Source organism: Mustelus asterias, chromosome 15 (assembly GCF_964213995.1).
Source record: "Mustelus asterias chromosome 15, sMusAst1.hap1.1, whole genome shotgun sequence".
Classification (NCBI taxonomy): domain Eukaryota; kingdom Metazoa; phylum Chordata; class Chondrichthyes; order Carcharhiniformes; family Triakidae; genus Mustelus; species Mustelus asterias.
Genome location: NC_135815.1, coordinates 104,181 through 248,359, shown reverse-complemented (window position 1 = coordinate 248,359; position 144,179 = coordinate 104,181). Strand labels below are relative to the sequence as shown.

Here is a 144,179-nt window from a genome sequence, read left to right as displayed (position 1 = left end):
TGGCCTAACCAGCGTTCGATACAGCTGCATCATCAGACTCCAGCTTTTATATTCTATACCCCGTCCTATAAAGGCAAGCATACCATATGCCTTCTTCACCACCTTCTCCACCTGTGCTGCCACCTTCAAGGATTTGTGGACTTGCACACCTAGGTCCCTCTGTGTTTCTATACTCTTGATGGCTCTGCCATTTATTGTACAACTCCTCCCTACATTATTTCTTCCAAAATGCATCACTTCGCATTTATCCAGATTAAACTCCATCTGCCACCTCTCCGCCCAATTTTCCAGCCTATCTATATCCTGCTGTATTGCCCAACAATGCTCATCGCTATCCGCAAGTCCAGCCATCTTCGTGTCATCCGCAAACTTGCTGATTACACCAGTTACACCTTCTTCCACATCATTTATATATATCACAAATTGCAGAGGTCCCAGTACAGAGCCCTGCGGAACACCACTGGTCACAGACCTCCAGCCGGAAAAAGACCCTTTGACCGCTATCTTCTGTCTCCTATGGCCAAGCCAGTTCTCCACCCATCTAGCCACTTCTCCTTGTATCCCATGAGCTTAACCTTCTTAACCAATCTGCCATGTGGGACTTTGTCAAATGCTTTACCGAAATCCATATAGACGACATCCACGGCCCTTCCTTCGTCAACCGTTTTTGTCACTTCCTCAAAAAGCTCCACCAAATTTGTAAGGCACGACCTCCGTCTTACAAAACCATGCTGTCTGTCACTAATGAGATTGTTCCGTTCCAAATGCACATACATCCTGTCTCTAAAAATCCTCTCCAACAACTTCCCTACCACGGACGTCAAGCTCACCGGCCTATAATTTCCCGGGTTATCCCTGCTACCCTTCTTAAACAACGGGACCACATTCGCTATCCTCCAATCCTCAGGGACCTCACCTGTGTCCAAAGAACATAGAACATAGAACAGTACAGCACAGAACAGGCCCTTCGGCCCACGATGTTGTGCCAAGCTTTATCTGAAACCAAGATCAAGCTATCCCACTCCCTATCATCCTGGTGTGCTCCATGTGCCTATCCAATAACCGCTTAAATGTTCCTAAAGTGTCTGACTCCGCCATCACTGCAGGCAGTCCATTCCACACCCCAACCACTCTCTGCGTAAAGAACCTACCTCTGATATCCTTCCTATATCTCCCACCACGAACCCTATAGTTATGCCCCCTTGTAATAGCTCCATCCACCCGAGGAAATAGTCTTTGAACGTTCACTCTATCTATCCCCTTCATCATTTTATAAACCTCTATTAAGTCTCCCCTCAGCCTCCTCCGTTCCAGAGAGAACAGCCCTAGCTCCCTCAACCTTTCCTCATAAGACCTACCCTCCAAACCAGGCAGCATCCTGGTAAATCTCCTCTGCACTCTTTCCAGCGCTTCTACATCCTTCTTATAGTGAGGTGACCAGAACTGCACACAATATTCCAAATGTGGTCTCACCAAGGTCCTGTACAGTTGCAGCATAACCCCATGGCTCTTAAACTCCAACCCCCTGTTAATAAAAGCTAACACACTATAGGCCTTCTTCACAGCTCTATCCACTTGAGTGGCAACCTTTAGAGATCTGTGGATATAGACCCCAAGATCTCTCTGTTCCTCCACAGTCTTCAGAACCCTACCTTTGACCCTGTAATCCACATTTAAATTAGTCCTACCAAAATGAATCACCTCACATTTATCAGGGTTAAACTCCATTTGCCATTTTTCAGCCCAGCTTTGCATCCTATCTATGTCTCTTTGCAGCCGACAACAGCCCTCCACCTCATCCACTACTCCACCAATCTTGGTGTCATCAGCAAATTTACTGATCCACCCTTCAGCCCCCTCCTCTAGAACATAGAACATAGAACATTACATCGCAGGACAGGCCCTTCAGCCCTCGATGTTGCGCCAACCAGTGGTACCAATCTAAAGCCCCTCTAATCTACGCTATTCCAATAACATCCATATGTTTATCCAATAACCACTTGAACGCTCTCAACGTTGACGAGTCCACCACTGCTGCAGGCAGGGTATTCCACGCCCTTACTATTTTCTGAATAAAGAACCTACCTCTAACATCTGTCCTATATCTCTCACCCCTCAATTTAAAGCTATGTCCCCTCGTGCTAGCCAACACCATCCGAGGAAAAAGGCTCTCGCTATCCACCCTATCTAATCCTCTGATCATCTTGTATGCCTCTATTAAGTCATCTCTTAACCTTCTTCTCTCTAACGAAAACAACCTCAAGCCCCTCAGCCTTTCCTCATACGATTTTCCCACCATACCAGGCAACATCCTGGTAAATCTCCTCTGCACCCTTTCCAACACTTCCACATCTTTCCTATAATACGGCGACCAGAACTGTACGCAATACTCCCAATGCGGCCGCACCAGAGTTTTGTACAGTTGCAGCATGACCTCCTGGCTCCGAAACTCAATCCCTCTACCAATAAAAGCTAACACACCGTACGCCTTCTTAACCACCCTATCAACCTGGGTGCCAACTTTCAGGGATCTATGCACATGGACACCCAGATCCCTCTGTTCATCCACAATACCAAGTATCTTACCATTAGCCCAGTACTCTGTATTCCTGTTACTCCTTCCAAAGTGAATCACCTCACACTTTTCCTCATTAAACTCCATTTGCCACCTCTCAGCCAGCCCAGCTCTGCAGCTTATCCATGTCATTAATAAAAATCACAAAGAGCAAAGGACCAAGCACTGATCCCTGTGGCACTCCGCTAGCAACTTGCCTCCAATCCGAAAATTTTCCATCCACCACCACCCTCTGTCTTCGATCAGACAGCCAGTTACCTATCCAATCGGCCAACTTTCCCTCTATCCCACACCTCCTCACTTTCATCATAAGCCGGCCATGGGGGACCTTATCCAGCGCCTTACTAAAATCCATGTATATGACATCAACTGCCCTACCTTCATCAACACACTTAGTTACCTCCTCAAAAAATTCTATCAAATTTGTGAGGCACGACTTGCCCTTCACCAATCCGTGCTGACTATCCCGGATTAATCCGCATCTTTCCAAATGGTCGTAAATCCCATCCCTAAGGACCTTTTCCATCAATTTACCAACCACCGAAGTAAGACTAACCGGTCTATAATTACCAGGGTCATTTCTATTCCCTTTCTTAAACAGAGGAACAACATTCGCCATTCTCCACTCCTCTGGCACCATTCCCGTGGACAGGGAGGACCCAAAGATCAAAGCCAAAGGCTCTGCAATCTCATCCCTTGCCTCCCAAAGAATCCTAGGATACATTTCATCAGGCCCAGGGGACTTATCGACCTTCAGTTTATTCAAAACTGCCAGGACATCCTCCCTCCGAACATCCCCTGGTCCGGATGGGATTTATCCAAGGATTCTCTGGGAGGCAAGAGAAGTGATTGCAGAGCCTCTGGCTCTGATCTTCAGGTCGTCGTTGGCCTCTGGTATAGTACCAGAAGATTGGAGGTTAGCGAATGTTGTCCCATTGTTTAAGAAGGGGAACAGAGACTTCCCCGGGAATTATAGACCGGTGAGTCTCACTTCTGTTGTCGGCAAGATGTTGGAAAAAATTATAAGGGATAGGATTTATAGTTATTTGGAGAGTAATGAATTGATAGGTGATAGTCAGCATGGTTTTGTGGCAGGTAGGTCGTGCCTTACTAACCTTATTGAGTTTTTTGAGAAAGTGACCAAGGAGGTGGATGGGGGCAAGGCAGTGGACGTGGTATATATGGATTTTAGTAAGGCGTTTGATAAGGTTCACCATGGTAGGCTTCTGCAGAAAATGCAGATGTATGGGATTGGGGGTGATCTAGGAAATTGGATCAGGAATTGGCTAGCGGATAGGAAACAGAGGGTGGTGGTTGATAGTAAATATTCATCATGGAGTGCGGTTACAAGTGGTGTACCTCAGGGATCTGTTTTGGGGCCACTGCTGTTTGTAATATTTATTAATGATCTGGATGAGGGTATAGTTGGGTGGATTAGCAAATTTGCTGATGACACCAAAGTCGGTGGTGTGGTAGACAGTGAGGAAGGGTGTCGTAGTTTGCAGGAAGACTTAGACAGGTTGCAAAGTTGGGCCGAGAGGTGGCGGATGGAGTTTAATGCGGAGAAGTGTGAGGTAATTCACTTTGGTAGGAATAACAGATGTGTTGAGTATAGGGCTAACGGGAGGACTTTGAATAGTGTGGAGGAGCAGAGGGATCTAGGTGTATGTGTGCATAGATCCCTGAAAGTTGGGAATCAAGTAGATAAGGTTGTTAAGAAGGCATATGGTGTCTTGGCGTTTATTGGTAGGGGGATTGAATTTAGGAGTCGTAGCGTTATGTTGCAACTGTACACAACTCTGGTGCGGCCGCACTTGGAGTACTGTGTGCAGTTCTGGTCCCCACATTACAGGAAGGATGTGGAGGCTTTGGAGAGGGTGCAGAGGAGGTTTACCAGGATGTTGCCTGGTATGGAGGGGAGATCCTATGAGGAGAGGCTGAGGGATTTGGGATTGTTTTCGCTGGAAAGGCGGCGGCTAAGAGGGGATCTTATTGAAACATATAAGATGATTAGAGGTTTAGATAGGGTGGATAGTGATAGCCTTTTTCCTCTGATGGAGAAATCCAGCACGAGGGGGCATGGCTTTAAATTGAGGGGGGGTAGTTATAGAACCGATGTCAGGGGTAGGTTCTTTACCCAGAGGGTGGTGAGGGATTGGAATGCCCTGCCAGCATCAGTAGTAAATGCGCCTAGTTTGGGGGCGTTTAAGAGATCCGTAGATAGGTTCATGGACGAAAAGAAATTGGTTTAGGTTGGAGGGTCACAGTTTTTTTTAACTGGTCGGTGCAACATCGTGGGCCGAAGGGCCTGTTCTGCGCTGTAATGTTCTATGTTCTATCTATTTCCTCCAGCCTATTAGCCTGTAACACCTTCTCTTCCTCAAAAACATGGCCCCTCTCCTTGGTGAACACTGAAGAAAAGTATTCATTCATCACCTCGCCTATCTCTACTGACTCCATACACAAGTTCCCACTACTGTCCTTGACCGGCCCTAACCTCATCCTGGTCATTCTTTTATTCCTCACATAAGAGTAAAAAGCCTTGGGGTTTTCCTTGATCCGACCCGCCAAGGACTTCTCATGTCCCCTCCTCGCTCTCCTAAGCCCCTTTTTCAGCTCATTCCTTGCTAACTTGTAACCCTCAATCGAGCCACCTGAACCTTGTTTCCTCATCCCTACATAAGCTTCCCTCTTCCTTTTCACAAGACATTCCACCTCTTCATTGAACCATGGTTCCCTCACTCGGCCATTTCCTCCCTGCCTGACAGGGACATACCTATCAAGGACACCCAGTATTTGTTCCTTGAAAAAGTTCCACTTTTCATTAGTGCCTTTCCCTGACAGTTTCTGTTCCCAACTTATGCCCCCTAATTCTTGCCTAATCGCATCAGAATTACCTCTTCCCCCAATTGTAAACCTTGCCCTGCTGTACGGCCCTATCCCTCTCCATTGCAATAACAAAAGACACCGAATTGTGGTCACTATCTCCAAAGTGCTCTCCCACAACCAAATCTAACACTTAGAACATAGAACATAGAACATAGAACCTGGCCCGGTTCATTTCCCAGTACCAAATCCAATGTGGCCTCACCTCTTGTCGGCCTATCCACATATTGTGTCAGGAAACCCTCCTGCACACACTGCACAAAAACTGCCCCATCCGAACTATTTGACCTCAAAAGGTTCCAATCAATATTTGGAAAGTTAAAATCCCCCATGACAACTACCCTGTGATCTCCACACATATCCATAATCTGCTTAGCAATTTCTTCCTCCACATCTCTATTACTATTTGGGGGCCTATAGTAAACTCCTAACAACGTGACCGCTCCCTTCCTATTTCTAACCTCAGCCCATATTACCTCAGTGTGCAGATCCCCCTCGAAGTGCCTTTCCGCAGCCGTTAAACTATCCTTGATTAACAATGCTACTCCTCCACCTCTTTTACCAGCTTCCCTACACTTACTGAAACATCTATACCCTGGAACGTCCAATAACCATTCCTGTCCTTGTTCTACCCACGTCTTCGTAATGGCCACAACATCGTAGTCCCAAGTACCAATCCACGCCCCAAGTTCATCTACCTTGTTCCGGATGCTCCTTGCATTGAAGTAGACACACTTCAACCCACCTTCCTGTCTACCGGTACCCACCCTTGACCCTGATACCTTCCCCAATACCTCACCACCCTCAACACTGACTTCTGGACTACAACTCCTTTTCCCACTCCCATGACAAATTAGTTTAAACCCCCCTGAAGAGCCATATCAAATTTCCCTCCCAGGATATTGGTGCCCCTCTGGTTCAGGTGCACCCCGTCCTATCTGTACAGGTCCCACCTTCCCCAGAATGTGTTCCAATTATCCACGTATCTGAAACCCTCCCTCCTACACCATCCCTGCAACCACATGTTTAGAAGCGACAAGGATTTCCGTCAGAGGCCAGCAATTACATCTCTCGTCTCCCTGAGCAGTCTAGGATAGATGCCATCAGGCCCTGGGGCTTTGTCAGTTTTAACGTTCCCTAAAAAACCTAACACTCCCTCCCTTGTAATGGAGATTTTCTCTAACGGGTCAACACCTCCCTCCAAGACAGTGGCGGTTAACACGTCCCTCTCCTTTGTGAATACCGATGCAAAGTATTCATTTAGGATCTCCCCTATTCCCTTGGGTTCTAAGCATAATTCCCCTCCTTTGTCCCTGAGAGGTCCAATTTTCTCCCTGACAGCTCTTTTGTTCCTAACGTATGAATAGAATGCCTTAGGATTCTCCTTAATCCTGCCTGCCAAGAACATCTCGTGACCTCTTTTTGCCCTTCTAACTCCCTGTTTGAGTTCTTTCCTACTCTCTCTGTATTCTTCCAGAGCTCCATCTGTTTTCAGTTGCGTGGACTTAATGTACGCCTCCCTTTTCATTTTAATCAGATCCTCAAAAACCCTGGTTATCCACGGCTCTCGAATCCTACCTTTCCTATCTTTCCTTTTTACAGGCACATGCCTATCTTGCAGCCTTATCAATTGTTCCTTAAAAGACTCCCACATGCCAGACGCGGACTTACGCTCGAACATCCTCTCCCAATCAACGTCCACCAATTCTTGCCTAATCCAGCTATAGTTAGCCTTCTCCCAATTTAGCACCTGCCCGCAGGACAGCACTCATCCTTGTCCTGGGCGGCACTGTAGCACAGTGGTTAGCACTGCTGCTTCACAGCTCCAGGGACCTGGGTTCGATTCCCGGCTTGGGTCACTGGCTGTGTGGAGTTTGCACATTCTCCTCGTGTCTGCGTTGGTTTCCTCCGGGTGCTCTGGTTTCCTCCCACAGTCCAAAGATGTGCGGGTTAGGTTGATTGGCCATGCTAAAATTGCCCCTGAGTGTCCTGAGATGTGTAGGTTAGAGGGATTAGTGGGTAAAATATGTAGGGATATGGGGATAGGGCCTGGGTGGGATTGTGGTCGGTGCAGACTCGATGGGCCAAAGGGCCTCTTTCTGCACTGTAGGGTATCTATCTATCTATTGCTATCCTAAAGTTAACAGAGTTGTGGTCACTATTTGTCACATGTTCCCCTACCGAAGCTTTGACGACCTGACCGGGCTCATTTCCCAGAACTAGGTCCAGTATAGCCCCCTCTCTAGTCGGGCTATCTGCATACTGTTCCAAAGAACCTTCCAGCATGCTTTTTACAAATTCCTCCCCGTCCGGAACCCCAGCTCTAAGCACTTTCCAGTCTTCAGGTTTTGTGGAGCCTGCACTGATCCCAAGCATTTTCCCCGTTCTCTCTCCTGAAACATACACAGTGCTTTTGATCCTGAAAAATAGGTCCAAGGTGTTTCCAAGGTTTTTCCAAGGAGTAAAAACTAAATCAATATGAAGCTACATGTGTGTCCCTCTTGATTCTATGTGCTTGCTGTCAGAAGGTTGCTAATCGTAGTTAATGCCACTAAGCGGCAAGTCAAGGAGACAGGCCCACAGAACCGCCTAGAGATTGAACTGTGCGTTGGCGTTATTCAGTTTCACCATTTAGCTAGTTGAGTTAAGGTTTAATTTTGGAAATTGCCAAACAGTGAAATTTCTCTCTGCCTGTAAGTGCTGATCTTGTCAGCAATGCTTACATCCAAAGAACAAATCAATAAAAAATGAGTGCAATTTTACTATATATTCTAAATACCTGAAAAGAAATAATGTGAAAGAATCCCTACTATCTCCAGCTTCACCAACTATCTACCCAAGCCAATCAGAGGCAATTCAGTGCTTTCTCATTTTTGTTCAGTCTCTTGTGTGAAAGATGATCAAAGCAGCATTGGAAAAATCAAATCATTGAATAAATAACCCAGAAGGCCATTCAGCCCATCATTTATGTGCTGCCTCTCCTAAGGAGTGCTTCATTGCCACTTCTCATCTTGCGTCACATTCTTTCTTTTCAGATTTTTAGAATATGTAGTAAAATTACACAGGAGGCCACTCTGCCCATCATGACAGCCATGATGTGGAGATGCCGGCGTTGGATTGGGGTATACACAGTAAGAAGTTTAACAACTCCAGGTTAAAGTCCAACAGGTTTATTTGGTAGCAAAAGCCACAAACTTTCGGAGCCTTAAGTCCCTTCTTCAGGCGAGTGGGAATTCTGGCCTCCATATAAAGACACAAACTCAATTTACAGAATAATGGTTGGAATGCGAATACTTACAGCTAATCAAGTCTTTAAGAGAAACAATGCTCGCTCCACTCACATTGTTTGTATCTTAAAGACTTGATTAGCTGTAAGTATTCTCATATTCTAGAAATAGCAGGCCATCTGGATAAGAATGGTTCGATCAAGCAGACGCAGCATGGATTCATGAGAGGAAAGTCGTGTTTGACGAACTTACTGGATTTTTATGAAGATGTGACTAGTGCGGTTGACGGAGGGGAACCGGTAGATGTGTTTTTGGATTTCCAAAAGGCATTCGATAAGGTGCCTCACAAAAGGTTGCTGCAGAAGATTGGGGTACACGGAGTTGGGGGTAGGGTGTTAGCGTGGATTGGGGATTGGCTATCCAACAGGAAGCAGAGAGTTGGGATAAGTGGGTGCTTTTCTGGTTGGCAGATGGTGACTAGTGGCGTGCCGCAGGGATCGGTACTGGGGCCTCAACTGTTTACTATTTACATAGATGATCTGGAGGAGGGGACTGAGTGTAGGGTAACAAAGTTTGCTGACGACACGAAGATAAGTGGGAAAGTGAATTGCGTGGAGGAAGCGGAAGGTCTGCAGAGAGATTTGAATAGGATGAGTGAGTGGGCGAGGATCTGGCAGATGGAGTATAACGTTGGCAAATGCGAGGTTATTCACTTTGGAAGAAATAATAGCAAATTGGATTATTATCTAAATGGAAAAAAATTACAACATGCTACTGTGCAAAGGGACCTGGGGGTTCTTGTGCATGAGTCGCAAAACTCAGTGTGCAAGTACAACAGGTGATCAAGAAGGCAAATGGGATGTTGGCATTTATCGCAAGGGGGATAGAATATAAAAGCAGGGAAGTCTTGCTGCATCTGTACAAGGCATTAGTGAGGCCGCAGCTGGAATACTGTGTGCAGTATTGGTCCCCTTACTTGCGAAAGGATATATTGGCCTTGGAGGGAGTGCAGAGAAGGTTTGCCAGGTTGATACCGGAGATGAGGGGTGTAGATTATGAGGAGAGATTGAGCAGATTAGGTTTGTACTCGGAGTTTAGAAGGCTGAGGGGTGATCTTATAGAGGCATATAAGATAATGAAGGGGCTGGATAGGGTAGAAGTGGAGAGATTCTTTCCACTTAGAAAGGAAACCAGAACTAGAGGGCACAGCCTCAAAATAAAGGGGGGTCAGTTTAGGACAGAGTTGAGGAGGAACTTCTCCTCTCAGAGGGTGGTGAATCTCTGGAATTCTCTGCCCACTGAAGTGGTGGAGGCTACCTCGTTGAATATGTTTAAGTCACGGATAGATGGATTTCTGATCGGTAGGGGAATTAAGGGTTATGGGGAGCAGGTGGGTAGGTGGAACTGATTCACTTCAGATCAGGCATGATCTTATTGAATGGCGGGGCAGGCTCGAGGGGCTAGATGGCCTACTCCTGCTCCTATTTCTTATGTTCTTATGTTCTACAATTGTACAAAATTTTGTTGAGACCACACCTGGAAAATGCACAATAAATACAGTACATTCTCTGTCCTAGAGGGTCGTGGATGTTCCATTGTTGAATATATTTGTGGCTGAGACAGATTTCTGGGCTTTTAGGCAATCGGGGGAGCAGGTGAGGAAAGTGGTGTTGAAGCCAGAGATTATACTGAAGCAGGTTCAACAGTGCCAGTATTTTCTCCACGACCATTTTCAATTCAGTAACTTCCTCTCTGATTTATACTTTAGCTTTTTTTCCTCTTCCTCTACTGCAGAAATAGTTACAGACCACTCATGTAATAAATCTGTTAGTTTTTACTCTTTACAGTATAATCTGGTAATGTCTTTAAATGAAACTACATCTTCCTTATGGGGCAAAGTAGATGTAACCTTACAGCAAATCAAAAGAGAATATGTTGGCAGGTCACTGCGGAGAGAGATTTCAAGCCTGTGACTGATGAATGGTGACCAAGCTGAAAGTTTAACTCTTTCTCTATAATTTCACTAAGTTCCTGTCTCTACCTCCTTGTTGAAGTGGAAACTTTCCTGCTTCTTGACTGTGATAGAAAAACTCAACAAAGTTTGTTAAGACAAAGTAACAAGCCTTTATTTACGAAAAGACTGCATGCAGTTTTGGCTGCAACTTGGGTTCAGAGAGCAGTTATTACAACTTGCTAATTCCTCCCCAACTCCGTGCTTACAGAAAGAAACACTTCAGTATTTATATATAATCATTATCAGTTAGCGTGACGAGAGCTTATTCAGGAATTCGATCATTAATAGAAGTATAAGCAATACCATTAATCATGTTATAACCTGTTGACCTCCTGGAACTTTTTGTCGCATCATTCATACCCTTATCTTGCCCATTGATGCAACAGACGAAGGTCGGTGATTTCCATCATCCCTGACCTTATCTTGTTTTATTTACTCCTATAGCCTTAGGCTATGAGGAATCAGGCCTCAGAGGTCAGACAATTGGAATAGCTTTACCTTCTCTGTTCTCACTCACGTCGTAAATTATGCAAAGTCAGCTTTATCAGGTTTACATGGAGGTCAGTCATGTTTTAAGTTATGCGGAGTCAGTCTTTTCTTATATTGTACCAATTTTCCCATCATGCTATTCCTTAGTTCATATAACTTCACATTCCCTCCTTTTGTCATATTATGACAACTAATTAAATAGGTATATCCATGACCTGATTAAAAATGCATTTGCACAAGCAGCCAAGCAATCCTATCCCAGTAGCAGTAGTAATAGTAACATGAAGGCCTTAAAGATCCAATCAAATAATCCATGATCCAGCCATCCTAACCAACCTGGTGGGTCATAATCATGAGATTCACGGCCAATCTTTTGAATTTGATCAGTCTGTCTCTTAATTCTGACCACAATTCTGTTAGCTTTAGGATAGTGATGGAAAAGGATGAGTGGTGTCCCAAGGGTAAGGTGTTGGATTGGGGGAAGGCTAACTTTAGTGGGATCAGGCAGAAATTGGCAGCTCTTGATTGGGAGAGGCTGTTTGAGGGTAAATCCACATCTGGTATGTGGCAGTCTTTTAAGGAACAGTTGTTAGGGCTACAGGACAGGCATGTGCCTGTAAAAAAGAAGGATAGGAAGGGTAGGATTAGAGAACCGTGGATAACCAGGGAAATTGAGGGACTGGTCAAAAAGAAAAGAGAGGCGTATGTTAGGTCCAAGCAGCTAAAAACGGAGGGAGCTCTGGAGGAGTACAAAGAAAGTAGGAAAGTACTCAAACGGGGAATTAGAAGAGCAAAAAGGGGTCACGAAATGTTCTTGGCAGACAGGATTAAGGAGAATCCCAAGGCATTTTATTCATACGTTAGGAAGAAAAGGGTTGTTAGGGAAAAAATCAGACCTCTCAGGGACAAAAGTGGGGACTTATGCTTGGAGCTCAAAGAAGTAAGGGAGATCCTAAATGAATACTTTGCGTCGGTATTCACAAAGGAGAGGGATGTGTTGACTGGGAGTGTCTCGGAGGGGAGTGTTGAACCGTTGGAGAAAATCTCCATTACAAGGGAGGGAGTGTTAGGTTTGTTAGAGAATATAAAGACTGACAAATCCCCAGGGCCTGATGGAATCTATCCAAGGCTGCTCAGGGAGACGAGAGGTGAAATCGTTGGGCCTCTGACGCAAATCTTTGTCTCATCACTGGACGCAGGTGAGGTCCCAGAGGATTGGAGGATAGCTAATGTGGTCCCGTTATTTAAGAAGAGTAGGAAGGATAACCCGGGTAATTATAGGCCGGTGAGCATGACGTCCGTGGTGGGGAAGTTGTTGGAGAAGATTCTTAGAGATAGGATGTATGCGCATTTAGAAAGGAATAAACTCATTAACGATAGTCAGCATGGTTTTGTGAGAGGGAGGTCATGCCTCACTAACCTGGTGGAGTTTTTTGAAGAAGTGACCAGAATGGTTGACGAAGGAAGGGCCGTGGATGTTGTCTATATGGACTTTAGTAAAGCGTTTGACAAAGTCCCTCATGGTAGGCTGGTGCAAAAGGTTGGATCTCATGGGATAAAGGGTGGCTAGATGGGTGGAGAACTGGCTTGGTCATAGAAGACAGAGGGTGGTAGTGGAAGGGTCTTTTTCCGACTGGAGGCCTGTGACTAGTGGTGTTCCGCAGGGCTCTGTATTGGGACCTCTGCTGTTTGTGATTTATATAAATGATCTGGAAGAAGGAGTAACTGGGGTGATCAGTAAGTTTGCAGACGACACAAAACTGGCAGGACTTGCAGATAGTGAGGAACATTGTCAGAGGCTACAGAGGGATATAGATAGGCTGGAAATTTGGGCAAAGAAATGGCAGATGGAGTTCAATCCTGATAAATGCGAAGTGATGCATTTTGGTGGGAATAATGTAGGGAGGAGCTACACGATAAATGGAAGAACCATAAAGGGTGTAGAGACGCAGAGGGACCTGGGTGTGCAAGTCCACAGATCTTTGAAGGTGACGTCACAGGTGGAGAAGGTGGTGAAGAAGGCATATGGCATGCTTGCCTTTATAGGACGGGGCATAGAGTATAAAAGTTGGGGTCTGATGTTGCAGATGTATAGAACGTTGGTTCGGCCGCATTTGGAATACTGCGTCCAGTTCTGGTCGCCACACTACCAGAAGGACGTGGAGGCTTTGGAGAGAGTACAGAGGAGGTTTACCAGGATGTTGCCTGGTATGGAGGGGCTTGGTTATGAGGAGAGATTGAGGAAACTGGGGTTGTTCTCCTTGGAAAGACGGAGGATGAGGGGAGACTTAATAGAGGTGTATAAAATTATGAAAGGCATAGATAGGGTGAATGGTGGGAAGCTTTTTCCCAGGTCGGTGGTGACGTTCACGAGGGGTCATAGGTTCAAGGTGAAGGGGGGGAGGTTTAACACAGATATCAGAAGGACATATTTTACACAGAGGGTCGTGGGGGCCTGGAATGTGTTGCCGGGCAAGGTGGTGGAGGCGGACACACTGGGAACGTTTAAGACTTATCTAGACAGCTATATGAACGGAGTGGGAATGGAGGGATACAAAAGAGTGGTCTAGTTTGGACCAGGGAGCGGCGCGGGCTAATTGTTCCTTGTTTCTCGTTTCAAGGCTTCATTCTATGATCATCTTGCTGGTGCCAGTACAGAGCGAGACTGCGGATAGTTGGGAACCTGTCTCGGGGGCAGGGAATTCATATGGTGTTCGTGGAAGTGGAAATGAATAGGGTTGGGAAGCATTTTCCGATCAGGGCCAGTGTGATCTCCTGGACTCGTTTCGATCGCCTCAGGGGGTCGGAGAGGAATTTCCCAGATTTTTTTTCCCCATATTGGCCCTGGGGTTTTCACTCTGGGTTTTCGCCTCTCCCTGGAGATCACATGGTCTGAAATGGGGGGGTGGGGGTGAGTTAATACGTTGTGATGAACAAAGCATCGTAGCTGTGAGGGACAGCTCGGTGGATAGGATATTAGGATGTAGATAGGCTGGAAAATTGGGCGGGGATCCTGGATTCAGGATTCAATCCTGGACCGGGGAGCGGCGCGGGCTTGGAGGGCCGAAGGGCCTGTTCCTGTGCTGTGTTGTTCTTTGTTCTTTGTAATATGGTCGGCCAGGTTGGTGATATTTTCAGAGGCGTCTGGGATATAAGTACAGCATTCCTGACCTACAATGGCACACGTTCCTCCCTGCGAGGCTAACAGATAATCCAAAGCCAGTTGATTTTGTAATGCCACGGTCCGGACAGCCAGCAGCTCAGCCGAGACCTCGGCCGGTGCCTGTCCAGTTGCCCTGGCATTTGCCGCCATTATTTGCCAGTTGTTCCAGTACTGAGGCCATAAGAATCAGTTCGTTGGCTGCCCTGCCCCTTCCATATAGTGGAAAGGCCATCATAAAGAACCGTTCGGTACCGCTAATAGTCTTTTTGGCTCGCGAGGGGTGATGCTGAAGGGAGGGTAGGTGGTGCATGTAGGGACGACATATCCCAGATAACAGGATCCTATTCAATTGGTAGGAAGCCACGAGTATGCTTTAATGCCACATATAAAATATGTTCCATTATAGGCCGTAAAATCATCAGCCAATGTCATCCAGGGTGTTGGGAAAGTATGTGCCCATGAGCTATTAGAGGTTATATTCCATACCCTGGACCAATCAAGAATAAACATGCCCTTGGTGGATAGGTTTGCTGCTGGTCCTTGCCACTCAGCTGTAAGGTTACATCTACTTTGCCCCATCAACTTTCTTTTCCCTCATTTACTAAAACATAGGGAACCTCGCACATCACTCAAGGGGACGGTAAGGGAGAGTGGAAGCAAGGCATGATCATAACTCTATCTCCTTTAGGCTTGCATTGGAAAAAGAGAGGATCAGGCAAGCTAGGAAAGTGTTTATATGGAGTAAGGGGAAATATGAAGATATTAGACAGCAAATTAGAGGAGTAAATTGGAAGGAGGCATTCTCGGGGAAATGTACTGAAGAGAGGTGGCAGTTTTTCAGGGAATGTCTGTCTAGAGTTCTACAGGACAACGTCCGAGCAGACAGGGAGGTGTTGGTCGGTTAAAGGAACCGTGGTGCACGAAAGCTGTGCGGGACCTAGTCGAGAAGAAAAGGAAAGCGTACAAAAGGCTCAGAGAGCTTGGCGAAGATAGGGATTTAGAAGAGTATACGGCTTGTAGGAAGGGACTAAAGAAGGAAATTAGGAGAGCCAGAAGGGGTCACGAGAAGGCCTTGGCAGGTAGGATTAAGGAGAACCCTAAGGCGTTCTATAAATATGTGAAGAGTAAAAGGATGAGGCGTGACGGAATAGGGCCTATAAAAGGTGAAGGCGGGAAAGTCTGTACGGAACCAGTAGAAATGGCAGAGGTGTTCAATGAGTATTTTGCCTTGGTTTTCACAGAGGAGAAGGCCCTGGGTGGATGTACTGCGGGCGTGCGGTGGACTGAAAGGATTGAGTATATGGACTTTAAGAAAGAGGTTGTGCTGGAATCTTTGAATGGCATCAAGATAGATAAGTCGCCGGGTCCGGATGGGATTTACCCCAGGTTACTGTGGGAGGCGAGGGAAGAGATTGCAGAGCCTCTGGCGATGATCTTTGCGTCGTCGATGGAGACGGGAGAGGTCCCGGAGGATTGGAGGATTGCAGATGTGGTTCCTATTTTCAAGAAGGGGAATAGGGATAGCCCAGGTAATTACCGACCGGTGAGTCTAACCTCAGTGGTTGGTAAACTGATGGAGAAGATCCTGAGGGACAGGATATATGAGCATTTAGAGAGGTTTAGTATGCTCAAGAATACTCAGCATGGCTTTGTCAAGGGCAGATCGTGCCTTACGAGCCTAGTGGAGTTCTTCGAAAATGTGACGAAACATATTGATGAAGGGAAGGCGGTAGATGCGGTTTATATGGATTTTAGCAAGGCGTTCGATAAGGTCCCCCATGCAAGGCTTCTAGAAAAAGTGAGAGGGCATGGGATCCAAGGGGCTGCGGCCCTGTGGATCCAGAACTGGCTTGCCCAAAGGAGGCAGAGAGTGGGTATAGATGGGTCTTTTTCTAAATGGAGGTCAGTGACCAGGGGTGTGCCCCAGGGATCTGTTCTGGGACCCTTGCTGTTTGTCATTTCCATAAATGACCTGGATGAGGAAGCGGAGGGATGGATTGGTAAGTTTGCCGATGACACGAAGGTTGGTGGGGTTGTGGATAGTCTGGAGGGATGTCAGAAGTTACAGAGGGACATAGATAGGATGCAAGACTGGGCGAACAAGTGGCAGATGGACATCAACCCAGATAAATGCGTCGTGGTCCATTTTGGTAGGTCAAATGGGATGAAGGAGTACAATATAAAGGGTAAGACTCTTAGTACTGTAGAGGATCAGAAGGACCTTGGGGTCCGGGTTCAAAGGACTCTAAAATCGGCCCCGCAGGTGGAGGGGGTGGTTAAGAAGGCATATGGTGTGCTTGCCTTTATCAATCGAGGGATTGAGTTTAGGAGTCCGGGGATAATGATGCAGCTATATAAGACCCTCGTCAGACCCCACTTGGAGTACTGTGCTCAGTTCTGGTTGCCTCACTATAGGAAGGATGTGGAAAAGATTGAAAGGGTGCAGAGGAGATTTAAAAGGATGTTGCCTGGATTGAGTGGCATGCCTTATGAGGATAGGCTGAGGGAGCTCGGTCTTTTCTCCTTGGAGAGACGAAGGATGAGAAGAGACCTAATAGAGGTGTATAAGATGTTGAGAGGCATAGATTGGGTGGACTCTCAGAGGCTTTTTCCCAGGGTGGAAATGTCTGCTACGAGAGGACACAGGTTTAGGGTGCTGGGGGGTAGGTACAGGGGAGATGTTAGGGGTAAGTTTTTCACACAGAGGGTGGTGGGCGAGTGGAATCGGCTGCCGTCAGTGGTGGTGGAGGCGAACTGAATAGGGTCTTTTAAGAGACTCCTGGATGAGTACATGGAGCTTAATAGGATGGAGGGTTATAGGTAGGTCTAGAAGGTAGGGATGTGTTCGGCACAACTTGTGGGCCGAAGGGCCTGTTTGTGCTGTAGTTTTTCTATGTTCTATGTTCTATATTCACCAAGCCAAAAACCTAGTCATTTCATAGCCAGCCGATTTCCATTCCCTCATATCTCCCCCGATCCCTGTTTGGTTTTGATGTAGAATCCATTCAACTGTCTCTGCTATCTGGAATGGGAGGGATTGGAGAGGTATTCCATCCCTCGAATGGACGGGGATGTGGGTACAAACCCAACACTTGCTCACATTCAATTTTTCAGCATAAATATATGACATATATAGATAGGTATTGGCATGCAGTCCCCGGGTAGTTCACTTTTTTTCTACCGAGTGGCCATTCAGGTCAAATCGTCCAGAAAGTCCAAAAAATATAATGAAGATCTTCATCCTGTGTTCGTATCTGGATCTTCTTGCAGTCTGACAGGTGAATCCAATTTGAATATCCTTCAAGCTTGACGGAAGTCGGTGTGGTCAGTAATACTTGAAAAGGTCCACTCCAGCGGTGTCCCAACTTATTTCTGTCCCAGTTCTTCACCAATACGTAGTCTCCAGGTTCGATCACTGGATATCGAGGGGTGGCTGTCCCTGCTGTCACTGGGAGATGTGCCTGTTTCACCTGTGAGTGGAGAAACTTCAGAGAAAGTGTTAATTGCTTCAAATAATTCTGCATCTGTTCCCCCATCACATGGAGGTCTACTCCCTCCAGGGGTTTTTCATGGGCATCCCAGGGAGTCCTCATTGGCCGACCGTAGACTATCTCTGCAGCTGACAGTCCGGTCCGCGAATGTGGAGTCACCCGCATGTGAAACAGTGCCAAGGACAATACCTTTAGCCAATTTAACCCAGTTTCTTCAGTCAATTTAGATAATTTTTCTTTTAAAGTCCCGTTGGCTCTTTCCACAATTCCTGCTGCCTGCGGGTGATACGCGCAGTGCAGTTGTTGTTTAATTACGAGTGCTTCGCACAATTCCGCATTGATCCGAGCCACAAAGTGTGGTCCATTATCTGAGCTCACCAAAACGGGGAATAATTTCTGTCAACAATAACTTCACCACCGTATGTGCAGTACAATTCGTGGTGGGGAAGGCTTCAATCCATTTACTAAACACATCGATTATTACTAAACAATATTTATAGCAATTTACTTTTGGTAATTCAATAAAACCAAGCTGTAAACAGGCAAAAGGGCCGTCTGGCAAGGGAGTGGTTCCGGGAGGGCATTTAATGCCTATATCCTTATTATTTCTCATGCAAATGAGGCATCGATCCAGCCGCATTTGCGCTGCTGTATTCAAATCTGGGTGCCACCAAGTCTTTAGAAGTAGCTGTACCATTCCCTCCTTGCCGAGATGGGTACAAGAATGCAAATAGTCAATAAGAACCGGCAATAAAGAATCCGGGATACAAACTTGCCCAACTGGAGTAATGATGTGGAGATGCCGGCGTTGGACTGGGGTAAACACAGTAAGAAGTTTAACAACACCAGGTTAAAGTCCAACAGGTTTATTTGGTAGCAAAAGCCACACAAGCTTTTGGAGCTGCAAGCCCCTTCTTCAGGTGAGTGGGGATTCTGTTCACAAACAGAGCATATAAAGACACAAACTCAATTTACATGAATAATGGTTGGAATGCGAATACTTACAACTAATCAAGTCTTTAAGAAACAAAACAATGTGAGTGGAGAGAGCATCAAGACAGGCTAAAAAGATGTGTATTGTCTCCAGACAAGACAGCCAGTGAAACTCTGTGCAGAGTCGCTGAGCAGAAACTGATAGCCAAGTTCCGCACACACGAGGACGGCCTCAACCGGGATATTGGGTTCATGGCACACTATTTGTAAACCCCACTGAGTTTCACTGGCTGTCTTGTCTGGAGACAATACACATCTTTTTAGCCTGTCTTGATGCTCTCTCCACTCACATTGTTTTGTTTCTTAAAGACTTGATTAGTTGGAAGTATTCGCATTCCAACCATTATTCATGTAAATTGAGTCTCTGTCTTTATAAGCTCTGTTTGTGAACAGAATTCCCACTCACCTGAAGAAGGGGCTTGCAGCTCCGAAAGCTTGTGTGGCTTTTGCTACCAAATAAACCTGTTGGACTTTAACCTGGTGTTGTTAAACTTCTCAACTGGAGTAAGCCAGAGGTCTCATGCCAAGGAGTGCGGACACCCCATTGACTCCCATAGTGAGCGCTCAGAATCAGAGGCGTCCCTCTGTAATTGTTGAACCTCAGTTATCTTTGGCATGCCCTTCGTCCCCAATGGGCGGCACGGTAGCACAGTGGTTAGCACTGCTGCTTCACAGCTCCAGGGACCTGGGTTCGATTCCCGGCTTGGGTCACCGTCTGTGTGGAGTTTGCACATTCTCCTCGTGTCTGCATGGGTTTCCTCCGGGTGCTCCGGTTTCCTCCCACAGTCCAAAAATGTGCGGGTTAGGTTGATTGGCCATGCTAAAAAAATTGCCCTTAGAGTCCTGAGATGCGTAGGTTAGAGGGATTAGTGGGTAAATATGTAGGGATATGGGGGTAGGGCCTGGGTGGGTTTGTGGTCGGTGCAGACTCAATGGGCCAAATGGCCTCTTTCTGTACTGTAGGGTTTCTATGATATTTCTATGATAATGCAGGTACCCCCAGTGGGAACAATCACAGAGACCGATACAGCTGCCGCCTTAGCAGCTGAATCAGCACGGGTATTCCCTAATTGCACAGGAGTGTCCTCCTTCGTGTGTGCAGCACATTTAATAACAGCCAATCGATGAGGAAGCTGAACGGCGTCGAGAAGATTTTTAACCCAAAGAGCGTTTTGAATGGGAGTTCCTGCAGAGGTGAGAAAACCTCGTTGTTGCCAGCGGTGGCTAAAATCGTGGGTCACGCCAAAGGCATACCAAGAATCGGTGTACACATTGGCGCTTTTATCTGCGGCCAGAATACACGCTCTAGTAAGGGCGAATGGCTCGGCTTTTTGGGCCGAGACAGGGGTCTGGAAGGCAGCTGCTTCCCAAATTTCAGTGTCTGTCACAACGGCATATCCCGGCTGTGGGATACCAGTTAGAAAAATGGAGGAACTGCCATCAACATAAAAAATGAGATCTGGATTTTCAATAGGCCTGTCCGTCAAACCCGGGCGATGCGCGGTAAGGAAGTGATTCCTAAGCAAACAGTCGTGTGGTGGGTCAGCAAGGTTATCTGGGGGCTGCTCGAGTAACACAGCAGGATTTAAAGTAGAACAGTAATGAAATGACAGGTAGGGATTCTGCAATAGTGAGACCTCATAGTGGCTCAAGCGGGCTTGAGTCAGATGCTGGGTCTGCTGAGACGTTAGGAGAGCCACAATAGAGTGTGAGGTATACACTTGTACGGGTCGGTGAAGGGTTAGATTAGAGGCTGCCTGCACTAACAAATGGACAGCCATAAGAATTTGGGTGCAGGGAGGCAGACCGCAAGCTACGGGATCCAATTTAGTAGAATAATAGGCGACTGGGCGACGCTGGTCACCATGCTTTTGTGTCAGAACACCAGTGGCACATTCATCAAAAACATTAACATACAACTGGAAAGGTCTGTCATACAGAGGTCGTCCTAGCGCTGGGGCGGTAGCCAAGGCGTCCTTGAGAGCGGCAAACGATTGTTTTGCCGAATCAGGTAGTTCAAACTTAAGAGGAGCATTTTGAGAGGAGTAAGGAGTAAGTTCTTTAGTATGGGCAGTAACATTCGGAATCCATTGTCTGCAAAAGTTCACTAGTCCCAAGAAGACTCTCATCTGCTTAGGTGTGGTAGGAAGTGGGGTCTGCAATATGGGAGTGTTACATTCCTGAGTAAGGGAACGTTCAGTAGCACTTATTAGAACACCCAGAAATTTGACCTGCTGTTGGCCTTTATGAACCTTAGTGGGCGGGATCACATAACCCCACGAATGGAGACGGGTGAGCAGGTTAAACTGTGTCATGCTGGTTAGCGATGAAGTCAGGGCTGGCAAGGAGTAAATTATCAACATACAGGGCATTGGTGAGGCCGCAGCTGGAATACTGTGTGCAGTATTGGTCCCCTTATATGAGGAAGGATATATTGGCATTGGAGGGAGTGCAGAGAAGGTTCACCAGGTTGATACCGGAGATGAGGAGTTTGGATTCTGAGGAGAGGCTGAGGAGATTGGGTTTGTACTCGTTGGAGTTTAGAAGGATGAGGGGGGATCTTATGGAGACTTATAAGATCATGCGGGGGCTGGATAGGGTGGAGGCGGAGAGATTCTTTCCACTTAGTAAGGAAGTTAAAACTAGAGGACACAGCCTCAAAATAAAGGGGGGTCGGTTTAAGACAGAGTTGAGGAGGAACTTCTTCTCCCAGAGGGTGGTGAATCTCTGGAATTCTCTGCCCACTGAGGTGGTGGAGGCTACCTCGCTGAATATGTTTAAAGCGCGGATGGATGGATTCCTGATCGGTAAGGGAATTAAGGGTTATGGGGATCAGGCGGGTAAGTGGTACTGATCCACATCAGATCAGCCATGATCTTATTGAATGGCGGGGCAGGCTCGAGGGGCTAGATGGCCTACTCCTGCTCCTATTTCTTATGTTCTTATGTTCTTATACTGTATGATAGTTGATCCCTTAGGGGGTGTCAGTGTCGCTAACTGGGAGTGCAGTGCCTGTGAGAATAGGGTTGGAGAATGAATAAATTCCTGAGGGAGCCTTGTCCAAGTGTACTGTTTGCCCTTAAATGTAAAGGCAAATAAATACTGTGATTCAGGGGCCATGGGTACCGCAAAAAAGGCATGTTGTAAATCCACAAGGGTAAAAACAGTCTCTTCAGGTGGGATATTACTAAGGATCGTAACCGGGTTCGGGACAATAGGATGTAAGGGTTCCACGATCTGATTGATATGGCGAAGGTCTTGGACCAAACGCCATTCGGACGGTCTTCCTATCTTTGGAACTGGAAGAATCGGGGTGTTACAGGGCGATTGGCATGGTACCGAAATTTCCTGTTGAAGGAAAGATTGGATCATGATCGAGACTCCTTCTTCAGCTTCGGGGCGTAAAGGGTACTGCGAAATGGAGGGCAAGGACATGCCAGGCTTGACTTTAATAACGATGGGAGGTACATCGGTAAGACCAACTTCGTGTCTGGAAGCCACCCATAAATCCGCGGGGACTTCTGAAATCAGAGACTGGGCTGCTCGATGGTGGTCCAATGTACCAGTTAAACAAAACGGGTGGGGGAAATATTCTAAAGTGCCTTCAGGGAAGGTTTGTCGCCCGGTAAAGAAAGGATCAGCCTTTCCTCTCAGGGCGGCTACCAAAAATCCCAAGGATTTGGCACTGTAGCCCTCGTTGACAGTAAGAGTCACGTGAGGTGACACAAGTCCCGACTGATGCCAGAGTGCCTGGGGTACATCAACAAGAAAGGCAGAACCTTCCTTCCCCTTAGCCAGACCAACAAAGGTAATGGTCAGTAGAATTCCAAGGGCGTCCCGGTAAATAGGTTCCAACTCAGTCGAGCACCCCGTGTGATCGTAGCAAAGAGTTACATGTGGATTAGGTATATCTAAGGGAGGGGAAACGTGGGAGGGATAAAAATCAACCGACCACCACTGTGGAATAGTAAAAAGTGGGAAATTTCGAAGCTGGGCGTGCGGGATAACTGATATTGTTATGACGTTATCAAGGCAAACAATTTCCACCTGCAAGGGACACAGCAAATCCCGTCCAGCCAGGTTGACACCGAGGGCCCGGGTAACCGTGAAAGGGATGCAACATCCTCGGCCCTCAAATTGGACAGAGAGTGGCTCCGTAAGTGGATAAACAGCAACCGCACCTATGAAACCAGTAAGTTCCACATGCTTACCAGAGAGGGGAAATTTATGCTTCTGAATTAATGTCAAGTCTAACGTAGAATTAGTCACGCCAGTGTCAATCAGGAAGGGGATAGGTACGCCTTCGATGTAAATCGTAGCCGTGGGCTCGTCAGAGTGGTCTCCCGAGAGGACCGGAAAGTTAGAGCGGGCCAGTCAGTAGGGGCGAGAGGTGTTGAAGGGCGTCTGTCGACGGGGATGAGATCTACCGTGTCGGCGGGGAGCCGGACAGTCCCTAGCATAGTGTCCCATTCGTTGGCAGTTAAAACAAGTGACATTATTTCTGGCTACAGGATGAGGTGGAGGAGCGCAGTCAAAATCCTCCGTGCGCGGGGCGCAGGGGCGATCAGCATGCGAGCGGCAGCCAGATCCCGTAGGGTCAGTGTAATCTGGGTGATAGTGATGTGGACCCATCTGAGATCCCTGACCTGCCGAATATTTAGGAGGTTTTCTTTGGGAGGGCCGTTGGACAAACTTGGACTTAATTCTAGGCGGAGTGTCTTTATAACTGGCGTCACGGTCACGGCCATTGCTCCAGTAATAAGAAACAGCATGTTTCATTTGAGATTTAGAACTGTCAGACCACTTCATGTTGTTAGTTTTAATACTGGATGCTATGCGGTCAGGCAATACCTGCATTAGTAGCGCATTAAATTGGGGGGAACTGTCTCTTGTCATTAAAAGCATCATCCATGGAGTAAAGAGTATAAATGCCACAGAAGCGGTCAAAAAATTCTGTACCATCTTCCTTAGGAGCGGGTCTACAGTCAAGGAGTTTGGAGATGTCTATGGGCTTACAGAGAGTCCATTTCAGCGCCGGGAACATTAAAGTGCTCTGATCCTCAAATATTCAGCAAACCCCTCTGGGTCAAACCCCTCTGGGTCATCTTTACAGGATGGGCCATGATCAAACATAGTTCCTGGGGTTTAAATGCCTGCCACACCTCAATGAATTGGTTGTCGGTGTTACCAGCTCGTGGGTTGATGAGACTCCTAATAGGATAATTTGCAGGGGGCAGTGGTGGCAGAGAAGCCTCCTCCTTCTTAGGTTGGAGGGATAAATCATGAAGAGCCTGATTGAGAGACTATTTACCGGGACACCCTTGGAACTCTACTGACCATTACGTTTGTTGGTCTGGCTAAGGGGGAGGAAGGTTCTGCCTTTCTTGTTGACATACCCCAGGTACTCTGGCATGCCGCTGTTTCCCTATTCAGGTGATACAGAGGAAGAGGAGGAGTTGACCCCTAGACCCTCCCTTTATCCACCGCTCCCCACTGCTCCATTGCCACCGTCCCCATCCCAGCCTCCCCTTTATGACCTCACTGCCACTGATTCCCCTGCTGCCACTGATCCCATAGCATCATGCACTCGTTCACAAACACAAGTCCTGTATGTGGAACAACCCCTCACCTCTCTCAATCAGGCCTCAGAGGTCAGGCAATTGGAATAGCTTGACCTTCTCTGGTCTCATTCACGTCATAGGTTATGCGAAGTCAGCTTTATCAGGTTTACACGGAGGTCAGTCATGTTTTAAGTTATGCGGAGTCAGTCTTTCTTATATTGTACCAATTTTCCCATCATGCTATTCCTTCGTTCATATAACTTCACATCCTGATTTGCAGCTATCACTGGAATGTTTTGTATCCTCCATCGTAAAGACAGAAGAAAAATATTTGTTCATTTCATCTGTCACTTCCTTATTATCTACTATTAACTCCCCATTCTCACTCTCTAGAGGACCAACACATCTTACTTACGCTTTTCTTTTTAAATACCTGAAGAAACTCTTGCCATCTGTTTTTACATTTCTAGATAGCATCCTTGCGTTCTCAAATTTTTCTCTCCTGATTAACCTTTTAGTCATTCTCTGCTGTTTTTTATATTCTGACCAATTATCTGATCTGCCACTTACCTTTGCACAGTTAGACATAGATTTCCTTCCCTAAAGGACATCAGTGAACCAGATGGGTTTTTATAACAATTGACAACGGTTTCATCATTAGACTTTTAATTCCAGATTTTTATTGAATTCTAATTTCCATGGTGAGATTAATACCCATTGGGTCTCCAAATTACTGATCCAGTGACCATACCACTGTACCACTGTCACTATATATGGCTAGTCCAGTTCAGTTTCTGGTCAATGCTAACCCATTGGATGTTGATAGTGGGGGAATTAGCAGTGGTAATGCCATTGAATATCAACAGGCAATTGTCAGATCCTCTCTTGTTGGAGATGGTCATTGCCTGGCACTTGTGTGGCGCGAATGTTATTTGCCACTTGTCAGCCCAAGCCTGCATATTGTCCAGGTCTTGCTGTATTTGGACACAGACAGCTTCAGTATTTGAGGAGTCTCTAATGGTCCTGAACATTGTGCAATCATCAGCGAACTCCACTTCTGACCTCAAGATGGAAAGAAGGTCATTGACGAAGCATCTGAAGATAGCTGGGCCTAGAACATTACCCTGAGGACTTCATGCAATGATGTGATAAGCATGGATTTTCAGAAAGTCTTTGACAATGGACCACACAAGAGTCCACTGGAAAAAATGGAGGAGTTTAAAATTGAGGAGTTCAGTTTCTGGCAATGGTTACGCCCAGCACGTTGATAGTGGGAGATTCAGCAATGACAAGGAGAGCTGGTTAGATTCGCTCTTGTTGGAGATTGTCATTGCCTGGCACTTCTGTGGCACGAATGTTACTTGTCAGCTCAAGTCTGGATGTCGTCCAGGTCTTGCTGCATTTGGAAATGGACTGCTTCAGTTTCAGGAATGTTGCTGAATGCTGTGCAGTCATCAGCAAATATCCCCACTTCTGACCTTAAGATGGAAGGAAGGTCATTGATGAAGCAGCTGAAGATGGTTGGGTCTAGGACTCTACCCTGAGGAACTCCTGCAGTGATGTCCTGGAGCTGAGATGATCGACCTCCAACCACCACAACCATTTTCCTGTGTACCAGCTATGACTCCAATCATTGACTCCATTTTTGCTAGGGCTCCTTGATGTCAAGGGATGTCACTTTCACCTCACCTCTGGAGTTCAGCTCTTTTGACCATGTTTGCACCACGGCTGTAGTGAGGTCAGGAGCCAAGTGACCCGAGCGAAACCAAAACTGAGCATCCGTGAGCAGGTTATTGCTGACTAAGTGCCTCTTGTTGATGACCATTTCCGTCACCTTACTGATGATGCCGAGTAGACTGGGCGGTAATTGGCCAGGTTGAATTTATCCTGTTTCTTATGTACAGGAGAGAACTGGGCAATTTTACACACTGGTGGGTATATGGCAGTGTTGTAGCTGTACAAAGAACAAAGAACAATACAGCACAGGAACAGGCCCTTCGGCCCTCCAAGCCCGCGCCGCTCCCCGGTCCAGGATTGAATCCTGAATCCAGGATCCCCGCCCAATTTTCCAGCCTATCTACATACTAATATCCTATCCACCGAGCTGTCCCTCACAGCTACGATGCTTTGTTCATCACAACCTAGTAACTCACCCCCACCCCCCCATTCCAGACCATGTGATCTCCAGGGAGAGGCGAAAACCCAGAGTGAAAACCCCAGGGCCAATATGGGGAAAAAAAATCTGGGAAATTCCTCTCCGACCCCCTGAGGCGATCGAAACGAGTCCAGATCATCACACTGGCCCTGATCGGAAAATGCTTCCCAACCCTATTCATTTCCACTTCCACGAACACCATATGAATTCCCTGCCCCCGAGACAGGTTCCCAACTATCCGCAGTCTCGCTCTGTACTGGCACCAGCAAGATGATCATAGAATGAAGCCTTGAAACGAGCAACAAAGGACAATTAGCCCACGCCGCTCCCTGGTCCAACTAGACCACTCTTTTGTATCCCTCCATTCCCACTCCGTTCATATAGCTGTCTAGATAAGTCTTAAACATTCCCAGTGTGTCCGCCTCCACCACCTTGCCCGGCAACCCATTCCAGGCCCCCACGACCCTCTGTGTAAAATATGTCCTTCTGCTATCTGTGTTAAACCTCCCCCCCTTCACCTTGAACCTATGTCCCCTCGTGAACGTCACCACCGACCCGGGGAAAAGCTTCCCACCGTTCACCCTATCTATGCCTTTCATAATTTTATACACCTCTATTAAGTCTCCCCTCATCCTCCGTCTTTCCAAGGAGAACAACCCCAGTTTCCCCAATCTCTCCTCATAACCAAGCCCCTCCATACCAGGCAACATCCTGGTAACCCTCCTCTGTACTCTCTCCAAAGCCTCCACGTCCTTCTGGTAGTGTGGCGACCAGAACTGGACGCAGTATTCCAAATGTGGCCGAACCAACGTTCTATACATCTGCAGCATCAGACCCCAACTTTTATACTCTATGCCCCGTCCTATAAAGGCAAGCATGCCATATGCCTTCTTCACCACCTTCTCCACCTGTGACGTCACCTTCAAAGATCTGTGGACTTGCACACCCAGGTCCCTCTGCGTCTCTACACCCTTTATGGTTCTTCCATTTATCGTGTAGCTCCTCCCTACATTATTCCCACCAAAATGCATCACTTCGCATTTATCAGGATTGAACTCCATCTGCCATTTCCTTGCCCAAATTTCCAGCCTATCTACATCCTTCTGTAGCCTCTGACAATGTTCCTCACTATCTGCAAGTCCTGCCAGTTTTGTGTCATCCGCAAACTTACTGATCACCCCAGTTACTCCTTCTTCCAGATCATTTATATAAATCACAAACAGCAGAGGTCCCAATACAGAGCCCTGCGGTACACCACTAGTCACAGGCCTCCAGCCGGAAAAAGACCCTTCCACTACCACCCTCTGTCTTCTATGACCAAGCCAGTTCTCCACCCATCTAGCCACCTCCCCCTTTATCCCATGAGATCCAACCTTTTTCACTAGCCTACCATGAGGGACTTTGTCAAACGCTTTACTAAAGTCCATATAGACAACATCCACGGCCCTTCCCTCGTCAACCATTTTGGTCACTTCTTCAAAAAACACCACCAGGTTAGTGAGGCATGACCTCCCTCTCACAAAACCATGCTGACTATCGTTAATGAGTTTATTCCTTTCTAAATGCGCATACATCCTATCTCTAAGAATCTTCTCCAACAACTTCCCCACCACGGACGTCAAGCTCACCGGCCTATAATTACCCGGGTTATCCTTCCTACCCTTCTTAAATAACGGGACCACATTGGCTATCCTCCAATCCTCTGGGACCTCACCTGCATCCAGTGACGAGACAAAGATTTTCGTCAGAGGCCCAACGATTTCACCTCTCGTCTCCCTTAGCAGCCTTGGATAGATTCCATCAGGCCCTGGGGATTTGTCAGTCTTTATATTCTCTAACAAACCTAACACTTCCTCCTTTGTAATGGAGATTTTCTCCAACGGTTCAACACTCCCCTCCGAGACACTCCCAGTCAACACATCCCTCTCCTTTGTTAATACCGACGCAAAGTATACATTTAGGATCTCCCCTATTTTAACTTGACTAATATTGACTGGAATTGTTATAGCTCTAGCTCGTTAGAGGGGTCAGTTTTTGTTCAAAGCGTGCAGGAAGGTTTTTTGACTCAGTATGTAGACAGGCCAACTAGAGGTGAGGCTATATTGGATCTGGTGCTGGGAAATGAGCCAGACCAGGTGCTAGACTTGGAAGTTGGTGTGCATTTTGGTGATAGTGACCACAATTCGGTTACGTTCACCTTAGTGATGGAAAGGGATAGGCATGAACCTCGGGCCAGTGGTTTTAGCTGGGGGAAGGGTAATTATGAGGCTATTAGGAGAGAATTAGGAAACATAGGTTGGACTAGGAGATTACAGGGACTGGGAACGTCCGACATGTGGAGTTTTTTCAAGGAGCAGCTACTGCGAGTCTGTGATAGGTATGTCCCTGTCAGGCAAGGAGGAATTGGTAGGGCTAGGGAACCGTGGTGCACCAAAAAAGTTTCTTTGTTGGTTAAAAAGAAAAAGGAGGCTTATGTTCGGATGAGACGTGAGCACTCGGGTAGTGCACTAGAAAGCTTTAGATTGGCTAAGAGGGAGTTGAAGAGCGAGCTTAGAAGGGCTAAAAGGGGACATGAGAAGACTTTGGCGGATAGGGTTAAAGAGAATCCTAAGGCGTTCTATAGGTATGTCAAGAACAGAAGGTTGGTTAGGGCAAGTTTAGGGCCAGTTATAGATGGCAGAGGGAAGTTATGTGTGGAACCGGAGGAGATTGGTGAAGCATTGAACCAATATTTCTCTTCGGTGTTCACGCAAGGGGGCATGAATATAGCTGAGGAGGACACTGGGTTGCAAGGGAGTAGAATAGACAGTATTACAGTTGATAAGGAGGATGTGCAGGATATTCTGGAGGGTCTGAAAATAGATAAATCCCCTGGTCCGGATGGGATTTATCCAAGGATTCTCTGGGAGGCAAGAGAAGTGATTGCAGCGCCTCTGGCTCTGATCTTCAGGTCGTCGTTGGCCTCTGGTATAGTACCAGAAGATTGGAGGTTAGCGAATGTTGTCCCATTGTTTAAGAAGGGGAACAGAGACTTCCCCGGGAATTATAGACCGGTGAGTCTCACTTCTGTTGTCGGCAAGATGTTGGAAAAAATTATAAGGGATAGGATTTATAGTTATTTGGAGAGTAATGAATTGATAGGTGATAGTCAGCATGGTTTTGTGGCAGGTAGGTCGTGCCTTACTAACCTTATTGAGTTTTTTGAGAAAGTGACCAAGGAGGTGGATGGGGGCAAGGCAGTGGACGTGGTATATATGGATTTTAGTAAGGCGTTTGATAAGGTTCACCATGGTAGGCTTCTGCAGAAAATGCAGATGTATGGGATTGGGGGTGATCTAGGAAATTGGATCAGGAATTGGCTAGCGGATAGGAAACAGAGGGTGGTGGTTGATAGTAAATATTCATCATGGAGTGCGGTTACAAGTGGTGTACCTCAGGGATCTGTTTTGGGGCCACTGCTGTTTGTAATATTTATTAATGATCTGGATGAGGGTATAGTTGGGTGGATTAGCAAATTTGCTGATGACACCAAAGTCGGTGGTGTGGTAGACAGTGAGGAAGGGTGTCGTAGTCTGCAGGAAGACTTAGACAGGTTGCAAAGTTGGGCCGAGAGGTGGCGGATGGAGTTTAATGCGGAGAAGTGTGAGGTAATTCACTTTGGTAGGAATAACAGATGTGTTGAGTATAGGGCTAACGGGAGGACTTTGAATAGTGTGGAGGAGCAGAGGGATCTAGGTGTATGTGTGCATAGATCCCTGAAAGTTGGGAATCAAGTAGATAAGGTTGTTAAGAAGGCATATGGTGTCTTGGCGTTTATTGGTAGGGGGATTGAATTTAGGAGTCGTAGCGTTATGTTGCAACTGTACACAACTCTGGTGCGGCCGCACTTGGAGTACTGTGTGCAGTTCTGGTCCCCACATTACAGGAAGGATGTGGAGGCTTTGGAGAGGGTGCAGAGGAGGTTTACCAGGATGTTGCCTGGTATGGAGGGGAGATCCTATGAGGAGAGGCTGAGGGATTTGGGATTGTTTTCGCTGGAAAGGCGGCGGCTAAGAGGGGATCTTATTGAAACATATAAGATGATTAGAGGTTTAGATAGGGTGGATAGTGATAGCCTTTTTCCTCTGATGGAGAAATCCAGCACGAGGGGGCATGGCTTTAAATTGAGGGGGGGTAGTTATAGAACCGATGTCAGGGGTAGGTTCTTTACCCAGAGGGTGGTGAGGGATTGGAATGCCCTGCCAGCATCAGTAGTAAATGCGCCTAGTTTGGGGGCGTTTAAGAGATCCGTAGATAGGTTCATGGACGAAAAGAAATTGGTTTAGGTTGGAGGGTCACAGTTTTTTTTTAACTGGTCGGTGCAACATCGTGGGCCGAAGGGCCTGTTCTGCGCTGTAATGTTCTATGTTCTATGTTCTACTTCTTTGGGCTCCAAGCATAAGTCCCCACTTTTGTCCCTGAGAGGTCCGATTTTTTCCCTAACAACCCTTTTGTTCCTAACGTATGAATAAAATGCCTTGGGATTCTCCTTAATCCTGTCTGCCAAGAACATTTCGTGACCCCTTTTTGCTCTTCTAATTCCCCGTTTGAGTACTTTCCTACTTTCTTTGTACTCCTCCAGAGCTCCCTCCGTTTTTAGCTGCTTGGACCTAACATACGCCTCTCTTTTCTTTTTGACCAGTCCCTCAATTTCCCTGGTTATCCACGGTTCTCTAATCCTACCCTTCCTATCCTTTTTTACAAGCACATGCTTGTCCTGCAGCCCTAACAACCGTTCCTTAAAAGACTGCCACATACCAGATGTGGATTTACCCTCAAACAGCCTCTCCCAATCAAGAGCTGCCAATTTCTGCCTGATCCCAATAAAGTTAGCCTTCCCCCAATCCAACACCTTACCCTTGGGACACCACTCATCCTTTTCCATCACTATCCTAAAACTAACAGAATTGTGGTCACTATTTGCCACATGTTCCCCTACCAAAACTTTGAAGACCTGACCGGGCTCATTCCCCAGTACCAGGTCCAGTATAGCCCCCTCTCTAGTCGGGCTGTCTACATATTGTTCCAACGAACCCTCCTGTACACATTTTACAAATTCCTCCCCATCCAGAGTCCCTGCCCTCAGCGATTTCCAGTCTATACCAGGGAAATTGAAGTCTCCCACTACAACAACCCTATTTTTCCTGCACCTATCCAGTATCTCCTGACATATCCATTCTTCCACTTCCCTTGGGCTGTTGGGGGGCCTGTAGTACACCCCCAACATAGTGACTGCGCCCTTCCTGTTTCTAAGCTCCACCCAGAGTGACTCGTTACATGACCCCTCTGAATTGTCCTCCCTCTGCACCGCTGTAATATGCTCTCCAACTAATACCGCTACTCCCCCACCTCTTTTGGCCCCTCCTCTGTCTCGCCTAAAACACTTGTACCCTGGAATATTCAGCTGCCAGTCCTGTCCCTCTTTCAACCAAGTCTCTGTCACCGCAACCACATCCAAATTCCTCGTGCGCATTAAGGCCCCAAGTTCGTCTGTCTTACCTGCTACGCTCCTTGCATTGAAGTATAAGCACTCCAGACCTCCAGGCTCAGTGAGGTCGTCCTCCCCCAGAGTGCTCTTCTTCTTTGCCAGCCTTGTCCCAGCCCCAAGCTCGTCCCCAGCCTCCACACTTATAGACCTAATAGTTTGATCCCCACCCCCCTGCCATACTAGTTTAAACCCCCCCGAACTGCACTAGCAAAGCTCCCAGCCAGGATATTTGTGCCTAGTGTACTGGAACAGCTTGGGCTAAGGATGCAGAAAGTTTTGTCAGGGCCCATGGCCTTTGCAGTATCCGTTCAGCCAGTTCTTGAAATCACATGGAGTGAATCGAATTGGCTGAAGACTACATGGGTGATGCTGGGGACCACTGGAGGAGGCGGAGATGAATCATCCACTCGGCACTTCTGGCTGAAGATTGCTGCGAATGCTTCAGCCTTATCTTTTACACTGATGTGCTGGGCTTCTCCACCATTGAGGATGGGGATATTTGTGGAACCTCCTCCTCCGGTGAGTTGTTTCACTGTCCACCACCAATCACAACTGGATGTAGCAGGTTTGCAGATCTTAGATTTGATCTGTTGGTTGTGGGATTACAACGCAATACAGACCCACACATCGACACACGCACCTTATTTTTTCTGCTTTAATTACAATATTTTAAACACCAAATTCTCACCCTAAACATCAGGAAATTATAAAACAAATAATTTTAACTTCTTTAAGAAATTGATGTTGAGGTTGAGGGTGAAAGTCTAGAGTAACAAATAATCTTAATGCAGCTGCCCAGCACCTGTATCATAATTTCTCAGCACGGGGTTAGATACAGAGTAAAGCTCCCTCTACACTGTCCCCATCAAACACTCCCAGGACAGGTACAGCACGGGGTGAGATACAGAGTAAAGCTCCCTCTACACTGTCCCCATCAAACACTCCCAGGACAGGTACAGCACAGGGTGAGATACAGAGTAAAGCTCCCTCGGCACAGTCCCCCATCAAACACTCCCAGGACAGGTACAGCACGGGGTTAGATACAGAGTAAAGCTCCCGCTACACAGTCCCCCATCAAACACTCCCAGGACAGGTACAGCACGGGGTTAGATACAGAGTAAAGCTCCCTCTACACTGTGCCCATCAAACACTCCCAGGACTGGTGCAGCACGGGGTTAGATACAGTGTGAAGCTCCCTCGACATTGCCCCATCAAACACTCCCAGGACAGGTAGAGCACGAGGTTAGATACAGAGTAAAATTCCCTCTATAGGGCCTATAAAAGGTGAGGGCGGGAAAGTCTGTACGGAACCAGTAGAAATGGCAGAGGCGCTCAATTAGTATTTTGCCTCGGTTTTCACAGAGGAGAAGGCCCTGGGTGGATGTACTGCGGGCGTGCGGTGGACTGAAAGGATTGAGTATGTGGACTTTAAGAAAGAGGTTGTGCTGGAATCTTTGAATGGCATCAAGATAGATACGTCGCCAGGTCCGGATGGGATGTACCCCAGGTTACAGAGGGTAGCGAGGGAAGAGATTGCAGAGCCACTGGCGATGATCTTTGCATCGTCAATGGAGACGGGAGAGGTGCTGGAGGATTGGACGATTGCGGATGTGGTTCCTATTTTCAAGAAGGGGAATAGGGATAGCCCAGGTAATTACCGACCGGTGAGTCTAACCTCAGTGGTTGGTAAACTGATGGAGAAGATCCTGAGGGACAGGATATATGAGCATTTAGAGAGGTTTAGTATGCTCAAGAATACTCAGCATGGCTTTGTCAAGGGCAGATCGTGCCTTACGAGCCTGGTGGAGTTCTTCGAAAATGTGACTAAACACATTGATGAAAGGAAGGCGGTAGATGCGGTTTATATGGATTTTAGCAAGGCGTTCGATAAGATCCCCCATGCAAGGCTTCTAGAAAAAGTGAGAGGGCATGGGATCCAAGGGGCTGCGGCCCGGTGGATCCAGAACTGACTTGCCCAAAGGAGGCAGAGAGTGGGTATAGATGCGTCTTTTTCTAAATGGAGGTCGGTCACCAGTGGTGTGCCCCAGGGATCTGTTCTGGGACCCTTGCTGTTTGTCATTTTCATAAATGACCTGGATGAGGAAGCGGAGGGATGGGTTGGTAAGTTTGCCGACGACACAAAGGTTGGTGGGGTTGTGGATAGTCTGGAGGGATGTCAGAAGATACAGAGGGACATAGATAGGATGCAAGACTGGGCGGACAAGTGGCAGATGGACATCAACCCAGAAAAATGCATTGTGGTCCATTTTGTTAGGTCAAATGGGATGAAGGAGTACAATTTAAAGGGAAAGACTCTTAGTACTGTAGAGGATCAGAAGGACCTTGGGGTCCGGGTCCATAGGACTCTGAAATCGGCCCCGCAGGTGGAGGAGGTGGTTAAGGCGGCGTATGGTGTGCTGGCCTTTATCAATCGAGGGATTGAGTTTAGGAGTCCGGGGATAATGATGCAGCTATATAAGACCCTCGTCAGACCCCACTTGGAGTACTGTGCTCAGTTCTGGTCGCCTCACTATAGGAAGGATGTGGAAAAGATTGAAAGGGTGCAGAGGAGATTTACAAGGATGTTGCCTGGATTGAGTGGCATGCCTTATGAGGATAGGCTGAGGGAGCTCGGTCTTTTCTCCTTGGAGAGACGAAGGATGAGAGGAGACCTAATAGAGGTGTATAAGATGTTGAGAGGCATAGATCGGGTGGACTCTCGGAGGCTTTTTCCCAGGGTGGAAATGTCTGCTACGAGAGGACACAGGTTTAGGGTGCTGGGGGGTAGGTACAGGGGAGATGTAAGGGGTAAGTTTTTCACACAGAGGGTGGTGGGCGAGTGGAATCGGCTGCCGTCAGTGGTGGTGGAGGTGAACTCAATAGGGTCTTTTAAGAGACTCCTGGATTAGTACATGGAGCTTAATAGGATGGAGGGTTATAGGTAGGTCGAGAAGGTAGGGATGTGTTCGGCACAACTTGTGGGCCGAAGGGCCTGTTTGTGCTGTAGTTTTTCTACGTTCTATGTTCTACACTGTCCCCATCAAACATTCCAAGGACAGGCACAGCACAGAGTTAGATAAAGAGTAAAGCTCCCTCTACACTGTCCCCATCAAACACTCCCAGGACTGGTACAGCACGGGGTTAGATATAGCGAGGCAATATGGGTAGAGCTCAGGAATAGGACAGGTGTAGTCACAATGTTGGGGGTTTACTAAAGGTCACCCAACTGCCAGCGGGAGATTGAGGAACAGATAGGCAGATTTTGGCAAGGTTTAAAAGTAACAGGGTTGTTGTGGTGGGAGATTTTAATTTCCCCGATATAGACTGGGGCTCACTTAGTGCTAGGGGCGTGGATGGGGCAGAGTTTGTAAGGAGCATCCAGGAGGGTCTCCTGAAACAGTATGTAGATAGTCCAACTAGGGAAGGGGCCATACTGGACCTGGTATGGGGGAATGAGCCAGGCCAGGTGGTCAATGTTTCAGTAGGGGAGCACATTTCTGCCATTTACTGTATATTTCCTATCTGTATTAGACCTTCCAAATTGCACATTTGCGGGGTAATGCATTTTGTGACCACAATTCAGTAAGCTTTAAGGTACTGATGGATAAAGATAAGTGTAGTCCTCAAGTTAAGGTGCTAAATTGGTGGAAGACTAATTACAACAATATTAGGCAGGAACTGAAGAATGTAGATTGGGGCAGATGTTTGAGGGCAAATCAACATCTGGCATGTGGGAGGCTTTCAAGTGCAAGTTGATATGGATTCAGAACCAGCACATTCCTGTGAGGATGAAGGATAAGTATGGCAAGTTTTGGGAACCTTGGATAATGAGAGATATTGTGAGCATAGTCAAAGAGAAAAAGGAAGCATTTGTCAAAGCTAGGAGGCTGGGAACACACGAAGCAAGTGTGGAATACAAGGAAAGTGGAAAGAAACTTAAGCAAGGAGTAAGAAGGGCTAAAAGGGGTCATGAAAAAGCATTGGCCATCAGGATTAAGGAAAATCCCAAGGCTTTTTATACATATATAAAGAGCAAGAGAGTAGCCAGGGAGGGTAACTCAAGGACAAGGGAGGGAATTTATGCGTGGAGCCAGAGGAAATGGGTGAGGTATTAAATGAGTACTTTGTGTCAGTATTCACCAAAGAGAAGGACTTGGTGGATGATGAGTCTGGGAAAGGGTGTGCAGATAGTTTGAGTCATGTTGAGATCAAAAAGGAGGTATTGGGGTTCTTGAGAAGCATCAAGGTAGACAAGTCCCCAGGGCCTGAAGGGATATACTCCAGAATACTGAGAGAGGCAAGGGAGGAAATTGCTGGGGCCTTGAGAGAAATCTTTGTATCCTCACTGGCTACAGGGGAGGTCATGATGTGGAGATGCCGGTGTTGGACTGGGGTAAACACAGTAAGAAGTCTCACAACACCAGGTTAAAGTCCAACAGGTTTATTTGGTAGCAAAACGTTTTGCTACCAAATTAACCTGTTGGACTTTAACCTAGTGTTGTGAGACTTCTTACAGGGGAGGTCCCAGAGGATTGGAGAATAGCCAATGCTGTTCCTTTGTTTAAGAAGTGTAGCAAGAATAATCCAGGTAATTACAGGTCGGTGAGCCTTACATCAGTGGTAGGGAAATTATTGGAGAGGATTCTTCGAGACAGGATTTATTCCCACTTGGAAATAAGTGGACGTATTAGTGAGAGGCAACATGGTTTTGTGAAGGGGAGGTCGTGTCTCACGAACTTGATTGAGTTTTTCGAGGAAGTGACGAAGATGATTGATGAGGGTAGGGCAGTGGATGTTGTCTACATGGACTTCAGTAAGGCCTTTGACAAGGTCCGTCATGACAGACTGGTGCAGAAGGTGAAGTCACATGGGATCAGAGGTGAGCAGGCAAGGTGGATACAAAACTGACTCGGTCAAAGAAGACAGAGAGTAGCAGTGGAAGGGTGCATTTCTGAATGGAGGGCTGTGACAAGTGGTGTTCCTCAGGGATCAGTGCTGGGACCTTTGCTGCTTGTAATATATATAAATGATTTGGAGGAAAATGTAACTGGATTGATTAGTAAGTTTGCGGATGACACAAAGGTTGGTGTATTTGCGGAGAGCGATGAGGACCATCAGAGGATATAGCAGGATATAGATCGGTTGGAGACTTGGGCGGAGAGATGGCAGATGGAGTTTAATGCGGACAAATGTGAGGTAATGCATTTTGGAAGGTCTAATACAGATAGGAAATATACAGTAAATGGCAGAACCCTTAAAAGTATTGATAGGCAAAGGGATCTGGGTGTACAGGTACTCAGGTCACTGAAAGTGGCAATGCAGGTGGAGAAGGTAGTCAAGGCGGCATATGGCATGCTTGCCTTCATCGGCCGGGGCGTTGAGTTTAAAAATTGGCAAGTCATGTTGCAGCTTTATAAAACCTTAGTTAGGCCGCATTTGGAATATAGTGTTCAATTCTGGTCGCCACATTACCAGAAGGAGGCTTTGGAAAGGGTACAGAAGAGATTTACCAGGATGTTGCCTGGTATGGAGGGCATTAGCTATGAGGAGAGGTTGGAGAAACTTGGTTTGTTCTCACTGGAGCGATGGAGGTTGAGGGACGACCTGATAGAAGTCTACAAGATTATGAGAGGCATGGACAGAGTGGATAGTCAGAAGCTTTTTCCCAGGGTGGAAGCGTCAATTACTAGGGGGGCAGAGGTTTAAGGTGCGAGGGGCAAGGTTTAAAGGAGATGAACGAGGCAGATTTTTTACACAGAGAGTAGTGGGTGCCTGGAACTCGCTGCCGGGGGAGGTAGTGGAAGCGGATACGATAGTGACTTTTAAGGGGCGTCTTGACAAGTACATGAATAGGATGGGAATAAAGGGATATGGTCCCCGGAAGGGTCGGGGGTTTTAGCTAAATCGGGCAGTATGGTCGGTGCAGGCTTGGAGGGCCGAAGGGCCTGTTCCTGTGCTGTAAATTTCTTTGTTCAGAGTAAAGCTCCCTCTCCACTGTCCCCATCAAATACTCCCAGGACAGGTACAGCCCAGGGTTAGATATAAAGTTTCTTCTTCACTGTCCCCCCAAACACTCTCAGCGCAGGTACAAAATGTGGTTAGATACAAGGTAAAGTTACATTCACATTGTCCCCATCAAACACTACCTTGGCAGGTATGGCACGCAGTTAGATATAGATTACAGTTTCCTCTAAGCTATCAGGAATCTGTCTTTTCACAGCGAGTACAGTAGATTTAAATCTCATGAGTGTGAGGAATGCTCTCTTCCCAGTTCTCCACACTGGGTCACTTTATGTTAAGGATGGCCGGATTTACAGCCTCACCCATTAAACATCAAGCACACATTATCGGAAGGACGTGAACGCACTGGAGGGAGTGCAGAGGAGATTCACCAGGATGCTGTCTGGGATGGAACATTTAAGTTATGAAGAGAGGTTGGATAGGCTTTGGTTGTTTTCGTTGGAGCAGAGAAGACTGAGGGGCGACCTGTATGAGGTATACGAAATTATGAGAGACAAGGACAGAGTGGATAAGGAGCAGCTGTTCCCCTTAGTTGAAGGGTCAGTCACGAGCGGACATCGGTTCAAGGTGAGGGGCAGCAAGTTTAGTGGGGATGCGAGGAATAACCTTTTTACTCAGAGGGTGGCGACGGTCTGGAATGCACTACTTGGGAGGGTGGTAGAGGCAGATTGCCTCACATCCTTTACCTGGATGAACACTTGGCACATCATAACATTCAGGGCTATGGGCCAAGTGCTGGTAAATGGGATGGGAAACAAGTGTTTCTCGCATGTCAGTGCGGACTTGATGTGCCGAAGGTCCTCTTCTGCGTTGTACAATTCTAATTGTAACTTCAGAATAGACATTACAGTGAGACAGTCACAAACACACAAATGTTGACTCTTTAAACTGTCATGTTTACTGTAGAGTTGATAAAGAACATCCCTTCAACAAACATTTTGCAGACATGTTTTAAATGGTACATTGAGCATATCAGTAGTGAGGAGGACCTATGAAATGTAAAGAGCAAGCAGAGGTCAGCAGTTTCCATGTGGATCTGACCCTCCATTACTCCCCACCTCCAACATCTCCCCCATCCTATTATGCCAACCACCTCACATTTACCCCCCACCCCCATCTCCTAACATCTGACCCAGTGACCCCCCCCCCCACCTCCTCATACCCAACCCCAATGACCCAAGTTCCCTGCATCTGATCCAAGAGATTCCATCTCACCACGTGACCCCAGTGAACTCGAGCTGCTAACATTTGACCCAGTGACACCCTTCATATGATGGGTTAGGAATAGTGAGGGAGATAGATCAGGGAAGGGCTGAATCAGCAGGAGGTTTGAAGCTGGAGGTGATTGGTAGTAAAGTAGCGGGTCATGGGGGTAGTGGGGGTTGCGGAGGTAACAAATTCTCCAGTGAGAACATACCCTGCCTATTTGCACTGCATGGTTTTAAAATATTAATACTCAGCAGGGCACTCGAACAACATAATCGAACATGATTAATTCCAGGTGAAAGGGGAAGGAGTTCACTGGATGTTGATGTGAAATGCTGCCACTTAACAGAGCAAAATGCCACAGGACAAATTAAATGGACATCTTTCCAGATCAGCTAATACCATGGATAACATGATTGTTTTGGAAAGCCTCAGAAAGATAAAAACATCAGAAATTGGGGCGGCGAGGGGCTGGGGCGGTGAGGGCGAGAGACTGGGACAGCGAGGGCGAGAGACTGGGACAGCGAGGGCGAGAGACTGGGACAGCGAGGGCGAGAGACTGGGACAGTGAGGGCGAGAGACTGGGACAGCGAGGGCGAGAGACTGGGACAGCGAGGGCGAGAGACTGGGACAGCGAGAGACTGGGACAGCGAGAGACTGGGACAGCGAGGGCGAGAGACTGGGACAGTGAGGGCGAGAGACTGGGACAGTTACGGCGAGAGACTGGGACAGTGAGGGCGAGAGACTGGGACAGCGAGGGCGAGAGACTGGGACAGTGAGGGCGAGAGACTGGGACAGTGAGGGCGAGAGACTGGGACAGCGAGGGCGAGAGACTGGGACAGTGAGGGCGAGAGACTGGGACAGCGAGAGACTGGGACAGTGAGGGCGAGAGACTGGGACAGCGAGGGCGAGAGACTGGGACAGTGAGGGCGAGAGACTGGGACAGCGAGGGCGAGAGACTGGGACAGTGAGGGCGAGAGACTGGGACAGCGAGAGACTGGGACAGTGAGGGCGAGAGACTGGGACAGCGAGAGACTGGGACAGCGAGGGCGAGAGACTGGGACAGTGAGGGCGAGAGACTGGGACAGCGAGGGCGAGAGACTGGGACAGCGAGAGACTGGGACAGCGAGGGCGAGAGACTGGGACAGTGAGGGCGAGAGACTGGGACAGCGAGGGCGAGAGACTGGGACAGTGAGGGCGAGAGACTGGGACAGCGAGGGCGAGAGACTGGGACAGCGAGAGACTGGGACAGCGAGAGACTGGGACAGCGAGGGCGAGAGACTGGGACAGTGAGGGCGAGAGACTGGGACAGTGAGGGCGAGAGACTGGGACAGTGAGGGCGAGAGACTGGGACAGCGAGGGCGAGAGACTGGGACAGCGAGGGCGAGAGACTGGGACAGCGAGGGCGAGAGACTGGGACAGCGAGGGCGAGAGACTGGGACAGCGAGAGACTGGGACAGCGAGGGCGAGAGACTGGGACAGTGAGGGCGAGAGACTGGGACAGTGAGGGCGAGAGACTGGGACAGTGAGGGCGAGAGACTGGGACAGCAAGAGCGAGAGACTGGGACAGCGAGAGACTGGGACAGCGAGGGCGAGAGACTGGGACAGTGAGGGCGAGAGACTGGGACAGTGAGGGCGAGAGACTGGGACAGTGAGGGCGAGAGACTGGGACAGTGAGGGCGAGAGACTGGGACAGTGAGGGCGAGAGACTGGGACAGTGAGGGCGAGAGACTGGGACAGTGAGGGCGAGAGACTGGGACAGCGAGAGACTGGGACAGCGAGGGCGAGAGACTGGGACAGCGAGGGCGAGAGACTGGGACAGTGAGGGCGAGAGACTGGGACAGCGAGAGACTGGGACAGCGAGGGCGAGAGACTGGGACAGTGAGGGCGAGAGACTGGGACAGTGAGGGCGAGAGACTGGGACAGCGAGAGACTGGGACAGCGAGGGCGAGAGACTGGGACAGCGAGGGCGAGAGACTGGGACAGTGAGGGCGAGAGACTGGGACAGCGAGGGCGAGAGACTGGGACAGTGAGGGCGAGAGACTGGGACAGCGAGGGCGAGAGACTGGGACAGCGAGAGACTGGGACAGCGAGAGACTGGGACAGCGAGGGCGAGAGACTGGGACAGCGAGAGACTGGGACAGCGAGGGCGAGAGACTGGGACAGCGAGGGCGAGAGACTGGGACAGTGAGGGCGAGAGACTGGGACAGCGAGGGCGAGAGACTGGGACAGCGAGAGACTGGGACAGCGAGGGCGAGAGACTGGGACAGTGAGGGCGAGAGACTGGGACAGTGAGGGCGAGAGACTGGGACAGCAAGAGCGAGAGACTGGGACAGTGAGAGACTGGGACAGCGAGGGCGAGAGACTGGGACAGCGAGGGCGAGAGACTGGGACAGCAAGAGCGAGAGACTGGGACAGTGAGGGCGAGAGACTGGGACAGCGAGAGACTGGGACAGTGAGGGCGAGAGACTGGGACAGTGAGGGCGAGAGACTGGGACAGTGAGGGCGAGAGACTGGGACAGCGAGGGCGAGAGACTGGGACAGTGAGGGCGAGAGACTGGGACAGCGAGGGCGAGAGACTGGGACAGCGAGAGACTGGGACAGCGAGAGACTGGGACAGTGAGGGCGAGAGACTGGGACAGTGAGGGCGAGAGACTGGGACAGTGAGGGCGAGAGACTGGGACAGTGAGGGCGAGAGACTGGGACAGTGAGGGCGAGAGACTGGGACAGTGAGGGCGAGAGACTGGGACAGTGAGGGCGAGAGACTGGGACAGTGAGGGCGAGAGACTGGGACAGTGAGGGCGAGAGACTGGGACAGCGAGGGCGAGAGACTGGGACAGTGAGGGCGAGAGACTGGGACAGTGAGGGCGAGAGACTGGGACAGTGAGGGCGAGAGACTGGGACAGCGAGGGCGAGAGACTGGGACAGCGAGAGACTGGGACAGCGAGGGCGAGAGACTGGGACAGTGAGGGCGAGAGACTGGGACAGCGAGAGACTGGGACAGCGAGGGCGAGAGACTGGGACAGCGAGAGACTGGGACAGTGAGGGCGAGAGACTGGGACAGCGAGGGCGAGAGACTGGGACAGTGAGGGCGAGAGACTGGGACAGTGAGGGCGAGAGACTGGGACAGTGAGGGCGAGAGACTGGGACAGCGAGGGCGAGAGACTGGGACAGCGAGAGACTGGGACAGCGAGGGCGAGAGACTGGGACAGCGAGGGCGAGAGACTGGGACAGTGAGGGCGAGAGACTGGGACAGTGAGGGCGAGAGACTGGGACAGTGAGGGCGAGAGACTGGGACAGCGAGAGACTGGGACAGCGAGGGCGAGAGACTGGGACAGTGAGGGCGAGAGACTGGGACAGTGAGGGCGAGAGACTGGGACAGCAAGAGCGAGAGACTGGGACAGTGAGGGCGAGAGACTGGGACAGTGAGATCATTTGGGGGAAATGTAGTCAAAGACAATCCAGTTGTAAGTATAGTTATTAAGAACTGGACGGTTCTGATTCTCTGGGGCTGGTGTGAACTGGTCTGTTCAGCTTTTCACATTTCCTTGTTTTGCAGAATTATAAAGTGTGTCTCTGGGCATTCGCTGAAACTATTTCATGGGCAGTTCATATTGAAGCAGACAACAGAGGTTGGTTGTTTGCAGATTACTTTCAGCACAGTGTGGCTTCGATCAGATGTAAACTTTAGCAGCGTCATCCTGAGAATGGACCTTACAGCAGCCCGGGGAACAGATGCTGCAAAAGGACAATTGTGAGCACGATGATCAGTCCACACAGCAGCAAGACCACCCAGATTGGGAACATATCTGTAAATCAAACCATTCTGGTTAATCATCCATCCCATCACAACATGAAGCAATACTTAAACATATTCAAGTAAAATACACCATGACATCTGTCTCCTCATCAGAGAAATGCTTGACACAATGCAAGACGGAGGCCCAGAGTGTGGGACATTAGGGTTAGACTGAACCCTGGGAATTATGACACCTTGCCCGGTGAGGGAGAGACCAGTTCAGGACCACACTCTGCCCCGTGTGTGACCAAGGATCTGGAGCACACCAGCCAGTTTGGGATTGAGCCCTGGGAGGAAGCAGCTGCACGGTGGCACAATGGTTATTGCTGCTGCCTCACGGCACCAGGGACCCAGTCTTAATTCCCGGCTTGGGTCACTGTCTGTGTGGAATCAGCATGTTCTCCCTGTGGTCTGTGTGGGTTTCCTCCGGGTCCGAAAGGTGTGCAGGTTAGGTGCATTGACTGTGCTAAATTCTCCCTCAGTGTACCCGAACAGGCGCCAGAGTGTGGCCTAGGGGATTTTCACAGTAACTTCATTGCAGTGTTAATGTAAGCCTACCTGTGACACTAATAAATAAACCTAAAGAATCCTAGTTTAGAGTAATAAAATATCCTAGAGCCATAGTGCTTTAACCTCAGTCAGACTGGAAATCGGGGACAGCCAGTGGGGGGAGAATCATATAGGACTTAGACAAGGAAAAATTATTTCACTCAAAGAGTTGTGAATCTTTGAAATTCTCTCCTCCAGAAGTTTGTGGATGCTCTATTGGTGAACACATTTAAGGGTGCGAAAGACAGATTTTTTGTCCCTCAGAGAATTAGGGATATGGGGATGGGGCAGGAAAATGGAGTGAAAGTCCAAGATCAGCCATGATGGAATTGAAAGGCAGAAAAGGCTCAATGTTTTACTCCTGGTCCTATTGCTTGTGTTGTCAGAGAGAGTAATCAAGAAAGATTCCATTCTTGTTACCATCCAGTGGAAAGTATGGACACAGCAGATGGGAAAGTTTGATCTTCCCCAATGGTTCAATATTTTGTCAATTCAAGTATTTTGAACGCAAATGTGAGGCACCAATTTGAGCTTTTCTTTAAATTCTTTCATGGGATGTGGGCATTGCTGGAAAGACCAGCATCGATTTTCCATCCCTAGTTGCCCTTAAACTGAGTGTCACGCTTGGCCATTTCAGGGAAGCAGTTAAGAATTAATTACATTGCTGTGGGTCTGGAGTCACATGTAGGCCACGCCAGAAAGATTTCCTTCCCTAAAGGGGCATTAGCAAATCAGATTGGCTTTCACAACAACTAACGATGGTCATTATGATCAGCATTACTGAGACTAGCTTTATATTCCCTAATTATTAATTTTATTTTCAAATTCCATCAGCTGCCCTGTCCAGAGAGCTGGGCCTCTGGATTATTGGTCCAGGGACATTGCCATCTTGCCACTGCTCCACTATAAGTAAAGACCAGTCAACTGAGGGGCAGTAGTCAGCGCCAGCCAGTTCCCAAGGCAGAAGCAACAGAACTGGAGAGAGAATAAATCTTTGACTTACGCCTGCTTGGCACCAGATGTAGTTTACACCGACTGTCTACTGCTACACTCAACAATGCTGCCTCATTTTCTCCTGTCATCTCCTTCGTTGGACCCTCATCAGGTAGAAAGGCCAAGTCTGTCACCACAATCCCGTGAGTCTCCTTCACATAGTAAACTTGCTGTCAAGAAAGACAAAAGGGAACATGTAATTTTGATTTTCTTTACTGACATCTTCCTTTTTTCGCCAATCAACTGAAATCTGTGCCCTCTGGTTACAAATCAGGCCTTTATCAATCGAGGGATTGAGTTTAGGAGTCCGGGGATAATGATGCAGCTATATAAGACCCTCGTCAGACCCCACTTGGAGTACTGTGCTCAGTTCTGGTCGCCTCATTACAGGAAGGATGTGGAAAAGATTGAAAGGGTGCAGAGGAGATTTACAAGGATGTTGCCTGGATTGAGTGGCATGCCTTATGAGGATAGGCTGAGGGAGCTCGGTCTTTTCTCCTTGGAGAGACGAAGGATGAGAGGAGACCTAATAGAGGTGTATAAGATGTTGAGAGGCATAGATCGGGTGGAGTCTCGGAGGCTTTTTCCCAGGGTGGAAATGTCTGCTACGAGAGGACACAGGTTTAAGATGCTGGGGGGTAGGTACAGGGGAAATGTTTGGGGGAAGTTTTTCACACAGAGGGTGGTGGGCGAGTGGAATCGGCTGCCGTCAGTGGTGGTGGAGGCAAACTCAATAGGGTCTTTTAAGAGACTCCTGGATGAGTTCATGGGACTTAATAGGATGGAGGGTTATAGGTAGGCCTAAAAGGTAGGGATATGTTCGGCACAACTTGTGGGGCCGAAGGGCCTGTTTTGTACTGTAGTTTTCTATGTTTCTATGTAAATCCTTCTGCCAACAATAGTTTCTCCTTATTTACTCCATCATCCATCAACAGAATCTCCTCTAAGATGGGCAATCCCAGTTTCTCCAAACACTGAAGAACCTCATGGCTGGCACCAATTCAGAGACATTTCAGTGTGCATGTTCCAACAGGAGTTAGTGCACTAGTAAATCTCTACTGTACCATCTCCAAGGTTTTGACATCCTTTCTAAAGATGGTGCCCAGAACTACATCTGAAAAATGGTACAGTTAAACCTGTATCAAACCGTTATGTGTTGTAAAGTAATGCATCTGTGTGATTAGCCACATGACATGCTATGACATCACCAGAGGCATTCGCAGGTTTTTATCTCTCTTCCACGTTGGACCTCAATCTGGTCTACAAAATATCTGATGAGAATGAAAATTTCCAAGATGATACTGGACTAGGAAAGATCCAAGAACTGAAACTAGGTGTCCCATCCATGAAAGGGGATACCCAAAGTTTTAGGCTTATCCTGAATCTACATGGGATTGCAGGTAATGTCTCGAGATGGACAGAAAGCTGGTTAGCAGACAGGAAGGAAAGAGTTGGCATAAATGGGTCTTTTTCTGATTGGCAGTCAGTGACTAGTGGGGTACCACAAGGATCTGTGCTAGAACCCCAACTGTTCACATTATATATTAATGATATGGAAGAGGGAACTGAATGTATTATCCCCAAATTTGCAGATGACACAAAGCTGGGTGGGAGGGTGAGCTGTGAGGAGGATGCAGAGATGCTTCAGCGTGATTTGGACAGGCTGAGTGTGTGGGCATGTGCATGGCAGATGCAGTATAATGTGGATAAATGTGAGGTTATCCACTTTGGTAGCAAAAATAGGAAGGCAGATTATTATTTGAATGGGTGTAAATTGAGAGAAGTGGATACTCAGCGAGACCTTGGTGTCCTCGTGCATCAGTCACTGAAAGTAAGCACACAGGTACAGCAGACGGTAAAGAAAGCAAATGATACGTTGGTCTTCAGAGCGAGAAGTTTTTTTTCCTTCGCTGTCACTGGAACACACTTCCTAACAGCGTTGTGGGTGTAACTACACCACATGGACTGTAGCAGTTAAAGGTGACAGACAGAACTACCTTTTTGGGATACTTATAGATGAGAAATAAATGCTGGCCTTGACAGTGAAGCCCACATCTCATGAAGCAATAAAAAATAGAGATACCAACCATCGTACAACGCAGACACTGATAATCACTGACACAGACAACAGAGCAATGCAGAAAGGCAGACCAAAGGTTCTGATGTTACCTGGAGTGAGAATGCAATGTAGATAGCTACAGAGCCAGTCACAGTGCCAAGTCCAATAAAGGTCCCCAAATCACTGTGAAGAGGAAAAGAACAACAACTGTAAGTGGAGAAAACCATACAGTCAGCAAGATGAAGGGGAGAGTAATTGAAATATGTGATAAAAGCAGTAACGAGAAAACCAAAGTAAAAACATTCGGGCAGCAGGTTTGGCGAGAGAAACAGTGTTAATGTTCTGAGTCCAAAATAACTTGGTTATAAACTTAAATAAGAGCAATTATGAGGACATTAAAGCCATGTTGACTAAAGTGAATTGGCAAATTAGGTTAAGGGATAAGTCAATAGAGATGCAAACATTTACAGGGATATTTCAGAATGCACAGAATAAATGCATTCCAACGAGTATGAAATAATCCAAGGGGACCCACCATCCACCGTTAATTAGAAAGGTAAAAGATATTATCAAACTTAAAGAAAAGCATTTAATTGTGCAAAGATAGGTGACAGGTCAGAAGATTGATCAGAATAAGAAATATTAAAGGATGACTAAAAGATTAATAAGGAGAGAAAGATTAGCATATGAGAAAATGCTAGCAAGAAATATGAAAACAGTCTTTTTAAAAAGAAAGGAGTTAAATAAGCATTGGTTTTATAGAAAGTGAGTCTGGAGAAATGATAATAGAAAACAAGGAGGTTGTTTTAAGGAGATTAATTGAACAGGTATTTTACATCAGTCTTCACTGTAGAGGATACAAGTAACATCGCAGAAGTAGCTATAAACCAGGAAATGGAAAGGAGGAGGAACTTAGCAAAATTACAGTCCCAAGAGAAGTGGTAGTGAGTAAATTGTTGGAGCTGCAGGCTGACAAGAGCCCAAGTCTTCCTTCCAGCTCTTGAAGGAGTGTCTAATGAGATAGTCGATGCATTAGTTTTAATTTTCCAAAATTCCCTGGATCCAGGGTAGGTGCCATTAGATTGGAGGATAACAAATATAACTCAATTATTCAAAAAGGGAGGGAGACAAAGTGGAAATTACAGGCCAGTTAGCTTTACATCTGTCATAGGGAGAATGTTAGAAGCTATTATTAAAATGTTACATCAAGGCACTTGGATAAGTTCAAGGTAATCAGGCAAAGCCAACATGGTTTTTCTGTGGTGCAAAAACACGAGGAAAATGGCCCAACCATAGCTAACAAAATAAATTAAGGATAGTATTAGATCCAAATGGGAGTCATACAAAATTTCTAGAAAAAGTAGCAGGTCTGCGGATTGGGAGCAGTTTAGAATTCAGAAGGGGAGGATCAAGAGATTAATTAAGAGGGGAAAATAGAACACAGAACATAGAAAAAATACAGCACAAACAGGCTCTTCGGCCCACAAGTTGTGCCGGTCATGCCCCTACCTACCTAGGCTTATATATAGGCTTACCTATAATCCTCAATCCTATTAAGTCCCATGTACTCATCCAGAAGTCTCTTAAAATACCCTATCGAGTTTGCCTACACCACCACTGATGGCAGCCGATTCCACTCACCCACCACCCAATAAGAGGACAAGAGTAAACGTGCAGGGTTTGTGAATGCACAGAGTATAGTGAATAAGATTGGGGAGTTACAGGTGCAGATTGCATTGTGGAAATCTGATGTTGTGATAACAGAGACCTGGCTCAAGGAAGGGCTGGGTGTTAAATATTCCTGGGTACGAGGTGTTCAGTAAAGATAGGGGAAGGAGGAAAGGCGGAAGGGTGGTAGTATTGATTGAGGAGAGCATTACAGTGCTGGAGAAAGAGGATGTCCAAAAGGGTTCAAGGACAGAATCAATTTGGCTGGAGGTAAGGAACAAAAAAGATGCAATGTCATTGCTTGGTGTAGCCTACCGACCACCAGCTGGTGAGAAGGATGTAGAGGAACAAATCTGCAGGGAAATTACAGAGAGAGGCAAACATTCTCGAGTAGGGTTATAATGGGGGGCTTAAATATAGACTGGGAAAATGATAGTGTTAAGGATGGAGAGGGACACAAGTTCCGAGACTGTGTTCAGGAAAATTTCCTACAGCAGTTTGTGTCCAGTTCAGGCATGCACTGTTGGACTGGGTTCTTGGAAATGAGGTGAGCCAAAAAGACCAAGTGTCAGTGGGGGAACATTTAGGAGAAAGTAATCATTGTATTATAAGCTTTAGGATGATGATAGAAAAGGCAGCGAGTTCCAGATTCCCATCACCCTCTGGGTGAAAATATTTTCCTCAAATTTCCTCTAAATCCCCTGCCCCTTCCCTTAAATTTATGCCCCTGGTATTGACTCCTCTAAGGGGAAAAGTTTATCTCTTTCTATCTTATCTATGACCCTCATAATTTTGCACACCTCAATTGGGTCCCCCCCCTCAGCATTCTCTGCTCTAAGGAACACAACCCCAGCCTAACCAGCCTCTCTTCATAGCTAAAAATTTGCAGCCCAGGCAATATTCTGGTGAATCTCCTCGGCACGCTTTCTTGTGTAATCACATCTTTCTCATAGTGTGGTGACCAGAACACAATACTCTAGCTGTGGCCTAATGAGCATTTTATACAGTTCCATCATAACTCCTTGCTCTTACATTCTATGCCTTGGCTAATAATGGAAAGTATTCCATATGCCTTCTTAAGCACCTTATCTACCTGTCCTGCTGCCTTCAGGGATCTTTGAACATGCACCCTGGGTCCCTCTGGTCCTCCGTACTTTTTTGATTTGATTTGTCACATGTATAGGATACAGTGAATGGGAGCCTGCGTGCTATACAGACAAAACATACCGTTCATAGAGTACATAAGAACATAAGAAATAGGAGCAGGAGTAGGCCATCTGGCCCTTCGAGCCTGCCCCGCCATTCAACAAGATCATGGCTGATCTGAAGCGAATCAGTTCCACTTACCCGCCTGCTCCCCATATCCCCTAATTCCCTTATCGATCAGAAAACTATCTACCCGTGATTTAAACATATTCAACGAGGAAGCCTCCACCACTTCAATGGGCAGAGAATTCCAGAGATTCACTACCCTCTGAGAGAAGAAGTTCCCCCTCAACTCTGTTCTGAACCGGCCCCCCCTTATTTTGAGGCTGTGCCCTCTAGTTCTGGTTTCCCTTCTAAGTGGAAAGAATCTCTCCACCTCTACCCTATCCAGCCCCTTCATTATCTTATATGTCTCTATAAGATCACCCCTCATCCTTCTAAACTCCAACGAGTACAGACCCAATCTGTTTAATCTCTCCTCATAAGTCACACCCCTCATCTCCGGTATCAACCTGGTGAACCTTCTCTGCACTCCCTCCAAGGCCAATATATCCTTTCGCAAATAAGGGGACCAAAACTGCACACAGTACTCCAGTTGCGGCCTCACCAGTGCCTTGTACAGTTGCAGCAAGACCTCCCTGCTTTTATATTCTATCCCCCTCGCGATAAAGGCCAACATTCCATTCGCCTTCTTGATCACCTGCTGCACCTGCAGACTGAGTTTTTGCGATTCGTGCACAAGGACCCCCAGGTCCCTCTGCACAGTCGCATGATGTAATTTTTCTCCATTTAAATAATATTCCAATTTACTATTATTTCTTCCAAAGTGGATAACCTCACATTTGCTAACGTTATATTCCATCTGCCAGATCCTCGCCCACTCGCTCAGCCTATCCAAATCTCTCTGCAGACTTTCTGCGTCCTCCACGCAATTCGCTTTCCCACTCACCTTTGTGTCATCAGCAAACTTGAATACCCTAGATTCAGTCCCCTCCTCCAGATCATCTATGTAAATGGTAAACAATTGAGGCCCCAGCACCGATCCCTGCGGCACGCCACTGGTCACCAACTGCCAACCAGAAAAGCACCCATTTATCCCAACTCTCTGCTTCCTGTTAGATAGCCAATCCCCAATCCACGCCAACACCTTATCCCTAAATCCGTGTACCCCAATCTTCTGCAGCAACCTTTTGTGAGGCACCTTATCGAACGCCTTCTGGAAATCTAAAAACACCACATCCACCGGTTCCCCTCTGTCAACCACACTAGTGACATCTTCATAAAAGTCCAGTAGATTCGTCAAACACGACTTTCCCTTCATGAATCCATGCTGCGTCTGCTTGATCGAACCATTCTTATTCAGGTGCTCTGTTATTTCCTCTTTAATAATGGACTCTAGCATCTTCCCAACTACGGACGTTAAGCTAACCGGCCTGTAGTTACCCGCCTTTTGTCTACTTCCTTTTTTAAACAGCGGCGTAAAAGTAGCTGTTTTCCAGTCAGCCGGCACTACCCCAGAGTCCAGCGAATTTTGATAAATTACTACTAACGCATCTGCTACTACCTCAGCCATTTCTTTCAGTACCCTGGGATGCATTCCATCCGGGCCCGGGGACTTGTCTACCTTCAGTCCTATTAGTCTACCAAGCACCACCTCCTTAGTAACAGTAATTGTATTAAGGACCTCCCCTCCCACCAACTCTCGATCTCTAATATTCGGCAAACTATTTGTGTCTTCCACCGTGAAGACCGACACAAAGAACTTATTTAACGTCTCAGCCATTTCCTCGTTTTCCACTATCAAATCCCCTCTCTCATCTTCCAAGGGTCCAACATTCACTCTAGCCACTCTATTCCTTTTTATATACTTGTAAAAACTTTTACTATCATTTTTTATATTTTGAGCTCGTTTAGTTTCATAATCTATCTTTCCTTTCTTAATCGCTTTCTTAGTCGTTCTTTGTTTTTCTTTAAAGCTTTCCCAATCCACTAATTCTCCACTATTTTTGGCCACTCTGTACGCATCTGATTTTATTTTAATACTCTCCTTTATTCCCTTCGTTATCCACGTCCGGTTATCCTTTTTCTTACAGTCCTTCTTTATCACCGGAATATATGTTTGCTGAGTACTTAAAAAAATCTTCTTAAAAATCCTCCACTGTTCCTCAGCTGTCCTACCTACCAGTCTGCTCGCCCATAGAGACATAGAGTCATAGAGATATACAGCACGGAAACAGGCCCTTTGGCTCGACTCGTACATGCCGACCAGGTTTCCTAAACTGAACTAGTCCGATATCCCTCAAAACCTTTCCCATCCATGGTCTAAATGTATTTTAAATGTTGTAACTGTACCCGCCTCGACTACCTCCTCCTCTCATCACTCACATAACCAAGATGTGGAGATGCCGGCGTTGGACTGGGGTAAGCATAGTAAGAAGTCCCACAACACCAGGTCAAAGTCCAACAGGTTCACCCGGCATCACGAGCCCCCGGAGCACTGCTCCCCCATCCAGGTGAGACTCATCTGATGAAGGAGCAGGGCTCCAAAAGCTCATGACACCAAACAAACGTAGGGAAGAAGGAGCAGAATATAGTGTTACAGTCATAGCTAGGGTGCAGAGAAATATCAGCTTAATATGTGATAGGTCCATTCAAAAGTCTGATGGCAGCAGAGAAGAAGCTTCCTAGCATCCTACTGTTCATTGTGTATCCCCTTGCCTTGTTAGTCCTCCCAAAATGCATTACCTCACATTTTTCAGGGTTAAATCCCATTTGTCACTGTTCTGTCCATCTGACCAGCCCGTCTTTATCACCCTACAGTCTAAGGCTTTCCTCCTCGTTATTTACCACAACAACAATTTTTGTGTCATCTGTGAATTTACTTATCATACCCCCAGTTTCATGTCTAGATCATCACAAACCAGCAAGGGACCCAGCACCGATCCCTGTGGTACACCACTGGACACAGGCTTCCATTCACAAAATAACCTTCGGCCATCTCCCTCTGCCTCCTGTTACTAAGCCAATTTTGGATCCAATTTGCCATATTGCCTTGGACCCCATGGGCTTCTTACTTTCTTGACCAGTCTCCCATGTGGGACATTATCAAAAACCTTACTGAAGTCCATGTAGACTAAGTCGTCATCTACACACTTAGTCACCTCCTTGAAAATTTCAGTCTAATTTATTAGACATGATCTTACCCTGACAAAGCCATGCTGACTATCCTTGATTAATTCTTGCCTCCCCAAGTGGTGATTCATTCTGTCCCCCAGAACTTTTTCCAACAATTACCCTACATTTAGGAAACAAAAAAAAATTCTATAAATTAGGTTTTTGTATGTTTGTAGCTATTGCATGAAAATAATTATTATTTTGTCGTTTAGCTCTTCAATACAATAAGAACGTTCCGCAGGGATTCCTCTTTGGAAATCAAAAGGGTATCATAGCTGGAAAAGTTTAGGAAACTCTGGGTTAGAGGGTGGGGGAGATCAAAGGACAAGAACAAAGAACAGTACAGCACAGGAACAGGCCCTTCGGCTCTCCAAGCCTGCGCAGATCATGATGCCTGCCTAAACTAAAACCGCATGCACTTACGGAGTCCGTATCCTACCATTCCCATCTAATCAAGTATTCGTCTAGTTGCCCCTTAAGTGCTGCTATTGTAAAGTTAAAGTTTATTTATTAGTGTCACAAGTAGGCTTACATTAACACTGCAATGAAGTTATCATGAAAATCCCCCAGTCGTCACACTCTGGCGCCTGTTCGGGTACACTGAGGGAGAATTTAGCATGGCCAATCCACCTAACCAGCACATCTTTGGACTGTGGGAGGAAATTGGAGCACCCGGAGGAAACCCACGCAGACACAGAGAGAACGTACAGACTCCACACAGACAGTGACTCAAGCCAGGAATTGAACTCAGGTCCCTGGCGCTGTGAGGCAGCAGTGCTAACCACTGTGCCACGGTACCTGCTCCCACCACTTCCCCGGGCAGCGCGTTCCCGACATTCACCACCCTCTGTGCAAAAAACTAGCTTCGCACATCTCCTCTAAACTTTTCACCATGCTCCTTAAACCTATGTCCCCTAGTACATTTGGAATACTGCGTCCAGTTCTGGTCGCCACACTACCAGAAGGACGTGGAGGCTTTGGAGAGAGTACAGAGGAGGTTTACCAGGATGTTGCCTGGTATGGAGGGGCTTAGTTATGAGGAGAGATTGGGTAAACTGGGGTTGTTCTCCCTGGAAAGACGGAGGATGAGGGGAGACTTAATAGAGGTGTATAAAATTATGAAAGGCATAGATAGGGTGAACGGTGGGAAGCTTTTCCCCAGGTCGGTGGTGACGTTCACGAGGGGTCATAGGTTCAAGGTGAAGGGGGGGAGGTTTAACACAGATATCAGACGGACATATTTTACACAGAGGGTGGTGGGGGCCTGGAATGCGCTGCCAGGCAAGGTGGTGGAGGCGGACACACTGGGAACGTTTAAGACTTATCTAGACAGCCATATGAACGGAGTGGGAATGGAGGGATACAAAAGAATGGTCTAGTTTGGACCAGGGAGCGGCACGGGCTTGGAGGGCCGAAGGGCCTGTTCCTGTGCTGTATTGTTCTTTGTACTTGACTCTTCCGCTCTAGGAAAGAGCATCTGACTATCCACTCTGTCTATGATACTCATAATCTTGTAGACTTCTATCAGGTCATCCCCTAACCATCATTCCAGTGAGAACAAACCGAGTTTCTTCAACCTCTCCTCATAGCTAATACTCTCCAGACCAGGCAACATCCTGGTAAACCTCTTTTGTACCCTCTCCAAAGCCTCCACATCCTTCTGCTAGTGAGGTGACCAGAACTGTATACAATATTCGAAATGAGGCCTAACCTAAGGTTCTGTACAGCTGCAGCATGACCTGCTAATTTTTATACTCAATGCCCCGACCAATGAAGCCAAGCATGCCGTATGCCTTCTTGACTACCTTATCCATCTGTGTGGATCGGTGGATATATATTCGCCAGATCTCTCTGCCTGAAAATATTCCTAATGGTTCTACCATTTACTGTATAATTCCTACATGAATTGGAAGGTGCCATGAAACAAAAGGCAAAGGGAGAGGTAAAGACTGTGGTAAAGAAACAAAATATTGGTCCTGAGTAATTGCTAATGGAAGAATAAAGGAGAGCTCAGGTAAAAGAAAAAGCAAAAAATAAAAAAGACTGGCATGCGGCAAGAAAAATAAAAATGGAGGATACGATTAGTCTGAAATTGCTTTTGCATTATATTGAGGTTACTTTAAGTCAGACACCAGCATTCATCTGGAGATTTGCAGAGGTTCAAGGTGAGAGGGGGAAAGTTTAAAGGTGATGTGCGGGGGAAGTTTTTCATGCAGAGTGCTGGGTGCCTGAAGGAGGTGGTGGAAGCAGGCACATTAGCAACATTTTAGAGCCATCTGGATGGATACATGAATAGGGAGGGAATAGAGGGATACAGACCAAGTAAGGGCAGAAGGTTTTTTTAAATTTAGTTAGGGCATCATGATCGGCACAGGCTTGGAAGGTCGAAGGGCCTGTTCCTGTGCTGTACTTTGCTTTGTTCTTTGGCTCAGCGGTACCTGATCGACATTGCAGAGATCACCTCATTCCCACAATCACGGGTGAGCAGTGGCAGGAAGTTCTTTCCATCCCATTTGCTGATGTAACACAGGAGAGGTTTACGTTCTCGCTTGTGTGGAATCTGCACCGTGTAGAGGCGGAAAGCATCGTCACCGTCCTCAACCTTGCCAAACCTGAAAACGACAATAGAAAAATAGTCAATCAGGAGCAACAGAGGAGGATTTTGTTTTAATCTTTCAAAGGATGACAGCGTTGTTGGCAAGGGTAGCATTTTTGCCCAACTATAATTGCCCTTGAGAAGGAAGTGGTCAGCCTCCTTCTTGAACCACTGCAGTCCATCTGGTGTAGGTACATCCACATTGCTGTTAGATCATTTCAGGAATTTGATCCAGTGACAGTGAAGGTACAGTGATATATGCCTGTGCAAAGGAAGGACACGAAAGGTAGGATTCGGGAACCATGGATGACCAGGGAACTTGCAAGTCGAGTCAAAGAGAAAAAGGATGCATACATGAGGTCTAGGCAACTAAAAACAGATGAAGCACTTGAAGAATACAGGGAAAGTAGAAAAGAGCACAAACAGGGAGTTAGGATGGCAGAAAGGGGTAACGCAATGTCCTTGGCAGGCAGGATTAAGGAGAATCTCAAGGCATTTTATATATATATTAGGGACAAGAAGTTGGCTAGAGAAAGAGTTGGTCCACTCAAGGACAAAGGAGGGAAATTATGCATAGAACCAAAGGAAGTGGGTGAGATCCTTAATGAGTACTTTGCATCGGTATTCAGAAAGGCGAGAGACATTTTAATTGGTGGTGTCTCAGAGGAGTATGTAAACCCTTTAGAGCAAGTCATCATTACGAAGGAGTAAGTGTTAGGTGTATTAAAAAACATTAAGGTAGACAAATCCCCAGGGCCAGATGGCCTCTATCCCAGATTACTGAGGGACACAAGAGAGGAAATTGCTGGACCTCTAACAGAAATCTGTGTTTTCTCATTGACGTTAGGCTCACCCGTCTGTAGTTCCCAGGCTTTTCCCTGCAGCCCTTCTTAAACAAAGGCACAACATTTGCCACCGTCCAATCTTCAGGCACCTCACCTGTGGCTATTGATGATTCAAATATCTCTGCTACCAGCCTTGCCCTTCACTCTAAGAGGAATGTGCTTATCCTGAATCCTGGTTAACACACTTTTGAAAGCCTCCCACTTACCAGATATCCCTTTGCCTGCCAACAGACTCCCCCAATCAACTTTTGAAAGTTCCTGTCTAATACCATCAAAATTGGCCTTACCCCAATTTAGAATTTTAACTTTTGGGCCAGACTCATCATTCTCCATAACTATCTTAAAACTAATGGAATTATGGTCACTGGTCCCAAAGTGATCCCTCACTAACACTTCTGTCACCTGCCCTTCCTTATTTCCCAAGAGGAGGTCAACCCCTCTCTAATCGGGCCATCCACATACTGAATGAGAAATTCCTCCTGAATACACTCGACAAATTTCTCTCCATCCAAGCCCCTAATACTTTGGCTGTCCCAGTCAATGTTGGGAAAGTTAAAGTCCCCTACTATTATCACCCTATTTTTCTTGCAGCTATCTGTAACCTCCTTACATATTTGCTCCTAAATTTCCCACTGACTACTTGGGGGCCTCTAGTACAACCACATCAAAGTGATTTCCCCCTTCTTATTTCTCAGTTCTACACATATAGACTCAGTGGGCGAACCCTCGGATATATCCCCTCTCAGTACTGTCGTGATGTTTTCCCTAATCAAAAATGCAACTCCTCCTCCTCTCTTACCTCCTGTTCTATCTTTCCTATAGCATCTGTACGCTGGAACATTGAGCTGCCATCCTGCCTCTCCCTACCCCTAACCTTAACCTCTCCACCTTATCCCCATAGATACAATTCTTGATCCCTGGAATCAATTAAACAGGGAGTAAAACATTGAGCTCTGCAATTCCCTCGGAAAGCCTCTCTTTCCTTTTAGAAACTTACTGAAACCTCGCTCTTTGATTGTGGGTTTAGTCAGTCCCATCCTGATGGTGTGTGGGGATTGGTGTCAAATTTATTCACACTCCTATGAAGGGCCCAGGATGTTGAAGATGCAGTCATCATGTATAATGTCCTGCTCAATCCAATTCTCGAAGGCAAGCGAGGGCAGTGGTCATGATTTCATTTTTAAAAATCAGTGCCCTCTGGTTCTCAAACTGTCTACCAACGAGAACAGCTTCTGCCTATCTAATCTGTCCAGACCCCCGATGATTTTGAACACTTCCATGAACTTGCTCTCAATCTTTTTTAAAGAAACCAGCTTATCCAACCAAGAATTTGACCCAGCACCAATGAAGGAACAGCACTGCAGTTCTAAAACAGGTTGGTGTGGCTTGGAAGGGATACTACAGGTGGTTGTGTAACTGCAGTCCTTTTTTTAAGTAGTATAGGTTGTGGGTTTGCAAGATGGTATGAAAGGAAGCTCGGCGAGTTTTTGCAGTGCAACTTCTTTATGACACATAGTTCTGCCACTGTGCATTGGTGGTGGAGGGAGTGAATGTTAAAATTGGTGGATGGAGGTATAGGTGAAGGGGGGTGGCAGTGGCGTTGTGGTACTGTCACTGGATTAGTTATCCAGAGGCATGGGGTAATCCTTGAGAGTTGGTTTTGAATCCCACCACAGCAGGTAGCAGAATTTGATTTCAATTTTAAAAATTGGAAGTCCAATGATGATCACAAAACCAAGGGCAGATATTTTTAAAACTATCTGATTGACTAATGTCCTTCAGGGAAGGAAATCTATCGTCTTTACTTGGTTTGGCCTACATGTGACTGCAGATCCACACCAAACATGAGTGACTCTTAAATGTCCTCTGAAATGGTCTTGCAAGACATTTAGTTGCATCAAACTGTTAAACTGTCCAAAAGCAATGAAACCAGATCAACTACCCAGCATGGCACGACTGGTTAAGGACAATATCACAGCTGTACTGCGGGAGGACACCTCGGAGGGCTCAAACAAGGTGGCAATATGGGTAGAGCTCAGGAATAGGAAGAGTGTAGTCACAATGTTGGGGGTTTACTATTGGCCTCCCTACAGCCAGTGGTAGATAGAGGAACAGATATGTAGGCAGATTTTGGCAAGGTGTAAAAGTAACAAGGTTGTTGTGGTGGGAGATTTCAACGTCCCCTATATTGACAGGGACTCACTTCGTGCTAGGAGTGTGGATGGGGCAGAGTTTGTAAGGAGCATCCAGGAGAGCTTCTTGAAACAGTATGTAGATAGCCCAACTAGGGAAGGGGCCATACTGGACCTGGTATTAGGGAATGAACCCGGCCAGTGATGTTTCAGTAGGGGAGCAGTTTGGGAACAGTGATAACAATTCAGTAAGCTTTAAGGTACTGATGGATAAAGAGAAGTGTAGTACTCAGGTGAAGGTGCTGAATTGGGAGAAGGCTAATTACAACAATATTAGTCAGGAACTGAAGAATGTAGACTGGGGGCAGATGCTTTAGGGGAAATCAACATCTGGCATTTGGGGGGCTTCAAGCGTAAGTTGATAAGAATTCAGGACCAGCACGTTCCAATAAGGATGAAGGATAAGTATGGCGCGTTCCGGGAACTTTGGACAACAAGAGATATTGTGAACCTCGTCAAAAAGAAAAAGGAACCATTTGTCAAGGCTAGGAGGCTGGGAACATATGATGCAAGTGTGGAAAACAAGAAAAGTAAAAAGAAACTTAAGCAAGGAATCAGGAGGGCCAGCAGGATTAAAGAAAATCCCAAGGCTTTTTATACATATATAAAGAGCAAGAGGGTAGCCAGGGAGAGGGTTGGCTCACTCAAGGACAGGGGAGAGAATCTATGCATGGAGCCAGAGGAAATGGGTGAGGTATTAAATAAGTACGTTGCGTCAATATTCACCAAAGAGAAGGACTTGATGGATGATGAGTCTGGGGAAGGGTGTGTAGATAGTTTGGGTCATGTTGAGATCAAAAAGGAGGAGATATTGGGGGTCTTGAAAAACATAAAGGTAGACAAGTCACCAGGGCCTGATGGGATATACCCCAGAATGCTGAGAGGCAAGGGAGGAAATTGCTGCGTCCTTGAAGGAACTTTTTGTATCTTCACTGGCTACAGGAGAGATGATGTGGAGATGCCGGCGTTGGACTGGGGTAAACACAGTAAGAAGTTTAACAACACCAGGTTAAAGTCCAACAGGTTTATTTGGTAGCAAAAGCCATACAAGCTTTAGGAGCTGCAAGCCCCTTCTTCAGGTGAGTGGGAATTCTGTTCACAAACAGAGCATATAAAGACACAAACTCAATTTACATGAATAATGGTTGGAATGCGAATACTTACAACTAATCAAGTCTTTAAGAAACAAAACAACATGAGTGGAGAGAGCATCAAGACAGGCTAAAAAGATGTGTATTGTCTCCAGACAAGACAGCCAGTGAATTTATATATTATATATGAAATGTATATATTATATATTTATATATTATATATTTATATATAGTCCCGAGGCATGGTACATTGGGGAAACTATGCAGATGCTGCGACAACGGATGAATGAACACCGCTCGACAATCACCAGGCAAGACTGTTCTCTTCCTGTTGGGGAGCACTTCAGCGGTCACGGGCATTCGGCCTCTGATATTCGGGTAAGCGTTCTCCAAGGCGGCCTTCGCGACACACGACGGCGCAGAGTCGCTGAGCAGAAACTGATAGCCAAGTTCCACACACACGAGGACGGCCTCAACCGGGATATTGGGTTCATGTCCCACTATTTGTAACCCCCACAGGGTTTCACTGGCTGTCTTGTCTGGAGACAATACACATCTTTTTAGCCTGTCTTGATGCTCTCTCCACTCATGTTGTTTTGTTTCTTAAAGACTTGATTAGTTGTAAGTATTCGCATTCCAACCATTATTCATGTAAATTGAGTTTGTGTCTTTATATGCTCTGTTTGTGAACAGAATTCCCACTCACCTGAAGGGGCTTGCAGCTCCGAAAGCTTGTGTGACTTTTGCTACCAAATAAACCTGTTGGACTTTAACCTGGTGTTGTTAAACTTCTTACAGGAGAGATCCCAGAGGACTGGAGAATAGTCAATGTTGTTCCTTTGTTTAAAAAAGGTAGCAAGGATAATCCAGGCAATTACAGGCTGGTGAGCCTTACATCAGTGGTAGGGAAATTGTGGAGAGAATTCTTCGAGACAGGATTTACTCCCACTTGGAAATAAGTGGATATATTAGTGAGAGGCAACATGTTTTGTGAAGAGGAGGCCGTGTCTCACTAACTTGATTGAGTTTTTCGAGGAAGTGAAGATGATGATTGATGAGGGTAGGGCAGTGAATGTTGTCTGCATGGACTTCAGTAAGGCTTTTGATAAGGTCCCTCATGGCAGGCTGGTATAGAACGTGAAGTCGCACGGGATCAGAAGTGAGCTGGCAAGATGGATACAAAACTGGCTTGGTCATAGAACACAGAGGGTAGCATTGGAAGAGTGCGTTTTTGAATGGAGGGCTCTGACTAGTGGTGTTCCTCAGGGATCAGTGCTGGGACCTTTGCTGTTTGCAATATATATAAATGATTTGGTGGAAACTGTAACTGGATTGATTAGTAAGTTTGCGGACAACACAAAGGTTGGTGGAATTGCGGAGAGCGATGAGGACCATCAGAGGGTACAGCAGGATATAGATCAGTTGGAGACTTGGGCAGAGAGATGGCAGATGGAATTTAATCTGGACAAATGTGAAGTAATGCATTTTGGAAGGTCTAAGACAGATGGGAAATATACAGTAAATGGCAGAATCCTTAAGAGTATTGATAGGCAAAGGGATCTGGGTGTACAGGTACACAGGTCATTGAACGTGGCAAGGCAGGTGGAGAAGATAGTCAAGAAGGCATATGGCATGCTTGCCTTCATCGGCCGGGGCATTGAATTTAAAAATTGGCAAGTCATGTTGCATCTTTATAGAACCTTAGTTAGGCTACATTTGGAATGTAGTGTTCAATTCTGGTATGGAGACCATTAGCTGAGGAGAGGTTGGAGAAATTTGGTTTGTTCTCACTGGAATGTTGGAGCTTGAGGGATGATCTGATAGAAATCCACAAGATTATGAGGGGCATGGACAGAGTGTATAGTCAAAAACTTTTCCCCAGGCTGGTAGAGTCAATTACTAGGAGGCACAGGTTTAAGGTGCGAGGGGCAAGGTTTAAAGGAGATGTACGAGAGAGTGGTGGGCGCCTGGAACTCGCTGCCAGGGGAGATAGTACAAGCAGATATGATCATGACTGTTAAGGGGCATCTTGGCAAATACATGAATAGGATAGGAATTTTTTGTTATGTTCATTCATGGGACATGGACGTTGCTGGCTGGCCAGCATTTATTGCCCATCCCTAGTTGCCCTTGAGAAGGTGGTGGTGAGTTGGTGAGTCCATGCTCTATGGGTTGACCCACAATGCCATTAGAGAAGGAATTCCAGGATTTTGACCCAGCGACTGCGAAGGAACGGCGATATATTTCCAAGTCAGGAAGGTGGAGTGGCTAGGAGGGGAACTTGCAGGTGGTGGTGTTCCCATTTATCTGCTGCCCTTGTCCTTCCAGATGGAAGTGGTCATGGGTTTGGAAGGTGCTGTCTAAGGATCATATTTTACACAGAGGGTGGTGGGGGCCTGGAATGCGCTGCCAGGCAAGGTGGTGGAGGCGGACACACTGGGAACGTTTAAGACTTATCTAGACAGCCATATGAACGGAGTGGGAATGGAGGGATACAAAAGAATGGTCTAGTTTGGACCAGGGAGCGGCGCGGGCTTGGAGGGCCGAAGGGCCTGTTCCTGTGCTGTATTGTTCTTTGTTCTTTGGTGAATTGCTGCAGTGCATCTTGTAGACAGTACACACTGCTGCTACTGAGTGTTGATGGTGGAGGGAGTGGATGTTTGTGGATGTGGTGCCGATCAAGCGGGGCTGCTTTGTCCTGGATGGTGTGAAGCTTCTTGAGTATTGTTGGAGCTGCACCCATCCAGGCAAGTGGGGAGTATTCCATCACACATCCTCACTTGTGTAGATGGTGGACAGACTTTGGGGAGTCAGGTGGTGAGTTACTCCCCGCAGTATTCCTAGCCTCTGGCTTGCTCTTGTGATTATGTGGTGAGTCCAGTTGAGTTTCTGGTCAATGGCAACCCCAAGGATGTTGACAGCGGGGGATTCAGTGATGGTTACACCATTGAATGTCAAGGGGCGGTGGTTAGAGTGTCTCTTATTGGTGATGGTCATTGCCTGGCATTGTGTGGCACGAATGTTACTTGCCACTTGTCAGCCCAAGCCTGGATAACGTCCAGATCTTGTTGCATTTGAACATGGACTGCTCGAGTATCTGAGGAGTTGCTAATGGTGCTGAACATTGTGCAATCATCGGCGAACACCCCCACTTCTGACCTTATGACGGATGGAAAGTCATTGATGAAGGACATTACCCTGAGGGACTCTTGCAGAGATGTTCTGGAGCTGAGATGACTGACCCTCCACAACCACAACCATCTTCCTATGTACCAGGTATGACTCCAACCAGCGGAGAGTTTGCTCCCTGATACCCTTGATTCCAGTTTCATTAGGGCTCCTTGATGTCACACTTGGTCGAATGCAGCCTTGATGCCAATGGCTGTACTCTCACCTCACCTCTGGCATTCAGCTCTTTTGTCCAAGAATAGAGGGATATGGTCCCCGGAAGGGTAAAGGGTTTTAGTTCAGTCGGGCAGCATGGTTGGTGCAGGCTTGGTGGGCCGAAGGGCCTGTTTCTCTGCTGTAATTTTCTTTGTATCGCCCTAGGCATTGGAAATGACAATGGCAAACTCAGCCCAGTTTGAAGGGGAGGCAATGGCCTAGTGGTATTATCGCTAGATTATTAATCCAGAAATTCAGCAAATGTTCTGGGGACGTGGATTCAAATCCTGCCACAGCAGATGGTGGAGTTTGAATTCAATTTTTAAAAAATATCTGGATTTAAGAATCTACTGATGACCATGAAATCATTGTCGATTGTCAGAAAATCCCATCTGGTTCACTAATGCCCTTCAGGAGGCCTACATGTGACTCCACAGCCTCAGCAATGTGGTTGACTCTCAACTGTCTTCGGACAACTAGGGTTGGGCAATAAATACTGACCCAGCCAGCGATGCCCATGTCCCATGAATGATTAATTTTTAAAAAAGGATTGAATAAAAAAAGTCAACCGTACAAATTTCTCCTACCCTAACATCTGGGGGCCAGTGCCAAATTTGGAGAGCTGTCCCATAAACGTTTCCTATCCACAGGTTCATACATCGGAACATGGAAAATAGGAGCAAGAGAGGCTATTTGGCCCAGCGAGCCTGCTTCGCCATTCAATTTGATCATGGATGATCGTCAATCTCAACACCGTACTCCCGCTCTCTCTCCATACCCCTTGACATCTTTAGTGTCGAGAAATCTATTTCTTCCTTGAATATTTTCAGTGGCTTGGCCTCCACAGCTTTTCTGTGGTAGAGAATTCCACAGGTTCACCACCCTCAGTGAATAAATTTCTCATCTCAATCCTAAATGGTCTACCTGGTATCCTGGGACTTGTTCTAGTTCCCCAACCAGAGGAAGCAACATTCCTGCATCCAGCCTGCCAGCCCTGTTAGAATTTTATGTTTCAAAGAAATTCCCTCTCATTCTTCTGAACTCGTGAATACAGACCTAATCCATCCAATTTCTCCTCATACAACAATCCTGCCATCCCAGAAATCAGCCTGGTGAACTATCACCGCACTCTCTCAATGGCTAGTATATCTTCACTTAGGTAAGGAGACCAAAACTGCTCACAATATTCCAGGTGTGGTCTTACCAAGGGCCTGTACAGCTGTAGTATGATATTTTTGTTCCTGTACTCAAATCCTATTGATTATATAATATTATTAAATGCTCAAATACTTTTTAGATAATATCCCAGACACCAGCATCACTGGATATGGCATGTCCCACCAGCAGGACAGACCCAGCAAAGGTGGAAGCACAGTGGTATACAGTTGGCAGGGAGTTGCCCTGGGAGACCTCAACATCGACTCTGGACCACATGAAAACTCATGGTATCAGGTCAAACATGGGCACAAAAATTCCTGATTAACACGCACCACCCCACCCCGTCCCCACTCTCATCTGATGAAATCAGTACTCCTCTATATTGAACACCACTCAGAGGAAGCACTGAGGGTGGCAAGGGCTCAGGATGTACTCTGGGTCCATCACCAAGAGTGGTTTGGTAGCACTACTACAGACCGAACTGGCCAAGTCCTAAACGACATTGCTGCTAGACTGGGTCTCTGGCAGGTGGTGAGGAAACCAACAAGAAGGAAGAACATACTGGACCTCATCCTCACCAACCTGCTTGCCATATCCTGCAATGGTCTTGCTGCAATTGTACAAGGTACTGGTGAGGCCGCAGCTGGAATAGTGTGCAATTTTGGTCCCCTTATTTGCGGAAAGATGTATTGGCCTTGGAGGGAGTACAGAGAAGGTTCACCAGGTTGATACCGGAGATGAGGGGGTTAGCTTATGAGGAGAGATTGAGTAGATTGGGCCTGTACTTGTTGGAGTTTAGAAGGCTGAGGGGAGATCTTATAGAGACATATAAGATAATGAAGGGGCTCAACAGGGTAGAAGCAGAGAGATTCTTTCCACTTAGAAAGGAAACAAGAACTAGAGGACACAGCCTCAAAATAAGGGGGAGTCAGTTTAGGACAGAGTTGAGGAGGAACTTCTTCTCTCAGAGGGTAGTGAATCTCTGGAATTCTCTGCCCATTGAAGCAGTGGAGGCTACCTCGTTAAATATGTTTAAGTCACGGTAGATAGATTTCTGATCAATAAGGGAATTAAGGGTTAAGGGGAGCGGGCGGGTAAGTGGAACTAAACCACTATCAGATCAGCCATGATCTTATTGAATGGTGGGGCAGGCTTGAGGGGCTAGATGGCCTACTCCTGCTCCTATTTCTTATGTTCTTATGTAACTGTCCATGACAGTCTCGGTAGGGGTGACAACTGTACAGTTCTTGTAGATACAAAGTTCTGTCTTCACATTAAAAGATACCCTCCATCATTTGTGTGGCACTATCCTGCTATGTGGGATAAATTTCAAACAGACCTAGCTCTCAAGACTGGGCAAGGTGAAGCGCTATGCCCTCAGCAGCAGATTTGTCCTTAATCACAATCTGTAACCTCGTGCTCCAGCATATCTCCCACTCTACCATTTTTAAAAATATTGCCCCGCCTTATTCTTCACAACCCTCTGCATTAAATTTCATCTGTCCTGCTTATCTCCATTCATTCACCAGCCTGTATCCTCAATCTCTTTCCTCCTTAGGCCATCAAGTTAGTGTCACCTGTAAGTTTTGAAATTGCGCCCGTACACCCAAGTTTAGGTCATTCATCAAGAAAAGCGGTTGTTTTAATATTAAATTAACCTTGAAGAAATCCCCAAATAAACCTTCCTCCAGTCCAAAATCCACTGTTTATTCAAAGAACAAAGAAAGGTACAGCACAGGAACAGGCCCTTCGGACTTCCAAGCCTGTGCCGATGATGATGCCCTAACTAAACTAAAAAAGAAACCTTCTGCCCTTGGTCCGAATCGCTCTATTCCCTCCCTATTCATGTACCCATCCGGATACCTCTTAAATGTTGCTAATGTGCCTGCTTCCACCACATCCTCTGCCAGTGTGTTGCAGACACCCACCACTCTCTGCGTGAAAAACCTTTCCCGCACATCTCCCTTAAACTTCCCCTTCTCACCTTGAACCTGTAATTGACATTTCCACCCTGGGAAAAAGCCTCTGACTATCCACCCTGTCTATGCCTCTCATAATTTTGTAGACCTCTATCAGGTCTCCCCTCAGCCTCTGTCTTTCCAGTGAAAACAATCCTAGTTTATTCAACCTCTCCTCATAGCCAACACCCTCGAGACCAGGCAACATCCTGGTGAACCTTCTTTGCACTCTCTCCAAAGCTTCCAATTCCTTCTGATTGTGTGGTGATTCGAACTGCACGCAATACTCCAAATGCGGCCCAACCAAGGTTTTATATAGCTGCAATATGATTTCCCAACTCTTGTACTCAATGTCCCGGCTGATAAAGGCAAGCATGCCATATGTTTTCTTAATCACCTTGGCCACCTGTGTTGCCACTTTTAGGGAACTGTGGACCCGCACGCCCAGATCCCTCTGTATGTTAATGTTCCTAAGGGTTCTGCCATTTACAGTATAATTCACACCTAAATTTGATCCTCCAAAATGCATCACCTCGCATTTGTCCAGATTAAACTCCATCTGCCATTTCTGTGCCCAAGACTCCAATCTGTCTATATCCTGTTATATCCTCTGACAATCCCCGGCACTATCAGCAACTCTACCAATCTTCGTGTCATCCACAAACTTACTAATCAGACTCCCCACATTTTCCTCCAGATTATTTATATATACTACAAACAGCAGAGGTCCCAGCACTGATCCCTGCGGAACACCACTAGCTACAGATTTCCATTCTGAAAAACACCCTTCCACCGCTACTCTCTGTCTTCTGTAACCAAGCCAGTTCTGTATCCATCTAGACAGCCCACCCCGAATACCATGTGAATTTCATTTTTGTACCAGTCTGCCATGTGGGACCTTGTCAAACGTCTTGCTAAAGTCCATATGAATTACATCCACAGCCCTTCCCTCATCAATTATCTTTGTCCCTCTCTTTAAAATACTCAATCAAGTTGGTGAGACATGACCTTCCCCGTACAAAACCATGCTGCCTGTCACTAACTAGTCAATTTTCTTCCGGATGTGCATATATCCTGCCCTTCAGTATCTTCCCCAAATGTTTCCCACCACTGACGTCAGGCTCAACAGCCTATAATATCCTGGATTATCCCTGCTTTCTTTCCTAAACAAGGGAATAACATTGGCTATTCTCCAGTCCTCTGGAACCTCGCCTGTGGTCAAAGAGGATGTGAAAATCTCTGTTCAGGCCCCAGCTATTTCTTCCCTTGCCTCCCACAGTAACCTGGGATAAATCCAATTGGGTCCTCAGGACTTGTCTACCTTAATGCAATTTAGGATACATGACACTTCTTCAACAACCCTTCTCTGTGTTTCCTGTCACTCGGCCAACTTGTATCCTTGCTGCCATTAACCCTTTATTCAATGGACTTCAACTTTGCTGACAACACTTTCATGTGGCATTTGTCATACTTATTGGCAGTCCATGTACACCACATCAACCATACTACCCTCATCAACCTGGTGTCATCAGCCTGGTGGAGTTCTTCGAAAATGTGACTAAACACATTGACGAAGGGAAAGCGGCAGATGTGATTTATATGGATTTTAGCAAGGCGTTCGATAAGGTCCCCCATGCAAGGCTTCTAGAAAAAGTGAGAGGGCATGGGATCCAAGGGGCTGCTGCCCGGTGGATCCAGAACTGGCTTCCCAAAGGAGGCAGAGATTGGGTATAGATGGGTCTTTTTCTAAATGGAGGTCAGTCACCAGTGGTGTGCCCCAGGGATCTGTTCTGGGACCCTTGCTGTTTGTCATTTTCATAAGTGACCTGGATGAGGAAGTGAAGGGTTGGGTTGGTAAGTTGCCGACAACACGAAGGTTGGTGGGGTTGTGGATAGTCTGGAGGGATGTCAGAAGTTACAGAGGGACATAGATAGGATGCAAGACTGGGCGGAGAAGTGGCAGATGGACTTCAACCCAGATAAATGCGTCGTGGTCCATTTTGGTAGGTCAAATGGAATGAAGGAGTACAATATAAAGGGAAAGACTCTTAGTACTGTAGAGGATCAGAAGGACCTTGGGGTCCAGGTCCATAGGACTCTAAAATCGGCCACGCAGGTGGAGGAGGTGGTTAAGAAGTTGTATGGTGTGCTGGCCTTTATCAATCGAGGGATTGAGTTTAGGAGTCCGGGTATAATGATGCAGCTATATAAGACCCTCGTCAGACCCCACTTGTTACAGGAAGGATGTGGAAAAGATTGAAAGGGTGCAGAGGAGATTTACAAGGATGTTGCCTGGATTGAGTGGCATGCCTTATGAGGATAGGCTGAGGGAGCTCGGTCTTTTCTCCTTGGAGAGACGTAGGATGAGAGGAGACCTAATAGAGGTATATAAGATGTTGAGAGGCATAGATCGGGTGGACTCTCAGAGGCTTTTTCCCAGGGTGGAATTGTTTGCTACGAGAGGACACAGGTTTAAGGTGCTGGGGGTAGGTACAGGGGAGATGTTAGGGGGAAGTTTTTCACTCAGAGGGTGGTGGGCGAGTGGAATCGGCTGCCGTCAGTGGTGGTGGAGACAAACTCAATAGGGTCTTTTAAGAGACTCCTGGATGAGTACATGGGACTTAATAGGATGGAGGGTTATAGGTAGGCCTAAAAGATTGGGATATGTTCGGCACAACTTGTGGGGCCGAAGGGCCTGTTTTGTGCTGTAGCTTTTCTATGTTTCTAACCCTTCTCTTTTCACTTCTCGATTTCTTTTGTCACTTTCCCTCTGAGCTTTCTATACTCAGCTTGGTTCTTACTTATATTATGAACCTGATATTGGTCATTTGCATCCTTTTTCTGCTTCATCTTATTATCTGTCCTTTTTGTCTCAGGATGCTCTGGCTTTGCTTGTCCTCTCATTTCTTTATGCAAATGTACCTCATCTCTACCCAAACCATCTCCTCTCTAAAGGCGGCCATTGTTTCATTGCAGTTTTATCTGCCAGTCTTCGATTCCAATTTACCCGAGCCAGATATGTTCTCACTTCATTGAACATGCCCTCCCCACCATTAATATTTTTAAACAAACAAAGAACAATACAGCACAGGAACAGGCCCTTTGGCCCTCCAAGCGCGCGCCGCTCCCTGGTCCAAACTAGACCATTCTTTTTTATCCCTCCATTCCCACTCCGTTCATGTGGCTATCTAGATATGTCTTAAACGTTCCCAGTGTGTCCGCCTCCACCACCTTGCCCGGCAGCGCATTCCAGGCCCCCACCACCCTCTGTGTAAAATATGTCCTTCTGATATCAGTGTTAAACCTCCCCCCCTTCACCTTGAACCTATGACCCCTCGTGAACGTCACCACCGACCTGGGAAAAAGCTTCCCACCGTTCACCCTATCTATGCCTTTCATAATTTTATACATCTCTATTAGGTCACCCTTCATCCTCCGTCTTTCCAGTGAGAACAACTCCAGTTTACCCAATCTCTCCTCATAACTAAGCCCTTCCATACCAGGCAACATCCTGATAAACCTCCTCTGTACTCTCTCTAAAGCCTCCACGTCCTTCTGGTAGTGTGGCGACCAGAACTGGGCGCAGTATTCCAAATGCGGCCGAACCAACGTTCTATACATCTGCAACATCAGACCCCAACTTTTATACTCTATGTCATGTCCTATAAAGGCAAGCATGCCATATGCCTTATTCACTACCTTCTCCACCTGCGACGTCACCTTCAAGGATCTGTGGACTTGCACACCCAGGTCCCTCTGCATATCTATGCCCTTTATGATTCTGCCATTTATCGTATAGCTCCCCCCTACGTTAGTTCTACCAAAATGCATCACTTCGCATTTATCAGGATTGAACTCCATCTGCCATTTCTTTGCCCAAATTTCCAGCCTATCTATATCCTTCTGTAGCCTCTGACAATGTTCCTCACTATCTGCAAGTTTTACTCTTACATGGTTCTTCATCCTTTTCCATAGCTAAACTAAACCTTATGATATTATGCTCATTGTCCACTAAATGTTTCCTTACTGCATCTGAGCCACTTTATCTATCTCACTCCCCACAACCAGATCTAGCAACACCATCTTCCTTGTTAAACTGGAAGCATGCTGATCTGGACAATTTTCTCCACTGTATTTTGCAGCCAGTGTTTCCAGTGTTGTTCAAAAAGGTTCTTCTCTCCCGCTGTGCTTTGCTTCTTGTGATATCAATACCCCTCAATTTTGAATACCTCCATAAGATCTTCCCCTTTGAACATCTATTCAATGTTTTAGAAAGTTTCAGCATAACTGTCTTGCTTTTGTACTCTTTGGGCCCGATTTTACCATTTTACCTAGGACCTCTAGGGTTGTAATCTCAGGATTACTCCCTGTGCCACGTGCTAGTGAGGCTAGGAATAGGAAGATAATGCAGCTCAACATGTGGGTAAACAGCTGGTGTAGGAGGGAGGGTTTCAGATATCTGGACCATTGGGGTCTCTTCCAGGGCAGATGGGCCCTGTACAAGGACGGGTTGCATCTAAACTGGAAGGGCACAAATATTCTGGCCGGGCGGTTTGCTAGTGTCACACGGGAGGATTTAAACTAGTTTGGCAGGGGGGTGGGGACCAAAGCAAAGGTGAATTAGTTGAAGGGGAACCAGAGAGTAGGGCCAGTAAGACTCAGAGAAACAGCAGGCAGGGTGGAATTGCTAATCAGAGAGGGTCTGCTGGACTGAAGTGCATTTGTTTCATGCGAGAAGTGTGACAGGTAAGGCGGATGAACTTAGAGCTTGGATTAGCACTAGAAACTACGATGTTGTTGCCATTACAGAGACTTGGTTTAGGGAAGGACAGGGTTAGCAGCTTAACATTCTAGGATACAGATGTTTCAGGCGGGATACAGGGGGATGTAAAAGGGATGGGGGAGTTGCACGACTGGTTAAGGAGAATATCACAGCCGTACTCCGGGAGGACACCTCGGAGGGCTCATACAGCGAGGCAATATGGGTAGAGCTCAGGAATAGGAAAGGTGTAGTCACAATGTTGGGGGTTTACTATAGGCCACCCAACTGCCAGCGGGAGATTGAGGAACAGGTATGTAGGCAGATTTTGGCATGGTGTAAAAGTAACAGGGTTGTTGTGGTGGGAGATTTTAATTTCCCCTAGATTAGAACATAGAAAAACTACAGCACAAACAGGCCCTTCGGCCCACAAGTTGCGCCGGTCATGTCCCTACCTACCTAGGCCTATATATATAGGCTTACCTATAACCCTCAATCCTATTAAGTCCCATGTACTCATCCAGAAGTTTCTTAAAAGGCCCTATCGAGTTCGCCTCCACCACCATTGACGGCAGCCGATTCCACTCACCCACCACCCTCTGAGTGAAAAACTTACCCCTGACATCTCCTGTGTACCTACTCCCCAGCACCTTAAACCTGTGTCCTCTCGTAGCAGCCATTTCAGCACTGGGAAAAAGCCTCTGAGAATCCAACCGATCTATACCTCTCAACATCGTGTACACCTCTATCAGGTCACCTCTCATCCTTCGTCTCTCCAAGAGAAAAGACCGAGCTCCCTCAACCTATCCTCATAAGGCATGCCACCCAATCCAGGCAACATCCTTGTAAATCTTCTCCGCACCCTTTCAATAATTTCTATATCCTTCCTGTAATGAGGCGACCAGAACTGAGCACAGTACTCTAAGTGGGGTCTGACGAGGGTCTTATAAAGCTGCATCATTATCTCCCGACTCCTAAACTCAATCCCTCGATTGATGATGGCCAGCACACCATACGCCTTCTTAACCACCTCCTCTACCTGTGAGGCCGATTTAAGAGTCCTATGGACCCGGACCCCAAGGTCCTTCTGACCCTCTACACTGCTAAGAGTCTTACCCTTGATATTATACTCCTTCATCCCATTTGACCTGCCAAAATGGACCACTACACATTTATCCGGGTTGAAGTCCATCTGCCACTTCTCCGCCCAGTCTTGCATCCTATCTATGTCACACTGCAGCTTCTGACATCCCTCCAAACTATCCACAACACCACCAACCTTCATGTCATCGGCAAACTTACCAACCCATCCCTCCACTTCCTCATCCAGGTCATTTATGAAAATGACAAACAGCAAGGGTCCCAGAACAGATCCCTGGGGCACTCCACTGGTGACTGACCTCCATTCAGAAAAAGACCCATCTACAACCACTCTCTGCCTTCTGCAGGCAGGCCAGTTCTGGATCCACAAGGCAACAGCCCCTTGGATCCCATGCCCTCTCACTTTCTCGAGACGTTTTGCATGGGGGACCTTATCGAACGCCTTGCTGAAGTCCATGTAAACCACATCTACCGCTTTTCCTTCGTCAACATGTTTCGTCACATTTTCAAAGAACTCCACCAGGCTCGTAAGGCACGATTTGCCTTTGACAAAGCCGTGCTGACTACTTTTGAGCATACTGAACTTCTCTAAATGTTCATAAATCCTGTCCCTCAGGATCTTCTCCATCAACTTACCAACCACTGAGGTTAGACTCACCGGTCGGTAATTTCCTGGGCTATCCCTATTCCCTTTCTTGAATATAGGAACCACATCCGCAATCCTCCAGAACCTCTCCCGTCTCCATCGACGACGCAAAGATCATCGCCAGAGGCTCTGCAATCTCTTCCCTCACCCCCCACAGCAACCTGGGGTACATCCCATCCGGTCCCGGCGACTTATCTATCTTGATGCTATTCAAAATTTCCAACACATCCTCTTTCTTAATGTCGACAAACTCAATCTTCTCAGTCCGCCGCAATCCTGTAGTACAACCACCCAGGTCTTTTTCCACCATGAATACCGAGGTAAAGTATTCATTAAGCACCTCTGCTATTTCTTCCGGTTCCGTACAGACTTTCTCACCTTCACATTTTATAGATCCTATTCCTTCACATCTCATCCTTTTACTCTTCATATATTCATAGAACGCCTTAGGGTTCTCCTTAATCTTACCTGCCAAGGCCTTCTCGTGACCCCTTCTGGCTCTCCTAATTTCCTTCTCAAGTCCCTTCCTACAAGCCGTATACTCATCTAGATCCCCATCATCGCCTAGCTCTCTGAACCTTTTGTACGCTTTCCTTTTCCTTTTGACTAGGTTCAGCACAGCTTTCGTGCACCATGGTTCCCGTAACCTACCAAAACGTCCCTATCTCATTGGAACGTTGTCATGTAGAGCTCCAGACAAACATTCCTTGAAAATCTGCCACCTTACTTCGGTACTTTCCCTCGAGAATACCTCCTTCCAATTTACACCTCTAATCTCCTGCCTGATGGCTTCATATTTCCCCTTACTCCAGATAAACACTTTCCTAGCTTGCCTGATCCTATCTCTTTCCAATGTTAGCGTAAAGGAGATAGAGTTATGATCACTATCCCCAAGATGCTCCCCCACTGAGAGATCTGACACCTGTCCAGGCTCATTAGCCAGTACCAGATCGAGTACAGCCTCTCCTCTTGTAGGTTTATCCACATGCTGTGTCAGGAAACCCTCCTGAACACACCTCACAAACTCCTCCCCATCCAAACCCCTTACCCTAGGGATATTCCAATCGATGTTTGGGAAATTAAAGTCTCCCATCACGATAACCCTGTTATTACTACATCTCTCCAGGATCTGTTTCCCTATCTGCTCCTCAACAGCCCTGTTACTATTGGGCGGCCTATAGAAAACACCCAGCAAAGTTATCGACCCCTTCCCGCTCCGAACTTCCACCCACAGAGACTCCATGGACAACCCCTCCATGGCGTCCACCTTCTCTACAGCTGTGACACTATCCCTGATCAGCAGTGCCACTCCCACCCCTCTGCTGCCTCCCTCTCTGTCCTTTCTGAAACATCTGAAACCCGGCACCTGAAGTATCCAGTCCTGTCCCTGTCCCCAAGTCTCCGTAATGGCCACCACATCACACTTCCAAGCATTGATCCACACTCTAAGCTCATCCACTTTATTTACTACACTCCTGGCATTAAAATAGACACATCTCAAACCATTGGTCTGAGCTCTCCCCTTCTCCATCACCCGTCTATTCTCCCTCTTACGCTGTCTACAATCCCTATTTGTGGGCTACCCTCCTCGCTCCGAGTCACCTCATCACAAAGAACAAAGAACAATACAGCACAGGAACAGGCCCTTCGGGCCTCCAAGCCCACGCTGCTCCCTGGTCCAAACTAGACCATTCTTTTGTATCCTTCCATTCCCACTCGATTCATGTGGCTATCTAGATAAGTCTTAAACGTTCCCAGTGTGCCCGCCTCCACCACCTTGCCTGGCAGCGCATTCCAGGTCCCCACCACCCTCTGTGTAAAATATGTCCGTCTGATATCCGTGTTAAACCTCCCCCCCCCACTCACCTTGAACCTATGACCCCTCGTGAACGTCACCACCGACCTGGGAAAAAGCTTCCCACCGTTCACCCTATCTATGCCTTTCATAATTTCATACACCTCTATTAGGTCTCCCCTCATCCTCCGTCTTTCCAGTGAGACCAACCCCAGTTTACCCAATCTCTCCTCAAAACTAAGCCCCTCCATACCAGGCAACATCCTGGTAAACCTCCTCTGCACTCTCTCTAAAGCCTCCACGTCCTTCTGGTAGTGTGGCGACCAGAACTGGACGCAGTATTCCAAATGCGGCCGAACCAACGTTCTATATATCTGCAACATCAGACCCCAACTTTTATACTCTATGCCCCGTCCTATAAAGGCAAGCATGCCATATGCCTTCTTCACCACCTTCTCCACCTGTGACGTCACCTTCGAGGATCTGTGGACTTGCACACCCAGGTCCCTCTGCGTATCTACACTCTTTATGGGACTGCCATTTATCGTATAGCTCCCCCCTACATTAGCTGTACCAAAATGCATCACTTCGCATTTATTGCATCACTTCGCATTTATCATGATTCCCTCCCCCCAACCTTTCTAGTTTAAAGTCTCTCCAGTAGCCTTAGCCAACCTTCCTGCCAGGATATTGGTCCCCCTGGGATTCAAGAGCCACCCGTCTTTTTTATACAGGTCACACCTGCCCCTAAAGAGGTCCCAATGATCCAGGAACCTGAATCCCTGCCCCCTGCTCCAGTTCCTCAGCCACACATTCATCCTCCACCTCTCTCCATTCCTGCTCTCACTTTCCCGTGGCACAAGCAGTAATCCTGAGATTACTACCTTTGCGTTCCTCCTTCTCAACTGTCTACCTAACTCCCTATATTCTCTTTTCATGACCCCTTCCCTCTTCCTACCTATGTCAGCGGTACCAATATGCACCACGACCTCTGGCTCCTCTCCCTCTCCCCTCAGGATTTCTGGGACGCGACCAGACATCCCGGATCCCAGCACCAGGGAGGCAGACCACCATCCAAGATGCCCATCTGCCTCCGCAAAAACGCCTGTCCGACCCCCTTACTGTTGAGTCCCCGATTAATACTGCCTTCCTCCTCCTTTCTTTAGCCCCCTGAGTTACAGGGCTGGACTTTGCTCCAGAGACACGGCCACTGTGCTTCCACCAGGTGGGCTGTCCCCCCCAGCAGTATTCAGACAGGAGTACTTATTGTGATGGGGCACATCCACCGGGGTGCTCTCTATCACCCGAGCTTTCCTCCTCCTGGCCGTTACCCACTTGCTTGCCTCCCGTAGCCCTGGTGTGACCACCTGCTGATAGCTCCTGTCTATCACCTCCTCATTCTCCCTAACCAGACGAAGATCCTCGAGCTGCAGTTCCAGTTCTCTAACACGGTCCCTTAGGAACCGCAGCTCGTCACACCCCTCACAGATATGGACGTCCAGGAGGCCAGGAGCCTCCAGGACCTCCCACATCCTACATTGGGAACAACAGACTGGCCTCACACTCATAATTTCCCTTTTTGTTTCAAGGAACACAGAGAAACGTACTTAAGAATTAAAGTTACCCCGCCTCAGCCCTTCGAGCCAAAGTCCTTACAGCTCTCACTCAACTCCCAGCTCACTCCGCTGCCCACTCTCAACGCTGCCCGCTCACTCCGCTGCCCGCTCACTCCGCTGCCCGTTCCTGACGCTGCCGCTGGTTAGAGCCGCCTGTTTTTTATACCTCGTGCGCTTAAAAAAAAACTACAAAAATCCTTCCCACGTCACCCCACTCCCTTCCTACCTCCGGTTCCCACTTAAACTCTTAACTAACTAAAACCCCGCGAAAAAATAAGGATTTAAAGTCGCTCTCTTACCCTATTAACTGTAGCCACCAAACACTCCTCTCTCTCTTGCTCCGGTGGGACTCACTTAGTACTAGGGGCGTGGATGGCACAGAGTTTGTAAGGAGCATTCAGGAGGGCTTCTGAAACAGTATGTAAATAGTCTAACTAGGGAAGGGGCCATACTGGACCTGGTATTGGGGAATAGCCCGGCCAGGTGGTCGATGTTTCAGTAGGGGAGCAGTTTGGGAACAGTGACCACAGTTCAGTAAGCTTTGAGGTACTGATGGATAAAGATAAGCGTAGTCCTCAAGTTAAGGTGCTAAATTGGGGGAAGGTTAATTACAACAATATTAGGCAGGAATTGAAGAATATAGATTGGGGGCAGATGTTTGAGGGCAAATCAACATCTGGCATGTGGAGGCTTTCAAGTGTAAGTTGATAGGGATTCAGGACCGGCACATTCCTGTAAGGATGAAGGATAAGTATGGCAAGTTTTGGGAACCTTGGATAACGAGAGATATTGTGAGCCGAGTCAAAGAGAAAAAGGAAGCATTTGTCAAAGCTTGGAGGCTGGGAACACACGAAGCAAGTGTGGAATACAAAGAAAGTAGAAAGAAACTTAAGCAAGGAGTAAGAAGGGCTAAAAAGGGTAACAAAAAAGCATTGGCCATCAGGATTAAGGAAAATCCCAAGGCTTTTTATACATATATAAAAGAGCAAGAGGGTAGCCAGGGAGAGGGTTGGCCCACTCAAGGACAAGGGAGGGAATCTATGCATGGAGCCAGACGATATACAAATATATAAAAAGGAAAAGAGTAGCTAAAGTAAATGTTGGACCCTTAGAAGACGAGAAGGGGGATTTAATAATGGGAAACGAGGAAATGGTTGAAGCCTTAAACAAGTTTTTTGTGTCGGTCTTCACGGTAGAGGACACATAGAATCATAGAAACCCTACAGTGCAGAAAGAGGCCATTTGGCACATCGAGTCTGCACCGACCACAACCCCACCCAGGCCCTACCCCCATATCCCTACATATTTACCCGCTAGTCCCTCTAACCTACGCATCTCAGGACACTAAGGGGCAATTTTAGCATGGCCAATCAACCTAACCTGCACATCTTTTGGACTGTGGGAGGAAACCGGAGCACCTGCAGGAAACCCACGCAGACACGAGGAGAATGTGCAAACTCCACACAAACAGTGACCTAAGCCGGGAATCGAACCCAGGTCCCTGGAGTTGGTGAAGCAGCAGTGCTAACCACTGTGCTACCGTGCCGCCCCTATGCGGCACAAATAGCTTACTGAAAATTGATGGTCGTGGGACTGTAGGGGGTGAGGTCCTTAAAACGATTACTATTACTAAAAAGAGGTAGTGCTTGGTAGGCTAATGGGACTAAAGGTAGACAAGTCCCCGGGCCCGGATGGAATGCATCCCAGGGTACTGAAAGAAATGGCAGATGTGTTTGTTGTAATTTATCAAAATTCGCTGGACTCTGGAGAAGTGCCGGCTGATTGGAAAACAGCTAATGTGACGCCACTGTTTAAAAAAGGTAGACAAAAGGCGGGTAACTACAGGCCGGTTAGCTTAACGTCCGTAGTTGGGAAATTGCTGGAATCCATCATTAAAGAAGAAATAGCAGGACACCTGGAAAAAAATGGTTCGATCAAGCAGATGCAGCATGGACTCATGAAGGGAAAGTCGTGTTTGACGAATTTACTGGATTTTTATAGAAACAAAGAAAAACTACAGCACAAACAGGCCCTTCGGCCCACAAGTTGTGCCGAACACATCCCTACCTTCTAGACCTACCTATAACCCTCCATCCTATTAAGCTCTATGTACTCATCCAGGAGTCTCTTAAAAGACCCTATTGAGTTCGCCTCCACCACCACTGACGGCAGCCGATTCCACTCGCCCACCACCCTCTGTGTGAAAAACTTACCCCTAACATCTCCCCTGTACCTACCCCCCAGCACCCTAAACCTGTGTCCTCTCGTAGCAGACATTTCCACCCTGGGAAAAAGCCTCCGAGAGTCCACCCGATCTATGCCTCTCAACATCTTATACACCTCTATTAGGTCTCCTCTCATCCTTCGTCTCTCCAAGGAGAAAAGACCGAGCTCCCTCAGCCTATCCTCATAAGGCATGCCACTCAATCCAGGCAACATCCTTGTAAATCTCCTCTGCACCCTTTCAATCTTTTCCACATCCTTCCTATAGTGAGGCGACCAGAACTGAGCACAGTACTCCAAGTGGGGTCTGACGAGGGTCTTATATAGCTGCATCATTATCCCCGGACTCCTAAACTCAATCCCTCGATTGATAAAGGCCAGCACACCATACGCCTTCTTAACCACCTCCCCCACCTGCGGGGCCGATTTTAGAGTCCGATGGACCCGGACCCCAAGGTCCTTCTGATCCTCTACAGTACTAAGAGTCTTTCCCTTTATATTGTACTCCTTCATCCCATTTGACCTACCAAAATGGACCACGACGCATTTATCTGGGTTGAAGTCCATCTGCCACTTGTCTGCCCAGTCTTGCATCCTATCTATGTCCCTCTGTAACTTCTGACATCCCTCCAGACCATCCACAACCCCACCAACCTTCGTGAGGTCGGCAAACTTACCAACCCATCCCTCCGCTTCCTCATCCAGGTCATTTATGAAAATGACAAACAGCAAGGGTCCCAGAACAGATCCCTGGGGCACACCACTGCTGACCGACCTCCATTTAGAAAAAGACCCATCTATACACACTCTCTGCCTCCTTTGGGCGAGCCAGTTCTGGATCCACTGGGCAGCAGCCCCTTGGATCCCATGCCCTCTCACTTTTTCTAGAAGCCTTGCATGGGGGACCTTATCGAACGCCTTGCTAAAATCCATATAAATCACATCTGCCGCTTTCCCTTCGTCAATGTGTTTAGTCACATTTTCGAAGAACTCCACCAGGCTCGTAAGCACGATCTGCCCTTGACAAAGCCATACTGAGTATTCTTGAGCATACTAAACCTCTCTAAATGCTCATATATCCTGTCCCTCAGGATATTCTCCATCAGTTTACCAACCACTGAGGTTAGACTCACCGGTCGGTAATTACCTGGGCTATCCCTATTCCCCTTCTTGAAAATAGGAACCACATCCGCAATCCTCCAATCCTCCGGCACCTCTCCCGTCTCCATCGACGGCGCAAAGATCATCGCCAGAGGCTCTGTAATCTCTTCCCTCGCCTCCCACAGTAACCTGGGGTACATCCCATCCAGACCCGGCGACTTATCTATCTTGATGCCATTCAAAGATTCCAGCACAACCTCTTTCTTAAAGTCCACATACTCAATCCTTTCAGTCCACCGCACGCCCGCAGTACATCCACCCAGGTCCTTCTCCTCTGTGAAAACCGAAGATGTAATGAGTGCAGTTGACAGAGGGGAACCAGTGGATGTGGTGTTTTTGGATTTCCAGAAGGCGTTCGATAAGGTGCCTCACAAAAGGTTGCTGCAGAAGATTAGGGTACACGGAGTTGGGGGTAAAGTGTTAGTGTGGATTGAGGATTGGCTATCTAACAGGAAGCAGTGAGTTGGAATAAATGGGTGCTTTTCTGGTTGGCAGTTGGTGACTAGTGGCGTGCCGCAGGGATCGGTGCTGGGGCCTCAACTGTTTACCACATACATAGACAATCTGGAGGAGGGGACCGAGTGTAGGGTAACAAAGTTTGCGGATGGTACAAAGATGAGTGGGAAAGCGAATTGCATGGAGGATGCGGAAAGTCTGCAGAGATTTGGATAGGCTAAGTGAGTGGGCGAGGATCTGGCAGATGGAATATAACGTTGACAAATATGAGGTTATCCACTTTGGAAGGAATAATAGTAAAATGGACTATTATTTAAATGGTGAAAAATTACAACATGCTACTGTGCAGAGGGACCTGGGGGTCCTTGTGCATGAATCGCAAAAACTCAGTTTGCAGGTGCAGCAGGTGATCAAGAAGGCAAATGGAATGTTGGCCTTTATCGCGAAGGGGATGAACGTTGTTCCTTTGTTTAAGAAGGGTAGCAAGAATAATCCAGGTAATTACAGGCCGGTGAGCCTTGTAGTAGGGAAATTATTGGAGAGGATTCTTCGAGACAGGATTTATTCCCACTTGGAAATAAGTGGACATATTAGTGAGAGGCAACATGGTTTTGTGAAGGGGAGGTCGTGTCTCGTGAACTTGATCGAGTTTTTCGAGGAAGTGACGAAGGTGATTGATGAGGGTAGGGCAGTGGATGTCGTCTACATGGACTTCAGTAAGGCCTTTGACAAGGTCCCTCATGGCAGACTGGTGCAGAAGGTGAAGTTGCATGGGATCAGAGGCGAGGTAGCAAGGTGGATACAAAACTGGCTCGGTCAAAGACAAGAGGGTAGCAGTGGAAGGGTGTGTTTCTGAATGGAGGGCTGTGACAAGTGGTGTTCCTCAGGGACCAGTGCTGGGACCTTTGCTGTTTGTAATATATATATAAATGATTTGGAGGAAAATGTAACTGGATTGATTAAGTTTGCGGACGACACAAAGGTTGGTGGATTTGCAAATAGCGATGTGGGCCATCAGAGGATACAGCAGGATATAGATCAGTTGGAGAGTTGGGCGGAGAGATGGAAGGTGGAGTTTAATCCGGACAAATGTGAGGTAATGCATTTTGGAAGGTCTAATACAGATAGGAAATATACAGTAAATGGCAGAACCCTTAAGAGTATTGATAGGCAAAGGGATCTGAGTGTGCAGGGACACAGGTCACTGAAAGTGGCAATGCAGGTGGAGAAGGTAGTCAAGAAGGTATACGGCATGCTTGCCTTCATCGGCCGGGGTACTGAGTTTAAAAATTGGCAAGTCATGTTGCAGCTCTATAGAACCGGGTGGCACGGTAGCAAAGTGGTTAGCACTGCTGCTTCACAGCTCCAGGGACCTGGGTTCGATTCCCGGCTTGGGTCACTGTCGTGTGTAGTTTGCACATTCTCCTCGTGTCTGCGTGGGTTTCCTCCGGGTGCTCCGGTTTCCTCCCACAGTCCAAAGATATGCGGGTTAGGTTGATTGGCCATGCTAAAATTGCCCCTTAGTGTCCTGAGATGCGTAGGTTAGAGGGATTAGCGGGTAAATATGTAGGGATAAGGGAGTAGGGCCTGGGTGGGATTGTGGTCGGTGCAGACTCGATGTGCCAAATGGCCTCTTTCTGCACTGTAGGGTTTCGGATTTCTGAACCTTAGTTAGGCCGCACTTAGAATATAGTGTTCAATTCTGGTCGCCACACTACCAGAAGGATGTGGAGGCTTTGGAGAGGATAGAGAAAAGATTTACCAGGATGCTGCCTGGTATGGAGGGCATTAGCTGTGAGGAGAGGTTAGAGAAACTTGGTTCGTTCTCACTGGAGCGACGGAGGTTGTGGGGAGATCTGATAGAAGTCTACAAGATTATAAGAGGCATGGACAGAGTGGATAGTCAGAAGCTTTTTCCCAGGGTGGAAGAGTCAACTACTAGGGGGCATAGGTGCAAGGGGCAAGGTTTAAAGGAGATGTACGAGGCAGATCTTTTACACAGAGAGTAGTGGGTGCCTGGAACTCGTTGCCGAAGGAGATAATGGAAGCGGATACGGTAGTGACTTGTAAGGGGAGTCTTGACAAGTACATGAATAGGATGGGAATAGAAACATAGAAAAACTACAGCACAATACAGGCCCTTCAGCCCACAAAGTTGTCCCAAACATGTCCCTACCTTAGCGATTACTAGGCTTGCCTATCACCCTCTATCTTATTAAGTTCCATGTACTTATCTAAAAGTCTCTGAAAAGACCCTATCGGATCCGCCTCCACCACCGCTGCTGGCAGCCCATTCCATGCACCCACCACCCTCTGAGTGAAAAACTTACCCCTGACATCTCCTCTGTACCTACTCCCCAGCACCTTAAACCTGTGTCCTCTTGTGGCAACCATTTCAGCCCTGGGAAAAAGCCTCTGACTATCCACTCGATCAATACCTCTCAACATCTTATACACCTCTATCAGGTCATCCCTCATCCTTTGTCTCTCCAAGGAGAAAAGGCCGAGCTCACTCAACCTATCCTCATAAGACATGCTCTGTGGCTCGGTCAGGCCAGGCAACATCCTTGTAAATCTCCTCTGCACCCTTTCTATGGCTTCCACATCCTTCCTGTAATGAGGCGACCAGAACTGAGCACAGTACTCCAAGTGGGGTCTGACCAGGGTTTTACATAGCTGCAAGATTATCTCACGACTCCTAAACTCAATTTCTCGATTGATGAAGGCCAGTACACCATACGCCTTCTTAACCACAGCCTCAACCTGCACAGCTGCTTTGAGCGTCCTATGAACTCGGACCCCAAGATCCTTCTGATCTTCCACTCTGCCAAGAGTCCTACCATTAATATTATATTCCGCCATCCTATTTGACCTGCCAAAATGAACCACCTCACACTTATCTGGGTTGAACTCCATCTGCCACTTCTCCGCCCAGTCTTGCATCCTATCAATGTCTTGCTGCAACTTCTGACATCCCTCCACACTATCCACAACACCTCCAACCTTTGTGTCATCAGCAAACTTACCAACCCATCCTTCCACTTCCTCATCCAGGCCATTTATAAAAATCACAAAGAGTAAGGGTCCCAGAACAGATCCCTGGGACACTCCACTGGTGACTGACCTCCATGCAGAATATGACCGATCTATAACCACTCTTTGCCTTCTGTGGGCAAGCCAGTTCTGGATCCACAAAGCAATGTCCCCTTGGATCCCATGCCCCCTCACTTTCTCAATAAGCCTTGTATGGGGCACCTTATCAAATATTATCAAATATCCCGAATAGAGGGATATGGTCCCCGGAAGTGTAGGGGGTTTTAGTTAAGTCGGGCAACATGGTCGGTAGAGGCTTGGAGGGCCAAAGGGCCTGTTCTTGTGCTGTAATTTTCTTTGTTATTTTGATTTTAAGTGCTGAATCTGGGCTCAATTCAGATCCGACTTGGAAATCTGTTCTCAGGCGCCCATATGCAAAAAAGAAATCGCAAGTCTGAATCGTGCTGTGGGCGGGGCTTATCGCACCTGAAACGCTGCTGCTCCGATCGGAGCTTTGAACTGTGCGTGCGCAGTGAAAAAAAAATTTGAAGAACGCGCCCCGTCACATCGCTCCCCGGCTGCAAAAAGTGGATAAAGTAGCCTGGGAGGGATGGCCCCCGCAGATATTGCCCCACCCCCACAACATAACTGTCCCCCTTATCCACCCCCCCCCCCCCCCCGCTACCCAGACTGATCGCGACCCTCTGGCCTCCTTCCCCCGCACCGATCGCCCGCAGAGTGGCAGTGGTCTCCCCCTCCCCCCCCCACCGATCACCTGCAGAGTGGCAGCGGACCCCACATCCCCCCCACTGATTGCCCGCAGAGTGGCATTGGTCTCCTCCTTCCCCCCCATCAATTTCCCGCAGAGTGGCAGTGGTCCCCCCTGCCTCCCCCCCCCCCTCCCCCACCAGAGATACATTTGACCCGCCTCCCTCCCCCCTCAGAAAACCATCTGGCTTCCCCCCCCACTAGAGAGCAATCTGGCCTCCCTTCTCCCACCACAGAATGATCGGGCCTCCCTCCGCCCACCAGAGATACATCTGACTGGCCTCCCTCCCCTCCACCAGAGAATGATCTGGCCCTCATTCCTGCCCCCCACCAGAGAATGATCGGCCTCCGCCCCCCCCCCCCCGCCCACACCAGAGAATGATCTGACCCGCCCCTGCCCCCACCCCCGCCCAACCGATCTGAGTCAGAGAGCCGTTGGAAGCTCTGAACTTACCTCTTCAGAAGCTGGAGTGCCCGAAACAGACCTTGGCTGAGCATGTCTGTTTCACACCGAATCTGGATGGGCGAACGCAACGGTAGGACGGGGCATAGAGTATAAAAGTTGGGGTCTGATGTTGCTGTTGTATAGAACATTGGTTCGGCCGCATTTGGAATACTGCGCCCAGTTCTGGTTGCCACACTACCAGAAGGACGTGGAGGCTTCAGAGAGAGTCTCGCATGGTGGTCTGCCTCCCTGGGGCTGGGATCCAGGATGTCGCTGGGCGAGTCCCAGAAATCCTGAGGTGGGAGGGAGAGGAGCCGGAGGTAGCGGGACATATTGGTACCGCTGATGTCGGTAGGAAGGGGGAAGGGGTCATGAAAGAGAGTATAGGGAATTAGGGAGACAGCTGAGAAGGAGGAAAGCAAAGGTAGTAATCTCAGGATTGCTGCCTGTGCCACGGGAAGGTGAGGACAGGAATGGAGTGAGGTGGAGGATGAATGTGTGGCTGAGGGACTGGTGCAGGGGGCAGGGATTCAGGTCCCTGGACCATTGGGACCTCTTCAGGGGCAGGTGTGACCTGTACACACAAAACGGGTGGCATTTGAATCCCAGGGGGACCAATATCCTGGCAGGAAGGTTGGCTAAGGCTACTGGGGAGAGTTTAAACTAGATAGGTTGGGGGGAGGGGATCAAAATGAGGTGACAGAGTGAGGAAGGTAGCTCGCAAGCAGAGAAGGGTTATAGACGGCGCAAAAGGGCAGATGGACAGGGAATAGAGAAGGGGAGAGGTCAGACCAAAGGATTGAGATGTGTTTACTTTAATGCCAGGAGTATAGTGAATAAAGGGGATGAGTTCAGAGCATGGATCGATGCCTGGAAGTATGATGTGGTGGCCATTACGGAGACTTTGATGTCTCAGGGACAGGACTGGATACTCCAGGTGCCGGGATTCAGATGTTTCAGGAAGGACAGGGAGGGAGGCAAGAGAGGGGGTGGAGTGGCACTGCTGATCAGGGATATGTCACAGCTGTAGAGAAGGTGTATGCTGTGGAGGGATTGTCCACCGAGTCTCTGTGGGTGGAAGTTCAGAGTGGGAAGGGACCGGTCACTTTGCTGGAAGTTTTCTATAGGCCGCCCAATAGTAACAGGGAGGTGGAGGAGCAGATAGGGAAACAGATCCTGGAGAGTTGCAGTAATAGCAGAGTTGTTGTGATGGGAGACTTTAATTTCCCAAACATAGATTGGAATATCCCTAGGGTAAGGGGATTGGATGGGGAAGAGTTCGTTAGGTGTGTTCAGGAGGGTTTCCTGACACAGCATATGGACAAGCCTACAAGAGGAGAGGCTGTACTTGATCTGATACTGACCAATGAACCTGGACAGGTGTCAGATCTCTCAGTGGGAGAGCATCTTGGGGATAGTGATCATAAGTCTATCTCCTTTAGGCTTGCATTGGAAAAAGAGAGGATCAGGCAAGCTAGGAAAGTTTTTATATGGAGTAAGGGGAAATATGAAGACATTAGACAGCAAATTAGAGGAGTAAATTGGAAGGAGGTATTCTCGGGGAAATGTACTGAAGAGAGGTGGCAGTTTTTCAAGGAATGTCTGTCTAGAGTTCTGCAGGACAACGTTCCGAGCAGACAGGGAGGTGTTGGTCAGTTAAAGGAACCGTGGTGCACGAAAGCTGTGCGGGACCTAGTCGAGAAGAAAAGGAAAGCGTACAAAAGGCTCAGAGAGCTTGGGGAAGATAGGGATTTAGAAGAATGTACGGCTTGTAGGAAGGGACTAAAGAAGGAGAGCCAGAAGGGGTCACAAGAAGGCCCTGGCAGGTAGGATTAAGGAGAACCCTAAGGCGTTCTATAAATATGTGAAGAGTAAAAGGATGAGACGTGACGGAATAGGGCCTATAAAAGGTGAAGGCGGGAAAGTCTGTACGGAACCAGTAGAAATGGCAGAGGTGCTCAATGAGTATTTTGCCTCGGTTTTCACAGAGGAGAAGGACCTGGGTGGATGTACTGCGGGCGTGCGGTGGACTGAAAGGATTGAGTATGTGGACTTTAAGAAAGAGGTTGTGCTGGAATCTTTGAATGGCATCAAGATAGATAAGTCGCCGGGTCCGGATGGGATTTACCCCAGGTTACTGTGGGAGGCGAGGGAAGAGATTGCAGAGCCACTGGCGATGATCTTTGCGTCGTCAATGGAGATGGGAGAGGTGCCGGAGGATTGGAGGATTGCGGATGTGGTTCCTATTTTCAAGAAGGAGAATAGGGATAGCCCAGGTAATTACCGACCGGTGAGTCTAACCTCAGTGGTTGGTAAACTGATGGAGAAGATCCCGAGGGACAGGATCTATGAGCATTTAGAGAGGTTTAGTATGCTCAAGAATACTCAGCATGGCTTTGTCAAGGGCAGATCGTGCCTTACGAGCCTGGTGGAGTTCTTCGAAAATGTGACGAAACACATTGACGAAGGGAAGGTGGTAGATGTGGTTTATATGGATTTTAGCAAGGCGATCGATAAGGTCCCCCATGCAAGGCTTCTAGAAAAAATGAGAGGGCATGGGATCCAAGGGGCTGCTGCCCTGCGGATCCAGAACTGGCTTGCCCAAAGGAGGCAGAGAATGGGTATAAATGGGTCTTTTTCTAGGTGGAGGTCGGTCAGCAGTGGTGTGCCCCAGGGATCTGTTCTGGGACCCTTGCTGTTTGTCATTTTCATAAATGACCTGGATGAGGAAGCGGAGGGATGGGTTGGTAAGTTTGCCGACGACATGAAGGTTGGTGGGGTGGTGGATAGTCTGGAGGGATGTCAGAAGTTACAGGGGGACATAGATAGGATGCAAGACTGGGCGGACAAGTGGCAGATGGACTTCAACCCAGATAAATGCGTCGTGGTCCATTTTGGTAGGTCAAATGGGATGAAGGAGTACAATATAAAGGGAAAGACTCTTAGTACGGTAGAGGATCAGAAGGACCTTGGGGTCCGGGTCCATCGGACTCTAAAATCAGCCCCGCAGGTGGGGGAGGTGGTTAAGAAGGCGTATGGTGTGCTGACCTTTATCAATCGAGGGATTGAGTTTAGGAGTCCGGGAATAATGATGCAGCTCTACAAGACCCTCGTCAGACCCCACTTGGAGTACTGTGCTCAGTTCTGGTCGCCTCACTGTAGGAAGGATGTGGAAAAGATTGAAAGGGTGCAGAGGAGATTTACAAGGATGTTGCCTGGATTGAGTGGCATGCCTTATGAGGATAGGCTGAGGGAGCTCGGTCTTTTCTCCTTGGAGAGACGAAGAATGAGAGGAGACCTAATAGAGGTATATAAGATGTTGAGAGGCATAGATCGGGTGGACTCTCAGAGGCTTTTTCCCAGGGTGGAAATGTTTGCTATGAGAGGACACAGGTTTAAGGTGCTGGGGGGTAGGTACAGGGGAGATGTTAGGGGTAAGTTTTTTTACACAGAGGTTGGAGGGCGAGTGGAATCGGCTGCCGTGAGGGGTGGTGGAGGCGAACTCAATAGGGTCTTTTATGAGACTCCTGGATGAGTACATAGTGCTTAATAGGATGGAGGGTTATAGGTAGGTCTAGAAAGTTGGGATGTGTTCGGCACAACTTGTGGGCCGAAGGGCCTGTTTGTGCTGTAGTTTTTTTATGTTTCTATCAGTGCAGAGGAGGTTTACCAGGATGTTGCCTGGTATGGAGGGGCTTAGTTATGAGAACAGATTGGGTAAACTGGGGTTGTTCTCACTGGAAAGACGGAGGATGAGGGTGACCTAATAGAGGTGTATAAAATTATGAAAGGCATAGATAGGGTGAACGGTGCGAAGCTTTTTCCCAGGTCAGCGGTGACGTTCACAAGGGGTCATAGGTTCAAGGTGAGGGGGGGGGGGGGGGGGGAGGTTTAACACGGATATCAGAAGGGCGTATTTTACACAGAGGGTGGTGGGGGCCTGGAATGCGCTGCCGGGCAAGGTGCTGGAAGCGGACACACTGGGAACGTTTAAGACTTATCTAGATAGCCACATGAACGGAGTGGGAATGGAGGGATACAAAAGAATGGTCTCGTTTGGACCAGGGAGTGGCGCGGGCTTGGAGGGCCGAAGGGCCTGTTCCTGTGCTGTATTGTTCTTTGGTAAAGGGGGAAATGCTGGTAAAGTTGGGCGGGCAGCCCATTAAGTCAATTTAATTGCATGCAAATGCATGTAAATCGCCATTGCACCTGTTTTGGGCACAGTTTGGATCGCAGCCATATTCGGGCCTTGGTAAAGTGGGCATCTGCGTGGATGCGGGCGAGGATCGCGCTAATTGCCTCATGCCTGTCTTTACCAAGTTTTCGCACCCAACGCAATGGTAAAAATCGTGCCCTATGTCTCCATTTATAAAGCCAAGAATCTCATAAGGTTGATAGGATTAAGGAGAATCCTAAGGCATTTTATTCATCTGTTAGGAACAAAAGAGTTGTCAGGGAAAAAGTCGGACCTCTCAGGGACAAAGGAGGGGAATTATGCTTAGAACCCAAGGGAATAGGGGAGATCCTAAATGAATACTTTGGATCGGTATTCACAAAGGAGAGGGACTTCTTGACTGGGAGTGTCTCAGAGGGAGGTGTTGACCCGTTAGAGAAAATCTCCATTACAAGGGAGGAAATGTTAGGTTTTTTAGGTAACATTAAAACTGACAAATCCCCAGGGCCTGCTGGCATCTATCCTAGACTGCTCAGGGAGACAAGAGATGTAATTGCTGGGCCTCTGATGGAAATCTTTTTCTCTTCAGGTGAGGTCCCTGAGGATTGGAGGATAGCGAATGTGGTACTGTTATTTAAGAAGGGCAGCAGGGATAACCCGGGAAATTATAGGCCGGTGAGCTTGACATCCGTGGTAGGGAAGTTGTTGGAGAGGATTCTTAGAGACAGGATGTATGCGCATTTAGAATGGAACAATCTCATTAGTGACAGACAGCATGGTTTTGTCAGACGGAGGTCGTGCCTTACAAATTTGGTGGAGTTTTTGAGGAAGTGACAAAAACGGTTGACGAAGGAAGGGCTGTGGATGTCGTCTTTATGGATTTCAGTAAGGCATTTGACAAAGTCCCTCATGGCAGGTTGGTTAAGAAGGTTAAGGCTCATGGGATACAAGGAGAGGTGGCTAGATGGGTAGAAAACTGGCTTGGCCACAGGAGACAGAGGGTAACAGTCGAAGGGTCTTTTTCCGGCTGGAGGTCTGTGACCAGTGGTGTTCCACAGGGCTCTGTACTGGGACTTCTGCTATTTGTGATATATATAAATGATGTGGAAGAAGGTGTAACTGGTGTTATCAGCAAGTTTGCGGATGACACGAAGATGGCTGGACTTGCGGATAGCGTTGAACATTGTCGGACAATACAGCAGGATATAGATAGGTTGGAAAATTGGGCGGAGAAATGGCAGATGGAATTTAATCCAGATAAATGCGAAGTGATGCATTCTGGAAGAACTAATGTAGGGGGGAGTTATACAATAAATGGCAGAGCCATCAAGAGTATAGAAACACAGAGGGACCTAGGTGTGCAAGTCCACAAATCCTTGAAGGTGGCAGCACAGGTGGAGAAGGTGGTGAAGAAGGCATATGATATAGAACAGTACAGCACAGAACAGGCCCTTCGGCCCACGATTTTGTGCCGAGCTTGCCTTTATCGGACGGGGTATAGAGTATAACAGCTGGAGTCTGATGTTGCAGCTGTATAGAACGCTGGTTAGGCCACATTTGGAGTACTGCGTCCAGTTCTGGCCGCCGCACGACCAGAAGGACGTGGAGTCTTTGGAGAGAGTGCAGAGAAGGTTTACCAGGATGCTGCCTGGTATGGAGGGTCTTAGCTATGAGGAGAGATTGAGTAAACTGGGGTTGTTCTCCCTGGAAAGACGGAGAATGAGGGGAGACCTACTAGAGGTGTACAAAATTATGAAGGGTATAGATAGGGTGAACAGTGGGAAGCTTTTTCCCAGGTTGGAGGTGACGATCACGAGGGGTCACGGGCTCAAGGTGAGAGGGGCGAGGTATAGCTCAGATATCAGAGGGATGTTTTTTACACAGAGGGTGGTGGGGGCCTGGAATGCGCTGCAAGTAGGGTGGTGGAGGCAGACACGCTGGCATCGTTTAAGACTTACCTGGATAGTCACATGAGCAGTCTGGGAATGGAGGGATACAAACGAATGGTCGAGTTGGACCAATGAGTGACACAGGCTTGGAGGGCCGAAGGGCCTGTTTCCTGTGCTGTACTGTTCTTTGTAGTTTAGTGCTTTATTTAATGGAGTGCAAGTATACTCACCTGCATGCTTGGTACCGATACATCTTGTCTGCAATATGGGGCATATTTTCATTCCAGCATAATCCTGTCACCAACTGGTCATTCTTCCATACACAGCATTTGAAGTCTCGTCCCACAGTTACTATCTGTTGCTCAGAGAAATAAAGCACAACCAATTAATATTCCAAATGTTACTAACTGAAGCAGGGAAGGCAAAGGCCGAGAACAAAGAACAGTACGGCACACAAACAGACCCTTCGGCTCTCCAAGCTTGCGCCGATCACATTGTCCTAACTAGGCCAACCACTTGTATCCCTCTATTCCCCGTCTGTTCATGTGTCTATCCAGACAAGTCTTAAATGTTGCTAACGTATCTGCCTCAACCACCTCACTTGGCAGTGCACTTCAGAGTAGAGATGGAAGTAGGAGATCCTGATGATGAAGAGGATATGGAGTCAGAAGATTGCCTCAGGATCAAAAAGCATACCAAGGTTCCGAATGGTTTAGTTCAGCCCAAGACAGTTGTCAGGGAGAGGATTGGAGTCAGTGCTAGGAAAGGAGTTTCTGATGGGGACCAAAGGGAACGCCTTTGAACTTCCCAACATTTCAGAGAAATATATAGTAACAGTTGGAAGCAATGGCATTGATAGAGCTAAAAAGGATCACATGTAGGCCAGACCAGGTAAGAACAGTAGATTTCCTTCAATTAAGGACATTAATGAACCAGATGGGTTTTTTTGACAATTGACTATGGTTTCATGGTCATCAGTAGATTCTTAATTCCAGATAAAGAACTGCAAAGGTCATAATTTCTAGATAGTTGCATGAGCCATGCCCAATTGACAAAGGATCAAACATACTGGAGAATCAAATGTGTGACTCAAAGAGTGGAATGGGAAGGTGTTTCAATTCGTGGGGCAATGGCACTGGTACTAGAAAAAGGAGGAGCTGTTTTTATTAGTACGGCTCCACTTAAACTGGGCTAGGATCAGTGTCTTGGCAAATTGTATAATCAGGGCTTTAAACTAAAGAGGAGAGGGCAGGTTTCAAGTGAAGGGAGATTTACAAATCTAAAGAGAAAAGTCAAGATATTAGAACAGTGTGGCAACCTAGTTAAAGACAAGCAGAGCGGGACAGGAAGGATAGAGTTGAATGGTAATGATGTTCACCGAGTAAGGTCCATACAAGAATAATGGTTGAAAAAATTAAGTAAATACTCCTTCTCTGAATGCACAAAGTACTTGCAACAAGTTAGACAAACCAGCGGCACAAATAAAGGCAGACAAGTTTGAGACATGGTTGCCAGGTGACCAAGGTTGGGAAATAAACATTCCAGGGTACATAACACTTTGAAAAGATAGGCAGAATGGAAAAGGGGAAGGAGCCACATGTTGAGGTATATGGACATTAGCCTGTCATGCTAACGCAGTTAAAGCAAAAGCAATAAGGATTCTGTAAGGATAGTAAAGAGTCATAGAAATCATAGAAACCCTACAGTGCAGAAGGAGGCCATTCAGCCCATCGAGTCTGCACCGACCACAATCCCACCCAGGCCCTACCCCTGTCAGAGTCTTGACAGAAGACCAGAAGCAGAATCAGTATGGGTGCAGATTAGGAATAAAAGGATCAAAATGTGGTGGTGGAAATCGTTTGTATGGCCCCAAAGAGTAGAGTCATAGAGGTTTACATCATGGAAACAGGCCCTTCAGCCTAACTTGTCCATGCCGCCTTTTTAAAAAAAAAATGACTAAGCGAGTCCCAATTGCCCGCATTTGGCCCAAATCGTGGGCCTCTGACGCAAATCTTTGTCTCGTCACTGGACGCAGGTGAGGTCCCAGAGGATTGGAGGATAGCTAATGTGGTCCCGTTATTTAAGAAGAGTAAGAAGGATAACCCGGGTAATTATAGGCCGGTGAGCTTGACGTCCGTGGTGGGGAAGTTGTTGGAGAAGATTCTTAGAGATAGGATGTATGCGCATTTAGAAAGGAATAAACTCATTAACGATAGTCAGCATGGTTTTGTGAGAGGGAGGTCATGCCTCACTAACCTGGTGGAGTTTTTTGAAGAAGTGACCAGAATGGTTGACGAGGGAAGGGCCGTGGATGTCGTCTATATGGACTTTAGTAAAGCGTTTGACAAAGTCCCTCATGGTAGGCTGGTGCAAAAGGTTGGATCTCATGGGATAAAGGGGGAGGTGGCTAGATGGGTGGAGAACTGGCTTGGTCACAGAAGACAGAGGGTGGTAGTGGAAGGGTCTTTTTCTGGCTGGAGGCCTGTGACTAGTGGTGTTCCGCAGGGCTCTGTATTGGGACCTCTGCTGTTTGTGATTTATATAAACAATCTGGAAGAAGGTGTAACTGGGGTGATCAGTAAGTTTGCGGACGACACAAAATTGGCAGGACTTGCAGATAGTGAGGAGCATTGTCAGAAGCTACAGAAGGATATAGATAGGCTGGAAATTTGGGCAAAGAAATGGCAGATGGAGTTCAAGCCTGATAAATGCGAAGTGATGCATTTTGGTAGAAATAATGTAGGGAGGAGCTATATGATAAATGGCAGAACCATAAAGGGTGTAGATACGCAGAGGGACCTGGGTGTGCAAGTCCACAGATCCTTGAAAGTGACGTCACAGGTGGAGAAGGTGGTGAAGAAGGCATATGGCATGCTTGCCTTTATAGGACGGGGCATAGAGTATAAAAGTTGGGGTCTGATGTTGCAGATGTATAGAACGTTGGTTCGGCCGCATCTGGAATACTGCGTCCAGTTCTGGTCGCCACACTACCAGAAGGACGTGGAGGCTTTGGAGAGAGTACAGAGGAGGTTTACCAGGATGTTACCTGGTATGGAGGGGCTTAGTTATGAGGAGAGATTGGGTAAACTGGGGTTGTTCTCCCTGGAAAGACGGAGGATGAGGGGAGACTTAATAGAGGTGTATAAAATTATGAAAGGCATAGTTAGGGTGAACAGTGGGAAGCTTTTCCCCAGGTCGGTGGTGACGTTCACGAGGGGTCATAGGTTCAAGGTGAAGGGGGGGAGGTTTAACACAGATATCAGACGGACATATTTTACACAGAGGGTGGTGGGGGCCTGGAATGCGCTGCCAGGCAAGGTGGTGGAGGCGGACACACTGGGAACGTTTAAGACTTATCTAGACAGCCATATGAACGGAGTGGGAATGGAGGGATACAAAAGAATGGTCTAGTTTGGACCAGGGAGCGGCGCGGGCTTGGAGGGCCGAAGGGCCTGTTCCTGTGCTGTATTGTTCTTTGTTCTTTGTTCTTTCCCTCAATAGCCATCTTACCCATGTAACTATCTAAACGCTTTTTAAAAGACAAAATTGTACCCGCCTCTACTACTACCTCTGGCAGCTTGTGTCACACACACACCACCCGCGGTGTGAAAAAATTGCCCCTCTGGACCCTTTTGTATCTCTCCCCTTAAACCTATGCCCTCTAGTTTTAGACTCCCCTACCTTTGGGAAAAGATATTGACTATGCTGCTCATTATTTTATAGACCTCCAAAAGATCACCCCTAAGCCTTCTACACTCCAGAGAAAAAAGTCCTAGTCTATCCAGCCTCTCCTTCTAACTCAAACCATCAAGGTGGCATCCTAGTAAATCTTTTCTGCATCTTTCTCGTTTAATAATATCCTTTCTATAATAGGATGACCAGAACTGTACACAGTATTCCAAGCGTGGCCTTACCAATGTCTTGTACAACTTCAACAAGACGTCTTAACTCCTGTATTCAATGTTCTAACCAATGTTCTAACCTTGGAAGATGAGGCTGGAGAATTAATAGTGGGGAATGCAGAAATAGCTGAGATACTAAATCAATATTTTGCCTCAGTGTTCACAGTGGAGAACATGAGTATCACCCCAATAGCAACAGAAAATGCAGAGGTTATAGAAAGGGAGGAAATTAGAGCTATCAACATTAGACAAAACGTATTGGGAAAACTATTGGGATTAAAGGCAAGCAAAACCCTAGGGCCTGATGACCTAGCTCCTAGGGTCTTAAAGGAAGTGGCGTTGGACATAGTGGACATCTAACCCTAACTCCACCCCCAACCTCAGAATCCACTAGGGTAATGTAAAAATCTGGCCCAAGTTTCTACAGCACTACATTTTAACTAGAGCTGAACCCAGTAACTTTCTTGCCTTGATTTTCTTCACATCTTTGGCATTTTGTTATTTTCTACTATGATCAATGCAAAGTAGCTGTGAAGTAAATTGTTATTTCCTGATTTCTGTAACATCTACAATATCACTTGTTTCAATCTTTTAAGGGGCCCACAATACTCTAAAGTCATCCACTTTCTTTTAATATGTTGCTAAAAGCTTTGGCGCTGTTCCTGTGATCATTCATAAGCTTTTTCTTTGTTGATTAAACAGAATGACCCAGTGAAACTCTCTGAGATGAAAACAATTATAGGTCGAGTCTGCAGCCTTGGTGTAGCCGACAGCAAGAATACCTCTCCCCTCGGTACCGGGGCAGCACTGAGCGAGTGGCCACAGTCTCGGTGTCGGGGCTGCACTGAGCGAGTGGCCACAGTCTCGGTACTGGGGCTGCACTGAGTGAGTGGCCACAGTCTCGGTACTGGGGCAGCACTGAGTGAGTGGCCACAGTCTCGGTACTGGGGCTGCACTGAGTGAGTGGCCACAGTCTCGGTACTGGGGCAGCACTGAGTGAGTGGCCACAGTCTCGGTACTGGGGCAGCACTGAGTGAGTGGCCACAGTCTCGGTACTGGGGCAGCACTGAGTGAGTGGCCACAGTCTCGGTACCGGGGCAGTGCTGAGTGAGTGGCCACAGTCTCGGTACTGGGGCAGTGCTGAGTGAGTGGCCACAGTCTCGGTACCGGGGCAGTGCTGAGTGAGTGGCCACAGTCTCGGTGTCGGGGCTGCACTGAGTGAGTGGCCACAGTCTCGGTGTCGGGGCTGCACTGAGTGAGTGGCCACAGTCTCGGTGTCGGGGCTGCACTGAGCGAGTGGCCACAGTCTCGGTACTGGGGCAGCACTGAGCGAGTGGCCACAGTCTCGGTACCGGGGCAGTGCTGAGTGAGTGGCCACAGTCTCGGTATCGGGGCAGCACTGAGTGAGTGGCCACAGTCTCGGTACTGGGGCAGCACTGAGCGAGTGGCCACAGTCTCGGTACTGGGGCAGCACTGAGCGAGTGGCCACAGTCTCGGTACTGGGGCAGCACTGAGTGAGTGGCCACAGTCTCGGTACTGGGGCAGTGCTGAGTGAGTGGCCACAGTCTCGGTACTGGGGCTGCACTGAGTGAGTGGCCACAGTCTCGGTACCGGGGCAGTGCTGAGTGAGTGGCCACAGTCTCGGTACTGGGGCAGTGCTGAGTGAGTGGCCACAGTCTCGGTACCGGGGCAGTGCTGAGTGAGTGGCCACAGTCTCGGTACTGGGGCTGCACTGAGTGAGTGGCCACAGTCTCGGTACCGGGGCAGTGCTGAGTGAGTGGCCACAGTCTCGGTACCGGGGCAGTGCTGAGTGAGTGGCCACAGTCTCGGTGTCGGGGCTGCACTGAGTGAGTGGCCACAGTCTCGGTACTGGGGCTGCACTGAGTGAGTGGCCACAGTCTCGGTACTGGGGCAGTGCTGAGTGAGTGGCCACAGTCTCGGTACTGGGGCAGTGCTGAGTGAGTGGCCACAGTCTCGGTGTCGGGGCTGCACTGAGTGAGTGGCCACAGTCTCGGTACTGGGGCAGTGCTGAGTGAGTGGCCACAGTCTCGGTACTGGGGCTGCACTGAGTGAGTGGCCACAGTCTCGGTGTCGGGGCTGCACTGAGTGAGTGGCCACAGTCTCGGTACTGGGGCTGCACTGAGTGAGTGGCCACAGTCTCGGTACTGGGGCAGTGCTGAGTGAGTGGCCACAGTCTCGGTGTCGGGGCTGCACTGAGTGAGTGGCCACAGTCTCGGTACTGGGGCAGCACTGAGTGAGTGGCCACAGTCTCGGTACTGGGGCAGTGCTGAGTGAGTGGCCACAGTCTCGGTACTGGGGCAGCACTGAGTGAGTGGCCACAGTCTCGGTACCGGGGCAGTGCTGAGTGAGTGGCCACAGTCTCGGTACCGGGGCTGCACTGAGTGAGTGGCCACAGTCTCGGTACTGGGGCAGCACTGAGCGAGTGGCCACAGTCTCGGTACTGGGGCAGCACTGAGCGAGTGGCCACAGTCTCGGTACCGGGGCAGTGCTGAGTGAGTGGCCACAGTCTCGGTACCGGGGCTGCACTGAGCGAGTGGCCACAGTCTCGGTACTGGGGCAGTGCTGAGTGAGTGGCCACAGTCTCGGTACTGGGGCTGCACTGAGTGAGTGGCCACAGTCTCGGTACTGGGGCTGCACTGAGTGAGTGGCCACAGTCTCGGTACCGGGGCAGTGCTGAGCGAGTGGCCACAGTCTCGGTACTGGGGCTGCACTGAGTGAGTGGCCACAGTCTCGGTACTGGGGCTGCACTGAGTGAGTGGCCACAGTCTCGGTACTGGGGCAGTGCTGAGTGAGTGGCCACAGTCTCGGTACCGGGGCAGCACTGAGTGAGTGGCCACAGTCTCGGTACTGGGGCAGTGCTGAGTGAGTGGCCACAGTCTCGGTACTGGGGCTGCACTGAGTGAGTGGCCACAGTCTCGGTACTGGGGCAGTGCTGAGTGAGTGGCCACAGTCTCGGTACTGGGGCAGTGCTGAGTGAGTGGCCACAGTCTCGGTACTGGGGCAGCACTGAGCGAGTGGCCACAGTCTCGGTACTGGGGCTGCACTGAGTGAGTGGCCACAGTCTCGGTACCGGGGCAGCACTGAGTGAGTGGCCACAGTCTCGGTACTGGGGCTGCACTGAGCGAGTGGCCACAGTCTCGGTACCGGGGCAGCACTGAGTGAGTGGCCACAGTCTCGGTACTGGGGCTGCACTGAGTGAGTGGCCACAGTCTCGGTACCGGGGCAGCACTGAGTGAGTGGCCACAGTCTCGGTACTGGGGCTGCACTGAGCGAGTGGCCACAGTCTCGGTACCGGGGCAGTGCTGAGTGAGTGGCCACAGTCTCGGTACTGGGGCAGTGCTGAGTGAGTGGCCACAGTCTCGGTACCGGGGCAGTGCTGAGTGAGTGGCCACAGTCTCGGTACTGGGGCAGTGCTGAGTGAGTGGCCACAGTCTCGGGACCGGGGCAGTGCTGAGTGAGTGGCCACAGTCTCGGTACTGGGGCAGTGCTGAGCGAGTGGCCACAGTCTCGGTACCGGGGCAGTGCTGAGCGAGTGGCCACAGTCTCGGGACCGGGGCAGTGCTGAGCGAGTGGCCACAGTCTCGGTATCGGGGCTGCACTGAGTGAGTGGCCACAGTCTCGGTATCGGGGCAGCACTGAGTGAGTGGCCACAGTCTCGGTACTGGGGCAGCACTGAGTGAGTGGCCACAGTCTCGGTACTGGGGCAGTGCTGAGTGAGTGGCCACAGTCTCGGTACTGGGGCAGCACTGAGTGAGTGGCCACAGTCTCGGTACTGGGGCTGCACTGAGTGAGTGGCCACAGTCTCGGTACTGGGGCAGCACTGAGTGAGTGGCCACAGTCTCGGTACCGGGGCAGTGCTGAGTGAGTGGCCACAGTCTCGGTACCGGGGCAGTGCTGAGTGAGTGGCCACAGTCTCGGTACCGGGGCTGCACTGAGTGAGTGGCCACAGTCTCGGTACTGGGGCAGCACTGAGTGAGTGGCCACAGTCTCGGTACTGGGGCAGCACTGAGTGAGTGGCCACAGTCTCGGTACTGGGGCTGCACTGAGTGAGTGGCCACAGTCTCGGTACTGGGGCAGCACTGAGTGAGTGGCCACAGTCTCGGTACCGGGGCAGTGCTGAGTGAGTGGCCACAGTCTCGGTACCGGGGCAGTGCTGAGTGAGTGGCCACAGTCTCGGTACCGGGGCTGCACTGAGTGAGTGGCCACAGTCTCGGTACTGGGGCAGCACTGAGTGAGTGGCCACAGTCTCGGTACCGGGGCAGTGCTGAGTGAGTGGCCACAGTCTCGGTACCGGGGCAGTGCTGAGTGAGTGGCCACAGTCTCGGTACTGGGGCAGTGCTGAGTGAGTGGCCACAGTCTCGGTACTGGGGCAGTGCTGAGTGAGTGGCCACAGTCTCGGTACTGGGGCAGTGCTGAGTGAGTGGCCACAGTCTCGGTACTGGGGCAGTGCTGAGTGAGTGGCCACAGTCTCGGTACCGGGGCAGCACTGAGTGAGTGGCCACAGTCTCGGTACTGGGGCAGTGCTGAGTGAGTGGCCACAGTCTCGGTACCGGGGCTGCACTGAGCGAGTGGCCACAGTCTCGGTACTGGGGCAGCACTGAGTGAGTGGCCACAGTCTCGGTACTGGGGCAGTGCTGAGTGAGTGGCCACAGTCTCGGTACCGGGGCAGCACTGAGTGAGTGGCCACAGTCTCGGTACTGGGGCAGTGCTGAGTGAGTGGCCACAGTCTCGGTACTGGGGCAGTGCTGAGTGAGTGGCCACAGTCTCGGTACTGGGGCAGTGCTGAGTGAGTGGCCACAGTCTCGGTACCGGGGCAGTGCTGAGTGAGTGGCCACAGTCTCGGTACTGGGGCAGTGCTGAGTGAGTGGCCACAGTCTCGGTGTCGGGGCTGCACTGAGCGAGTGGCCACAGTCTCGGTACTGGGGCTGCACTGAGCGAGTGGCCACAGTCTCGGTACTGGGGCAGCACTGAGTGAGTGGCCACAGTCTCGGTACCGGGGCAGCACTGAGTGAGTGGCCACAGTCTCGGTACTGGGGCAGTGCTGAGTGAGTGGCCACAGTCTCGGTACTGGGGCAGTGCTGAGTGAGTGGCCACAGTCTCGGTACTGGGGCAGTGCTGAGTGAGTGGCCACAGTCTCGGTACTGGGGCAGTGCTGAGTGAGTGGCCACAGTCTCGGTACCGGGGCAGTGCTGAGTGAGTGGCCACAGTCTCGGTACTGGGGCAGCACTGAGTGAGTGGCCACAGTCTCGGTACTGGGGCAGTGCTGAGTGAGTGGCCACAGTCTCGGTACTGGGGCTGCACTGAGTGAGTGGCCACAGTCTCGGTACTGGGGCAGCACTGAGCGAGTGGCCACAGTCTCGGTACCGGGGCAGCACTGAGCGAGTGGCCACAGTCTCGGTACCGGGGCAGTGCTGAGTGAGTGGCCACAGTCTCGGTACCGGGGCAGCACTGAGTGAGTGGCCACAGTCTCGGTACTGGGGCAGTGCTGAGTGAGTGGCCACAGTCTCGGTACTGGGGCAGTGCTGAGTGAGTGGCCACAGTCTCGGTACCGGGGCTGCACTGAGTGAGTGGCCACAGTCTCGGTACTGGGGCTGCACTGAGTGAGTGGCCACAGTCTCGGTACTGGGGCAGCACTGAGTGAGTGGCCACAGTCTCGGTACTGGGGCAGTGCTGAGTGAGTGGCCACAGTCTCGGTACTGGGGCAGTGCTGAGTGAGTGGCCACAGTCTCGGTATCGGGGCAGTGCTGAGTGAGTGGCCACAGTCTCGGTACTGGGGCTGCACTGAGTGAGTGGCCACAGTCTCGGTACTGGGGCTGCACTGAGCGAGTGGCCACAGTCTCGGTACTGGGGCTGCACTGAGTGAGTGGCCACAGTCTCGGTATCGGGGCAGCACTGAGTGAGTGGCCACAGTCTCGGTATCGGGGCAGCACTGAGTGAGTGGCCACAGTCTCGGTACTGGGGCAGTGCTGAGTGAGTGGCCACAGTCTCGGTACTGGGGCTGCACTGAGCGAGTGGCCACAGTCTCGGTACTGGGGCAGTGCTGAGCGAGTGGCCACAGTCTCGGTACTGGGGCTGCACTGAGTGAGTGGCCACAGTCTCGGTACCGGGGCAGCACTGAGTGAGTGGCCACAGTCTCGGTACTGGGGCAGTGCTGAGCGAGTGGCCACAGTCTCGGTACTGGGGCTGCACTGAGTGAGTGGCCACAGTCTCGGTACTGGGGCAGTGCTGAGTGAGTGGCCACAGTCTCGGTACTGGGGCAGCACTGAGCGAGTGGCCACAGTCTCGGTACTGGGGCAGTGCTGAGTGAGTGGCCACAGTCTCGGTACTGGGGCAGTGCTGAGTGAGTGGCCACAGTCTCGGTACTGGGGCAGCACTGAGTGAGTGGCCACAGTCTCGGTACTGGGGCTGCACTGAGTGAGTGGCCACAGTCTCGGTACTGGGGCAGTGCTGAGTGAGTGGCCACAGTCTCGGTACTGGGGCTGCACTGAGTGAGTGGCCACAGTCTCGGTACTGGGGCAGCACTGAGTGAGTGGCCACAGTCTCGGTACTGGGGCAGCACTGAGTGAGTGGCCACAGTCTCGGTACTGGGGCAGCACTGAGTGAGTGGCCACAGTCTCGGTACTGGGGCAGCACTGAGTGAGTGGCCACAGTCTCGGTACTGGGGCAGCACTGAGTGAGTGGCCACAGTCTCGGTACTGGGGCTGCACTGAGTGAGTGGCCACAGTCTCGGTACTGGGGCTGCACTGAGTGAGTGGCCACAGTCTCGGTACTGGGGCAGTGCTGAGTGAGTGGCCACAGTCTCGGTACTGGGGCAGTGCTGAGTGAGTGGCCACAGTCTCGGTACTGGGGCAGTGCTGAGTGAGTGGCCACAGTCTCGGTACTGGGGCAGCACTGAGTGAGTGGCCACAGTCTCGGTACTGGGGCAGCACTGAGTGAGTGGCCACAGTCTCGGTACTGGGGCTGCACTGAGTGAGTGGCCACAGTCTCGGTACTGGGGCAGCACTGAGTGAGTGGCCACAGTCTCGGTACTGGGGCAGTGCTGAGCGAGTGGCCACAGTCTCGGTACTGGGGCAGTGCTGAGTGAGTGGCCACAGTCTCGGGACCGGGGCAGTGCTGAGTGAGTGGCCACAGTCTCGGTACTGGGGCTGCACTGAGTGAGTGGCCACAGTCTCGGTACTGGGGCAGTGCTGAGCGAGTGGCCACAGTCTCGGTACCGGGGCAGCACTGAGCGAGTGGCCACAGTCTCGGTACTGGGGCAGCACTGAGTGAGTGGCCACAGTCTCGGTACCGGGGCTGCACTGAGTGAGTGGCCACAGTCTCGGTACTGGGGCAGTGCTGAGTGAGTGGCCACAGTCTCGGGACCGGGGCAGCACTGAGTGAGTGGCCACAGTCTCGGTACCGGGGCTGCACTGAGTGAGTGGCCACAGTCTCGGTACTGGGGCTGCACTGAGCGAGTGGCCACAGTCTCGGTACTGGGGCTGCACTGAGTGAGTGGCCACAGTCTCGGTACCGGGGCAGTGCTGAGTGAGTGGCCACAGTCTCGGTACTGGGGCAGTGCTGAGTGAGTGGCCACAGTCTCGGTACTGGGGCAGCACTGAGTGAGTGGCCACAGTCTCGGTACTGGGGCAGCACTGAGTGAGTGGCCACAGTCTCGGTACTGGGGCAGTGCTGAGCGAGTGGCCACAGTCTCGGTACCGGGGCAGCACTGAGTGAGTGGCCACAGTCTCGGTACTGGGGCAGCACTGAGCGAGTGGCCACAGTCTCGGTACTGGGGCTGCACTGAGTGAGTGGCCACAGTCTCGGTACTGGGGCAGTGCTGAGTGAGTGGCCACAGTCTCGGGACCGGGGCAGTGCTGAGTGAGTGGCCACAGTCTCGGTACCGGGGCAGCACTGAGTGAGTGGCCACAGTCTCGGTACCGGGGCAGTGCTGAGTGAGTGGCCACAGTCTCGGTACTGGGGCAGTGCTGAGTGAGTGGCCACAGTCTCGGTACTGGGGCAGCACTGAGCGAGTGGCCACAGTCTCGGTACTGGGGCAGTGCTGAGTGAGTGGCCACAGTCTCGGTACTGGGGCTGCACTGAGTGAGTGGCCACAGTCTCGGTACCGGGGCAGTGCTGAGTGAGTGGCCACAGTCTCGGTACTGGGGCAGTGCTGAGTGAGTGGCCACAGTCTCGGTACTGGGGCAGCACTGAGCGAGTGGCCACAGTCTCGGTACTGGGGCAGTGCTGAGTGAGTGGCCACAGTCTCGGGACCGGGGCAGTGCTGAGTGAGTGGCCACAGTCTCGGTACTGGGGCAGTGCTGAGTGAGTGGCCACAGTCTCGGTACTGGGGCAGCACTGAGCGAGTGGCCACAGTCTCGGTACTGGGGCAGTGCTGAGTGAGTGGCCACAGTCTCGGGACCGGGGCAGTGCTGAGTGAGTGCTTCCTCAACTTTCCACTAGGACATTATGAATATCACCACTCTTACCATACCGGCCTGACTTTCTCCTCCTATTCCTCTCCCTGCCCCTGCCTTGCAACTCATCATTCCTGATCTTAGTTCTTCCCATATTCCCCTGTGGTAACAAATATCCCGTCAGTGCTCAAAACATGTCTCAAAATAAGTAAACTAAACATACTGGAGGGTGACCATCACTAAGTGAGGAAGTAAAATTTCAATTCATGTTTATTTTTCCACATGATGTAGAACACTCAGAATAGAAAAGTAGTTTTGAGGGTTATGGCCCAGAGTACCTTTGACTTAAGAGATGTGCCAATTGAAGTCAACCAACTGAATAACATTCCACTAACCCCAACACTCTCAGTAGCTCAACACATTTATTTTTTACAGGCTATTGCTGGGAATTTACTGGAAATCAAACCTTGTTGTCAGGACTGATGTCCACATCTTCAACCTCTCCATCATGAGCTTGGAAGTCAAAACGTTTCTTCATACTTGGAAACTGCAGTTGGAAAAGTATCCACCGTTTGAATTCATTCAGATAAACATTTCCCCATTAATTCCATTCACATTTAAACATTTCTCTGTTAATTCTCTTCTCTAAGGTACGACAAACAATAAAACCTATATCCTTGTTCCACATCAGCGGTCTCCAGGGTCACACACAAGTCTGGCAGTGAGATAATGACCATGGGGATTTAGGGGCAGTTTCGGGGGGGTGGGGGGGGGGGGGGGGGGGAGCGGGTGGTGGTGGAAGAAGTGGGGGCTGCGGCAGAGTAAAGAAGGCAAGTGGGCGATTTATCCAGGTGCCAGGAGCAGGACACCTGGATAATGTTTTGTGTACCTAATGCTGGAAACTAAGGCCAATTAGAGCCCCTCAATCACTTTCCCGGCAGGCATCATCTATACTTTAGCACAAATCCAAAATAAAACTACAGCCTTTATGGTCTGGGCACCAATTCCATACTGAACAGTTCTGGTCTGCAGATCAAAGAACAAAGAACAAAGAAAATTAGAGCACAGGAACAGGCCCTTTGGCCCTCCTAGCCTGCACCTACCATGCTGCCCAACTTAATTAAAACCCCCTATCCTTCCGGAGACCATATCCCTCTATTCCCATCCTATTCATGTACCTTTTTATGATAAGGGGGGCAAGGTTCAATACAGATATGCGGGGGACGTTTTTTACACAGAGGGTGGTGGGGGCCTGGAATACACTACTAAGCAAGGTGGTCGAGGCAGACACGCTAGGATCATTTAAGACTTATCTAGATAGCCACATGAACAGACTGGGAATAGAGGGATACAAACGGATGGTCTAGTTAGGAACACATGATCGGTACAGGCTTGGAGGAACGAAGGGCCTGTTCCTGTGCTGTACTGTTCTTTGTTCTTTGTCATGATGCCCCTTAAAAGTCACCACCGTATCCGCTTCCACAACCCCCCCCGGCAACGAGTTCCAGACACCCACCACTCTGTGTAAAAAATGTGCCTCATACATCTCCTTTAAACCTTGCCCCTCGCGCCTTAAACCTATGCCCCCTAGTAATTGACTCTTCCACCCTGGGAAAAAGCTTCTGACTGTCCACTGTCCATGCCTCTCATAATCTTGTAGACTTTTATCAGGTCTCCCCTCAACCTCCGTCGCTCCAATGAGGACAAACCAAGTTTCTCCAACCTCTCCTCATAGCTAATGCCCTCCATACCAGGCAACATCCTGGTAAATCTTTTCTGTACCCTCTCCAAAGCCTCCACATCCTTCTGGTAGTGTGGCGACCAGAATTGAACACTGTATTCCAAGTGTGGCCTAACTAAGGTTCTATAAAGCTGCAACATGACTTGCCAATTTTTAAACTCAATACCCCGGCTGATGAAGGCAAGCATGCCGTATGCCTTCTTGACTACCTTCTCCACCTGCATTGCCACTTTCAGTGACCTGTGTACCTGTACACCCAGATCCCTTTGCCTATCAATATTCTTAAGGGTTCTGCCATTTACTGTATATTTCCTATCTGTATTAGACCTTCCAAAATGCATTACCTCACATTTGTCCGCATTAAACTCCATCTGCCATCTCTCCGCCCAAGTCTCCAACTGATCTATATCCTGCTGTATCCTCTGATGGCCCTGATCGCTATCCGCAAATCCACCAACCTTTGTGTCGTCCGCAAACTTACTAATCGATCCAGTTACATTTTCCTCCAAATCATTTATATATTACAAACAGCAAAGGTCCCACCACTGATCCCTGAGGAACACCACTTGTCACAGCCCTCCATTCAGAAACACACCCTTCCACTGCTACCCTCTTGTCTTCTTTGACCGAGCCAGTTTTGTATCCACCTTGCCAGCTCACCTCTGATCCCATGCGACTTCACCTTCTGCACCAGCCTGCCATGAGGTACCTTGTCAAAGGCCTTACTGAAGTCCATGTAGACAACATCCACTGCCCTACCCTCATCAATCACCTTCGTCACTTCCTCGAAAAACTCGATCAAGTTCGTGAGACACGACCTCCCCTTCACAAAACCATGTTGCCTCTCACTAATACGTTCACTTATTTCCAAATGGGAATAAATCCTGTCCCGAAGAATCCTCTCCAATAATTTCCCTAGCACTGATGTAAAGCTCACCGGCCTATTTCAATGATTCCTATTACTATAGAACCATAGGATTCTATAATCCCTACAGAGCAGAAATTATTTGGGCCGTTGAGTCTGCACCAATGCTCTGAAAAACCATCCCACCTAGGCTCTCCCCTCTGCCCTGTCCCTGTATCCTGCGCATTTCCCATGGCCAATCCACCTCACCTACGCACCTTTGGACTATATATGCACTGTGACATTTTGCTCATTCACCAGAAACAGCCCCAATGTTGGGACAATGCTCCAATTAACAGTTTGCACAACAGTTAGGACATTTTCCATTAAAGTTTTCAAAGGCAGACAGGTAAACTTTACTGAGATTTTGTCTTCTTTGTACCTCCCAAACCCGAATGAAGCCATCCACGCCCCCAGTGACAAGAAAGGAATGCTTCAAGTCGAAGCGGACAGTTTTCTGAAGTGCATCGGTGCTGAAGTCAGTGTGTACGACATGAAGTGACTCTACCACCATTTCTGCTGTCTCATTCCGTAAGCACCCGCTTGCATCACCGGCCATCTTGTTTCCAGTCTTTCGTTTCCTGGCTTCAGTCTTCTTCACTGCAGAGAAAGAGAGAGATGGTGGGTGGTTGGGAGTGAGTGAGTGAATGAGGAGCAGCAGCGAGGGGGAGACAGGAGCAAAGAGGAGTTGGTCAAATAGAATGTTAATATGATACAGAACTAGTTTACCCCCTGAGGGTGAATGAACTCCACATGCCAACCATGGACAACTAAAGTGGTAAGAAACAACATAAAACTAAAAGAAAAAGTATACAGAAATGCAAGTAGCAGTACAGATTTTGGCAATGGGAAAATATATGAAGAGCAGCAGAGGATGACAAACAAAGTTAAAAAATGAAAAGAAATTTGCAATGGATACCAAAATCAACTCAAAAAGCTTTAAATTATCTTAGGAAAAGAGAGTGTGGTCAGAAGCAGTGTGCGTCCTGATCTGATTGGCTGTAAATTAAGAGAGGGGAGTGTGCAGCGGGACCTGGGTGTCCTTGTGCACCAGTCTCTGAAGGTAAGCATGCAGGCGGTAAAGGCGGCAAATGGTATGTTGGCCTTCATAATGAGAGGATTAGAGTACAGGAACAGGGATGTCATGGTGCAATTATAGAGGGCCTTGGTGAGACCACACTTGGAATATTGTGTGCAGTTTTGGTCTCCTTATCTGAGGAGGATGTTCTTGCTCTCGAGGAAGTGCAGAGAAGGTTTGCCAGGCTGATTCCTGGGATGGAGGACTGACATATGAGGAGAGATTAAGTTGGTTAGGAATATATTTGCTGGAGTTCAGAAGAAAGAGGAGCGATCTCATAGAAACCTATAAAATTCTAACAGAACTAGACAGATAGATGTAGGAAGGATGTTCCCAATGGTGGGGGTCTCCAGAACCAGGGGTCACACTCTGTAGATATGGAGTAAACATTTTAGGACAGAGATGAGGAGAAATTGCTTCACCCAGAGAGTGGTGAGCCTGTGGAATTCTCTACCACAGAAAGCAGCTGATGCTAAAGCATTGTGTGTTTTTAAGGAGTTAGATATCGCTCTTAGGGCTAAAGGAATGAAAGGATATGGGGGGGGGGGGGAGGAGGCGGAATTAGGTTATTGAGCAGGTTCAAAGGGCTGAATGGCTTTCTCCTGCACCTATTTTCTGTGCTTCTATGAAAGTTGATATTGTCGATAAAAGTAAGGAAATGGCATACAGGCTGCATAATTGCTTTATGCCAGTATTTACAGCAGGGGATTAGTATCTCTTTATTTTTTCGTGGGATGTGAGCATCGCTGGCATGGACAACATTTATTGCCCATGCCTAATTACCCTTGAACCGAATATCTTGCTAAGCCATTTCAGGGACAACTAAGTCAACCGTATTGCTGTGTGTCTGGAGTCACATGAAGGCCAGACCAGATTTCCTTCCCTAAAGGATATTTGTGATTGAGATTTTTTTTCAACAATTGTTTAACGATCACTATTGCTGAAACTAGCTTTCAGTTCCAGATTCATTTATCAATTTAACTTAAATTCCACCAGTTGCTGCGGTGGAATTTGAACCTAAGAACCAAGAGTCTTAGCCTCGACCTCTGGATTACTAGTTACCACTACGCCACCATCTCGCCATTATGGTGCAGGTCCTAAGGAAAACAATACTGAATCACGGACAGGGATTCACCCAAGTTAATGGAAGCAAGATAAAAGCAAAGAAGAAAATAATGGTGCTAAAGACCGACAAATCTCTTGAACTGGATGATTTCCACCCCAGTTTTTAAAGTAGGTGAGAACATTGCATGATTGTACTTAGGGTATATGCAAAGTTCTTTTAATTCAGAGACCATTCCTTTATATTGAAAATTATGCACGTCATTCCCCCGTTTAAAAAAGCAAGAGAGAAACCACAAAATTATAGGCCATTTTGTCAACATCTGTTTAATCCACAAACATGACTCTGACCTTCTGGGAGCTTGTCATGTCAACTTACCACCTTCTTTTCACGCTCACATTTCTATCCTCAGCCTGTTGCAGTATTGCAGTGAAGCCCAACATAAACTAGAGGAACAGCATCTTATCAATTTATTGGGTATTTTATAGTCTTCTGGGCTCAACACAGTTAGAAACATAGAAGCATAGAAACTAGAAGCAGGAGTAGGTCATTCAACCCTTCGATCCTGCTCCGCCATTCAGCTTGATCATGGCTGATCATTGAATTCAATATCCTGATCCCTCCTTCCTCCCATATCCGTTGATCCCTTTTAGCCCCAAGAGCTATATCTAATTTCTTCTTCTTGAAATCAGACAATGTTTTGGTCTCAACTACATTCTGGAGTGGTGAATTCCACACATTCATTACCCTCCGGGTGAAGAAATTTCTCCTTACCTCAGTTCTAAAAGGTTTACCCCTTATCCTCAAACTATGACCCCTAGTTCTGGCCTCCCCCACCATTGGGAACATTCTTTCTGAATCTACCCTGTCTAACCCTGTTAGAGTTTTATAAGCTTCTATGAGATCCCCTCTCACTCTTCTAAACTCCAGTGAATATAATCCTAACCGACTTGGTCTCTCCTCATATGGCAGACCTGCCATCCCAGGAATCAGCCTGGATATAAATTGTCCCATTGGTAAGACGCAGCATGGGTTCATGAAGGGCAGGTCATGCTTAACTAATTTGGTGGAATTCTTTGGGAACATTACATGTGCAGTGGACAATGGGGAACCTGTGGATGTGGTGTATCTGGATTTCCAGAAGGCATTTGACAAGGTGCCGCACCAAAGACTGCTACATACGATAAAGGTGCATGGTGTTACGGGTAATGTATTAGCATGGATAGAGGATTGGTTAACTAACAGAAAACAAAGAGTGGGGGTAAATGGGTGTTTTCCTGGTTGGCAATCAGTGGCTAGTTGTGTGCCTCAGGGATCAGTGTTGGGACTGCAATTGTTTACAATTTACATAGATGATTTGGAGTCGGGGACCAAGTGTAGTGTGTCAAAATTCGCAGATGACACTAAGATGGGTGGAAGAGCAAAGTGTGCAGAGGACGCTGAGAGTCTGCAAAGGGATATCGATAGTCTCAGCGAGTGGACGAAGGTCTGGCAGATGGAGTACAATGTTGGTAAATGTGAGGTCATCCATTTTGTAGGAATAACAGCAAAATGGACTATTATTTAAATGGTAAAAAATTGCAGCATGCTGCTGTGCAGAGGGACCTGGGTGTTCTTGTGCAAGAATCTCAAGGAGTTGGTTTGCAGGTAATTAAGAAGACAAATGGAATTTTGTCCTTTAGTGCTAGAGGGATGGAGTTTAAAAACAGTGAGGTTATGTTGCCACTGTATAAAGTGCTGGTGAGGCCATACCTGGAGTACTATGTACAGTTTTGGACTCCATATTTGAGAAAGGATATACTGGCACTGGAAGGGGTGCAGAGGAGATTCACTAGGTTGATTCCGGAGTTGAGAGGGTTGGCTTATGAGGAGAGACTGAGTAGACTGGGGCTATACTCATTGGAATTCAAAAGAATGAGGGGAGATCTTATAGAAACATGTAAGATTATGAAGGGAATAGATAAGATAGAAGCAGGGAAGTTGTTTCCACAGGCGGGTGAAACTAGAACTAGGGGGCACAGCCTCAAAATAAGGGGAAGCAGATTTAGGACTGAGTTGAGGAGGAACTTCTTCACATAGGGTTGTAAATCTGTGGAATTCCCTGCCCAGTGAAGCAGTTGAGGCTACCTCATTGAGTGTTTTTAAGGCAAGGATAGATAAAGTTTTGAACAGTAAAGAATTAAGGGTGAGCGGGCGAGTAAGTGGAGCTGAGTCCACAAAAAGCTCAGCCATGACCTTACTGAATGGCGGAGCAGGTTTGAGGCGCCAGATGGCCTACTCCTAGTTCTTATGTTCTTAAAACTTCGCTGTACTCCCTCTATAGCAAGGACATCCTTGCTCAGATAAGGACACCAAAACTGCACACAATACACCAGGTGTGGCCTCACCAACGCCCTATACAATTGCAGCAAAACATCCCTATACTCAAATCCTCTCGCTCTGAAGGCCAACATATCATTTGCCTTCTTTACTGCCTGTTGTACCTGTGTGTTTACTTTCAGTGATTGATGCGTGAGGACTCCAAGGTCTCGTTGAGTATCCACCTGTTAGAATCATAGAAACCCTACCCTCTCTCAATTTACACTCATTCAAGTAATAATCTGTCTTCCTATTATTGCTACCAAAGTGAATAACGTCACAATTATCCACATTATACTGCATCTACCATGCACATGCCCACACACTCAGCCTGTCCAAATCACGCTGAAGCATCTCTGCATTCTCCTCACAGCTCACCCTCCCACCCAACTTTGTATCATCTGCAAATTTGGAGAGAATACATTCAGTTTCCTCTTCCAAATCATTAATATATAATCTGAACAGTTGGGGTCCCAGCACTGATCACTGCGGAATCCCTCTAGTCACTGACTGTCAATCAGAAAAAGACCCATTTATGCCAACTCTTTGCTTCCTATCTGCTAACCAGCTTTCTATCTGTCTCAAGGCATTACCTGCAATTAATAACTTTGCATCATGAATGCTATCCACCATTTGTATTTTTTCCCCTAGCGCCAGTCTGTATCTTGTTCTCATGTTTTGCTTTCACTGACCTTTAAAGAACGCATGGATGAACTTCAACAACTGTACATCCCTGTCTGGCATAAGAGTAAAATGGGGAAGGTGACTCATCCGTGGCTAATGAGGGAAATCAGGGATAGTGTTAAAGCCAAAGAGGAGGCAGATAAATTGGCCCAAAAAAGCAGCAAACCTGAGGACTGGGAGAAATTTAAAATCCAGCAGAGGACGACAAAGGATTTAATACCAAAGGGGAAAATAGAATACAGAGTAGGCTTGCAGAAAACATAAAAACTGACTGCAAAAGCTTCTATAGATAGGTGAAGACAAATGTAGGTCTATTTCAGTTAGAATCAGGTGAATTCATAATGGGCAACAAAGAGATGGCAGAGCAGCTGAACAAATACTTTGGATCTGTCTTCAATGAGGACACAAATAACCTTCCAGAAATACTAGGGGACAGAGGGTCTAGCATGAAGGAGGAACTGAAGGAAATCCTTATTGGTCAGGAAATTGTATTGGGGAAATTACTGGGATTAAAATCTGATAAATCCCCGGGGCCTGATGCCCTGCATCCCAGAGTAGTCAAGAAAGTGGCCCTAGAAATAGTGGATGCATTGGTGATCATTTTCCAGCATTTTATCGACTCTGGAAGAGTTCCAGTGGATTGGAAGGTAGCTAATGTAACTCCACTTTTGAAAAGGAGGGAGAGAAAACAGGGAATTATAAACCGGTTATCCTGACATCAGTGGTGGGGGAAAATGCAGGAGTCAATTATTAAGGATACAATAACTGAGCATTTGGAAAGTGGTGACAGGATCAGTCCAAGTCAGCATGGATTCACTAAAGGGAAATCGTACTTGATAAAACTTCTGGAATTTTCTGAGGATGTGGTCAGTAGAGTGGACAAGGGTGAACCAGTGGATGTTGTGTATCTGGACTTTAAAAGGCTTTTGACAAGGTCCCACACAAGATTAGTGAGCAAAATTAAAGCTCATGGTATTGGGGGTAATGTATTGACATGGATAGAGAACTGGTTGGCAGACAGGAATAAACGGGTCCTTTTCAGAGCGCCAGGCAGTGACTAGTGGGGTATCACAGGGTTCAGTGTTGGGACCCCAGCTATTCACAATATACATTAACGATTTGAACGAAGGAATTGAATGCAATATCTCCAAATTTGCAGACGACATTAAGCTGGGTGGCAGTGTGTGCCGTGAGGAGGATGCTAAGAGGCTGCAGGGTGACTTGGACAGGCTGGCTGAGTGGGTAAATACTAGGTAAATGCAATATAATGTGGATAAATGTGAGGCTATTCACTTTGGTGGCAAAAACAGGAAGGAAGATTATCTGAATGGTGGCAGTTTAGGAAAAGGGAAGTGCAACGTGACCTGGGTTTCATGGTGGAACAGTCACTGAAGGTTGGCATGCAGGTACAGCAGGCGGTGAGGAAAGCTAATGGCATGCTGGCCTTCATAGCAAGAGGATTTGAGTATAGGAGTAAGGATAACTTGCTGCGGTTATACAGGGCCTTGGTGAGGCCACAACTTGCATATTGTGTGCAGTTTTGGTCTCCTAGTCTGAGGAAGGACATTCTTGGTATTGAGGGAGTCCAGCGAAGGTTCACCAGACTGATTCCTGGATTAGCAGGACTGACATATGAAGGGAGACTGGATCGACTGGGCTTGTACTCACTGGAATTTGATTTGATTTGATTTATTATTGTCACATGTATTAGCATACAGTGAAAAGTATTGTTTCTTGCGCGCTATACAGACAAAGCATACCGTTCATAGAGAAGGAAACGAGAGAGTGCAAAATGTAGTGTTACAGTCATAGCTAGGGTGCAGAGAAAGATCAACTTAGTGCGAGGTGGGTCCATTCAAAAGTCTGCTGGCAGCACAAAAGAAGCTGTTCTTGAGTCGGTTGGTACGTGACCTCAGACTTTTGTATCTTTTTCCCGACGGAAGAAGGTGGAAGAGAGAATGTCCGGGGTGCATGGGGTCCTTAATTATGCTGGTTGCTTGCCGAGACAGTGGGAAGTGTATACAGAGTCAATGGATGGGAGGCTGTTTTACGTGATGGGTTGGGCTACATTCACAACCTTTTGTATTTCTTACAATCTTGCGGAATTTAGAAGAATGAGAGGGTCTCGTAGAGACATATAAAATCCTGATGGGACTGGACAGACTAGATGCGGGAAGCGTGTTCCCGATTTTGGGGAAATCTAGAACTAGGGGTCATAGTCTAAGCATTAGGGGTAAGTCATTCATGACTGAGATGAGGAAGAACATTAATCCTTTCTCCCTAAAGAGATGCAGCCTGATCTCTCGCTCTTCCAGCATTTTCTGTTTTTATTTCAGATCTCCAGTACCCATGGTATTTTGCTTTTATTTTAGCCAATGTCTGTTGTTGGGAAATTGATGGTCTATAATTAAAGATGGATTGATTAGATACCTTGAAAGCATTCAACTCAGATGGAGCCTGTGTGCATTTGTAAATATGAGGCCATGCCTGATGACCCAGATTCATTTTTTCCCAAAGTGGTGACCAAAGTGGATAGGCCGAGGGAACTCGGTCTTTTCTCCTTGGAGAGATGTAGGATGAGAGGAGACCTAATAGAGGTGTATAAGATGTTGAGAGGCATCGATCGGGTGGACTCTCAGAGGCTTTTTCCCAGGGTGGAAATGGCTGCTACGAGAGGACACAGGTTTAAGGTGCTGGGGGGTAGGTACAGGGGAGATGTTAGGGGGAAGTTTTTCACACAGAGGGTGGTGGGCGAGTGGAATCGGCTGCCGTCAGTGGTGGTGGAGGCAAACTCAATAGGGTCTTTTAAGAGACTCCTGGATGAGTACATGGGACTTAATAGGATGGAGGGTTATAGGTAGGCCTAAAAGGTAGGGATATGTTCGGCACAACTTGTGGGGCCGAAGGGCCTGTTTTGCGCTGTAGTTTTGTATGTTTCTAAATTAGTGGACATAGATATGTCTATGGAAGCTATTTACATGGACTTCCAGAAGACATTCGATGAAGTCCATTTAAGTCCTTCTTGTACAGATGGAACCTGTACAAGGACGGGTTGCATCTAAACTGGAGGGACATAAATATTCTGGCTGGGAGTTTTGCTAGTGTCACATGGGAGGATTTAAACTAATTTGACAGGGGGGTGGGAACCAAAGCAAAGGTGATTTAACCATAGGGAAACCAGAGAATAGAGCCAGTAAGACTCAGAGGAAGAGCAGGCAGGGTGTGGTTGCTAATCAAAGAGGGTCTGGTGCAAGAAGTGTAACAGGTAAGGCAGATGAACTTAGAGCTTGGATTAGTACTTGGAACTATGATGTTGTTGCTATTACAGAGACTTGGTTAAGGGAAGGACAGGATTGGCAGCTTAACGTTCCAGGATACAGATGTTTCAGGTGGGATAGAGGGGGATGTAAAAGGGGTGGGAGAGTTGCAATTCTGGTTAAGGAGAATATCACAGCTGTACTGAGGGAGGACACCTCAGAGGGCTCATACAGCGAGGCAACATCGGTAGAGTTCAGGAATAGGAAGGGTGTAGTCACAATGTTGAGGGTTTACTATAGGCCTCCCAACAGCCAGCAGGAGATAAAGGAACAGATATGTAGGCAGATTTTGGCATGGTATAAAAATAACAGGGTTGTTGTGCTGGGTGATTTTCACTTCCCCTTTATTGACCGGGACTCAGTGGTAAGGGCGTGGATGGGGCAGAGTTTGTAAGGAGCATCCAGGCAGGCTTCTTGAAACAATATGTAGATAGTCCAACTAGGGAAGGGGCCATACTGGACCTGGTATTTGGGGAATATGCCCAGCCAGGTTGTCAACGTTTCAGTAGGGGAGCAGTTTGGGAACAGCGATCACAATTCAGTAAGCTTTAAGGTACTGATGGATAAAGAGAAGTGTAGTACTCAGCTGAAGGTGCTACATTGGGGGAAAGACTAATTACAACAATGTTAGGCAGGAACTGAAGAATGTAGATTGGGGGCAGATGTTTGAGGGCTATTCAACATCTGGCATGTGGGAGGCTTTCAAATGTAAGTTGATAGGGATTGAGGACCGGCACGCTCCTGTGAGGATGAAGGATAAGTCTGACAAGTTTCGGGAACCTTGAATAACGAGAAATATTGGGAGCCTAGTCAAAGAGAAAAAGAAAGCATTTGTCAAGGCGAGGAGGCTGGGAATACATGAAGCAAGTGTGGAAAACAAGGACAGTAGGAAGAAACTTAAGCAGGGAGTCAGGCAGGCCAAAAGGGGTCACAAAAAGTCATTGGCCAGCAGCATTAAGGAAACTCCCAAGGCTTTTTGTACATATATAAAGTGCAAGAGGGTAGCCAGGGAGAGGATTGGCCCACTCAAGGGCAGGGGAAGGAATCCATGCGTGGAGCCAGAGGAAGTGGGCGAGGTATTAAATGAATACTTTGCGTCAGTATTCATCAAAGAGAAGGTCTTGGTGAATGATGAGTCTGGAGAAGGGTGTGTAGATAGTTGGGTCATGTTAAGATGAAAAAGGATTTGAAAAACATGAAAGATAGACAGGGCCACATCCTAGTAAATCTCCTCTTGGAGTATTGCGTACAGTTCTGGTCGCCGCATTATAGGAAGGATGTGGAAGCATTGGAAAGGGTGCAGAGGAGATTTACTAGGATGTTGCCTGGTATGGTGGGAAGGTCTTATGAGGAAAGGCTGAGGGACTTGAGGCTGTTTTCATTAGAGAGGTGGTGGTTAAGAGGTGACTTAATAGAGGCATATAAGATGATCAGAGGATTAGATAGGGCGGACAGTGAGAGCCGTTTTCCTCGGATGGTGATGGCTAGCGTGAGGGGACAGAGCTTTAAATTGAGGGGTGATAGACATAGGACAGATGTCAGAGGTAGGTTCTTTACTCAGAGAGTAGTAAGGGCGTGGAATGCCCTGCCTGCAACAGTAGTGGACTCGCCAACATTAAGGGCATTTAAATGGTCATTGGATAAACATATGGATGATATTGGAATAGTGTAGGTTAGATGGGCTTTAGATTGGTTTCACTGGTCGGCGCAACATCGAGGGCCGAAGGGCCTGTACTGCGCTGTAATGTTCTATATCCCCCAGAATACTAAGAGAGGCAAGGAAGGAAATTGCTGGGGCCTTGAGAGAAATCTTTGTATCCTCACTGCTCTAGGGGATGTCCCAGAAGATTGGAGAATAGCCAATGTTGTTCCTTTGTTTAAGAAGGGTAGCAAAGATAATGAAGGTAATTACAGGCAGGTGAGACTTACATCACTGGTAGGGAAATTATTGGTGAGGATTCTTCGAGACAGGATTTACTCCCACTTGGAAATAAGTGGACATATTAGCGAAAGGCAACAAGGTTTTGTGAAAGGAAGGTCGTGTTTCACTAACTTGATTGAGTTTTGGGAAAGCGACTAAGGTGATTGATGAGGGTAGGGCAGTGGATGTTGTCTACATGGACTTCAGTAAGGCCTTTGACAAGGTCCCTCATGGCAGACTGATACAGAAGGTGAAGTCACATGGGATCAGAGGTGAGCTGGCAAGGTGGATACAGAACCAGCTCGGTCATAGAAGTGGAGATGCCGGCATTGGACTGCGGTAAGCACAGTAAGAAGTCTCACAACACCAGGTTAAAGTCTAACAGGTGTATTTGGTAGCACAAGCCACTAGCTTTCGGAGCACTGCCCCTTCATCAGGTGAGTGGGAGTTCTGTTCACAAACAGGGCATATATAGATACAAACTCAATTTACAAAATAATGGTTGGAATGCGAGTCTTTACAGGTAATCAAGTCTTAAAGGTACAGACAATGTGAATGAAGAGAGGGTTAAGCACAGGTTAAAGAGATGTGTATTGTCTCCAGCCAGGACAGTTATTGAGATTTTGCAAGCCCAGGCAAATCGTGGGGGTTCCAGATAGTGTGACATGAACCCAAGATCCCAGTTGAGGCCATCCTCATGTATGCGGAACTTGGTTATCAGTCTCTGCTCAGCGACTCTCCTCAGAAGACAAACACGGGACACGGCGGACAGAGTACCCTTCGTCGTCCAGTACTTCCCCGGAGCGGAGAAGCTACGACATCTTCTCCGGAGCCTTCAACATGTCATTGATGAAGATGAACATCTCGCCAAGGCCATCCCCACACCCCCACTTCTTGCCTTCAAACAACTGCACAACCTCAAACAGACCATTGTCCGCAGCAAACTACCCAGCCTTCAGGAGAACAGTGACCACGACACCACTCAACCCTGCCACAGTAACCTCTGCAAGACGTGCTGGATCATCGACACGGATGCCATCATCTCACATGAGAACACCATCCACCAGGTACACGGTACATACGCTTGCAACTCGGCCAACATTGTCTATCTGATACGCTGCAGGAAAGGATGTCCCGAGGCATGGTACATTAGGGAGACCATGTAGACGCTACGACAATGGATGAATGAACACCACTCGACAATCACCAGGCAAGAGTGTTCTCTTCCTGTTGGGGAACACTTCAGCGGTCACGGGCATTCCGCCTCTAATCTTCGGGTAAGCGTTCTCCAAGGCGGCCTTCGCGACACACGACAACGCAGAGTCGCTGAGCAGAGACTGATGGCCAAGTTCTGTACACATGAGGACGGCCTCAACCGGGATCTTGGGTTCATGTCACACTATCTGTAACCCCCACGACTTGCCTGGGCTTGCAAAATCACACTAACTGTCCTGGCTGGAGACAATACACATCTCTTTAACCTGTGCTTAACCTTCTCTCCGCTCACATTGTCTGTACCTTTTAAGACTTGATTACCTGTGAAGACTCGCATTCCAATCATTATTTTGTAAATTGAGTTTGTGATTGTATATGCCCTGTTTGTGAACACAACTCCCGCTCACCTGATGAAGGGGCAGTGCTCCGAAGGCTTGTGCTACCAAATAAACCTGTTGGACTTTTATTTTAAATTAAAATTGGAGATTTTAATTTTCCCAACATTGACTGGGGGTTGGATGGAGAGAAATTTGTTGAGTGTATTCAGGAGGAATTTCTCATTCAGTATGTGGATGGCCCGACTAGAGAGGGGGCAAAACTTGACCTCCTCTTAGGAAATAAGGAAGGGCAGGTGACAGAAGTGTTAGTGAGGGATCACTTTGGGACCAGTGACCATAATTCCATTAGTTTTAAGATAGCTATGGAGAATGATAGGTCTGGCCCAAAAGTTAAAATGCTAAATTGGGGCAAGGCCAATTTTGATGGTATCAGGCAGGAACTTTCAAAAGTTAATTGGGGGAGTCTGTGGGAAGGCAAAGGGACGTCTGGTAAGTGGCATGCTTTCAAAAGTGCGTTAACCAGGGTTCAGGGTAAACACATTCCTCTTAGAGTGAAGGGCAAGGTTGGCAGAAGTAAGGAACCCTGGATGGCTCGGGATATCGAGGCCCTGGTCAAGAAGAGGAAAGAGGCACATGACGTGCAAAGGCAGCTGGGATCAAGTGAGTCTCTTGAACAGTATAGGGGGTGTAGGAGTAGAGTTAAGAGAGAAATCAGGAGGGCAAAAAAGGGGACACTAAATTGTTTTGGCAGATAAGGCAAAGGAGAATCCAAAGAGCTTCTACAAATACATAAAGGGCAAAAGAGTAACAAGGGAGAGAGTAGGGCCGCTTAAGGATCAACAAGGTCATCTATGTGTGGATCCACAAGGGATGGGTGAGATCCTAAATTAATATTTCTCATCAGTATTTACTGTTGAGAAAAGCATGGATGTTAGGGAACTTGGGGAAATAAATAGTGATGTCTTGAGGAGTGTACATATTACAGTGAAGGAGGTGCTGGAAGTCTTAAAGCGCATCAAGATAGATAAATCTGCGGGACCTGATGAGGTATATCCCAGGACGTTGTGGGAGGCTAGGGAGGAAATTGCGGGTCCCCTCGCCGAGATATTTGAATCATCGATAGTCACGGGTGAGGTGCCTGAAGATTGGAGAGTGGCAAATGTTGTGTCTTTATTTAAAAAGGGCTGCAGGGAAAAGCCTGGGAACTACAAGCCAGTGAGCCTCACATCTGTGGTGGGTAAATTGCTGGAAGGTATTTTGAGAGACAGGATCTACAGGCATTTAGAGATGCAAGGACTGATTAGGGACAGTCAGCATGGCTTTGTGAGTGGAAAATCATGTCTCACAAATTTGATTGAGTTTTTTGAAGGGGTAACCAAGAAGGTAGATGAGGGCAGTGCAGTTGATGTTGTCTACATGGACTTTAGCAAGGCCTTTGACAAGGTACTGCATGGTAGGTTGTTGCATAAAGTTAAATCTCACGGGATCCAGGGCGAGGTATGTAAATGGATACAAAATTGGCTTCTTGACAGAAGCCAGAGGGTGGTTGTAGAGGGTTGTTTTTCAAACTGGAGGCCTGTGACCAGCGGTGTGCCTCTGGGATCAGTGCTGGGCCCACTATTATTTTTTATTTATATTAATGATTTGGATGAGAATATAGGGGGCATGGTTAGTAAGTTTGCAGATGACACCAAGATTGGTGGCATAGTGGACAGTGAAGAAAATTATCTCCAATTGCAACGGGATCTTGATCAATTGGGCCAGTGGGCTGACAAATGGCAGATGGAGTTTAATTTAGACAAATGCGATTTGATGCATTTGGTAGATTGAACCAGGGCAGGACTTACTCAGTAATTGGTAGGGCGTTGGGGGGAGTGACAGAACAAAGAGATCTAGGGGAACATGTTCATAGCTCCTTGAAAGTGGAGTCACAGGTGGACACAGTGGTGAAGGCGGCATTCGGCATGCTTGGTTTCATCGGTCAGAACATTGAATACAGGAGTTGGGACGTCTTGTTAAAGTTGTACAAGACTTTGCTAAGGCCACACTTGGAATACTGTGTGCAATTCTGGTCACCCTATTATTGAAAGGATCTTATTAAACTAGGCAGAGTGCAGAAAAGATTTACGAGGATGCTACCGGGACTTGATGGATTGAGTTATAAGGACAGGCTGAATAGACTGGGACTTTTTTCTCTGGAGCGTAGGAGGCTGAGGGGTGAGCTTATAGAGGTATATAAAATAATGAGGAGCATAGACAAGGTAGATAGTCAATATCTTTTCCCAAAGGTAGGGGAGTCTAAAACTAGAGGGCATAGGTTTAAGGTGAGAGGGGAGAGATACAAAAGTGTCCAGAGGGGCAATTTTTTCACACAGAGGGTGGTGAGTGACTGGAACAAGCTGCCAGAGGTAGTAGTAGAGGCGGGTACAATTTTATCTTTTAAAATGCATTTAGATAGTTACATGGGTACGATGGGTATAGAGGGATATGGGCCAAATGCGGGCAATTGGGATTAGCTTAGGGGTTTTAAAAAAAAGGGCGGCATGGACAAGTTGGGCCGAAGGGCCTGTTTCCATGCTGTAAACATGTATGGCTCTTTGACTTTAACCTGGTGTTGTGAGACTTCTTACTCAGTCATAGAAGACAGAGGGCAGCAGTGGAAGGGTGTGTTTCTGAATGGAGAGCTGTGACTAGTGGCATTCTTCAGGGATCAGTGCTGGGACCTTTGCTGTTTGTAATATAGATATATACAATATACACATATATTAAAAGTGATTTGGAGGAAAATGTAACTGGTTTGATTAGGAAGTTTGCAGACGACACAAAGGTTGGTAGAAATATGGATAGCGATAAGGACCATTGGAGGATACAGCAGAATATAGATCGGTTGAAGACTTGGGCGGAGAAATGGCAGATGGCACACTGTTATTTGTTATTTATATTAATGACTTGGATGAGAATATAGGAGGGATGGTTAGTAAGTTTGCAGATGACACCAAGATTGGTGGCATAGTGGACAGTGAAGAAGGTTATCTCGGACTGCAATGGGAACTTGATCAATTGGGCGAATGGGCTGACAAATAGCAGATGAAGTTTAAATTAGATAAATGCGAGGTGATGCATTTTGGTAGATTGAACTGGGGCAGGACTTACTCAGTTAATGGCAAAGTGTTGGGGAGAGTTACAGAGCAAAGAGATCTAGGGGTACAGGATCATAGCTCCTTGAAAATGGAGTCACAGGCGGACAGAGTGGTGAAGAAGGCATTCAGCATGCTTGGTTTCATTGGTCAGAACATTGAATACAGGTGTTGGGACATCTTCTTGAAGTTGTACAAGACATTGGTAAGGCCACACTGGGAATAGTGTGTACAGTTCTGGTCACCCTATTATAGAAAAGATATTAAACTAGAAAGAGTGCAGAAAAGATTTACTAGGATGCTACTGGGACTTGATAGTTTGAGTTGTAAGGAGAGGCTGGATAGACTGGGACTATTTTTTCTGGAGCGTAGAATACTGAGGTGTGATCTTATAGAGGTCAATAAAATAACGAGAGGCATAGATGAGGTAGATAGTCAATATCTTTTCCCAAAAGTAGGAGAGTCTAAAACTAGAGTGCATAGGTTTAAGGTGAGAGGGGAGAGATACTAAAGGGTACAGAGAGGTAATTTTTTCACAAGAACCATAGAAAATTACAAAGAGCAAAGAACAATACAGCACAGGAACAGGCCCTTCGGCCCTCCAAGCCCGCGCCGCTCCCTGGTCTAAACTAGACCATTCTTTTGTATCCCTCCATTCCCACTCCGTTCATATGGCTATCTAGATAAGTCTTAAACGTCCCCAGTGTGTCCGCCTCCACCACCCTGCCTGGCAGCGCATTCCAGGCCCCCACCACCCTCTGTGTAAAATATGTCCTTCTGATATCTGTGTTAAACCTCCCCCCTTCACCTTGAACCTATGACCCCTTGTGAACGTCACCACCGACCTGGGGAAAAGCTTCCCACCGTTCACCCTATCTATGCCTTTCATAATTTTATACATCTCTATTAAGTCTCCCCTCATCGTCCGTCTTTCCAGGGAGAACAACCCCAGTTTACCCAATCTCTCCTCATAACTAAGCCCCTCCATACCAGACAACATCCTGGTAAACCTCCTCTGTACTCTCTCCAAAGCCTCCACGTCCTTCTGGTAGTGTGGCGACCAGAACTGGACACAGTATTCCAGATGCGGCCGAACCAACGTTCTATACATTTGCAACATCAGACCCCAACTTTTATACTCTATGCCCCGTCCTATAAAGGCAAGCATGCCATATGCCTTCTTCACCACCTTCTCCACCTGTGACGTCACCTTCAAGGACCTGTAGACTTGCACACCCAGGTCCCTCTGCGTATCTACACCCTTTATGGTTCTGCCATTTATCGCATAGCTCCTCCCTACATTAGTTCTACCAAAATGCATCACTTCGTATTTATCAGGCTTGAACTCCATCTGCCATTTCTTTGCCCAAATTTCCAGCCTATCTATATCCTTCTGTAGCTTCTGACAATGCTCCTCACTATCTGCAAGTCCTGCCAATTTTGTGTCGTCCGCAAACTTACTGATCACCCCAGTTACACCTCCTTCCAGATCGTTTATATAAATCACAAACAGCAGAGGTCCCAATACAGAGCCCTGCGGAACACCACTAGTCACAGGCCTCCAGCCGGAAAAAGGCCCTTCCACTACCACCCTCTGTCTTCTGTGACCAAGCCAGTTCTCCACCCATCTAACCACCTCCCCCTTTATGCCATGAGATCCAACTTTTTCACCAGCCTACCATGAGGGACTTTGTCAAACGCTTTACTAAAGTCCATATAGACGACATCCACGGCCCTTCCCTCGTCAACCATTCTGGTCACTTCTTCAAAAAGCTCTACCAGGTTAGTGAGGCATGACCTCCCTCTCACAAAACCATGCTGACTATCGTTAATGAGTTTATTCCTTTCTAAATGCGCATACATCCTATCTCTAAGAATCTTCTCCAACAACTTCCCCACCACGGACGTCAAGCTCACCGGCCTATAATTACCCGGGTTATCCTTCCTACCCTTCTTAAATAACGGGACCACATTAGCTATCCTCCAATCCTCTGGGACCTCACCTGTGTCCAGTGACGAGACAAAGATTTGCGTCAGAGGCCCAGCGATTTCATCTCTCGTCTCCCTGAGCAGCCTTGGATAGATTCCATCAGGCCCTGGGGATTTGTCAGTCTTTATATTCTCTAACAAACCTAACACTTCCTCCCTTGTAATGGAGATTTTCTCCAACGGTTCAACACTCCCCTCCAAGACACTCCCAGTCAACACATCCCTCTCCTTTGTGAATACCGACGCAAAGTATTCATTTAGGATCTCCCCTACTTCTTTGGGCTCCAAGCATAATTCCCCACTTTTGTCCATGAGGGGTCCGATTTTTTCCCTGACAACCCTTTTGTTCCTAACGTATGAATAAAATGCCTTGGGATTCTCCTTAATCCTGTCTGCCAAGGACATTTCGTGACCCCTTTTTGCCCTTCTAATTCCCCGTTTGAGTTCTTTCCTACTTTCTTTGTACTCCTCCAGAGCTCCCTCCGTTTTTAGCTGCCTGGACCTAACATACGCCTCTCTGTTCTTTTTGACCAGTCCCTCAATTTCCCTGGTTATCCACGGTTCTCGAATCCTACCCTTCCTATCCTTCTTTTTTACAGGCACATGCCTGTCCTGTAGCCCTAACAACTGTTCCTTAAAAGACTCCCACATGCCAGATGTGGATTTACCCTCAAACAGCCTCTCCCAATCAAGAGCTGCCACTTTCTGCCTAATCCCACTAAAGTTAGCCTTCCCCCAATCCAACACCTTACCCTTGGGACACCACTCATCCTTTTCCATCACTATCCTAAAGCTAACAGAATTGTGGTCACTATTTGCAACATGTTCCCCTACCGAAAATTTGAAGACCTGACCGGGCTCATTCCCCAGTACTAGGTCCAGTATAGCCCCCTCTCTAGTCGGGCTATCTACATATTGTTCCAAAGAACCCTCATGTACGCATTTTACAAATTCCTCCCCATTCAGAGTCCCAGCTCTCAGCGATTTCCACTCTATACCAGGGAAATCGAAGTCTCCCACTACAACAACCCTATTTTTCCTGCACCTATCCAGTATCTCCTGACATATCTGTTCTTCCACTTCCCTTGGGCTGTTGGGGGGCCTGTAGTATACCCCCAACATAGTGACTGCGCCCTTCCTGTTTCTAAGCTCCACCCAGAGTGACTCGTTACACGACCCCTCTGAATTGTCCTCCCTCTGCACCGCTGTAATATGCTCTCCAACTAATACTGCTACTCCCCCACCTCTTTTGGCCCCTCCTCTGTCTCGCCTAAAATATTTGTACCCCAGAATATTCAGCTGCCAGTCCTGTCCCTCTTTCAACCAAGTCTCTGTCACCGCAACCACATCCAAATTCCTCGTGAGTATTAAGGCCCTAAGTTCGTCTGTCTTACCTGCTACGCTCCTTGTACTGAAGTAGAAGCACTCCAGACCTACAGGCCCAGTGAGGTCATTCTCCCCCAGAGTGCTCTTCTTCTTTGCCAGCCTTGTCCTGGCCCCAAGCTCGTCCCCAGCCTCTACACTTGTAGACCTAATATTTTGATCCCCACCCCCCTGCCATACTAGTTTAAACCCCCCCGAACTGCACTAGCAAAACTCCCAGCCAGGATATTCGTGCCCTTCCAACTTAGTTGTGACCCGTCCTTCTTGTACAGGTGCCATCCTCTCCTGAAAACTTCCCATTGATCTAGGAAAATGAAGCCCTCCCTCCTGGACCAGTCCTTTAGCCAAGCATTCAATTGTACTAACTCCCTATTCTTAGCCTCACTGGCACAAGGCATTGGGAGCAGCCCAGAGATGGCCACCCTGGAGGCCCTACTTTTTAGTCTATTTCCCAACTCCCTGAATTGCTCTCGTAGGATCCCCCTGCTCTTCCTATCTGCGTCATTTGCACCAATGTGTACAATGACATCCGTTTCTTTATCTTCCCTTTTTAAGATGCCTCCTATCCACTTGGGGACATCCATTACCCCAGCACCAGGTAGGCAGACTACCATCCTGGAGTCCCGTTCGCACCCACAGAATCGCCTGTCCGTGCCTCTAACCGACGCATCCCCCACCACTATTGCTCTCCTAACCCCTCTCTTTCCTTTCCGGGCCACAGAGCCTGACTCTGTGCCAGTGACCTGGTCACTGTGGCTTACCCCTGGAGAGTCATCCTCCTCCACACTATCCAAAACAATATACTTGTTTTGGAGTGGGACAACCACAGGTGACCCCTCCACTAATTGCTCACTCACCTCCCCTCTCACACCTGTTGCCGAACCCTTCCTATTATGAGAGACAGCCACTGGAGTACTCTCTGGTACGTTACCCTTCTGACCTTTACTCCTCCTAACTGTGACCCACGTGTCTTCCTCCCGATGCCCGGGTGTAACTAGTTCCCTATAACTCATGTCAATTATTCTCTCATTCTCCCTGACGAGACCAAGGTCAGCAATCTGCAGCTCCAGTTCCGTGACGCGGTCCCTCAGGAGCTGCAGTTCCACGCACCTGGCACAAATGTGGTCCTCCGGGAGGCTAGGTGTTTCCAGGAACTCCCACATCCCACACCAGAAGCACCGAACTGGCCTATCATTCATAGTTACCCTTATCCTATATAGGTTTGGATAAAAATAACTTACCCTGCCTCGCCCTTTCCCCCGAAGCCCTGTGAGCCAAAGCCGTGACAGCTTTCACTCAGCTTCCCACTCACTCCGCAGCCCACTCCCGACGCTGCCCGCTGTATAGAGTGACTTTTATACTAAAAAACACAATCTCCCAGAATCCCCTGCAGCCGACTCCCACTTCCTCAGAGTTTAAACCTTTGAAAAAAGCCCGCGAAAAAAAACTGATTAAATAAATAAATAAAAATAAATTACATCTCAGAAACAGGCCTTTTGGCCCTTCTTGTCTGTGCCGAACCATTTTTAGCCTAGTCCCACTGACCTGCACTTGGGCCATATCCCTCCACATCCCTCTCATCCATGAACCCTTCCAAGTTTTTCTTAAATGTTAAAAGTTTACCACTTTATCCGGCAGCTCATTCCACACTCCCACCACTCTCTGCGTGAAGAAGTCCCCCCTAATATTCCCTTTAAACTTTTCTCCTTTCACCCTTAACCCATGCCCTCTGGTTTTTTTCTCCCCTCGCCTCAGTGGAAAAAGCCTGCTTGCATTCACTCTATCTATACCCATCAAAATCTTATACACCTCTATCAAATCTCCCCTCATTCTTCTACGCTCCAGGGAATAAAGTCCCAACCTATTCAATCTCTCTCTGTAACTCAGCTTCTCAAGTCCCGGCAACATCCTTGTGAACCTTCTCTGCACTCTTTCAACCTTATTTACATCCTTCCTGTAACTAGGTGACCAAAACTGTACACAATACTCTAAATGCGGCGTCACCAATGCCTTATAGAACCTTGATGTGGAGATGCCGGCGTTGGACTGGGGTAAGCACATTGAAGCCTCCTGGGCTTGTAGAATCTCACTAGCTGTTCTGTCTGGAGACAATACACATCTCTTTAACCTGTGTTGAATGCTCCCTCCACCCACATTATCTGTACCTTTAAGACCTGGCTGGCTGTAGAGATTTGCATTCTAATTAGTTTAGGCCGTCCTCATGTGTGCGGAACTTGGCCATCAGTTTCTGCTCAGTGACTCTGCGCTGTGAAGGGCGCCTTGGAGAACGCTTACCTGAAGATCCAAGGCTGAATGCCCGTGACTGCTGAAGTGCTCCCCCACAGGAAGAGAACAGTCTTGCCTGGTGATTGTCGAGCGGTGTTCATTCATCCGTTGTCGTAGCGTCTGCATGGTTTCCCCAATGTACCATGCCTCGGGACATCCTTTCCTGCAGCGTATCAGGTAGACAATGTTGGCCGAGTTGCAAGAGTAGGTACCGTGTACCTGGTAGATGGTGTTCTCACGCGAGATGATGGCATCCGTGTCGATGATCCGGCACGTCTTGCAGAGGTTGCTGTGGCAGGGTTGTGTGGTGTCGTGGTCACTGTTCTCCTGAAGGCTGGGTAGTTTGCTGCGGACAATGGTCTGTTTGAGGTTGCGTGGTTGTTTGAAGGCAAGAAGTGGGGGTGTGGGGATGGCCTTGGCGAGATGTTCGTCTTCATCAATGACATGTTGAAGGCTCCGGAGGAGATGCCGTAGCTTCTCCGCTCCGGGGAAGTTCTGGACAACGAAGGGTACTATGTCCACCGTGTCCCGTGTTTGTCTTCTGAGGAGGTCGGTGCGGTTTTTTGCTATGGCGCGTCGGAACTGTTGATCGATGAGTCGAGCGCCATATCCTGTTCTTATGAGGGCATCTTTCAGCGTCTGGAGGTGTCTGTTGCGATCCTCCTCATCCGAGCAGATCCTGTGTATTCAGAGGGCTTGTCCATAGGGGATGGTTTCTTTAACATGTTTAGGGTGGAAGCTGGAGAAGTGGAGCGTCATGAGGTTATCCGTGGGCTTGCGGTACAGTGAGGTGCTGAGGTGACCGTCCTTAATGGAGATGCGTGTGTCCAAGAATGCAACCGATTCCGGAGAGTAGTCCATGGTGAGTCTGATGGTGGGATGGAACTTGTTGATGTCATCATATAGTTGTTTCAGTGATTGCTCACCATGACTCCAAAGGAAGAAAATGTCATCGATGTACCTAGTCTATAGCATCGGTTGAAGGTCCTGTGCGGTGAAGAAGTCTTGTTCGAACCTGTGCATGAAGATGTTGGCATATTGAGGTGCGAATTTGGTCCCCATGGCTGTTCCGTGTGTCTGGATGAAGAACTGGTTGTTGAAGGTGAAGACATTGTGGTCCAGGATGAAGCGGATGAGTTGTAAAATTGCATCTGGAAACTGGCAGTTGACGGCATTGAGTACTGAGGGCGTTGCAGCAATGCCATCATCATGGGGGATGCTGGTGTAGAGTGCCGAGACATCCATTGTGACGAGGAGTGCTCCTGGTTCAACTGCTCCATGTGTGGTGAGTTTCTGTAGGAAGTCTGTAGTGTCACGACAAAAGCTGGGGGTTCTTTGTACAATGGGTTTCAGGATGCCCTCGACGTAGCCGGAGAGGTTCTCGCACAGGATTCCATTGCCTGAAACGATGGGACGGCCGGATGTGTTTGCCTTGTGTATCTTTGGGAGGCAGTATTGATCTCCAACGCGTGGAGTACGTGGGATGAGAGCACGGAGGGTGTTTTGAAGGTCCGGATCAAAGGTTTTGATCAGAGTGTTGAGTTGACGGGTGTGTTCTTTGGTCGGATCTGTGGGTAACTGTCTGTAGTGTTCCTCGTTGTTCAGTTGTCGGCTGGCTGTAGGATTCGCATTCTAAACAGTATTCTGTAACTTGATTCTGTCTGTTTGCACTGTTTGAGAGCAGATTTCCACTCCATCTGACGAAGGAGCAGTGCTCCGAAAACTTATAATATTTGCTACCAAATAAACCTGTTGGACTTTAACCTGGTGTTGTGAGACTTCTTACTACCTTCTTCCATTGAGCCAGTGTCTAATCCAATTTACTACCTCCACATGTATACCTAGTGAATGAACCTTCCTACCTAACCTCCCGTGAGGGACCTTATCAAAGGCCTTGCTGAAATCCAGGTAGACAACATCCACCGCCTTCCCTTCATCCACTTTCCTGGTAACCTCCTCGAAAAACTCTAATAGATTGGTCAAACATGGCCTACCACGCACAAAGCCATGTTGACTCTCCCTAATAAGTCCTTGTCTATCCAAATATTTGTAGATCCTATCCCTTATCACACCTTCCAATAACTTGCCCACCACCGACGTCAAACTTGCTGGCCTATAATTTCCCGGATTTCTTTTGGAACTTTTTTTAAACAACGGAACAACATGAGCCACCCTCCAATCATCCGGCACCTCCCCCATGAATACTGACATTTTAAATATGTCTGCCAGGGCCCCTGCAAGTTCAAAACTAGCTTCCCTCAAGGTCCATGGGAATACCCTGTCCGGTCCTGGGGATTTATCCACTCTGATTTGCCTCAAGACAGCAAGCACCTCCTCCCCTTTAATCTGTAATAAGATGCCAGATGTAGTAGTAGAGGCGGGTACAATTTTGTCTTAAAAAGCATTTAGACAGTTACATGGGTAAGGTGGGTATGGAGGGATATGGACCAAATGCGAGTTATTGGGACTAGCTTAGGGCTTTAAAAAAAGGGGCGTCATGGACAAGTTGGGCCAAAGAGCCTGTTTCCATGCTAGAAACCTCTATGACTTTATGGAGTTTAATCCAGACAAATGTGAGGTAATGCATTTTGGAAGGTCTAATACGGACAGGAAATGTACAGTAAATGGCAGAACCCTTAAGAGTATTGATAGGCAGAGGGATCTGGGTGCACGGGTACACAGGTGGAGAAGGTAGTCAAGAAGGCATATGGCATGCTTGCCTTCGTCGGCCGGGCACTGAGTTTAAAAATTAGAACCTTGGTTAGGCTGCAAAGAACAAAGAAAATTACAGCACAGGAACAGGCCCTTCGGCCCTCTAAGCCTGCACCGACCATGCTGCCCGACTGAACTAAAACCCCCTACCCTTCCGGGGACCATATCCCTCTATTCCCATCCTATTCATGTATTTGTCAAGACACCCCTTAAAAGTCACTAATGTATCCACTTCCACTACCTCCCCCGGTAACGAGTTCCAGGCATCCACTACTCTCTGTGTAAAAAATCTGCCTCGTACAACTCCTTTAAACCTTGCCCCTCGCATCTTAAAACTGTGCCCCCTAGTAATTGACTCTTCCACCCTGGGAAAAAGCACTTGGAATATAGTATTCAATTCTGATCGCTGCACTATGGATATGGAAGCTTTGGAGAGGGTACAGAAAAGATTTACCAGGATGTTGCCTGGTATGGAAGGCATTAGCTATGAAGAGAGGTTGGAGAAACTTGGTCTGTTCTCACTGGAACGACGGAAGTTGAGGGGCGACCTGATAGAAGTCTACAAGATTAAGAGGGGCATGGACAGAGTGGATAGTCAAGAAGCTTTTTACCAGGGAGGAAGGGTCAACTACTAGAGGCATAGTTTTAAAGGAGACGTACAAGGCAAACTTATTTTAGGGTGGTGGATGCCTGGAACTCGTTGCCGGGGGAGGTAGTTGAAGCAGATACGATAGTGACTTTTAAGGGGCATCTGGACAAATACATGAATAGGATGGGAATAGGGCGGCATGGTCCCCGGAAGGGTAAGGGTTTTAGTTCAAACGGGCAGCATAGTTGGTGTAGTCTTGGAGGGCCAAAGGGCCTGTTCCTGTGCTGGAATTTTCTTTGGCCTTTGTTCTAAGTCCCTTAGAAGGGACAATTAGTTCAAATTCATGAAGCCCATGAAATTGAAGACAAATTATTGACCTGGTTAGAAAATTGGCTGAGAGTCAGGATAATGGACGGGTACTCAAATTGCCAGGGTGTCACCAGTGTGGTTCTGCACAGATCTGTGTTTGGGTCTCAACTACTCACTGTATTTATTAATGATTTGGATGATGGGATAGGAAGCTACATGTCCAAATTTGCTTAACACAGATAAGTGACACGTTAGTTTAAATGGAAGGATGAAATTATAAAAAGATATTGATAGACCAGGTGAATGGGTAACACTGTGGCAGAAGAATTTCAATTTGGGCAAATGTGAGGCCAACCAACCACTTTGAGTCAAAAAGGGTAGAACAGGGTACTTTCTAAATGGTAAAACAGTTCAAACCACTGAAGGTCCAAAGAGACTTGGAAGGCTAGGTACATCGACCGTTAAAATGTCATGAACAGCTAAAAGGCCCTGGTTAGATTACATTTGGAGTACGGAGAGCAATCATGGACACTGCACCTTAGGAAATATATATTGGCATTGGAAGGAATGAAGTGTGGATTTGTGAGAATGCTATCTGGGCTGCACAGAAAAAATGATGAGATGAGATTACTGGTGCTGTATTCTTGTAATTTAGAAGGTTAAGGGATTAATGTTTTCAAGATTTTAAAGGGACAAATGGTTTCTCACTATCTACCCTATTTCCTCTGAATAGGAAGTTTGGGATGAGGGGGCAAAATATCAAAATTAGGAAACACTTTTTCATGCTGAAAAGTGATATGACTTATAATAGAAGTCTGGAACTCTTTTTTCACAAATGTTAGATTGATTGTTAACTTTCTACGTGAGATTGAGAGATATTTGTGAACCAAAAGTATTCAGCGATATTGGGCAAAGGAGGCACATGGAGTTAGACTGCAGACCAGCCATGATCACAGTGAAGGATAGAACAGGCTGGAGGAACTGAATGGCCACCTCTTGTTGCTATGATTTGAATATAGGGATAGGGATGTTTTGCTGCAATTGTGTAGGGCATTGGTGAGGCCACACCTGGAGTATTGTGTGCAGTTCTGGTGTCCTTATCTGAGGAAGGATGTCCTTGCTATACAGGGAGTACAGCGAAGGTTTACCAGGTTGATTTCTGGGATGGCAGGTCTGTCATATGAGGAGAGACTAAGTTTGTTAGGATTATATTCACTGGAGTTTAGAAGAGTGAGGGGGAGATCTGTCTGATTTCAAGAAGAAGAAATTAGATATAGTTCTTGGGGCTAAAGGGATCAGGATATTGAATTTGATGATCAGCCATGACCAATATGAATGGCAGAGCAGGCTCAAAGGCCTACTCCTGCTTCTAGTTTCTATGTTTATATGACTGCAGACTGGATGCAGTGCTTCTGTCTCTCTCCCTGGTTTTGGAAATTCTGCTGCCTGTTGACTAGCTAAAAGTGTGCTGGGAGCTCCAGGACAGGGAAGTCAGAGTTTAAGTTCTCTATCCAAAAGACTAATTCACAGCAGGTGTTGCAAAGCTGCAAGATCCAGCATCACGTGAACATACTTACTTTCTGTGCTAAGCCTAGAACGGGGGTGTATGTTTGTAGGGATGTTTGTGTTGGTACAGTCTTCTTAGCTATTAAGATTTATACAATATCTTGGTTGTTTTTTCCTTGTTTGTAACTGGTAAAGTTTATTGCTAATTGCCTTATTATGTGTTAACTGTATTCTTAAATAAACTTTGTTTGATAAAAGCTCCCTAGTGGGTCACTTGAATCATACCTGGACTGAAACATCTTATGCTTACCCTAGCCAATTCAAAGTGTAAAACTTATGTCTAGGCTGACTTCATAGGTAATTTGTTGGGACAAATTGACGGATTTTCAGGCCTCTGCTCTTCAAACTCCCAATAATCATTGTACCCAGATCATTTCTAATCTGTACCTGAGGGATTGCTGGCATACTTTGCAACTTCAGCTTCACATGTGTCCTCTTTTTTGCCTGCTTTTTTCCCCGCCGGTTTCTCTTTCTCCTCTTGGAATCGGAGGATGTGACAAGTGGCATCTTGTCCGACAGCCAGAATATCCCCAGCGACTGCCATGTTCATGGTGGCTCTTGTCTCCGTGTCATGAGAATGAACAAGTGTCGCCGAAAGGCTTCCGGTCACACGTTCCAAACGTAGGAAATGCTGGCAGCAAAACAAAGATCAGGTAATCAGTAAAAACTAATAAATATCCTTGTGTAAATTGTCAATTTCAAGTTAGGTTTGTGTATGCGTATTATACAATACTCAAATATAGACTGAGCTAATAAAAGTGTAACAGGCAAAGATGGAAGGAATTCCTGAAATCTGTACAAGAGAACTTTCTCGATAAATGTGTTTACAGGCCAACAAAGCAGGAAGCAGCACTGAATCTAGGAGAATGAAGTGGGGCAAGTTCAGTATGTTCTAGTGGGAGAACTTTTGGGAAATAGTAAAGACATCATGAGGTTTAGATCAGTTATGGAGGAGGACAAGGATAATCATGTCTGAAAGGATGGGGGAAAAGTCAGGCCGATTGTAGATATAACGACCCAACCCAATACATCCTGAGTTCAAGCTTCTTATTCTAGGTCATGTTCTTTCAGTATAATGGAAATTCAAGTGCTAAATATAGTAGTGACACAGCATAGTAATTAACTTGACAACTCAACATTTAATATATGCTTACAGCCTGGAAAATTACCAAACACTGACCCACATCAAAAAAACCTGACAACGCCAAAATGGTTCTGATTATAGATCTATGTTTTGCCAAAACTAACATTCTGAAGGTGCAGTGACAATGCTCTGTATCTTTAGTTGTAGCCTAGGTATACTCAATTTCACTTCCTTGCATTGGAGGAGAATGAGACAAGTATATGAAGGGAGATGGAGATGATTAACAGTTGTCCTATAGTTTCAAGTTAATGGAGGCATGCAACCCCATAACATTTGGGGCCTGGCATTCTGTGTGCCCCAGTTCTCATTGCAATGGTTGTTACAAACTCCCTACGTCAGTTTCAATTGAGGTGGACAGCTGTAGATTTGGGCAACCCATGTAATTTGCATAATTGTCATTTTCAATATCAGCTGCCTCACCATTCAGTGCGAGCGGTGGTAACATATTGGTATTGTCACTAGACTAGTAATCCAGGAGACAGGTTAATGCTCCAGGGACCCAAGTTCAAATCTCACCACAGCAGATGGTGAAAGTTGAAGTCATTAAAAGTTTAACGATGACTAATGATTGTTGCAAAAACCCAACCAGTTCACTAATGTCCTTTAGGAAGGAAATCTGTCATCCTTATCTGGTCTGATCTACATGTGACTCCAGACCCAAGGCAATGAGGTTGTACCATAAGACATAAAAGCAGAATTAGGCCACTCGGCCCATCGAGTCTGCTCTGCCATTCAATCATGGCTGATTTTTTTTCTCATCCCCATTCTCCTGCCTTTTCCTCATAACCCCTGATCCCCTTATTAATCAAGAACCTATCTATCTCTGTCTTAAAGACATTCAATGACCTGGCCTCCACAGCCTTCTGCAGCAAAGAGTTCCACAGATTCACCACTCTCTGGCTGAAGAAATTCCTTCTCATCTCGGTTTTAAAGGATCGTCCCTTTAGCCTGAGGTTGTACCCTCTGGTTCTAGTTTTTCCTACTGGTGGAAACATCCTCTCCACGTCCACTCTATCCAGGCCTCGCAATGTCCTGTAAGTTTCAATAAGATTCCCTCTCATCCTTCTAAACTCCAATGAGTACAGACTCAGAGTCCTCAACCGTTCCTCAGGTTGACCCTTAACTGCCCTCTGAAATGGCTTAGCAAGCCACTCAGTTGTTTCAAATGCCCAAAGAAAGTCTGAAAGGAATGAAACCAGATGGACCACCCGGCATCAACTTAGGCACTGGAAACAACAGTGACAAACTCAGCCCAGTCAACCCTGCAAAGATCTCCTTAGTAACATCTGGGTGCCCGTGCCAAAACTGGGACAAGCAACAGCCTGACATAGTTATACTTAAGGAATCATACTTTACCGACAGATAGTGTGCCAGACACCACCATCACTATCCCTAGGTGTGTCCTGTCCCACTGGCAGAGGTGGCAGCACAGTGGTATACAGTCAGGAAGGAGTTACCCTGGGAGTCCTCAACATCAACTCCACACCCCATGAAGTCTAATGACATCAGGTCAAACATGGGCATTGAAACCTCTTACTGGTTACGATGCCAAATGACCTACACCTGCTTCTCGTCTCTATGTCTGGGAAGTACGGGCTTGACTATCGAAACAGACCTAAACATCAGAGATATCTTGGAGGTGGTGAAATTTTTAGAGATAATAATCCGAGACAAAATTAATTTTCACTTTGAAAATTTTGATTTAATCTTTTTTTCGAAAAGGCAAATTGTATTTTCCTAACTTGATCCCGTTCCTTCATAAAGTAACAGAAAGGATTGGTGAGGATAGAGTGGCTTGTAGTGCAAATGGATTTTCAGAAATCATTTGATAATGCATCACATAAAAGACCTGGATTAATGACCTGGATTCGGCTGCACAAAGCTAATTTTAAAATTTGCAGATTATATGAAATTCATACATACAGTAAACTGTGAGAGGACTAGTAACAGGCATCATGAAAACATTGACAAACAGGTGAAATGGACTGACACGTGACAGACCTCCTCCATGATCATCCTCAACACCAATGCCCAGCTTTGTTCTCAGCCCCCTACGATACTCCTTACACTGTTTGGCCAAATTCCCCTCCAACTCGATTTTCAAATTTGCTGATGACACCACCATAGTGGGTCAGATCTCAAACAACGATGGGGTGGAGTACAGGAATGAGAGAGAATATCTGGTGAATTGATGCAAGGACAATAATCTCTCCTTCAATGCCAACAAAATGAAGGAAATTTTCATCAACTTCAGGAAGTGTAGTGGAGGACACGCTCCTGTCTAAATCAACGGGGATGAAGTGCAACTGGTCAAGAGCTCCAAGCTTCTAGGTGTCCAGATCATTAACAACCTGTCCTGGTCCCTCCATGCCATGCTATAATTAAGATAGCCCACCCACGCCTTTACTTTCACAGAAGACGAAGAGTCTTTGACAAGATCCCTCATGGCAGACTACTGCAGAAGGTGAAGTCGCATGGGATGAGAGGTGAGCTGCCAAGGTGGATACAAAACTGGCTCAGTCAAAGAAGATGATGTGGAGATGCCAGCGTTGGACTGGGGTAAGCACAGTAAGAGGTCTCACAACACCAGGTTAAAGTCCAACAGGTTTCTTTGGTAGCAAAAGCCACAAGCTTTCGGAGCACTGCCCCTTCATCAGGTGAGTGGGAGTTCTGTTCACAAACAGGGCATATATAGATACAAACTCAATTTACAAGGTAATTGTTGGAATGCGAGTCTTTACAGGTAATCAAGTCTTAAAAGGTACAGACAATGTGAATGAAGAGAGGGTTAAGCACAGGTTAAAGAGATGTGTATTGTCTCCAGCCAGGACAGTTAGTGAGATTTTGCAAGCCCAGGCAAGTCGTGGGGGTTACAGATAGTGTGACATGAACCCAAGATCCCGGTTGAGGCCGTCCTCATGTGTGCGGAACTTGGCTATCAGTCTCTGCTCAGCGACTCTGCGTTGTCGTGTGTCATGAAGGCCGCCTTGGAGAACGTTTACCCAAAGATCAGTGGCCGAATGCCCGTAACTGCTGAAGTGCTCCCCAACAGGAAGAGAACAGTCTTGCCTGGTGATTGTCGAGCAATGTTCATTCATCCATTGTCACAGCGTTTGCACGGTCTCCCCAATGTACCATGCCTCGGGACATCCTTTCCTGCAGCGTATCAGGTAGTCAGCGTTGGCCGAGTTGCAAGAGTATGTACCATGTACCTGGTGGATGGTGTTCTCACGTGACGTGATGGCATCCGTGTCGATGATCCGGCATGTCTTGCAGAGGTTGCTGTGGCAGAGTTGTGTGGTGTCATGGTCACTGTTCTCCTGAAGGCTGGGTAGTTTGCTGCGGACAATGGTCTGTTTGAGGTTGTGCGGTTGTTTGAAGGCAAGATGTGGGGGTGTGGGGATGGCCTTGGCGAGATGTTCTTCTTCATCGATGACATGTTGAAGGCTCCGAAGAAGATGTCGTAGCTTCCATGCACCCGAATGGACCTACCTTGTGTTAAGTTGATCCTTCTCTATGCCCTAGCTATGATTTTAACATTACATTCTGCACTCTCTCCTTTCCTTTTCTATGTACAGTATGCTTTGTTTGCATAGCGTGCAAGAAACAATACTTTTTACTGTATACTAATACATGTGACAATAATAAATCAAATCAAGATGTCTTGGAGGTCACTATTAGCCAGAAACTCAACTTGATCAACTATACATGTGGCTAAAAAAGATCAGAGACTGGGAATTCTGCAACAAGTTACTCTCTTCCTGAATTCCCAAAGCCTGTCCACAATCTACAAAGTACAAGTTAGGAACAGAACAAAGAACAGTACAGCACAGGAACAGGCCCTTTGGCCCTCAAGGTGCATTGACACATGCCGCCTTTCTAAACTAAAGACCTTTTGCCTCAATGTGGTCCATAATCACTCAATTCCCTGCCTATTCATGTATCTTCAAGATGCCTCTTAAACGTTGCTATTGTGTCTATTTCTGCCACCTCCTAACAGCGCATTCCAGGCACTTACCACCCTCTGTGTAAAAAACTTGCTTCTCTCATCACATAGAAACTAGACGCAACAGTAGGCCATTTGGCCCTTCGAGCCTGCTCCACCATTCATTATGATCATCGCTGATCATCAAATTCAATATCCTGATCCCCCCTTCCTCCCATATCCCTTGATCTCTTTTAGCCCCAAGTGCTATATCTAATTTCTTCTTGAAATCACACAACGTTTTGGCCTCTGTTGCTTTCTGTGGTAGCAAATTCCACACATTCACCACTCTCTGGGTAAAGAAATTTCTCCTCATCTCAGTTCTAAAAGGATTACCCCTTATCCTCAAAAGAACTATGACTCCTAGTTCTGGACTCCCCCTTCACTAGAACATAGAACATTACAGCGCAGTACAGGCCCTTCGATGTTGCGCCGACCAGTGAAACCAATCTAAAGTCCCGCTAATCTATACTATTCCAATATCATCCATATGTTTATCCAATAGCCATTTGAATGCTCTTAATGTTGACGAGTCCACTACTGCTGCAGGCAGGGCATTCCATGCCCTTATTACTCTCTGAGTAAAGAACCTACCTCTAACATCTGTCCTATATCTCTCACCCCTCAATTTAAAGCTATGTCCCCTCGTGTTAGCCATCACCATCTGAGGAAAAAGGCTCTCACTATCCACCCTATCTAATCCTCTGATTATCTTGTATGCCTCTATTAAGTCACCTCTTAACCTTCTTCTCTCTAATGAAAACAACCTCAAGTCCCTCAGCCTTTCCTCATATGATCTTCCCACCATACCAGGCAACATCCTGGTAAATCTCCTCTGCACCCTTTCCAATGCTTTCACATCTTTCCTATAATGCGGCGATCAGAACTGTATGCAATACTCCAAGTGCAGCCACACCAGAGTTTTGTACAGTGGGAACATTCTTTCTGAATCTACCCTGTCTAACCCTGTTAGAATTTTATAAGCTTCTATGAGATCTCTCTCACTCTTCTAAACTCCAATGAATACAATTATAAACGACTTAGTCTGTACTCATATGACAGACCTGCCATCCCAGGAATCAGCCTGGTAAAATTTTGCTGTATTCCCTCCAAAGCAAGATCATCCTTCCTCAGATAAGGACACCAAAACTGCACACAGTACTCCAGGTGTGGCCTCACCAACACCCTATACAATTGCAGCAAAACATCCCTATCCCCATACTCAAATCCTCTTGCTATGAAGGCCAACATACCATTTGCCTTCTTTACTGCCTGCTGTACCTGTGCACTTACTTTCAGTGACTGATGCACGAGGACTCCAAGGTCTCGCTGAGTATCCATCTCTCAATTTACACCATTCAAGCAATAATCTGTCTTCCTATTATTGCTGCCAAAGTGGATAACCTCACATGTATCCACATTATACTGCATCTGCCATGCAGATGCCCACACACTCAGCCTGTCCAAATCACGCTGAAGCATATTTGCATATCACAGCTCATCTCCCATCCAACTTTGGAGATAATACATTTAGTTCCCTCTTCCAGATCATTAATATATGTGAACAGTTGGGGTCTGAGCACAGATCCAGGCGGTAACTCAATAGTCACTGCCTGCCAATCAGAAAAAGACCCATTTAAACCAACTCTTTGCTTCCTATCTGCTAACCAGCTTTCTACCCATCTCAAGGCATTATCTGCAATTCCATGTGCTTTAACTTTACGTAGTAGTGTGTTATGTGAGACCTTGTCGAAAGCTTTCTGGTTCTCCTCAGTCAACTCTACTAGTTACATCCTCAAAAAAATTTCAATTGATTCGTCAAAGATGATTTCCCTTTTGTAAATCCATGCTGACTTTGTCTGATTATACCACTGCCTTCCAAATGCCGAGTTATGAAATCCTTGATAATAGACTCTGGAACTCCCCCAGTACTGATGTTAGTCTCACTGGTCTATAGTTCCCCGTTTTCTCTCTACCTCCCTTTTCAATAGCCAGCTTACATTAGCTAGCTCCTTTAAACTCCCCCCTTTTACCTTAAACCTATGTGTCCTAGTAATTGCTATTTCTACCCTTGGAAAAAGACTCCGACTACCCATGCTTCTCATAATTTTGTAAACTTCTATCAGGTCCATGCGATGGAATACTCTGAGTGCGGCACCAAGAAAACTTATGATGGACCATTAACAGCCAAAATAATAAAAGATAATAGTGAACAAGAATCTCAGATAGAGAATCCCCAGTGTGAGCATCCAGGGTGGTCATCCAGTGGATCCAATGAGTGTCCAGTGGATGCAGTGAGTGTCCAGAGTAAGTGTCCAGTGGATGCAGTGAGTGTCCATTGGATGAAGTGAGTGTCCAGAGTGAGTGTCCAGTGGATGCAGTGAGTGTCCAGAGTGAGTGTCCAGTGGATGCAGTGTGTCCAGAGTGTGTCCAGTGGATGCCGTGAGTGTCCAGTGGATGCAGTGTGTCCTGTGGATGCAGTGAGTGTCCAGAGTGAGTGCCCAGTGGATACAGTGAGTGTCCAGTGGATCGCCGCTGTCTCTCCTGCGGGACTCACCACTCCGTTGCTGATGCCGGTTTTGGAGGCTCCTCCTCCGCCCGCGGTCACCACCAGGTCGGCCCGCGGGACACTGACGGTGTAAAGCGGGAAAGGAGCTCGGTACAACTCGGGGGCTCCGCGGCGGCCCATTGCCCTCAGCTAGGGCTTCCCGGCGGCTTAACAGGTCCCGGCCTTTCCTAACTCTCGGGTTCCGCTTCCTGGACTCGGCCTGACGGCAGACACATCAGCACTGGGACGGACAGGTGACGCACAGAGGGTGGGGCCTACGGGCGCCATATTTGTGCGGGGCTCAGGACACCATGTTTGTGCGGGGCTCAGGACACCATGTTTGTGCGGGGCTCCGGGCGCCATGTTTGAGAGGGGCTCAGGGCGCCATGTTTGTGCGGGGCTCCGGGCGCCATGTTTGTGCGGGGCTCCGGGCGCCATGTTTGTGCGGGGCTCAGGGCGCCATGTTTGTGAGGGGCTCAGGGCGCCATTTGCCACCTTCTCACTCTCACGCCGAGGCTCCTCACCCTCTTATTCCCTCTCCAAAGCCATATTTCATCCACCGTGAATCTTGTTTTTCCTTGTTCCGAGGCCCACTTCTTCGCTCTGGGTTTGTGATATCTTACAGTCTGACTAAGACAGATGGGCGCACAGAGAAAAAAAAGTGAGCTGGACCCAGTGACTTGGGGCTGCAAAGTGCAGCATCGTATAAGCATACTTGCTTTTTGTGCCAAGTCTAGAAAAGGGTGCATGTCTGTGGGTGTCGTTTGACTTGGAACATTAAAGCTAGCTGTTAAGGTATATGCCATATCATGGTTAGTTCTTATATGCTAATTTTTCTTATTACATTTTAACTGTGTTCTTAAATAAACTTAGTCTAACAAAACCATCCTACTGGGTCACTTGAATCATACCTGGAGTTAAACACCTTATACTCACCCGTGCCAAATTCAAAGGTAAAAACTTAGGGTCTAGGCTAACTTCATAAAACATCTTGGAGTTTCTGGTCTGAGTCGTAACACTCCTGCTTCAAATTCTTGCGTTCTTTTGAGCAGGACAGTGGGACTAAGGGGATAGCTTGGCTAAACAGCATCTTTCCGTGCTGTAGTTTGATCTCACCTTCAATTCCAGTTAGAATTTGTGTTACTCCTTGCAATCCTATTCCTCAATCATTTTGGGTTTCTCTGTTCTATATCAATAGCTGTGTATTATCTTTCTCACACTGTGGTGACCAGTTAAACACATTATTCTAAAAGCAGTCACACCAACGATTGATAAAGTGGTGGAATTACAGCACCATTCGCCTTTATTAACCATTATCTAATGGGAAATAAAACACCGAGACCACTTGTGTTCTGAGCACTGCACCATCGTGAATTGCTTCTATCCCTGGAAGTTGGACAGGTAACTTCATTTAATATATCATAGAAATCATAGAAACCCTACAGTACAGAAAGAGGCCATTCGGCCCATCGAGTCTGCACCGACCACAATCCCACCCAGGCCCTACCCCCATATCTACCCACTAAAGGATATAAAGGAACAGAGTGAGTTTGCTTGTTGTAATATTGCCGAAGGGTTAAAAGGAAACTTAGGCTATAAAAAGATTGGGAGGGACAGAAAGGGTTAAACTTGCTGGCACATGAAGATAAACTTCAATAACTATCTCCCAGACTAGACAGTCACATCCCAGGTGCTACTCTTCAGAGATTGTAGTAACAATAAAGAATCAGTACTATTTACCATGACCTCACAATGGCTGGAGATATTGCATAGGATCCATTGTGCCTCTGGAAAACTAATCAAGCATTAGTTTTAAAGTTTATTTATTAGTGTCACAAGTAGGTTTATATTGACACTGCAATGAAGTTATTGTGAAAATCCCCAAGTCGTCACATTCTGGCACATGTTCGGGTACACTAACGGGGAATTTAGCATGGCCAATGCACCTAACTAGCACATCTTTCAGACTGAGGGGGAAAACCAGGGTACCTGGAGGAAACCCACGCAGACGCAGGGAGAATGTGCAGACACACAGACAGTGACCCAAGCCGGGGATCGACCCGGTCCCTGGTCATGTGAGGCAGCAGTGCTAACCACTGTGCCACCATGCCACCCACATCAGGGAAATGGACGAAAAGGTGATAACTTGTGGTAATTGATGTCCATAGGTGAAATTTACATGTTTGAAAGTACTTGTAGTGATTTGCTATTACAACGAGGTAGACGTGATCAACGCAGGATATGAAAAAGAGAACGGTTAAAGTTACACAGGACAATTGATATAGCACAATGTGACGAAAGCACAACTTAGAATAATAGATGATGACTGAATTGGAATTTTGCATGTAAACATTGTAACGCGAAAAGGTACAAGAATGTTGTAAGAAGCCAAGGGGACAGAGTAGCTCAGAAGCAATCCTGAATTGTAGTTCTGAGTGTTCTCTCTCATGCATGTTGAACAAGCTTGAATAAACTGTTTTGTTGAAGCTTTGTACGGTCTCCAAGACTCAGTTTGTTCGCTCTCTCTAACAAATATCAAAAAGTAATCAACAATTTACTGCTGTTAACAATTCACTAGTCATCACTGAAACAAACCAGGGCTAATCTTATGGAGCCATGATGTGGCGATGCCGGCATTGGACTGGGTGGGCACAGTAAGAAGTCTCACAATAGCAGGTTAAAGTACAATAGGTTTATTTGGAATCACGAGCTTTTGGAGCACTGCTCCTTCCTCTGAAAGCTTATGATTCCAAATAAACCTGTTCGACTTTAACCTGGTGCTGTGAGACTTCATACTAATCTTATGGAGGACATGGGTGAACATGTCAGCCGTGACTTTCCATTGCTCAAATATTGATAAGTCAACAGAACTTTTGACCCTTCTCTCCGGTCAGACAGAATGCCAAAGATTTAACCTATGATTAAACATAGAAAAACTACAGCACAAAACAGGCCCTTTGGCACCACAAGTTGTGCTGAACATATCCCTACCTTCTAGGCCTACCTACAACCCTCCATCCTATTAAGTCCCATGTACTCATCCAGGAGTCTCTTAAAAGACCCTATTGAGTTTGCCTCCACCACCACTGACGGCAGCCGATTCCACTCACCCACCACCCTGTGTGTGAAAAAGTTCCCCCTAACATTTCCCCTGTACCTATCCCCCAGCACCTTAAACCTGTGTCCTCTCGTAGCAGCCATTTCCACCCTGGGAAAAAGCCTCTGAGAGTCCACCCGAACTATGCCTCTCAACATCTTATATACCTCTATTAGGTAGAACATAGAACAGTACAGCACAGAACAGGCCCTTCGGCCCACGATGTTGTGCCGACCTTCATCTGAAACCAAGATCAAGCTATCCCACTCCCTACCATCCTGGTGTGCTCCATGTGCCTATCCAATAACCGCTTAAATGTTCCTAAAGTGTCTGACTCCACTATCACTGCAGGCAGTCCATTCCACACCCCAACTACTCTCTGCGTGAAGAACCTACCTCTGATATCCTTCCTATATCTCCCACCATGAACCCTATAGTTATGCCCCCTCGTAATAGCTCCATCCACCCGAGGAAATAGTCTTTGAACGTTCACTCTATCTATCCCCTTCATCATTTTATAAACCTCTATTAAGTCTCCCCTCAATCTCCTCCGCTCCAGAGAGAACAGCCCCAGCTCCCTCAACCTTTCCTCATAAGACCGACACTCCAAACCAGGCAGCATCCTGGTAAATCTCCTCTGCACTCTTTCCAGCGCTTCCACATCCTTCTTATAGTGAGGTGACCAGAACTGCACGCAATATTCCAAATGCGGTCTCACCAAGGTCCTGTACAGTTGCAGCATAACCCCACGGCTCTTAAACTCCAACCCCCTGTTAATAAAAGCTAACACACTATATGCCTTCTTCACAGCTCTATCCACTTGAGTGGCAACCTTAAGAGATCTGTGGATATGGACCCCAAGATCTCTCTGTTCCTCCACAGTCTTCAGAACCCTACCTTTGACCCTGTAATCCACATTTAAATTAGTCCTACCAAAATGAATCACCTCACATTTATCAGGGTTAAACTCCATTTGCCATTTTTCAGCCCAGCTTTGCATCCTATCTATGTCTCTTTGCAGCCTACAACACCCCTCCACCTCATCCACTACTCCACCAATCTTGGTGTCATCAGCAAATTTACTGATCCACCCTTCAGCCCCCTCCTCTAAGTCATTAATAAAAATCACAAAGAGCAGAGGACCAAGCACCGATCCCTGCGGCACTCCGCTAGCAACCTGCCTCCAGTCCGAAAATTTTCCATCCACCACCACCCTCTGTCTTCGATCAGACAGCCAGTTACCTATCCAATCGGCCAACTTTCCCTCTATCCCACACCTCCTTACTTTCATCATAAGCCGACCATGGGGGACCTTATCAAACGCCTTACTAAAATCCATGTATATGACATCAACCGCCCTACCTTCATCAACACACCTAGTTACCTCCTCAAAAAATTCTATCAAATTTGTGAGGCACGATTTGCCCTTCACAAATCCGTGCTGACTATCCCGGATCAATCCGCATCTTTCTAAATGGTCGTAAATCCCATCCCTAAGGACCTTTTCCATCAATTTACCAACCACCGAAGTCAGACTAACCGGTCTATAATTACCAGGGTCATTTCTATTCCCTTTCTTAAACAGAGGAACAACATTTGCCACTCTCCAGTCCTCTGGCACCATCCCCGTGGACAGCGAGGACCCAAAGATCAAAGCCAAAGGCTCTGCAATCTCATCCCTCGCCTCCCAAAGAATCCTAGGATACATTTCATCAGGCCCAGGGGACTTATCGACCTTCAGTTTATTCAAAACTGCCAATACATCCTCCCTCCGAACATCTATTTCCTCCAGCCTATTAGCCTGTAACACCTTCTCTTCCTGAAAAACATGGCCCCTCTCCTTGGTGAACACTGAAGAAAAGTATTCATTCATCACCTCGCCTATCTCTACTGATTCCATACACAAGTTCCCACCACTGTCCTTGACCGGCCCTAACCTCACCCTGGTCATTCTTTTATTCCTCACATAAGAGTAAAAAGCCTTGGGGTTTTCCTTGATCCGACCCGCCAAGGACTTCTCATGTCCCCTCCTAGCTCTCCTCAGCCCCTTTTTCAGCTCGTTCCTTGCTAACTTGTAACCCTCAGTCGAGCCATCTGAACCTTGTTTCCTCATCCCTACATAAGCTTCCCTCTTCCTTTTCACAAGACATTCCACCTCTTTTGTGAACCACGGTTCCCTCACTCGGCCATTTCCTCCCTGCCTGACAGGGACATACCTATCAAGGACACCCAGTATTTGTTCCTTGAAAAAGTTCCACTTTTCATCAGTGCCTTTCCCTGACAGTTTCTGTTCCCATCTTATGCCCCCTAATTCTTGCCTAATCGCATCATAATTACCTCTCCCCCAATTGTAAGCCTTGCCCTGCCGTCCGGCCCTATCCCTCTCCATTGCAATAACAAAAGACACCGAATTGTGGTCACTATCTCCAAAGTGCTCTCCCACAACCAAATCT

General features: G+C 47.6%; 1 protein-coding gene across 3 annotated transcripts; it reads right to left on the bottom strand.

The window, feature by feature from the left end:
- Positions 1 to 42,335: 42,335 nt before the first annotated feature.
- Positions 42,336 to 138,877, bottom strand: preb (prolactin regulatory element binding). Of its 3 annotated transcripts, XM_078229347.1 has the most exons (9): positions 138,639 to 138,877; positions 131,340 to 131,583; positions 105,390 to 105,607; positions 102,829 to 102,909; positions 90,277 to 90,401; positions 55,195 to 55,368; positions 46,819 to 46,891; positions 44,660 to 44,819; positions 42,342 to 43,117 (listed from the first exon to the last, which is right to left on the bottom strand). In XM_078229347.1, exons 1-9 carry the CDS (start codon positions 138,768 to 138,770, stop codon positions 43,023 to 43,025), a joined length of 1,302 nt encoding a protein of 433 aa, XP_078085473.1. In that variant the 5' UTR covers positions 138,771 to 138,877; the 3' UTR covers positions 42,342 to 43,022. The 3 variants fall into 3 exon arrangements, with proteins under 3 accessions (XP_078085474.1, XP_078085473.1, XP_078085475.1); XM_078229348.1 differs by lacking the exon at positions 102,829 to 102,909 and having other exon boundaries at positions 42,336 to 43,117; XM_078229349.1 differs by lacking the exons at positions 44,660 to 44,819; positions 46,819 to 46,891.
- Between the last annotated feature and the right edge of the window lie 5,302 nt (positions 138,878 to 144,179).

Excerpts from the sequence above, each read along its gene's own strand:
- preb (XM_078229347.1), bottom strand. The coding sequence starts at position 138,770 with ATGGGCCGCCGCGGAGCCCCCGAGTTGTACCGAGCTCCTTTCCCGCTT. Across the intron at positions 102,910-105,389 it reads GCTTCATTCGGGTTTGGGAG|TTTCCAAGTATGAAGAAACG; the intron begins GTACAAAGAAGA and ends TTCCAACTGCAG. Across the intron at positions 44,820-46,818 it reads ACATTGCATTCTCACTCCAG|CAAGTTTACTATGTGAAGGA; the intron begins GTAACATCAGAA and ends CTTTCTTGACAG.